This window comes from Leiobunum rupestre, chromosome 5 (genome assembly GCF_980474605.1).
Source record: "Leiobunum rupestre chromosome 5, qqLeiRupe1.1.hap1, whole genome shotgun sequence".
In the NCBI taxonomy this organism is placed as follows: domain Eukaryota; kingdom Metazoa; phylum Arthropoda; class Arachnida; order Opiliones; family Sclerosomatidae; genus Leiobunum; species Leiobunum rupestre.
The window spans coordinates 17,494,528-17,638,706 of NC_143388.1; the positions used below are offsets into that span (position 1 = coordinate 17,494,528).

The 144,179-nt window shown below is 37.1% G+C and overlaps 4 protein-coding genes and 1 long non-coding RNA gene across 22 annotated transcripts; all 5 read left to right on the forward strand.

Annotated features, from left to right (window-relative positions):
* Positions 1-5,091: 5,091 nt before the first annotated feature.
* On the forward strand, positions 5,092-32,082 carry LOC149943681 (histone-lysine N-methyltransferase 2C-like). Of its 13 annotated transcripts, XM_090174990.1 has the most exons (57): positions 5,092-5,225; positions 5,682-5,763; positions 5,822-6,180; positions 6,259-6,627; positions 6,725-6,949; positions 7,016-7,419; positions 7,485-7,662; positions 7,730-7,844; positions 7,909-8,102; positions 8,181-8,280; positions 8,342-8,506; positions 8,577-8,732; positions 9,570-9,683; positions 9,926-9,961; positions 10,118-10,506; positions 10,572-10,736; positions 10,793-10,911; positions 10,983-11,039; positions 11,109-11,438; positions 11,511-11,627; positions 11,702-11,767; positions 11,842-11,978; positions 12,045-12,581; positions 12,646-12,760; positions 13,144-13,245; positions 13,309-13,486; positions 13,550-13,746; positions 13,806-13,879; positions 13,941-14,021; positions 14,076-16,221; positions 16,292-17,353; positions 17,417-18,717; positions 18,788-18,976; positions 19,035-19,476; positions 19,542-22,760; positions 22,820-22,875; positions 23,111-23,251; positions 24,239-24,344; positions 24,421-24,539; positions 24,601-24,736; positions 24,799-25,086; positions 25,147-25,317; positions 25,376-25,451; positions 25,542-25,717; positions 25,794-26,117; positions 26,184-26,329; positions 26,435-26,521; positions 28,282-28,788; positions 28,847-29,200; positions 29,259-29,492; positions 29,553-29,715; positions 29,777-29,913; positions 30,003-30,133; positions 30,202-30,376; positions 30,631-30,747; positions 30,813-30,995; positions 31,067-32,081. In XM_090174990.1, the coding sequence occupies exons 3-57, from the start codon at positions 5,825-5,827 to the stop codon at positions 31,157-31,159; spliced, it is 17,355 nt and encodes a 5,784-aa protein (XP_090031116.1). In that variant the 5' UTR covers positions 5,092-5,225; positions 5,682-5,763; positions 5,822-5,824; the 3' UTR covers positions 31,160-32,081. The 13 variants fall into 13 exon arrangements, with proteins under 13 accessions (XP_090031116.1, XP_090031107.1, XP_090031114.1 ...); XM_090174981.1 differs by having other exon boundaries at positions 16,292-18,717; XM_090174988.1 differs by having other exon boundaries at positions 11,532-11,627; positions 16,292-18,717.
* Positions 32,083-35,765: 3,683 nt separating this feature from the next.
* LOC149943682 (uncharacterized) lies at positions 35,766-94,260 on the forward strand. The gene is made up of 11 exons (XM_090174995.1): positions 35,766-35,960; positions 36,802-36,936; positions 87,229-87,381; positions 89,894-89,976; positions 90,042-90,153; positions 90,214-90,333; positions 90,781-90,892; positions 91,044-91,159; positions 91,222-91,365; positions 91,429-91,554; positions 91,668-94,260. Exons 2-11 carry the CDS (start codon positions 36,909-36,911, stop codon positions 92,423-92,425), a joined length of 1,752 nt encoding a protein of 583 aa, XP_090031121.1. The 5' UTR covers positions 35,766-35,960; positions 36,802-36,908; the 3' UTR covers positions 92,426-94,260.
* On the forward strand, positions 51,338-83,829 carry LOC149943683 (uncharacterized). The gene is made up of 3 exons (XR_016480859.1): positions 51,338-51,362; positions 55,796-55,844; positions 83,725-83,829. It is a non-coding gene; the product is annotated as an uncharacterized LOC149943683 (long non-coding RNA).
* Positions 94,261-94,741: 481 nt separating the features above from the next.
* Hexim (Hexamethylene bisacetamide inducible) lies at positions 94,742-97,128 on the forward strand. Its single transcript, XM_090175358.1, has 2 exons — positions 94,742-95,916; positions 97,002-97,128. Exons 1-2 carry the CDS (start codon positions 95,012-95,014, stop codon positions 97,066-97,068), a joined length of 972 nt encoding a protein of 323 aa, XP_090031484.1. The 5' UTR covers positions 94,742-95,011; the 3' UTR covers positions 97,069-97,128.
* A 467-nt stretch (positions 97,129-97,595) lies between these two features.
* On the forward strand, positions 97,596-108,707 carry enc (R3H domain containing protein encore). 6 transcript variants are annotated; one of them, XM_090175967.1, is made up of 22 exons: positions 97,596-97,883; positions 99,496-99,675; positions 99,756-99,851; positions 100,483-100,820; positions 101,191-101,328; positions 101,917-102,019; positions 102,093-102,234; positions 102,290-102,430; positions 102,497-102,602; positions 103,127-103,231; positions 103,547-103,564; positions 104,162-104,323; positions 104,389-104,578; positions 104,636-104,862; positions 104,927-105,047; positions 105,107-105,408; positions 105,471-105,701; positions 105,766-105,895; positions 105,962-106,960; positions 107,036-107,146; positions 107,207-107,467; positions 107,523-108,707. In XM_090175967.1, exons 3-22 carry the CDS (start codon positions 99,812-99,814, stop codon positions 107,942-107,944), a joined length of 4,287 nt encoding a protein of 1,428 aa, XP_090032093.1. In that variant the 5' UTR covers positions 97,596-97,883; positions 99,496-99,675; positions 99,756-99,811; the 3' UTR covers positions 107,945-108,707. The 6 variants fall into 6 exon arrangements, with proteins under 6 accessions (XP_090032093.1, XP_090032095.1, XP_090032094.1 ...); XM_090175969.1 differs by having other exon boundaries at positions 103,130-103,231; XM_090175968.1 differs by having other exon boundaries at positions 99,496-99,583.
* Positions 108,708-144,179: the final 35,472 nt, after the last annotated feature.

Here is a 144,179-nt window from a genome sequence, read left to right on the forward strand (position 1 = left end):
TAGCTTATTAGCCTTGAAAAAGGCTGTTTGGAAAATTAAGCTACAATAGCTTATTAGCCTTGAAAAAGGCTGTTTGGAAAATTAAGCTACAATAGCTTATTAGCCTTGAAAAAGGCTGTTTGGAAAATTAAGCTACAATAGCTTATTAGCCTTGAAAAAGGCTGTTTCGAAAATTAAGCTACAAATAGCTTATTAGCCTTGAAAAAGGCTGTTTGGAAAATTAAGCTACAATAGCTTATTAGCCTTGAAAAAGGATGTTGAAAAATCAACTATTAAATCTAGTTAAATTCTGGCCAAAAGAGACTCGAAATTGAGAACTATCTTGCTCAGGAGACGAAAACGAAATGACGATTGACGAAACGCGAGGGCCTAATCACTGACGGACCCCGTTCGATGGTCACTGAAATCACGTGACTTCGCAAAAGAGGGAAAAAGGGGAAACCCAAATTCCTCAATATTTGAAAGAATAACCCCTTCCTATCAAAGCAATAGGCTTGGGCTTTACCTCTGCTGGGACGAGAAAGAGAGAAATCCAGTTTTGGCAATCTCCCCTCCGGTCCTCTTCACATTTCGATAAAATTAACTTTCGATTTTCTTCGTTTCCAATCTGTTATATTACTCTCAGTAGGCTAAAAATGGAAATATCAAATCTTATTTTACAAACTAGTAACTAAAAATATTGAGGGTTATAATAGGCACCGTTTCAAAAATTTAGAGGCCCCCAAAGTAGGCCTACACTTTTTCAACGTAGGCACGTGCCTACTTGTGCCTATTGCTGGCGGGGAGCCTGCGTTTATTGCTTTATAACATTCAAAAATAATATTAAAATAATTAACATTAAAGGGACTCCAAAGTTCGGTGGCAAAAAAAGAAAAAAAAATTGAGCATGCTTTTCATTCCCCCAACCGCTCACTCGGCCTTGGCAGAGGCGGGCAGAGTCAACCGTAAATTTCGCACTTTACTGACTTTACACACATATTGCCACCGAACTTTGGAGCCCCTTTAATAATATATTAAGTTTGCGTTGTCAACGCGCGTATTTTGAAACGGAAAAACCCGATTACTATTGTTAAATCTTGGATTAATAATATGATATTTTTAATACGAAACAAATAACGAAATACGTTGAATTTTTGGCGTTAAATAAACTTAGAACGTATTTCGTTATTTGTTTCTTATTACAAGGAGCGTTCGCCATCATTTAACCAAGATTTAACGATAGTAATCGGGTTTTTCCGTTTTAAAATACGCAGTAGATTAAACCGAGGCTTAAGACTGGGCCATATTCCGCACCTTAAAATTTTCGTCTACTTTAAAGATACATTCTGAACGAACCAATGGATGAAAATTTATGAAACTAGCTTTTAATAAACCTTGAAACTTATTTCAAGTCATATTTATAATTAACCGATGACAAAATTCGTGAGAAGTATTAATATCGTTCCGAATTACAATCTACTTTCTAAAATCTCATTTTTCTTTCTAATACGCGCGTTGACAACACAAACTTTACCTAGACGAGCAGATGCTCGGTTATCTACATGGTGCGGGAAAAATATTATTTCTGAATGTTATAAAGCGATAAACGATTTTTCAAGACGATTTTATATTACATTTAAGTTAATATAAACGGGAAAAATTGTCAGTGGAATATTTCTTATATCATTTGGTAGGTTAATTAACGTTTAATTATCACCACCCTAGTAGCACGAGCAGTCCGTTTTTCGGTTGGCAAATAGTCGGCGAGTTGGGAGACAGTCGCAGTTGGCGAAGTGACATATAAAGTAGAAAGCCCAACTCATTCGGAATTTTCGCCGACTATAGAACCACATACATCCCGACTTTTCATTTTTATATTATTTTAAACTGAATTAAACTTACCAAAATTTAAATAATTAATAAAAGCATGATATATTTAAAAATTATTTATGAAATTACTTAGAAATAAATATGATTATGAGGTTAAAATAATTATCATTATGACGTCGACGTTTTGTAGTTGGCCAACACATGGCCTACAGCAATTCCACTTTTTTTTTTAATTTACTTCAAATTTAAGTGATAGATCGTTACTATTTATGAACAAAAATTCACATCATATTTAATTTTAATAAATTAATTAAGTAAAGAAAATATTTATTTGAAATTTACTAAAATAGTAGCTTCATGATAGCTATATATATTCAGTCATTTAACAGATGTCTCTTAACGCGTCGTTTTTTAAATTTAAAATAGTAAAAATTAATAACTTTCAAAATAATTGTAGAGTGATAAAACTTTTGATTTTCAAACAAAATAATATTTTTCTATCTTACAAATTGAAAACTCATAATTATTTTATTAAAACGGTATAGATGGCACCAGCTGTTCATTCTCCCGGGTATTTTTTCAAAGTCACCCCACGTCAGTTCCAAAAATTTCCATATCTCTCGGAGTCTCAGGCAAAAGTTAGGCCTAACTACAACCTCGTGGTTTAGCATTTTTAAACTTAAGCCTAACTACAACCTCGTGGTTTTGCAATTACAACTTATTTTATTCATTTTAAGATTAAATGTAAAAGGTAAACAAATATTTATATCATTTAAAGTTTGAAAATATTCAATGTTATTTAATATTGGTTTTATATTATAGCTAAGGGGCTGATTTGGCTAAGGCTTTGTCACTTTGGACAAAAACAATTATTGAATTTATTTTAATTATTACATTTAATTTATTTCTGATTTATTTAGCTAACATGATACTCAATCTTTTGTCTCTAAATTAAGGTTTTTTACTTTTCAATTCCAGTTTACTGCTCTCTAGTTTTGAACCCAGAAAGCAAAATTAAAATTTAATTTGATAAACATAGACTTAAGTTTTGGAAATTTCATAATACTCTTTTATTTTGTAGATCAAAATGGTTGTGATAATTCAGTCCCCGAAGGAGTAAAGAATCTAGAAGCTCATATATGTATTGAAACCAAAAATTTCCAGATCACTTTTTTGAGAACACTTTTAAAGAGGTATTGCTAAATTTGTTCAATTGTTATAATTCCAATTTTTTTTAGATCAACATTTTCACATGACCATAGAAAATAGTTTGCGTCAGTCATTCAAACAATATCACTCCGCTGTGGAGTCCACACCCAAAAACTGCAGTTCGTACTTCCATAATTGATAACTCTAATGTTGGAGATTCTTCAGACATGGAAGGTAATTTAAAAAATAATAATATCAAATTATTAACTTGTTAATTGTATAACTTTCTTTTAAGTAGATCAAAATATTACACAATGTGATAACCCCACCGCCTTGTATTGAAATTTTATAAGTCTCAAGTTAAATGATGTGTTTGTTGGTAAGAAATAAAGTAATTATTAATTTATTATATAATTTCTTTTTCAGGCGCTTTCCAAGAAATTATCGAGCATATCAAAAAAATTTAAATAATTAAAATTCAAAATTGAGTGAAATATGCAAAAGATAGAGAAAGAGGCCGAGAGAAAAGTAACAAATAATCAAATGCATTTGATGAACTAATAAAATTGTATTTAATAAAATAAAACTCCTTTTTAAATATCAATTTGTTTAAGTTATTATTGTTAAGCATATACCATGTTTATTTAAAATATTCATGTTGGGCAAATATTCAAATCGATGGTATCCCAACTAATAACCATAAGTTGGCCAACTGTTTGATAAACCCTAAAAAACCGTCGTTTTTAGTCATCTCCAACGGAAAACCGACTGAATTTCGACTATTTATCCTATAATTGGCCAACATCATTTACCCAACTGTTTTACCGGCAGTCGGCCAGGTACGACATTTTGACGCTAAAATCACTGGTTTCCCGACGGTGTCGGCCAACTGTTTTTCCAACGCAGTCGGGCCAGTGGTTTTGTGCTACTAGGGCAACTTTACATTAATTTCAATGGGGTGGGGGAAAACTTTTAACCAAGTTACGCGCGAGCGCGCCTCTTTAGGCAGCGCAGATGGCGTTACTGTCGTTTTAGCCAAGAATCTAATCGGTACCTTGTCAGCCATTCGATTAAGCGTTATAGTTTGTTATCCGATTTCTATGGGCGGCGCTAGGGGTAGGCCAGGTTTAAGCCACTGCTTACCTTAATATTTTGAAGGGGCCCCAAAATCATCCTATAAGGGGCCCCAAATTGATCTAGAAAGGGTCTCAAAATTGTCCCAAGAGATAAAATTATTTATAAATAACAAAGAAACAATTGTCAATAATGTATTTAGAAATGTTTGAGGTATCTCCTAGTAAATAAAACCAGTTCTGTTATATTTGGACTCGTTTAACTGTCGTTAGAACTTTTTTGTTCGTCATGTACATCACTACTTTATTTTATTGAAGCATTTCGTTGAGAAAAGGGGGGTCTCGGGTCGGGGGCCCATTTATTTGGTTTGCCTACCCTCGCGAAAATTCCTGGCGCCGCCACTGAACACTTATCTTTGCAAAATGATTCATCAGAACCTAAAACTGGCTATTTGTAATAAGAGTTGTGTTTCTGAAGGTATTTATTTTTCAAAAGTGAGATTTAGACGCGTTTTGTGTGGCATTTACCCAACGGGGTCTCGATCGAGAAACGGTTTGAAATAATTTTTGGATTGCCTCCAAAATTCGTCTGTTGCTGACGTCACCCAGATGAGATCCCATTAATTTTCAATAGGATCTCATCTCAGTGACATCACGATGTTCGTTAGCAACGAAGTTACCAACCTTAGCCCTTAGCAACCACAGCGTATCGAGGCAACCTTTTATAGCCTAAAATTTACTAACCTTGGCATTTACCAACCCGAGCGTGGCTGCTCTAGTAAGATAATATTTTAGATGTAGAAATTTTGAAAAAGAAGATGTCGCTACTGCCCTATCGTCGTACGTTAATTTTCTTCTCTTCAAGGCAACGCCGTTTCCATGGGCCCCTATGGTAGACCTTTACTTATGGGGACCATATGATAGTCTTATGATAATACTACAAAAGTTGGTACAATGAAATTTTTCTCTGCTACAGTTAGACGGCTCCACCGACGTATGTACAAATTAGTTCCACGGCGAGCAGAATTGTAGCTCTAGTAGTACTATTCCGAACTTAATAGCTTTGGCAACTCTGTTCTCCATTTTGGTTTTACTAAAAATAGGCTTAAGTTTTGGTTAAGTAAAATCCGACTCTTGTAAAAAAACATTTGATAAAAATAATAAGGATCTACACAAAGTTTCAATGTCTATCAGGTATAATTTTTATTGTTTTTTATTAATCGCGCAAACTATTAAATTTATCAATTGCCTCGTGACATTGTCGCCTGGAAGCTGCAGAGTTATTAAGAATGGCCTTTAGTTGTTAGTGTTTTTCATGTCTACCATGGATGCCTTGGTTTTAACGTAGGCTGTGATTGTAATCATAAGCCACCTTCACAATCGAAAGATTTTACATCTGTTTCCAGTTCCACCTAAAGCTTTTATGGTTTGACTGTATTAGACAGTGACATGTTTACCACAAAGCCAATAAAAGGAATCAATGTGTTAATTAATGCCAATTTCCATACCAGAATAAGCAATGATTTGAAAATGTAAACTTACCAATCCAAGAGTTTTTAATATAAAAACAAGAAATGAAAATTTAATTTTTCAAAAATTGTTTACTTTTCCAATATATGCGTTATTGATTTTTTTTAAATTTATTTTAAGGAATTTAGAAATTACACTGCTGCATTGAAGATGTAGAATTCTCGTATTATGTTACTCTTAGATCGAGAAATTTTCAAATGTGGTACGTTTTAAATCAGCGAAACTATTTTGGTTTATTTCATAGATTATTGTCTTCTTAGGACATGGAAGGTGATCAGAAGGAAACGAAGCCAAGTACTTCTGAACCAAATGAACCATCTGGAGAGTCCTCTTCCGCTGATGTCCAGAGCTATGATTTGTCAGAGAATTCCCATCAACCCATGGGTTTTCCAGAGCCTGTGGATGAAACTGGAGCTTTTGTCATTGATGACTTTGGTATGACCTCTGGTCGGATTCCAGATGACTGTATATCATCTTCATTAGTGCCTTTTCAACATCTAACACAAGTATCATCCCCTGGTCTGTCTCTCGACTCTTTAACCTCAGGTTTAACCCAGAAACGTGGTCCTGGGAGACCTCGTAAAGATGGAACCTCTGGACCTATTCAAAGAAAGAAAATGTAATATACAAATTTTTCACCTTTCAATGATATTGCTGCCTAATCTGCGATATAAAGCTGTAAATTTTTAATTTGAAGGTGTCTTTCCAGTTTCCCTGGGAGACCTCGTATGAGGACTAGAAAAGGAACTCATAAGGCCATCTTACCTCCTAGCACTGCTAAACCCGGCTTACCATCGCCTTTAGCCATTGAAAATCCAAGTTTCATCAGAGCTGGCACATCTTTGTTAGCCTCTAATACTATGAGAATTAGAGCTAGTCTCGGACTTCATCCTAGATTACCGAAACCAATTCAGTTTCCTACTGGAGCTATTAGCCTTCTTTCTTCCAGCATTGCGAACCCTATGGAGCTAGATGAAACTAAAGATATTAAAGCTGTGGTTAAAATGTCCGATCTTAGTCGGCCATCTCAGAGTCTATCCGGTGATGATTATTCCCAAGAATCTAGGTGTGAATTTTAATTGGATTATAACAATTTTTATGTAGTTAAATTAATTCTAAACTAATTAAATTATATTTTTGTACAATTTTTGTTTAATTTGTAGCAAAAGAATATGTGCTTTTTGCAATTTGGGTGAAAATAGTCTGTTAGGCCAAGGAGAGCTCTATAAATTCGAACCTTCTGCGGAATTTTCACCTTTCAAGAAAGGTTTGAAATGCAGGCGGAACTCTAGTGAGAGTGAATCTTCCTTATCTTCCATTTCAACTGAACCTGGATGCTCCAAATTCTCCCAAGCTAGAAGGGGAAAAGGATTGCTGAGGCTCCGAGGGTAATTAACACATTTAGTTTACAATTTTGCATTAACATACTCGTAACAAATGAAATTGTATTCTAGTGAGCATGGAAAAGGAATTAGGCGTTCCCTTAGTCAAGAAAATCAGTCTATTATGGGTCCAGCTGATGAATTGGAACTGGTTGGGTTCTTGGAAGAACCAGATGTGGCTCAGCTCTTTGAGCCATCGGGTCACGTTCACGCGCATCACTGCTGTGCAGCGTGGTCTGAAGGAGTGGAGTGCCAAACTGAAAATGCTTCTTTAGTAAGTGTTGATAAAGCTGTATGTACCGGAATGTCCCAAAGATGCAGTCGTTGTAGAAGATTTGGTGCAATGATTCGCTGCAAAGCCCCAAAATGCACCCGCGTTTATCATTATCCATGTGCAACAAGTAGTGGAACTTTTCAAGACATTAAAACGCTGACGCTACTCTGTCCTTTTCATTTGCTGCAAGCTCCGGATTTAGGTACTGATAAATTTTTCAAATAATAATTATCTGTGTGATCATTATTATGTGCTCATCTGTTGTAGCTGGAACTGAAGCTAATTGTCAAGTTTGTGACAACCCGGGAGTTATTTCCGAGCTTCTCTTTTGTACAAGTTGTGGACAACATTATCATGGGCTCTGTTTAGATCCTCCCGTCGCTGTCAATGCGGTGGTAAGAGCTGGTTGGCAGTGTCCTGAATGTAAAATATGTCAAACATGCAGGTAGTGTTTTTGAAGCTTTTCTCATTTTTGTACAAAATATATTCCCCATTTTTCATATCATTTTCAGGCAACCTGGCGATGATAACAGAATGTTGGTTTGCGATACTTGTGATAAAGGTTTTCATACTTTTTGTCTTAAGCCAGTTATGGCAACTATACCCAAAAATGGCTGGAAATGCAAAGTATTTTCTATTCGAATGCGTTAGCACATCTTATATCACCTTTAACTCTCAATTCTTATTAAAGAGCTGTCGTGTTTGTGGAGATTGCAATTCTAGGACTCCGGGAAGTGGTCCAAGTTCAAGATGGCATTTGAATTATACCGTTTGTGACAGCTGCTATCAACAAAGAAATAAAGGGATTGCCTGCCCTCTCTGCGGGAAGGCATACCGTCAGTTTTGTCAAAGAGCGGATATGGTTCAGTGTAATCTTTGCAGAAAGTAAACATAGTTTTGATTGTTTTGTCTTTTATTCGCTTTAAAAAAAGAAGAGTACATAAAGTTTTTTCCTTAACATAGATACATTCATATGGGTTGTGATGCAAGACTTGATAAAATTAAAGACTCAGCTGCCTTAAGTTCTTATATTTGTCCCGTTTGTGTTAATTTACAGGCTCAGGTACAAATTCTTCCGAGAACAATTCTTATTCAAATCTTATCTTCAATATTTTTTCCCACAGGGCATAGTTCCAAGAAGCCTCCCAGCCTTACCAGAACCAATGAAATTTAAAGAAGAGAAAGATGCCGGGTCATCTTTTCTTTTTGACACTACCTTGGGATCTCCTGATTTTGTGCCCGCAACTGATGACTCAAACGCTGTACCTGAGAGTATTTTTAGTAACAAAGTATGTTTTTGCGATTATGATGGGATAATTTCCGAAATTTTATTGAAATAAAATTTAATTTTTGTTGTAGCCAAGTTTATTTATGCAGGGCTTGCCGGAACCCATGAACTTAATGGGGGATGATATCAGTCCTGTGGAAAACAGTCCAATGATGATCAGTCCATTATATAGGCCCATTGGTGGAAAATTTATCGGAAAGAAAAGAATTGGGTTTTCTCGTCTGAGGGTGAGTTCTTCTTTTCTATTTCTTATAGTTTGCCCACTTGCTTTGTTGTTTCACTTGCAAAATGCAAATTTATCGAAACTTGCTTGGCAAATTTGTTTTTATTTTTCAATTTATTATTATAATTTTTTTTCTATTCACTAAAGTCTAGCACTTGTAGGTATCTATTAGTGTTAGTTATGAAAATATATTACATCATTGGGAAAGAGTTCATTTTAAAAATAAGTTTTACATACAAAAAGTCTCGGTCTTTGGCATCATATTTCACAAGTGCTGGTATTTCATACGTTCTCTTGGGAATTATTTAGCATTGGCAAGGCAAATAGGAAGGGTAAATATCAAAATCAAATTATGGTTGGGGGGGGGGGGGGACATTTATTTGCATCTTATTAATGCTTGTGAGGCTTAAACGCAACTTAATTGTTATTAATTATGAAAGTTCAATTTTTGATATTGTGGGTAGGACAACAAACTCTCAGACCCATAATTGACCTAACTTGATTTTCCTAACACAATTTGAAGATAATAAAATTTGTCTTATCCATTTATTATAATTATACACACTGAATTATTTTTTAATCTTAAGAGAAAAATGGATTGTTCTCACTTTGTGAAATACCATGTAAACCATTGTTACAGCCTGACCGCAATTCATAGTCTTAAGGCTTTTTGTAAGAAATATGATTTACTTTTAGTAAACCTAAGATTTAAGGGTTATTTTTAGCTTATAATTATTCTGTAACATTAATATTATTTGAAAGTGCACTGATATTAAATGATGTCGTAACATTTACAATGTTTAAACAATTTGAGGGTTTAATTTTCCGGTTTGTACACCAGGGGAGTGGAAAATTTGCTGGTAGGAGGCGAGCTAAAACAGCGGAACTTCGCAGGAAGCGAGGTCCCAAACCTAAAGTTCGAACCCTCAGCTTGCCCGGATCCTCCTTTTTCTCTGTGAGTGTTACGGCATTCCTTTCCCAAGACAAAAGCACTTTATTACATCTATGGATTCTAGTTTTCCTTTCCTTTATATTAATCATTCACTATAAATTGCATGGAATTTCACATACTAATTTAACATGTTACACAGTGTGTATTTTTTAGCTTTTTAAGCACATTACACTGTTTGAGCATCTTAGTTATAAAAAAATCCTTTTATTTTGATTAATTTTTATTTCAAAAAAATTACTTTTCAGGTTGATCCAACCTCCCTGGAACAGATAGGCTTACATGTAAGGCATAAAAATTATTTTTGTTTTATTAATTTGGCATTTCTTTTGTCATAGTGGTTCCGTAATTGAATTTAAAAGCGAATGTTTAATGATTAAATTATTTAAAAATGGGGCATTTTTGTTAAAGCCTTGTTACTAACTCAATATTTCTTATAGTCGAATGCCAGTGATTCACGTGACTCTAAACAAGATGATGAACCTACAGTAGATAATAAAATTGTCTTATGCTCTGCCACTGACGAATTTGTTCTGTCTCAAGATTTATGCGTAATGTGTGGTAGTTTTGGGCAAGGCGAAGAAGGCAAGCTTATTGCTTGTTCTCAATGCGGACAATGCTACCACCCTTATTGCGTTAATATCAAAGTTACCAAAGTAATTTTGAAGAAGGGATGGCGTTGTTTGGATTGCACTGTATGCGAAGGTTGTGGTAAACCTCATGATGAAGGTCGATTATTACTTTGCGATGATTGTGATATTAGCTATCACACTTATTGCTTGGATCCACCTTTAGAAGTTGTTCCAGAAGGAAACTGGAAATGCAAATGGTATTAATTTGTTATTTTAAAAAGATATTGTATGATTGTTTCATCTTGATTGTCTTTCTAAATAGGTGTGTTAAATGTATTGAATGCTATTCAACTAATCCTGGCTTCAATTGCATTTGGCAAAATAACTATACGCTATGTGGGCCTTGCTCCAGTAAATCATGTTGCCCAGTCTGCCAACTTAACTACCAAGATCAGGATTTGATTGTTCAGTGTATTCAATGTGAACGGTAATATATTTTACTTATATAAAGTTTCTTTGGGGTTTTAACAATGTTTTATGCAGGTGGTTGCATGGTGTCTGTGACCAAATGCTTACTGAAGATGATGCTGAGAAAGCGGCTGAGTACGGCTATCATTGCCTTCTTTGCAGACCCCTTGATGAACCACCGCCTCATTTGATAGGTATATTTCCTGCGTTTTACTTTTAGGATTATGTGGATCCTGGATAGCTTAAGTAATATTTCTAATTCAAGTAGAAGAATTGCCAGCTGCTGCAGTGCCTGAGGAGCAACTCAAAGCTATTGATAATGGTTGGTTTTGTATCTTGTTTCTTATCATTTTTGCGTGATGTCTTATCCATGTTATTAATTGATGTGTAGGACAACCTAATGATGACCAAAGCCAACCAATGGATGACAGTGAGGCTAGTCAGTTTGGTTTTGCTGACGACTCTTTGAAAATCAAAGCCCAGGCACAGTTTATGATGGATGGGGTGCTTTTATCGGAAAGTGGTTTATCTCAAATCAAGTCTCTGACAATTGAGCAACCGAAAAAGCAGAGAGCCAGAAGAACAAAACTTCAAAGAAGTTTGACCCCACTCGGACTAAGTCATTTATCTTCCTCAACTTCAGAGTTAACGCAACCGCCATTGATACTCCCTCCTGCTTTCACAATAGCTGAATCCCGAATGATTGATAATGCTGATATAGGTAACTATCTAAAATTTCTCGTTTGGTCAAATGTTTGTGTTGTACAGTGTTGTTCTTGGTTATTCGTATCAGGATTATCTGAATTGTCTAAAGATGGTTCCAAAATTGATACGGATTTAGATTCTAAAGCAGATAAAGGGGAAGCTGACCTAGAAAAGAAAAAAAGACAGAGGAAGTTACAAAAATTAGGTTGGTTTCAGTTTCTTAACACGCAAATTTATGTTGCTACATCTAAAGTTACTTATGATTTTATTACATTTTAGGTATCGGAGGCTTTCAAGTAAAAGCTAGAGGAAGAGGCTTATCAAAAGACTCTATGGATTCTAATGGTAATTTTTGCTGTTTTTATATATATATATTTTACTTTTATTGAAAAATATTTTGGGACTGATTGTATTTTTAGATTTACATGGAGAAAGTTTAAATCCGGATGTTCCAGTTGGTGAATCCAATGAAATTCCAGCCCTTGAGAAACCCAAAAGACGGCGTAGAGCTAAGAAAAAGAGTCATTTGTCAGAAAGTTATCCTAATTATATCCAGGTAATTTTTATTTGGTGCTATCCCAGACAAACATTTTTAATTTTACAATGCCGTTTTTCATTATAGGAAGCCTTTTTTGGAAAAGATCTTCTATCTACGTCGCGTGATATGTCTAAAATAGAAATTCCAATAGATGATGAAACAAACTCTTCATCCATTCAAGAACCTCTTCCGCCACCAGTTTATAGTGATATTCCTTCTTCTGGACCATCCATGCCCCTGACGATTGGTCAACCTCCAAAATCCTTGTTAACGCCACCTCCCCCAGTGTCCCATCCTGTTCACTCTGGACCTGTTGGCCCTCATCTTCATCATCAGTCACCTGGGTCCCAGCTGATTCACCAAGGTGCCAGACCTTCAATTGGCCATCCTCAAGTTCGAATGCACCATCAACCGCCTCAACTTCTTGTTCCTCCACCCATTCGTCAAACTGTACAACAGCAAGTCGTTCCGCCCCCGCCACCTCCCCCTATGCGCATGCCCACATCTAGCGTCTCTTTTGCTGGAAAATTGATTGGTGTGTCCCATCAAGAAATCTTGTCTCAAAGAGAAGATTCCTTGGATAAATCTACAGGAGACATCGATGATAACAGTAACAGTAAAGTAAGTGAATGCAAATTGTTAATGCACTTTGATAGGTGCCATTCTTAATACACTTTTTCTGCAGGATGAAGACTTGGCCAGCAGTGAATCGTTGAAAGACTTACTTCCTCTTCCTCAAGATGATGAATTGATGGACATGTTGATTGGAGATGATGAACTTAGCAAACCTGATGATGCTGGTAATGGCAGTTAATCACTTACTGAATAGATGTTAAAATAAATTAATGACATGAAAATGGTAACTGTTTTTCAAATCAAAAGGCATTTCACACTTGTCTTTATGAAATATTTTCAGATTTTTCAAATGCACACCTGCTTAGTTATTGTCTTGGTATTTTTTTTGGAAATTGGATTATTCCTTCCTAAAAAAGATCGTACCAGTATACGATCTTGAATTATTAAATTATTTTAAATTAATTTATTTTAATGTCAAAGTTTTGTCTGGATTAAATCAATTAACTTTTTATTAACACATAATTTATTGAAACTGTTGAGATATATATGGACCAATACAGTTTGGTTTTTGTGCCTTTTGTTATTACAATATCATTTTATTCTACAGATTTATGCCTACCGCAGATGGATAGTAAAGATGTGGAAGATATTTTCAAAGGAGTTTTAAGTCCAGACACTTTAAATGAGCAGAGTAGCTTGGGTAGTACAGGTAACATCTTTTGCTAGGCATATAATTAACAGTACCAGTTGTATATAATTTATTGCTTCTTAGGTATGGTGCGGGGTCCACAACAAAGTCCAGCTCACGGGTCGCAACCGTCAAGACCACCATCTTTACCCCCTCAAACGTCCATTCACTTGCCTGGACCATCAACTCCAAGCAGTGTTCCAAGTATTGGCTCGCCATTTAGCATTCCCCCTCCATCACCTTATCCATCAGAATATAGCAGGTAAATTTGACTGGTTATGTGTGTTATTAATTTCCAGTATTTATTGACAGAATTTTGGTTTAGTGGAACATCACAATTTAGTCCGCAAGTACCTGAACAGCAACTCAGTCCTTGGCCTGAATCGGAAGCAGAGCCTCAGACTCACAGCCAAAAGAATAGTCAAAAATGGGAACTTGATGAACCCTTGGGTCCAATGGCCACAATATCACCAGTTCTTTATGCAAACATGATACATTCCAATTTAAAGTTGGATTATCCAAGTAAATACAGTGAAAGTAATACATTTCTGATTGAGTTAATCCTTTGGTTTCTTTGTTAGACTGGGCTGACAGAGCAAAACATATTGCTAAAATTTGGAGGAACCTTCCTTCTGAAAAGAGACAACCATATTTGGTATTATGATGATTTTAATGGAAATTTGTAATTAATTCTTAGTAAAAAATTGTTTTTGCAGCAAAAAGCAAGAGAAAACAGAACGGCCAGTAGAATGCAAAAGTCTCATGGTGTCGCCACCCATGGATTGACACCACATGTGGTAAGCATAAAATAATTTTAGCTAATGAACGATTTCAAATTTAATTTTCAATAGCCTCCGGTTGGTATTCCGCAAACTCCACCAACACCTCAACCTGATCCAAATAAAGGCATAAATCAGAGATCTCAAAGAGAAATTGAGCAAGAACGACAGTGGAAAAACATGCAAGTGTTGCGTCAACAGCAGCAGCAACAACAAAATCAAATATTGGCTGAACAGAAACAACAAGGTTTCATTAAAGTTGCGCAAAGCATAACTATGGAACATGAAGTTTCTGTTGAAAGTGGCTTTATGCAAGTTCCTCCATCACCCATAATGCGATCTGGACCCTCTCCTTCCCCTAGTCCATCTACACCAACTACACCAATAACTGGTTATCAATCAGACATGACTTCCTTATGCCAAATGACTGCAGCAGCTGGCTCAGACAGTGCCATGAATCAAGGAGCACAATCATCTATTCAAAGTCCAGCTTCCTCACCATTTCATCCTTCGCAAAGGTCACCAAGCTCTGTAAGATCTCCTACATCAGTCAGCCCATTAATTCAAGTATCAAGAGTTAGACCGCCAATTGATCCGAGTCGCTTGCCATCTAATGAACAACACTTGGGATCCCCTGGCACGCCTAGGCCAGTGGAAAATATGTTTTTACCACCTTATCGAATGCCTGGTGGTCCTCGACCAGGAGCCCAGCTACCACAACAACCCCAACAACAAATGCTATTACGACCTGAAATTCCTAGAGGCCAAGTTCCTTCACCCTCTACTTCAGACTTTTATCAAACACCGCCATCAACACCATGTCCTCCCCAAATTGACCAGTTTCGACAAGCTGCGTCCCCTGCTCATAATCTTCTTCATGGTCAAGATCCATTCCTACAGTTATCTCCAAATCCCATGCAGCAAAATTCTGGAAATAGCCCATATTCAGATTCACAATTGAGTCAAACCTCTACACAAGTGTCTAGTCCTTTAGACCCTTATGCCCGTGCTCCTTCAACACCGTGTCCACCACAATTGGCTCCTCCTCCACAGATTCCTGTATCTTCTGCAGGTGATAATTTTGTCATGTCACCCAGTGGCCAGTTACAAAACAGAATGATTGAACAGCAAATTCAACAACATCCTGGACAATCTCCAGTTACCCAGTTACAGCTACCCTCCTCACCAATGCCAACTTCATCGCCTGTTGAAGCATTTAACCAAGTGTACAAAGTTCGTCCTCAACAATTGGCACCTCATTCTCCAGCAACTGTCTCTAATCCCGCTCTTGTGGCTGCTTTAAAGCCAAACTTAGCAACCAGCCCCTTAAGTCCTAGGCACCAATTAATTGGCCAAGATGGCTCTTCCATGAGTCACCAGTTAATGTCACCTGAAGCACAGAGTTTAGTCCCACCACCTTCACCTTCTTCAATTCAAAATCCCATTGAACAGCTGGAAGGAGATGCTTCTCAGATGGTGAACAGACAACATTTGAGAGACCTGTTACAGAGACAGCAGATGAAAAAGCAAGAACTCATGTTTAGAGAGCAGCAACAGCATGGCCAAATGCCATTGAGACATTGGTCACCCGCATCAATGGGTGGAGATCAGAATCGCCCAGTCAGTAATGCTAATTTATTTCGACCTCCTCTGCCCCCTGGAATGAGACCACGAATTATCTCAGGAGTTCAAGATCAAACATTTAGACATCCTGGCCAGTTATTGGAGCAAAGAGGAGTTGTAGCAATTCCTAGAGCGGCTTTGAATGATCCCCGAATTCGTACTGCACTAATACAACAACATCAACAGCAACAAATGCAGCACATACAACAGCAACAACTTCAACAACAGCTGCACCAAATTAAGCAATCTCAACAACAAATTCAACAACAGCATTTGCAATTGCAACAGAATGTTCAACAGATTCAATTGTTGCAACCTCAGACTGCACAACACCAACAACAGTTACAACAGTTTTCCCAGCAGCAACAACAACTTCAACAACAGCTACAACAGCTGCAGCAACAGAAGCAACAGCTCCTTTCTAGAGCTACTGCTCTTTGGACAAATGCCCAAATACGCTTGCAAAACCAAACCAGAATGCCATCGAGTTTCCTCGGTGCAAAGCCGGAAATCAATGAGTCACTTGTAACACCACCATCACCTACTTTACAACAGAAAGGAACTTTAGATGGACAACAACCTCAACACATGATGGGTAATTTTAAAATTATTTTTCTTTAAAAGGTTTTTTTGTCCATGAAAATGTATTTTTTTTTATTATATAGAAAAATTTGGACAACCAAATGTTCTTGGCTTACAAGATGTGCCAATTTGCAGCCCAAGTCAACTTAATATAGCTGGTAGTCCATTATATCAGGAAAGACTGATACAACACCAACAACAACAACAACAACAACAGCAGCAGCAACAGCAACAACAACAACAACAGCAGCAACAACAACAACAACAGCAGCAGCAACAACAACAACAACAGCATCCCTTTGCAACTCCTCAGTCTCCTATGGGAAATCCAGTTTCTCCCTCTCAACATCCTGGAATTTCTCAGCATTTAGAAGCACTGTCTGCTGGTGCTTCTTCGAATATCCAGTTGCCTCAAACCTCACCTACATTTCCTCAACAAAATCAGCAAATGATAATGCCAAATGCCTCTCAAATTCCCAAAGAGGAAATTTTTCAACAAGATAATGTTAGTCAAGAAACCGCTCTCTTCCAGGATCAAATTAAGCAACAGAGTAATGAAAATTTGAGTGTTGTCAAAGAAGAGACACCCGAAAGTGAAAATTTAACTAAATTAGATTCTGTTGAAAGTGAGGTTCCGGAAGATGATGATTTATTAGGAAGCACAGATCCTGTTGCCAAGAAAAAACAAACTGCTGGAGACTTAGTGAAGGAAGTTGAGGATCAAGATCAAGAAGCTCTGAGTGTTGATTTGGAAGATGATCTTGATGAAGATGATGAGCTACTTGGACTAGGGAATGATTTCAACATTTTGGAATACGCTGATCCAGAGCTGGAAGGAGGATTAGTTGGTGATGGAGAGAAAAACAATATTTTAGATGAGCATTTGGATTTAGATGAAAAGGATGATGAATTAGATGCTGGTGATGTTGATGAGTTGAAGACTAAATTGGAAGAGAAAGTTGATTTAAATAAGAGCAGCCCTGAATGTGGCGTGAAGCCTGAACTGGATAATCCAGATGGCTCTGATTTCAAATTAAAAACATGTAAAGAAGAAAAACTTGATCCTGAAAGTTTCAAATCTGAACCACTAGAGATGGATGTGCCAGATGAAAAGAAAATTATTAATGATCAGACTCCACAACAAGGTTCCATAGATATAAATTTGAATAAGCCATCAAACCCAACTTTTTCAACTAATTTACTTGCAGGCACAACTAGTTCTGAAATAAGCGCGTCTATCTCTGATCAAAGTAGTTCTCAGGACAGAACAGACACAGTACTTAATGTAGCTCAATTACTACAGTCTCAAGGACAAAGACCAGTTGGTATGGCTCAACATATTCAACAGATTTCTCCTGGCTTAGCGGCCATGATGAGTCGAGGAGGTAATATAATGGGTGAAAGATTTCAAAGACCCATTCAAAGGACCATTAGCTTTCCTCCTGGGATGCCTCCACCACCTCCTTATGGAGCAAATCAAGGAGTATCTTATCAGGGTCTGGTGGGTCAACTTCGAATGCAACATCCTCATTCGCAGCAAGAATTTTTAGCCCACCAACAAAGGATGATGCAAAATCCTCAAAATGCCATGACTTTGAGACATCGCTTACAAAATCCCAATCAAGCGATTCTAGGCATAGGATCACAAAGCCAGGAAGAGAGAATGCCTCTACCACAAGAGCAGCCTCTGTTATTAGAGGACTTGGTTGAGCAAGAGAAACAAGAGCAGAAACGACAAAATCAGGAGAGTTTTATATCTCCACCTGGTGATGCCTTGTTGAGTGATATAGACTTTGAAAGGCTTAAGGCAGACGTTTTGTCTTGTCCGCCTGATGATATTGGTGGTCCCTCGGGCATTATGTCTCATTCAGAAGCAAATGTGCCTGGTGCTGGTATACTTGGAAGCCCTACTGGAGCTCCCCTTCAACATTTTCCACCACCCCAGTCACCTTTGGGTCATCCAGATCAGGTCCCTCAACAACCTCCACCACCTCCAGTTTGGCAACAGCACCAACAACATAATGTTCCTGGGATGCATTTAGGTAATCGTGCACCACCTCCTGGATTTCAGCATGTCCAGATGAGAGGTATGAATCCGCAAATAATGCTCCAAAGCAGAATGCAATCTGTTCCCATGATACATGGACAACATGGTGAAATTCATCCAAGAATGGAATTGGTGCCCAATCAGTTTGGGATGAATCCAACTAGACCACCATTTCCTCCTACGGTACCTGCACCTCCCTTGCCACCAAATGATCCAGTTTCGGATCAAGATAGGCAACAATATGCCATATATGAACAGTGGCTTGTGCACCAACAAAATGTTTTAACATCTCATCAAAAGTATTTTGAAACTGAAGTTGGCAAGTTAAGAAAAAATAAGAAATCTTTAAATGCCAAACAAAGGCAACTACGAAGAAATGGGCAAGAGCTTCCTGACCATGATCAGGTTGATTTAAATCGTATTACTCAGGAACAAAATGCCCTCCAGAAACAACTGGATCAAGTAAATACTACCTTTTAATTCATTTATATACTATTGTAATACGAGTGATAATTTTTTTAAATTGTTTTAGGTTCGAAAGCAGATTCGTCAACACACAACATTATTCCAAGACTTCAGATTGAAACAGCAGAAATGGCAAAACCAGCCAGGCCAACCTCAACAAATAATTCATCCCAGCCAACAAAACCCACAAGGACATCCTTCTAATCTAGGAATGCAGCTATCTCCGTTAGGAGCTTCACCATCTCCTCATAGACCTGTAAGTTAACAATTTTTAAAGTTAAATTAGTATAGTGACACAATATATAATTTCACAGGGTTCCGTTCCTCCTCAATCCCCAATGATGTCTCCCTCACCAATGGGACCCTCACCTTCTCCTAGACTTCAACATCCACCATCTCCCATGATGCAGCATTCTCCCTCACCAATGATGCAGCATTCTCCCTCACCAATGATGCAGCATTCTCCATCACCAATGATGCAAAATTCTCCAATCGCCATGCCTCAATCTCCAATGATGCAAAGCTCTAGTCATCCCCAAGCTCAACCTGGAAATGTTTCTCAACGTTCTCCATTATCTGCTGGAATGGTCATGGAACCAGGCACTGGGCCTTCGCCAAGAATGCCACATCAGCTAGTCCACAATCAACAAGGAATACAGGGTATGCACGTACAGCATGACGATAATTCATTTGGCGATAGATTTCAGCAAAGAGAGCAGTTTATGCAACACCAAAAACGTCAAATTATGTCAAATGGTAAGAAATTGATTTAACATTGTTAATTCTGTAATCTTTATTACATTTTGTTATATAATTTTTAGTTATGCAAGGTGACCTTGTTGGCCAACCATTTCCGGCAAATTTACCTGTACAAGCTGGTCCGTCATATATATCTAACGCCAGTCCTGGTACTTCCCACCAAAGCCCTTTGTCTCCATTACAACAACGATCTAGTACTCAGTTTTCACCCAGGGGAAATGCCAGTATGTCCTTAGATGACATAAACGCTATAATTTTAAAAAGTCCCGAAGGAAGACCAACTCAAGGAGCTCGAAACCAAATGGAAATGGACCCAACAAGATTAGGATCTATTCATCGTGAGCTTACATCTGGCCAAACATCAGGTTCAGGGCCTCCCATGATGTTTAGAGATGTGACTTTTCAGCGTCCACCTATGCAAATGAATCAATTTCAACAAAGTGTTCCCCCACATCATATGATGGCTAGAAGTCCTCGCCCTCAACTAATGATGCCTGATATGCCACACAGTAGCCCAGGACATAGCCTTAACAGTCCTGGTACTCTTGTATCGCAAAGTCCCAGACCCTTGAGTAGCCCATTGCAAAATAGTCCATCTCAAAACTCAATGCAAAGTAGTCCTCTAGTTGGTGCATTACAAACAAGCCCACTTCAAAGCAGTTCAGGCTTTACAACCGGTCCAGTTCCTCATTACCAATCAAGAATTTTATCTCAACAAGCGTCTCCTATGCATAACTCACCACCGGTGTCACAGTCTACAAGTCCTGGAAGTTGTGGATTTGGATCTAGTCAGTCATCTTACACCCTTGGACAGAAACAGATTGAAACTTCTAATAGTCCTTCAACTTCCTCACCACCGATTAATCAAACCAAATCAAGTCCAGAATCCTCTATCAAGTCAGATAATTTAAAAGCGGAACAAACTGATAATGAACTCTCTAGAGATACGACAGCCAGTTCTGATAGCCCAAAAACAACCAATGAAACTACGTTAGACAAAATGGATTCATCATCTCAAAGTCAAGAGCTTGGTTCTTGTGGGAAACTTGAAGGTTGTAATACACCCCCTCCTAGCGAACAATCTGAAAATCCAGAACATCATCTGGGAAATGAAAAAATTGGTAGTTGTGGGAAACCTGAAGGTTGTAACACGCCCCCACCTGGCAAACAATCAAGAATTTGTGGAAAGCCTGAGGGCTGTGGTACACCCCCTCCTGGTGACCAATCTGGAAATGCAGAACCAATTTTGGGAAACTGTGGCAGACCAGAAGGCTGTGGGACCCCTCCTAATAGTGTGCAATCTGGAAATTGTGGCCGACCTGAAGGGTGCGGGACTCCTCCACCTAGTGAACGTACTGTAAATTGCGGGCGACCTGAAGGCTGTGGGACTCCTCCAACTGAACAATCTGGAAATTGTGGCCGACCTGAAGGCTGTGGGACTCCCCCTCCTAGTGAACCATCTGGGAATTGCGGTAGACCTGAAGGCTGTGGTACTCCTCCTCCTCCTAGTGAACAGTCTGGAAATTGTGGTCAACCTGGAGGCTGTGGTACTCCTCCTCCTCCTAGTGAACAGTCTGGAAATTGTGGTCGACCTGGAGGCTGTGGTACTCCTCCTCCTAGTGAACAGTCTGGAAATTGTGGCCGACCTGGAGGCTGTGGTACCCCTCCTCCTGGTGAGCAATCTGGAAGTTGTGGTCGACCTGAAGGCTGTGGTACTCCTCCTCCTAGTGAACAATCTGGAAATTGTGGTCGACCTGAAGGCTGTGGTACTCCTCCTCCTAGTGAACAATCTGGAAACTGTGGACGACCTGAAGGCTGTGGTACTCCTCCTCCTAGTGAACAATCTGGAAACTGTGGTCGACCTGAAGGCTGTGGTACTCCTCCTCCTAGTGAACAATCTGGAAACTGTGGCCGACCTGAAGGCTGTGGTACTCCTCCTCCTAGTGAACAATCTGGAAATTGTGGCCGACCTGAAGGCTGTGGTACTCCTCCTCCTAGTGAACAATCTGGAAATTGTGGTCGACCTGAAGGCTGTGGTACTCCTCCTAGTGAACAATCTGGAAATTCAGAATCAAGTACTGGAAATTCCGTAAGCTCAAGAACTTCACAAAATAGTAGATCAGAAACAAAAGCTGATACTTCAGCTGCTTCTCAAAATTTAAGTACAGTTACAAGTCATGTTAATCTTTCTGAAAATGTGGATGCTGTAGAAAGGACAGAGGCTGTTCCAATAAGGGATAACATATTTGAATTTACAACTATTTCCACAGTTGAAACTAGTAGTAGATCAGGCAATGCAAGGAAAGATCCACCCTTGGGAATTTATAGTCTAAAGGAAGAAACCGTATCCCAAATAGCTCCTGATTTTAGACCTTTAACTGATAGCTCTACCACTTATTCCCCAAATATTGGTAAAAGTGACATGGTTGATGAGTCTTTGAAAGTAGAGCGTAATGATAGCCTTGTTGCGGTTCAGAGAGAGGAATCAAAGGCAATGCCCAATGTCCAAAACTCTCCCAACCAATTTCTAAAATTGAAATCTGTTATAGCTGAAAGTTCATATAAAACAGATCCCAAAAGTTCAATTAAAAGCTCTGACGCATTAAATGCAGTTAAAACATCTATGTCAGAGAATATCCAGCAATCAGGAAATTTGTCATTGATCCAAGAAAGTTCAACTGATCCAGTCCAAACTGAAAATAATGAAATAATTTCTGAAGTTGGAGAAAAAGAATACTGCGAAATGAAAGCTGGTGCTACTCTAGAAACATTGGAAAGGGTAGTTTCAAGTTCAAGCTCATTTTTTAGTCAACATTTGAATCAAATTGACAATGCACTAAAGGAATCAATTCCTTCTGATGAGATTGACTCCAAAAGTGTGAAAGTTGGGTCCAACAATCAAAGTGGATTACTACGAAATACTTTTGAAAGTCAATCCAAAATAGCTGTGAAGACTGATGCGCTGAATGCGGTTTCTAGTACAACTGATGTTCCAACTTATAGTACTTCTGATAACACCAACTCTTCCAAATTGGAATTCCAGTTGAAATCTGAAGACCTAAAAATTGAATCTCCTTTGGTCAGTACCATTAGCTCTTCGAAACCTGAATCCCCAGATACTGAGGTGAAAACGCAAACATTAATTAAACAGCCAGAAGACAGAGACCATCTTAACAATGTTCCTTTGCTTAAAATAAAAGACGAACCAGTTGATGAAATTACAGATAACAATGCCAATAGATTTCAGTCAGTTCTAAGAGGTCCTGATATTACCGAAAAAAGTAAAAATAACCTATAGTGACATTTCTATAAACTTGTGATTAATTATTCTTTTTCTCAGATTCTGCTTTTGAAAAACCTGTTCCAACCTTGCCTTTATGTACTAATCAGACTGAGGTAATTTAATTTAATTTTTGTTTGCCACTAAAGCACATTCAAAAATTTCATTTTACCAGATAACGTAATTTAGAGCAGTTTATTCATTTTAATATTAGTGTTCCTACTTTCATATGGTCTTAGTGAATGTTATGGGAAAATAATTAGTGTTACCTCCACGTTTTTTTCCATATATTTAAAGAAAAAGGAAGTAATTAATCATAGCTTTTCTAATTAATAATTATTTTGAATGTAGAGTTCAAACGTAGATGAGCTACAGTCATCATTTAGTCAGTCTGTTACGCATACCCTGTCTTTTACATTGAGGCAAACTGGTATGCCAGCTGCTCCAGTTTCGCCCCAACCAGAAACTTCAAAGCCAATGGCTAACATTGAGGTGTGCCCCATTTAAGTACTTAAAATTATTTTTACGCTGCTCTGTTCAGTATTATAAAATTATCCTTTTACTTCTATTATTTTTTTACATTAGCATGGGTTAGTTCACTTATGTTTTTCACACAAGTGGTTTTTCCAAGTTAAATCATTTTTTGGTTTCACATACATGTTTTTTATTGCTTTAGATAAACTATACTTTATAGTTTATTTTAATTTTGGTTTGATAAGTTATTGCACATTGATTTTACATTATTTTAATTCCCTCATTTCTTTTTATTGTGTGTCATATATTTGCTCGACGCATGGTTTGACCTCTGGTTTGTTAGTGTTGAAATCACTTAATGTCAATTTCGCTGATTCCTTGTTGATATCAAATTTACCCCAGGTCTCTTTGCCCGTGAGTCATATTGTCCAACAGCCTTTGACAGCTATTACTCAAAATCCTTCGTCTATCGTGGTTTCTTCTAGCGGAAACCACATCTTCGCAACTCTCGCTTCCCAAAGAATAACAGTTCCTCAACAATCTACTCTCGCTAACATAAATCCTATGCAAATAACACCTCGACCCCTAACTCCAATCATCAAACATGTGCCTACTAAAACCCACGAGCTTCACGGGGCTTTGTCCGGAAGGCCAGGCCCACCAGTCATGGTTGTTGGCATGGATGGAGGTATTCTGAGGCCTATGGAACCCCGTGGCTTGTCACTCTTGCATTTGTCTTCCTCGTCCAGTCAAATGTCTGTCTCTAAGTCCATTAAGGATGAGTCCAAGTCTATAAATACCTCTCCTTGTAAATTAATTGCTCAAGAAATTAAAGCTGAAGCCCTTGCGATGGCTTCTTGCCAATTATTGCAAGCCAGCAAGGTCAGTTTGTTTCTGTCTTAGCCATTTTTTACTAACAAGAGATATAATGTGCAATAACTTGACGACTAAAAGTAATTTATAGATTTAATCCTTGTAATATGTAACATAATTTACCTAATACAGTTGCTTGGTACCAACTTGAAAAGCCCAAAATCGGATCCAGGTTGTGGAGGAGTTGTTCGAATTGATGTTTGCAGAAGAATGAGCGCAGATACTCTGCCTCACAATGGTAATTTTTAGCAATCAAATGTTACTGCGTTATTTTTATTATTTTTTAGTTAATCTTTCTATGGTTATATTCAAAGTGGGTGAAAAAAGTGAACCACGTCCTGAAACCACTGAAGCTGGTAGTTCTCAAAATGTTCTTTTGAAACAATTGCTACAAAACTGTCCATCAGCTGAAACAACTACACCAAAAGTTGAAGTACTATGGTTTTTCTCTCAATTTTGTTCGTTTTTATGTTAACTAATTATCTTTTTTTTAGGACATTCCTGCTGTCATTACTGAAAAAATTGAAGAAGGAATCGCGTCCACTTCCATTATTCCAGTTTTGTCTTCTGTGGATAAAAAGGAGGAGAAGTTAGACGAGTCTGGTAAAGTGAAAAAAATGAGTTACCTTGGTGAGTTTTTCTGTGACATGAAATTATTACCCATTTTCTTTTATTCATGTTTTCATCTTTAGACGTAAGAAGAGCACAGCTTGAGAAAGAGCCAACACCACCACCCGAAGATACTAAAGCAAAAAGGAAACGAGTAAAGAAAAAGAAAGATCCGAAAGAAGGGAGCTCACCAACCAAGAAACGCTACAAGAAAGGAGCTGGTTTAAAAGTTGATGATGGCCATGAGGTTTTCATGGAAAATTTGATTCAACAACTACGTACTTTGCCACCAATTAGGATTCTAGAGCCTCGTATTAAACCCAACTTCAATGTTTGTTCAATTCCTGGTTCTGGTGACCTTAATGCTAAAGGTATTCAGTCACCTTTTTCTGTTACATTTATAAATTTTTAAGATCATTTTGTTATTATAGAGAGTTGTCTTCGAGGAACTTTTGGGAACGCTCATCCTTCGTCTCAAGTTGACTTTTATTCAACACAGCCATTCGGTAGTGACCCACCCACTCCCCCATCTTCTTTGCCCCCAACACCACCGCCAATTAGGGGTTTTTACAATCAAGAATTTCCTAGTAGAGTGGCCAAGGGTAAAATTCGAATAACACTTTGAAAGTTTGGTTTTTTCTTAAAATTATTTATGTTTAGATCAAAATGGAAAGGTTGACGTATCAGTTGCTCTACCTACACCACCACCTTATTTAGATGGACCTAGGCCAATGAGGTATGGTTTTGATTAATTTAATTATTATTGTACTGATATATTAATTGAACTATTTAATATATTAATTGAACTATTTAAAAAATGTTTTAGGGATACTGATAGCCCAGATACCATAGTTTCATCGTCTTCTCCAGAATGTTTAAATATTGAACAGTCTGCTTTTACTTTCATAAAATTAATTGATGACGATAGAAGCACCATATGGAAAAATGAAAGACAGTCTGTTTCCCCCATAATACCTTTAGTAGCTCCAATTCCAGTCAGAGGTCAGTACTATAACGAATTTGTTGCACAATGATTTTAAATAGATTATCAAATAATGTTCAAGTAAACAATTTTCAGCACTTCCATCAAAAATATTTGGTACTGATTTTAAAGTGGAGTATGATGATCTGGAAAAAGATAAAGAAAATACAATTATTGAAGAAAAACCTGACATTCTTTTGCTTAAGAATCGTATGATTGGAATGGGTACACCTCCAGTACCATTAAAAGATTCAGCAAATGTGTCAGTTACGTTAACACTCTCATCAAGTGCTTCTGAAGATATTATGGGTGTACTGGGAAAATTAGCCGACATTCTAAAAATTCCTCCACCAACGTCTTACGAAATTGTGGGAAGAAATGTCACGTCACCTAGTCAAAAAATGGCCTTATTTAAAAAATGTAATGCATTAGGCGCTTGAGTTTCAATTGTTTTTTTTTAATAAACAACCATTTTTTACATCACAGCTAAAGAAAGCAAAGATCCAACAGCACACATTCATAATTTGCTGAATGGCAAACCCAAATTTTGTTGTCATTGTGACATTGTCGTATTAAGCGCTGGAATTAGAAAGAAAGTATCGGAACTTCCTTATTTGCCAAAAGATGAAATGGTAACGTGTTAATGCGTTTGATTTTTAAGCATGAGAGAAATTCCTCTTGTCTTCTTTCCCCTCTCTCCTCTAAAAAATGGAATATTCTTAAATTCCTACTTTAAGGATGAAGATGAAGTAATATTTTGTAGCACCAATTGCTATATGCAGTTTACTTTAACTCATCGAGCATTGGCTACAACAGAAGAGAAGGTACTTAATGTCATTGTATTAATGGGCCTAACTCCGATTTTTTTATTCACTAATTACTTTTTCTATTGGAGCGTGATGGTTTTTTTTAAATTATTTTATTTTTGCTTATGATTACTTTGGTGCGTTTCCTTTTATTTTTCTTTCATTAAAAGAACTTTGTCTATTATTAACAAAATTAATTTACTAAATTGCACGTCATAATGAATTTTTTTAACAAAATACCTATAAACAATGACTGCTAACTTGTTACAATCAGGAAGTGATATACGCTTGGAATGTCTAAGGAAGGAATACAAATTAACAGTGTATGGCAAAGATTTTTGGTCACGCAGAGGTACACTAAACTCAGCACAGGTTCCTGATTTAGCCTTGGCTCAAATGATAATAGTTAACATACCTCGTTTGCTCGTTGTTAAATTTATGTGTCAATATATTGTGAATGTTGTCAATTTTTTTATGGCTTCTTACTATGACCAACAAGGGAATTTGAAAATTTGTGTTATGTCTTGCATTTGATGTAACTTAAGCACCGCCTTAGACATACTAATTTGTATACGTATATAAATTCTGATGCATCACAAATTTTAATACCTTCATAATTGTGTACATTTACATTAGTCATTGTTTATGTCAGTTGGTATGTTTTGTGGGTTTTTTGTTGTTAGTGGAAAAAGATTTGTTTTAAAAGTAATGGTCTAAGCTAATCAATTACTGAACACAAAAATTCACTTGAATTTTTATGTATATTAATTGATATTAACGGCTGGGGCTCAAGATAGAGTATGGTTTCAGTTCCTAAATTGGGATTGTCATTATTAATTTTCACTTCACAAGCTTCTCTAGTATATGTATTCAAACACTATTGCACCATTAGAAAAAAAATTACAATTAAGGAACTGAATCTACTTGCGTCAAACTAGAGGTCTGCCTGTTATAAATGTGGATATATATCTGTCAGATCTCTAGATTCAACTATCGCTTGTAAATTTCTTGCACTTTTTGTTCAAGTGTTGGGGCTTTAGGTAACAAGGTTTCCAGGGCGTGTGTGTGTATTAACTCACAAGGAGACTACCCGAGGTGTTACACACCGATTTTGTTCAAACTCGGTGCATTGGTAGACCATGTAACTTGAAAAATCCTAAAGGGATTTTATTCAATGGCCATTGGTTTTGCCATGGCAACGAAAAATGTTTTTGACAACTTAAAATGTAAATTTTCCCATTGAAAATAACATGGGATTTTGACCGATTCCAAGAGTCCCTCCCCCCCTGTGAAACAATTTACAAAATTGAAAAAAAAAAAACCAAAATTATAAAAAAATTGATAAAAATTGAGGAAAAAATTAAAATTGGTCACATTTTTATCAATTTAAAAAAATAAATTCACAGGGAAATCTGTCAAAATCCCATGTTATTTTATGTTGTCAAAAACATTTTTCGTTGCCATGGCAAACCCGTTGCCCATTGAATAAAATCCCTTTAGGATTTTTCAAGTTACATGAAGGTCTACCAATCCCCCGAGTTTGAACAAAATCGGTGTGTAACACCTCGGGTAGTCTCCTTGTCAGTTATAAGCCAAAATGTTACAGTTAGATTAAGGTTTTGGTTTTTATTTATTTCATTTTAACATAAAACTTAACTCTGCCTTTTTTTGGAGAGGAGCTGTGTAATTTTTATTCTAAAGCTATGAGTGCTAATTTGATAACTTAAAGATATTTTAACAAGTTTTGACAACTATAATTTTACTCTGTTTCTTAACAGGAAGCGGCTGCCATTGTTACCCATACAAGTGACTGCTCGAAACAACCAAGCCCTGTTAAAATTGAAGATGATGATGATGAAACTTGTGATAGTGAAGTGAAAAGCATCAAAGAAATGAAGGACAAATTAGCAATTGAGGATAAAGATTCTTCTACGACACTGGGCTCTATTTCACCATTGACTGCTGAGGTTTCTGCAACACCAGCTTCTACTCCCCAGCCTCTAAAACTACCATCTCCTTTGTTAGTCTCTGAAGAGGCTAGGCCGGAGGAGATGGTGTCCAAAGTTGATGAGGTGGAAACTAGAGATAGCCAAGAAACTGCGTCACCAGTAAATAAGGATGAAATAGATAGTCAAACTGATGAAACTAAGAGACCTGAAAAGAGATGCTCAACTGATAGTGAAAAACCTACTGTAAAACAATGGAGAGGACAGAAATGGAGATACTGGACTATTAAAATTTTTTCATCCAAATTCAGACAGGTTGAAACAACAGATACAGAAGAGGTAAAGTGTTAAAATTTTTATTTTTATCTTTTTGCAAAACTTTTTTATTGTCTTTCAGGTTTTGCAAAATATGTGCATTTGTCTTGTACCTGATCAGACTTTGCAAGATGTGCGGAAATGCGTTTTATGCCATAATGTAGGAGATGGTGAAACAAATGGACCTGCTCGTTTACTTAATATGGATGTTGATAAATGGATTCATCTGAACTGTGCTTTATGGTCAGCCGAAGTTTACGAAACAGTTAACGGAGCGCTGATTAACGTTGACCAAGCTTGCAAACGGTCTATTAATCTCGTTTGTTGCAAGTGTCACAAAACTGGAGCTTCTTTAAAGTGCTTCAAAATTCGATGCACAGCAATTTACCATTTTCCTTGCGCTGTTAAAGACAGATGTGCCTTTTTTAAAGACAAAGTATGCTAGATTTCATCGTAGTGCTGTTTGAAATGCTCTTATTTTAATCTTTTTTTAGACAATGCTATGTTCTTATCACGCTTCCAAACTGGACAATCGAGAGAACGAACTAGATTCATTGGCAGTTTTAAGACGTGTTTATATCAATAGAGATGAACATAAACAAATAGCAAGCATGATTCAAAAAGGGGAACAGAATTTGCTGAGAATTGGCAGTTTGCTCTTCCTGAATATCGGACAACTTTTACCACAACAGCTACAAGCTTTTCACACTCCCAATTGCATATACCCTGTAAGCTTCCCGTTACATTTTTGTAATTTTATATCACAGGTTTTCTTTACTACTATTTAGGTTGGATATAAAGTTATTCGTATGTACTGGAGCATGCGAAGTTTAAGTCAAAGGTGTCAATATTTATGTAGTATTCATGACATTGAGGGCAGGCCAGAATTTCACGTTACAGTGAAAGAGAAAGGCTGCAATGATGTAACGTTAAAATCTAAAACACCCAAAGGTATGATTTTGATTTCTAATTGTTCATTTGCCATAATAATAATAAAAATATGTATTGGTAGACGTTTGGTTAAAAATCTTGGAACCAATTGAGAAAATGAGGAAAGAAGCGAACACCATCAAGGTTTTCCCAAATTTTATAACGGGAGATGATTTATTAGGAGTTACGGAACCCGCTATTTTAAGAATATTAGAATCTGTAAGGATAAATCAAATGAAATAATGTAAAAGAATTAAGTCAGAGAGAGTATATTTTGTTAATAAAAATCTATCATATCCCATCAATAGCTGCCTGGAGTTGATACCTTAACCAATTATAATTTTAAATATGGAAGGTCCCCTCTTTTGGAGCTTCCACTTGCAATCAATCCAACAGGCTGTGCTCGATCAGAACCTAAACTTAGAACGCATTTTAAGAGGTTAGCTCCGTATTTTCTGGCTAGTTAAATTTTATGTGGGATTTAATCGGAGGTTCATGTATTTCTAGACCTCACACCCTCCATACGAGAAATACTTCCCGTTTTTCTATGCACAACACCTTAGCTGGTAACGAGGTCAGCTCCCCTTACACCAAACAATTTGTACATTCCAAGTCTTCTCAGTATCGCAAAATGAAAACTGAGTGGAGGAACAATGTGTATCTTGCGAGATCTCAAATTCAGGTATGGTATTTTTATCATATACGCTTATTTCTAGATTTTTGGTGTTGGCATAGCAATTGGGGTTTTTACGAAGAACAAAAGCATGCGTTATAAGTAGAGTACTGGTGTGAGGTTTGTAAGCTTCTTAATATCAGGCATATTTGCTTCTTGTTTTAATATCCGTGTCAGCTATTGTTTTGGTTTTGGATCGAGTACACGTCATATTTTCAGTGTAGTGATTGATAAGGTTCATCAAATATTAATACTTTTCACAGGGTCTTGGACTCTACGCAAATAGGGACATAGAGAAACATACAATGGTAATTGAATATATTGGTCAGCTAATAAGAAATGAAATTGCCGAAAGAAACGAATTAATTTATGAAACTCAAGTGAGTTTTAGTTTAATAGTTCTTAATTGTAGAAAAAACTATAAACAACTTAATTTCTTTTAAAGAACCGAGGCGTCTACATGTTTCGCCTGGATGAAAACCGCGTAATTGACGCCACCTTATCTGGAGGATTAGCACGTTATATGAATCATTGTTGCAATCCCAATTGTGTTGCTGAAGTTATTCAAATTGATCGTGAAAACAAAATTTTAATTATAGCTAATCGCAGAATCAATCGTGGAGAAGAGGTTTTTACTTTTCTGATTAATTTTATGGTTATAGTGATTTATTTGAAATTTAATTAATGAAATTATTTCAGCTAACTTACGACTATAAGTTCGAAGTTGAAGATGACCAACATAAAATTTCGTGTTTGTGTGGGGCAGTGAACTGCCGCAAATGGATGAATTGAGAAATCTATAGCTTTAATTCTACGAGAATTTGAACTTTTTTAATTAGGATGTAATATAAAACTTATCTCCTTCATGTACATACGTATATATATTGTATAGCCTATTTACAAATGACCAAAAAAAGGAGATTGAGAGAGAGAGAGAGCCCCAGTGAATTACGTCTCAATAGAGAACTCAGGATGGTTTTTTTTTCTTTTATTATTTAAAGAAATATCCGCCTTTTGTATAGGTTTTGCACATTCAGTTGTAGGCTTGACTTTCAGTCATCATGCATTGCACTGAATCCTAGAAGTAGCGCCGTTAAATTAACCAGTGTCAAATGAACTGGTATTGAATTATTAGAATTTATTTTAAAATTTATTTAATTTTAATCTTGAATGATCTTATTCTGATCTTATTTTATCTTCGCTTAAACGTTTTTATTTTGGAATCACCCCTATAATTATGTTGGGCAAAATCTAATTATTCTTTCTTTTTCACATATATCATTATTTGAAATTACACTTTTTTCAAGAAGCTTTACTTGTAAATTCATATTTTTTAAACGTTTTATCATTTTTCCCCATTTGGTACAGAACTTGAACCCCCTTTTTCTTACTGACACACTGATACCTCGTCAGTTAGTATTTTTGACATTAAGTAGTGGTCAACACCTGTACCTGACACTGGAAAAAAGTGTATTATTTTTCATGAGACATTTTGTAGTATTTTATCATCATGGCTACTACATTTAAGATCAAATATGTCGTGCAATAAAGACTGTCTGACATTGTAAACCTTTTCCTTGTTCCACTATTACTAGATATTATTAAGGGGCCCCAGAACCGTTGAAATTTTTCGTGTGGGGCTAGTAGGTATGCCTGATTTTTTCATACGATAGGACATTTAAGACAACCTTGGTCTAAATACTTTTAGCACGATTATCAACCTGGCTATCTTGTTCAGTTTAATATTTTCTTTTGGAAGTAATTCGAGAACCGAAATATCTCCGTTGTTCTTACTGACGCGTGAAGAAAATTAAAAGGTGGATTTCTCACGCATGGTTACGTTTTTCACGTTTTTAGCTTAGGAGTAAGAAATACAAATGTAAGTAAGACTATCTTTATTTTTATACCAGCATATACTGTACTGAACAATGAAATACGAAACATATATATACACACACAGTATCGTTATTTTATTGAAATCCTTATTTTTCTATGGAACGATTGTTTACAATAATATTCTAAAGCCACTGTTTTTAGAATTTGGCATGAAGAAGCGCGGTTCTAGGTAAAACTGCGGGACAACCAAGTGCTATTGAAAACACAAATAGGAAGGCCATCGCAATATTGTATTAATCAACGTATACACAAATACAAAAGTTAAATACGAAAAGTCTAAAATGGAATGACTCGATTTATGTATGGTCGCCTCGATTTCGGTGAGTTCCTTTTTTGGTTCTACACTTTACCGACTTCTACCGTCACCCTAGGTTTGGCTATTGAGTTGTTTTCGGGCGCGTGGTTTCTTCTAGAGATAGCTCTTTGGGGGTCATAACTCCTCTGAGGATCTTGCGGCCTTGGGGTGTTAAAGTCTCGTGGTCCAACGGCGGGGTTACTTTGCCTTCTTAAATTATAATCATCACCATAGGGCCCGTAGAGTCCGTGCCCACCTTGAGGATCGCGAACAGGCCCTTGACCTCTTCGTCTTTGCTCCCTAAGTAGAGCCTCTTCTTCTAATTGGGAAGGATAACCAAAAGGGTATCCGTAACCTGGCTGACCCCCGTATGGTATAGCTCCTAATGCTTCTGGGGGAATGCCTCCAAAACTGGGTATTGCGCCGTAGTTCTGTTGAAACCCAGGATCTTGTCCTCCTCCGAAACCTTGTTGATTATATTGTCCTCGACCCAAATGTTGATTTTGCGCGCCGTGTCCTTGTTGATTGTGACGTCCGGCCGAATTTTGTTCTGATTGAAGGTCAAAACCCTGTTGACGATTCCCAAGGTACGGCTGAACGCCTCCTTGGTGACTATTATAACCTTGCTGACCAAGAGGTCCCTGTAAGCCGTGGTCTTGATGGATTCGTTGTCCTTGCACACCATGCCCTTGCTGTCCGTGTCCCTGTTGTCCTTGCAGTCCATGTCCCTGTTGTCCTTGCAGTCCGTGTCCCTGTGGTCCTTGTAAACCATGCCCTTGTTGCCCCTGTTGCGCTTGTAATCCGTGCCCTTGTTGCCCCTGTTGCGCTTGTAATCCGTGCCCTTGTTGCGCTTGTAATCCATGCCCTTGTTGTCCTTGTCCCTGTTGGCCTTGTTGATCATGTTGATAATATGGACCTGGTTCCTGTCCTTGCTGATTATGACTGCCCGCCTGTCTTTGTTGTTCTTCCTCGGCTGCTTTTTCTGCCGCAGCCTGTTCTTGTTGCTGTTGTATTTGTGCCAAGTAACCAGCTAGTAATTCCGTCAGACCACTAAGATTTAAACCGCCGAGAATGTCTTGCCTGCGGTTCTGGTATCCCGGTGGATAAGGGTAAGGAACCGGTCCTCGAAAACCTTGCAGGGGCCCTAAATGCAAATCAGGGTACCCTCCAGGACGTTGTGGACCGTAATGCTGGCCGTGAAGATCGAGCGCCGAAGGTCCGTTATGGTGCTGTTGATTGTGCGGTGATCTGTCGGGATGATCTCTCCGTAAATGCTTTTCTTCTTGCTCCTTCGCGTGCGCTTTCTGGTTGTGCGGATCGTTCTTATTTGGTTTATCTTCAGCGGCATTGGATAAGGAAAGACACGCCAAGCTTATTATGATGAGCACCTTGGTGCTCTTTCTGAATATCTAAAGGGGAAAACAGAAGTTCAATTTAAAACTAAATCTGTGCTTGCTCTTTAGCTCTAAACTGATTTTTAAGATATTGGTAGTCCTCCCCATTGTTCCGATTTTAGCGCCTGTTGGTGGAAATATACAAGTACCAACGTCTCGTTTGTAAAAGTAAATCTCCAACTTACCATTTTGAAATCCCGTCCGACAGAACGTATATCCAAAGTACAATTACCGGTAGAATTATTTCCGCTTTTGGTCTTTTATACCTTTGCCAAATAAGATTATTTTCCCCTCCAATTGGTCAATGCCTTCCAGTAAGTAGGTGTTTCAAATTTAGCTCCGCCAATGGCCCAGATGGGCTATTTTCCGACACGAATCCAAAAAACAACATTGTCAGACATTCAACGCCCCCACAAACGGTTAGCTATTAATGTCCGAGGTCGACGCAATAAAGTCTCGATCGGTACGGCTTTTAACTTTTAATTGGAAAAGGTCTTTTTTCTCTTTTCGGAAAATCGGAAGCGTGAAATCTGCGATTTAAAATTAGCCACCGGCGAAACGGGGCGACCAAAAACCCTTCAAGGGTGCTAGAATACTTTCTTTTGGAAAACCATTCTCGGAAATTTATGGTTCCGCTCGGCTTGGGCGATAGGCATTACGCTTTATTTCGAGATAATGTGTTTTCGAATACAAAGTGTAGATGAATAATGCCATACAACGTAGTCAAAAACGGAATTTTATTTCGAAATTCTGAGTTTCATTTGACCTTATTCACCTGGAACGATGGTCGAAATGTCACTACTTTTCATTCTAGGCCTAATTGGCACCTTGACGAAAAGTATGACTCGGGTTTAGCAGTATGGAAAACTCACTGAATTGATTGAAATCTTGAAATTTTATTTCCGTTTCACTCGTTAAAATAGCTTAATTCAGATCGCGGTCGAAAACTATCGCCACGCCCCCTTTGGTTCGCCATTGAAACCTAGATAGGTAGCGGCTAAAGTAGACACTAATAGTTTTTCCTCATCGTTATTCGTAAAGACTTTATAAATAATGATACTTGCATTTTAATATAATCTTTGCATCGTTTGATTATATTTGGATAAGTTTATTTAAGAAAAAACGTTCTTATGACTTTTTAATTTGTCTGTAGCAGACGCTAGATCATAGGCGCAACCTCGAAGAAGCTAGCGCCGTTGCGCCACGTAGACTCGTTTCAGTGAATAGATTTAACCGCGTAATTATCAATTTAATATAATTGATTTAAAGTTGGCCAGATCTCATGGACGTCAAACATAAAGGGACACACCGGCATATGAATTTAACCAGTTTCACGCGCTTGTTTCCAGAATATGATTGGTCGTTTCTGCTACCACGTGGTAAATTCGGGCCGAATTTTTTCAAACGCCGGTGTGGCCCTTTAAGGTCCACGTCACGGTTTTTTTTAAATAGTTTTTATCGTGGGAAGAAAAATAATACCACAATGGCGGCCATGGCCAAAGTTACGGAGTGCCAAGTCTCTATTAAGAATTTTAATACTAAAAAAAAATTATTTCCACGCATTCGCCATTCTGTCTGAAAATTTAAAATTTGACTTCTTGACAATCAATATCGTTTCTACAAATGTTTAAGAAAATCAATTTTTGAAATTCGCGCCTTATTAAAAGAAAACGATAGTCATATTAGGTAAAAGATGGCAGCAGCGTCTCAAAATTATAACATTTTTTGCCTTGGAATTATTTTCGAAAAAACATTTTATAAAAATTATTGTAGATGGCGCAAGTATTTCTATTAATATCTTAAATTTGTTTTTCACCGTAGAAATCGCCGGGTGGGTAAGAAAAGGAAGCGACGTGTTTTGATGCCGGTAGTTTTTCCTTTTAGACGCAAATTTAGATGCGCTGTTCTCTGGGTCACGGTTCTATTTTGACGGGTTTTGTAGTTTATATAGCGAGCTATAATGTCGTGATAATTTAATTATTTAAAGGAGAAGATATTATTTATTTCCGTAAGTATGAAACTCCACTACAAAACTGAAATAATTGGTCTTAGAAACGTTGATATCTATCTGGCCAAGTCCCAGTCACCTTCGCATGTTTTGTAATGGTTTCAGCTGCTTTGCACCTGAAATATTTTACCGCCTTTTCGGATAAGATGGCTGCTAGGCCTTGGAGTTTCCAAATGTCACTTGACTGACCCAACTTGACCTACAATCATATGATATGAATTTGCCTAGAAACGCGAAATTGAAATGAGTTTTACAAACCTAATTTTACTCTCGATATTGTATAATTTAATGCAATGTCACGAAGGTTTATTGAATTTGCAGCAAAATTGTTAGTATTTTAAATTTAACGTAATATTTTGTCACGTATGTAAACCTACAATACCATCCAATAGACATTAAAGCATTTTTTCATATTGAGCATAGTCGTAATTTAGAAGTTCTATGACATAATGGACTATGGTATTTCCTGTATCTCTGACTTTGTAAACAATTGACGGTCCCATATCCCCCACATCCTGCCTCGAAAAGCGGACTATCAATAAACCATAAATTGAGCATTCTATGTGTGCAAAGCAGATAAAAGGGACCGACATAGTAATAATCCTTTGAGGAAATGCTTTAAACATTTCCTTTGCATTTTACGGAGTTACCCATGGTTTTAAATTATACAAGGTCTATTTACTGGCTACTATTATGTTAATAAATCCGAAACATTTCCAAATTTTATCTGGGTGAAAGTGAGTTTTTAAGCAATGAGCCATAGTGGTAGGACCAGTTAGGCTCAGACATTTTCAAGGTGTAAAAAAGGTAGAAATACAAGTTTTTGTTATATTTTTAATAGGTGCCGTTTGATTTTGTAAGATGGACGTAAAAATATCCGTTATAAGTAGATGATCTCTTATCCCTTTGAAGTACAATTAAATTAAACCAGCTGTACAAAGAAGCAATATGTCAAATCAAAACGGTGAATTTGAAGGTAAGAAGAACCCTTTTTTTGGACTTAGCTAAATTGGTGTGACCTAATTTTTAAGCTGTTGTCTGTCTTATCTCTGTTAACTGGTCTGCTAACAAATTCAGTACTGTATTTCTGGTTTTTTTAAATTTTGATAGCAGTAACTGTTGATAGGGTGTTAATCTGATAGAATTTTTACATTTTGTAGGTGTAGCAAACTGTTTTATCAGTTGTCAATGTGTCCCCAATTTTTGAGAAGCAAATTATTACAAATATTACACATGTATTACATTAAATTAAGCCTTGGCCTGTATAGAACAATCTTAATTTACTTGCTAGCCTGTTATATATTCTTAAATATAAATTTCTACGCTATGTGACGCTCTTTAAAGGCCGACTACATAAATCTTCGGTTTACTCTGTCTTGCACTGGAAGTAGGCTGACTGCATGGCACATCTGTATTGCAGTCAGCCGACTTCCAGTGCAAGACAGAGTAAACCGAAGATTTATGTAGTCGGCCTTTAAACTTATGGCAGTGAGATCTGATAAAAAAAGCCGAAGTAAAAGTACTGATATTGCCACCAGCTCCATCTCATCCCCGCACCCCTATCTGGGCCAGACAGTGATGTCACCAGACAATTTGGGGGTAGAGATTAAACTAGCCCATCCCCCATTCCACCCCACCCCATAGTTTTGTACGAAACGCTGTCGAAAAATACTCTAAGGTCGTCTAAATTTGAGTTCTAAGCGAATAAAAACTCCTTGTTATTAAATCTAGAAATGCATTTTGGCTAGCCTATTTCCAGCCTGTCCGCATTTCGAGATTAAAACCTTTTTAGTCTGCGTTAACATATCTCCGGTGGGAATTGATAAAAAACGCGTCCTTACGCAAATGGCATTTTTACTCGTATTTCGATGACGAAATAGACTTGTATTTGTCAAATAAAAATGACACGTACAGATTGGAGCGTGTAATTTTTTTATATTTGTAAGCGGAGAGAGAACTTATTTTTCGCTGAACGCGGTACTCGGATGAGAGGGTGCGAGTATTTTTTCGGGATGTTGGAGGAAGGAAACTAATTTGAAGATTTTCTCTCTCGCTTACTTGGTAGCGCTAGCTAAGCCTGAAGCTATTCGTAATAAATAAAGCGAATAACCTGACGCGTAACTTTAATAGAACGTTCAACTTAACTTGACTTACTACTATATCGGTTACGAAACTAACTCTGACGTCATCTACGTGTACATTTTTATTAACGGTTAACTTTCAAGTGTGTAATCATTTATTATAAAGTTATTTCTATTGGGCGATGTCGCTTGTAATCGCCCTAGCTTTGGTAGGGTTTTTTTAATCCAAAATGGCTACCCCCGCCGGACCAGGAATATCTTATGTGAAAATGGTTAATTGTTTGTGCAGGTGGAGAAATTGATTATTTGAAAGTTAATTCTAACCGTAGTGGTATTATCAAGAATTTATTTAGGTTTGCTGAGAACGTACCCTTTTGGCTTAGCTGGCCTGATCCAGCGAAACTCGTCTCTCTCGAACGGTAACTCCGTTTTCCAAATTCAGGGTCCACAGAGATCCTATAATTCTATAAAATCCTATATTTTTAAAAATGTCCTATAAAATCCTATATTTTTAGTAGTCCCCAAAAAGTCTTATAAAATCCTGTAATTTTGATATTTTGCCCATTTCAAAACCTGCCACTAACAATGTAAGTTGAATTGCTAGATTTAGCTATAGGATAAATTCCTATGCAAAGTCATAATAGTCTATAGAGTAGTAGCACTCCGTAGCTTAGCCATGGCCGCCATTTTGGTCGCAAATTTTTTATCTATAGGACGTCACAGTGCCATTACTCTATACTTTGGTTATTGTTAACATGGTTAGCTACTATTATATTTTTGTGGTAAAATGGTTAAATAATTTCTATTTTTTATTTTACTTAATATAGATTTTGCTTTTAAATGCATAAAGTTAGCAAATGATATAGCATATATGGTCCTATAAAATTGTTAAAATTTTAGATAATAGTCCTATAAAGTCCTATATTTTAAGAAATATAATCTTATTTTTCCTATAAAAAAATTAAGATTTGAGTGCGGGACCTGCTAAATTGTATCACGCCATCTAGTAGCGGTCGTAAGAACATAATTTTTCGATAAATTGCTTATTTAACGTTCATAATGATCCGCGGAACTTCATTAACTAAATCACTCAAGAAAAATATTGTTAATTTGCATAGAAAAATTCTATACTGCAAAAAATCATTGGTTAGTGGCTACACTTAAATTTTAATGCAGTGTTGCCATGTTATTTAAACGTAAGAACGGATGTTATACGAATGATGCTAACAGATGGCATTGCTGTATCAATTGGAATCGCAATTTCCAGTTAGTCCTAGCTTCCGTAAATAGGTTGACTCTTACGTTTTCCGTAACCTAAATACGTTCGTGGTGTAATTTAAAACCGTACCTCTTGATTAGCAATTCTTATGGATTTTCTTTTCACCTGACGACGTTGGCTAGGGTTATTTTCCCAGTAATTAAAGCGAATAAACATTTGGCAAAAATAAACTCTTTCATTTCCTCGTAGCGATATCGTGCTTCGAATATGAACGCGTTGTGTAGGGTTCGCGGTTGTCTGTGAATTTAAATAGCCCTGGGAAATTAATGCATTTTTGTATCTTGTTTATTTTCGTCTGCCTAATCAAAGATTATTCACGGAGGTTTTTGTTATTTTAAACTGTTTACTAGCATCAGTTTGCCAATTTAATATTTTTCCTTCGAGGGAGGGGATAATCATGGTTGTCTGATTTTAAATCTAAGCGGTTTTTTAAATCATTTATGTATTTATGAAGTGTTCCTAAAAGTAAAAATAAACTTTTTTGTAGAAAAGTCCAGAACCGTGGCAAATTGTATTAAAAAGATAAAAAGTTTTTAATAAATTTTATTTTGAACATAATTAACATTTCAGAGGTCAAAACTGACTAAGCAGAATATGTAGTCAAAGAAGATATTGTCCACTTTTGGTCAAATTAGTCACTAAATTACCTTTTGTCCAAGCCACAATTTTCCGCTATTGTCCACCTGAACTTTCCATTTCAGAATACTGTTTATGAAAATGTACGGACATAGGATCGCTAGAAATGTTAGCTCGGAGCACACTCGCCGCTAGAAATGTTAGCTCGGAGCACACTCGCCGCTAGAAATGTTAGCTCGGAGCACACTCGCCGCTAGAAATGTTAGCTCGGAGCACACTCGCCGCTAGAAATGTTAGCTCGGAGCACACTCGCCGCTAGAAATGTTAGCTCGGAGCACACTCGCCGCTAGAAATGTTAGCTCGGAGCACACTCGCCGCTAGAAATGTTAGCTCGGAGCACACTCGCCGCTAGAAATGTTAGCTCGGAGCACACTCGCCGCTAGAAATGTTAGCTCGGAGCACACTCGCCGCTAGAAATGTTAGCTCGGAGCACACTCGCCGCTAGAAATGTTAGCTCGGAGCACACTCGCCGCTAGAAATGTTAGCTCGGAGCACACTCGCCGCTAGAAATGTTAGCTCGGAGCACACTCGCCGCTAGAAATGTTAGCTCGGAGCACACTCGCCGCTAGAAATGTTAGCTCGGAGCACACTCGCCGCTAGAAATGTTAGCTCGGAGCACACTCGCCGCTAGAAATGTTAGCTCGGAGCACACTCGCCGCTAGAAATGTTAGCTCGGAGCACACTCGCCGCTAGAAATGTTAGCTCGGAGCACACTCGCCGCTAGAAATGTTAGCTCGGAGCACACTCGCCGCTAGAAATGTTAGCTCGGAGCACACTCGCCGCTAGAAATGTTAGCTCGGAGCACACTCGCCGCTAGAAATGTTAGCTCGGAGCACACTCGCCGCTAGAAATGTTAGCTCGGAGCACACTCGCCGCTAGAAATGTTAGCTCGGAGCACACTCGCCGCTAGAAATGTTAGCTCGGAGCACACTCGCCGCTAGAAATGTTAGCTCGGAGCACACTCGCCGCTAGAAATGTTAGCTCGGAGCACACTCGCCGCTAGAAATGTTAGCTCGGAGCACACTCGCCGCTAGAAATGTTAGCTCGGAGCACACTCGCCGCTAGAAATGTTAGCTCGGAGCACACTCGCCGCTAGAAATGTTAGCTCGGAGCACACTCGCCGCTAGAAATGTTAGCTCGGAGCACACTCGCCGCTAGAAATGTTAGCTCGGAGCACACTCGCCGCTAGAAATGTTAGCTCGGAGCACACTCGCCGCTAGAAATGTTAGCTCGGAGCACACTCAAATTATAATTTCAAATAATTAAATTAAATGAAGCTTAATTAAAGTTTTACATTTTGCTGCACTCAAATTATTCATGAATAGTTTTCAACCTTAAAAATTCAAAAAGTTCAACCTTGCGAATCATTTAAAACAGTTTAATTATATGAATACTTAAATTATGTAATAAAAAGTCTTTTTAAACTTACGCGAAAATTCGTGTCTTCATTTACTAATTTTATAATTTGCGAATCATCTTACTGCTAATGACTCGGGACTCCCAGCGGTCCTATAATTCCTATATTGCCGAAATGGTCCTACCAAATCCTATTATTCCATTTTTATCCCCTATTTCCTATATTTTTAGCATATTCGGTTTAATCCTAACTGATAAACCTTTAAAAGGATTCACGCAAAAATATTTAATTGATCATTTTTCTCGTAAAGCAATGTTCCCTACGCGGAGTATTACAAGCGGGCAATGTATTTCTCCTCGATAATCGAAATCCGTATGTTGAAATCCAAAGAAATGTAGATTTGAATAATAGGGGAATTTGAAATTAATGGGAAAGCGTTGTAAAGACCACTTTCAAATTGCTGCGGCTTTTTTGAAATTGTTGGAGATTTAATTTTTTAATTTTAGAAAACAATTGTATTGAAATTCCTACGGTAATTGTGAAATTGTTGAAGGAGTTGTAAATTTTAGAAAACAAATTATTTCGAAACTCCTCCGGCAAATATGAAATTGTAGAAGGGATTTTCAATTTATAGAAAACAAAAATTGGTTTTTGAAATCCAAAGGGAAATTTCGAAATTTAAAAAAAAAATTATTTCAAAATTTTTAAACAAATTTCGAAATGGTAAAAAAAACAAATTATTTCAAAATTGTTAAATAATTTCGAAATTTAAAAAAAACAAATTATTTCAAAATTGTTAAATAATTTCGAAATTTAAAAAAAACTTAGTTATTTCTAAAATGTAAAACAAAATTATTTCTAAAATGTAAAAAAAACATTTCGAAATTTTTAACTGTATTTTAGAAATGATAGAGGATTATTTCTATAAGATTGTAAAATGGTAATTATGGGATATCAGTATTTTCCAATTCGGATGACTTGTTTTCAAAAAAATAAAATGGAAAAAGAGTATCTCAAAATTAGTCGGGTTTCTTTGAAATCGAAACGGAATATTTGTAAATCGAGAAAGATTCGTGAAAATACGAAATCGGCCAGAATCTGTCTATTAAAATCCACAAGAAAAATAACCTGTAAAAATTATAGCCTTGGAAATGGCTGGTTTATAAACTCGGAATTTGCTTAATTGAATCGTGCAGACCATCCATTGCGTTTAATCGACGAGGCCACTTCAAAGAAAATCGCCCCATATGTTTTCACGCCGGTAATTCAGTCAAATCGATAGCCTCCATTTCATTCATCCCACCAGAAGTATATGATCTGGCTCTCACGATATAAGTAACCAGCTCTTTATACTGGCACTAATGTTAATAATTTGAAATGTGAACCTTCGCTGGCTCCAGCTTTATTTTCAATCATTTTTATTATTATTACCATAAGTGTATAATATTGGTACGTAAGTGTGACACTTCCTATTCTTCACAAGCGAAAATTTTACTGAGAGTTATAAATAATAATAATAATCAGCTAGGCTAATACCCAAAGCACCACCTTAGGCCTAAGTAATCAAGCGACTTTTAAAGTCATAAATTCAGATGGCCGGGTTACAATGCGTAGGAGGGTGGTGGCAAGCCCAGCATGCCACGCGAGCCAACAGGTCCCTACACTAACTATTTCTTTTAACCTTGAAGGTGGGGTGGCGGAGTGGTTAGCACTTTCGCAGCAAGAGGAGCCGGGTTCGATTCCAGCTTGTGGCACTGGGTGAAAACTCGGAATAACTCCTTCCGCGTTGAGTTTGCAAGTTCTCTCCCCACTGGTTTAAGGGGTTTTCCCCCGAGTTCTTCGGTTTCCCCTTCCATATAAACTTGTCTAGGTTAACGGTAATAGTTAGTGTAGGGACCTGTTGGCTCGATCTCGTGGCATGCAGGGCTTGCCACCACCCTCCTACGCATCGTAACCCGGCCACCTGAATTAAGGGCTTCAAAAGTCGCATGATGACTTAGGCCTAAGGTGGTGCCAAGGGTATTAGCCTAGCTAATTATTATTATTATTATTATTATTATTATTATTATTATTATTATTATTATTATTATTATTATATGGAAGGGATCCCACTGAAAATAAGTCAAGGGAAATCGGGAAAAGTCAGGGAATTTGAACGCGAAAAAGAGTCGCAACCCGGTAGGTGGACACTTCTCCCGTTGGAGGTATATTATTTCCTTCTGATGGGCGGGAATTAAAAGCTGTCGTGGTTCTAATGAGAGGTTAATTTCGAGTCATTTCATTTTAACCGGTTCCATCTTCCTCCCTAATTACGCCATTTTACTTCCCGCGTAAGGCAATCAGCGCCACTCGGCACGGCGGCGGAAGCGACACGAACCATTGTTCGCCTCGAAAGAGCTATTCTTAGCCCTTTTCGCAAATTGTAAAAGCTCGATTGCTAGGCTGAGTACTCTCGACCGATATATTTTTTCATTGACATTTTTTGAAGCGTAATGGTACGCTTCCTGACCCTCAGGGGGCGTTTCTTTCGTAGGAAAATGAACGATTGTGTTGTCTTGATATATGTCACTGGTGATACTTTGTCAGTAGCGTGAGGCGTTTGTCACGCCACTCGCGAAGTTAAACATTCCGCGTTGTATTCGGTGACGGTTAAGCGTTTGCTGTACTACGTTGCCGTTTCATCAAACTAACTTGGCAATATTGTTAAGACATATACTAATACAGTTTAATTGTTACGGTAGGTCCAGGCCAGTGGGAAGTTAGAAAAATGGCCAATAGTGTTAAACCGGAAATTGATATAATGGTAAATAGTGGGAAAAAGGAAATTGGTATAATGGTTAATAGTGGGAAACAGGAAATTGATATAATGGTAAATAGTGGGAAACAGGAAATTGATATAATGGTAAATAGTGGGAAACAGGAAATTGGTATAATGGTAAATAGTGGGAAACAGGAAATTGGTATAATGGTAAATAGTGGGAAATTGGCAAAATTGGAAAACCGGAAATTGGCAAAGTGGGAAAACGGGAAGTTGGCAGGATGGCCGATAGTGGCTAATAAAGAAATTAATATCAAAGCTTACTAAAGTAATTGGAATTAAATTTTTAAGAAGTTTATTGTAAAAATGTCTTAGTTTACACCGAACTTGCAATATTAGAATTAATTATTCCAAAAAATTAAGACTATTCTCATGTTAATCAGAATCTGACCATTCCTACGCATATATTTATGCCTAATTAATTCGGCAAATATTTTTTTTATTATTTTATAATTTTCAGTGGCTAAAATATTTATTGGCCACTTTTGTCCAGGTCGGAATTGTCCACCTAGAATTTTAGGTTAGCGCTCGCGTATTGTTGGTTGCCATGGAAACTGCGTCAACAGCACTATATTGGCTAATTATAAGCATTCATTCGAACGCTCTAAACGTGGAATGCGCTTCCTAGTATTAAAGCGGCTACAGTCCAATTTCGTCTGCGCTCAGCTCCCATGTTTATCAACGGTAATACCGGGCAGTACAGCGATCCTATACCACCTATGAAATCCTATATTTCTAACCCTATCCTCTACTTCTTGAAATGTCCTATAGGTTTGATTGAACAAATTTTCATTTCATTCTTTTAGGATAATTATTGCCTATTTTTCCATATCCTATATTTTAAAAATTACGCCCTACAATATCCTGTATTTAAAAATTACGCCCTATATTTTCCTGTATTTAAAAATTACGCCCTATATTATCCCATATTTAAAAGAATACGCGCTCTATTATCCCATATTTAAAAGAATACGCGCTCTATTATCCCATATTTAAAAGAATACGCGCTCTATTATCCCATATTTTAAAGAATACGCGCTCTATTATCCCATATTTTAAAGAATACGCGCTCTATTATCCTATATTTTAAAGAATACGCGCTCTTATCCTATATTTTAAAGAATACGCGCTCTTATCCTATATTTTAAAGAATACGCGCTCTATTATCCGATATTTAAAGAATACGCGCTCTATTATCCCATATTTTAAAGGATACGCGCTCTATTATCCCATATTTTAAAGGATACGCGCTCTATTATCCCATATTTTAAAGAATACGCGCTCTTATCCTATATTTTAAAGAATACGCGCTCTTATCCTATATTTTAAAGAATACGCGCTCTTATCCTATATTTTAAAGAATACGCGCTCTATTATCCTATATTTTAAAGAATATTCGCTCTTATCCTATATTTTAAAGAATACGCGCCCTATTATCCTATATTTTAAAGAATACGCGCTCTATTATCCTATATTTTAAAGAATACGCGCTCTATTATCCTATATTTTAAAGAATACGCGCTCTATTATCCTATATTTTAAAGAATACGCGCTCTATTATCCTATATTTTAAAGAATACGCGCTCTATTATCCTTTATTTTAAAGAATACGCGCTCTATTATCCTTTATTTTAAAGAATACGCGCTCTATTATCCTTTATTTAAAAAAACGCGCTCTATTATCCTTTATTTAAAAAAACGCGCTCTATTATCCTATATTTTAAAGAATACGCGCTCTTATTTAAAATGTACATTCCATATTATCCTAGATTTTAAAATGTACATTCTATATTATCCTAGATTTTAAAATGTACATTCTATGTTATCCTAGATTTTAAAATTTACATTCTATATTATGCTAGATTTTAAAATGAACATTCTATATTATGCTAGATTTTAAAATGAACATTCTATATTATCCTAGATTTTAAAATGTACATTCTATATTATCCTAGATTTTAAAATGTACATTATATATTATCCTAGATTTTAAAATGTACATTCTATATTATCCTAGATTTTAAAATGTACATTATATTATCCTAGATTTTAAAATGTACATTCTATATTATCCTAGATTTTAAAATGTACATTCTATATTATCCTAGATTTTAAAAATGGTGTTATAATATCCTTTTGAAAACTAAGATTTTTAACATTACGCCCTATATTATCCTATATTTTTAATATTACGCTCTATATTATCCTGAATTTAAAAATTACGCTCTTTATTATCCTAGATTTTAAAAATTACGCTCTTTATTATCCTAGATTTCGTCCTATGTAATGTCCTATACAATCTAACTTTATGTTCTGCATAATCCTATATATTGAAGGAATCGTAATTTTCTTACAAGGAATTAAATTTTTTGACTGGGCTGAGGACTCTGCCATACCGTTGGCCTACTTCGTAACATTTTCTTCAACTTCCGGAAATAGTTGTTATAGATACAGATAAACAATAAACAGTTTTTCTTACTACTTTTTGAAACTTCTTGATGTTTCGGAAGTCCATATTAAGAAGCATTGTAGTTTTGAGTTGTAACTTTTATTGGAAAACAATATCCACGCTCTTTTGAACTAGTTCGAAAAATGATTTTTTTTTCAGGTACTTGGATGAAAAATAGGTCTTTCGATCGAACAACCGATATTTTGCCCCTAAAATGACGCTTCTCCGTAGAGAAATCTGGGCTAAGACTATTAGCGAATTGCGATTTTGAAATATCGGAAAATGGCATTTTTTGAGGTCTTTGATAAAGTGCATTCTTTGAAATTGAGATTTCATACGACGTTTTCCAATCGAACGTTCGAATTGTACTAAATGGTAAAGGTGTGCAAATAGCATTTTTTGGAGATCGAATCGAACATCAAATATTTTTTTCGAGGCCAGTCAAATACCAAATCGAATATTTAAAACTTCAAATAATTTGGTCGAATATTTTTAGGTCAAAAATCGAAGCCAGTTAACTGATCAAATACCAAATAGTATTTCGAATATCAAATAATTCGTCGTATTTGGTTTTCAAATACCCAAATAGTTTGCATATTTGTCCAAAAAAAAATAAAAAATAACTGAAATCACAGGACATTTTACTAGCAAATAGCAAAATACTAAACCAAAAGTATAATTTTTATTTTATTTATTAAATGCTCAGTAGTGTAACTATATTAATTGAGGACCAGAGTGGAATTGGATGAAGGTGCCTCATCCAAACATTTTTAAACCTAAAATCCGAGGGCTGAGTATTCTCCGTAATAAGTGTACAAGTAGAGCTTCGTCTGTACTAAATTGATTACATATACTAGGTGTACTAAAGTGATAATGTAACTGATCCCAATTTTATTCGTTTCCCGCCAATTGACGTATTATACGTAATCAAATGAATTTAGTTTTATCCACACAGGTAGATAGGAAATATGTATCTATCGTTACTTCAATTGGTGAGAAACGAATTTGTAGAATTATGTTACTTTTATTTAGATGAAATTTTTACAGTAGATTTAATATCGTTCATAGGAAAACGTATCCGCCTAGCCCCGTGGAAGCAACGCTACTGTAAATTCTTGACTTTACCATTCAAATAAGTTCAAAATGTTAAACAAAATGCACTTTTTTAATCACAAAGTTGCTTTAACCTTTCGCCCAGTTTCGTTTTAGTTTTACTTTGTTATTCTAGAAAATTCGAAAACAGAAAACACGTCAATAATCTAGTCAATTATAGGTGCTAAAATAAATAGCTTCTGCCTTTCGCCAAGAAGTGTTAATACACAGACTATGGACTTGCAAGGTACTCTTTATATATGGTCCTTTCGGCTGTGGCCTAAAGAGGTGTCAGAAATAAGGAGTTCTCCTTTAATGGCCTTGAAACTCAACAAATTCAGGGCTGGCGCTAGGATTTTCGGGCCCCAGGTAATTTTACTCCAAAATTCGGTTTTTTGGAAATATCAGAAAATTTTAGTTAGGCACCCGTTCCAGCGGGCCCCTTTCAGAGGCCCGGGCCCGGGTACTTTTGCCCCGCTTACCCCCCCCTAACGCCGGCCCTGAACAAATTAGAAAAAGACCCGCGGTTATTCGACCAGTTTGCAAACTATTTGAAAATATCAAATACTTTGTCTTTCCCTTTTCGAATATTCGAGTTTTAATTCGACTATTTGATCAGGAAAAACGAATATCCGCGAACTTATCCAAGCGCTATTCGATCCGATGAATCGAATATTCGATTTGTTATTCGATCAAATTATTTGTTCTTACCAAATATACACCCCTACTAAATGGATACTTTTCGCCTGTTCTGGAGTTTCGAAGTAGAGGTGCTAGTGTACTCTTTTGACGTCATTTTACTCCAATTCTGCTCTCGCCAATAGTTAGTATTGCTGTAACAAAGCCAGGATAAAAATATTTCAAAAAGAAGTAGAAAACTTTGACATTTTAAGCAGATGATCAAATCTTACTTTTTACTCATGCTTAAAGTCAGGAAAAGATTAGGAATTTTAAGAATTTTCAAAAAGTCGGGGAATTTAAAGCTGGAAAAACTAAGGATTGTAAACCTTAAAGTTTCGACTGTATACAAAAATTTAATTAAATTCATTAACTTCGGTGAATTTGAATCTGAACATATTGTAGGAACCACGCTTACTAAATGGTTTATGTAGTAGAGTAATTGCAGTGACCACATAATATAATACGCTATATTTGAACTCAAAGGTCTGAAGAAATTAAAAAAGTTGATATTTTACCCTTAGATATTTTCTTTTTTTCGAAAAAGTTATATTTTTAATCCAGGTTTGTTGATTTTTTTTTATTAAAATCGAATTTTTTGATTTTAATCGATTTTTTTTATTAATTTTTAGGTTTTTGTCACTTTTTAAAAGCAATAATATATAATTATTATTTTTGTATAAATAATATTCAATAGTAGACAGTTTTATCATGTCAAAAAATATTTATTCCAAGAAATAAGTATATTTGTATCACAGGATGAACCTTGAGAAGTAAAACCATAGAAATTATAGAGAGGAACGGAAAGTCCTCAACAAGGCATTAAAATAATCTTCGTCTCAAAGCTACCCGCTAGGCCCATTTACTTCCGGCTTTCTATTGGCTGATCGAGAAAGGAAAATAATTTCAGTTTCTACACTCTCATTGGCTGATTAAAATTATTATTTCTTAATAATTGATCCGGGAATCAGGATTTCGCGGGACGTTGATGAGATTATTTACATTAATTTAAATTAATTTTATTAGATATTTATTATTATTTATAAGTAATAGTTTTCGTGAACTTTTGAATATGTGTTGTAGAAATCTAAACAGAAAACAAATTTATCAAATCTTAAAGCTTAGGCCTTAGCTTTTGACGCAAAAAAATTATTTACCTTTTCTAGTCTCTATACATTTAATTTATTCCAATCATCGATAAATTATTTATCGTCGATTGGAACAAATTAGAAGTATAATAATAATCGATAATTTCCATTAAAAATTAAATTGTGAGACTTTAGAATTTCGAATTTTATTAACCGAGTTAGATCTATGCGAAATTGTAGCAACAGAAGAAATGACCGTGTTACGTCACAAACTGTAACCGGAAGAGAGTAGGCCGAATCTACTTGAAGTCGGAAATGAGACCGACTTTCCGTTTCTCCCTCTAAGTTCTATGGTAAAACTAAAACTTTCCCGGTTGGGAGAGTCCATTATTTTCAAAAAACCAAAAATGAGGTGGGGAAGGGATCGTGGTAGAAGAGGATTATCGGTGTGATAGGTAATCTTGTAATATAATGACAAAATTGGTCTAAAATATAATAATTCAATAGAAAATTTCTCATTTATGGAAATTTTATACCTTTTAAACCATCTTTTATAGGAAAAGATTTAAATCAATGATTTTAAAAAATCATTTGATTAAAATCGCTGATTTAAATCAACTTGAATTTAATCAAACAACCTTGTTTTAATCAATGTATAGGAATAATAAAGATGGTTCTAACTTTTAATAAATGTTTTTTTTTCGGTTATCAACTTTTTTGGAAGGTTATACATTAATATTGTATAATTCATTTTATCCTATTTTTCTTCCTATATTTACCTATATTTCACTGATAAATTTCCTATAATTCCTTTAAAGGATTTTAAAATATTCTGTGGAATAGACTAATATTTAAATTAAGGATAACTTTATTCTAGGGATGCACTGATATGGGTACAGCCGATATATGGGTACAGCCGATATATCGGCGGTAATATCGGACGATATTTACAAAGTTATCTATCATAACAGTAGTGTATATGATAAAATCATTGTAAAAGACGGTTCAGTGCACTGTCATACCATTTTCTTGGTTGAAATAAAAATTCCACAGCAATAATAAAAATCTTAATATTTAATTGAAATTGTTGCTTTGTAAAGTAGGTCGCGTAATAATTATAATAGCAGTACTATTTAAAAGAATGAACGCAGTTTTTTTAGTTCAAAGAACCGCTTTTTGTATAATTATGTTACTTATGGTATTACCATAAGTCTATAATATTGTTCCAGAAGTTTGTCACTTTGGGGAATATTTTACTGAGAGCTAGTAGCGGAGTGACGTCACCAGAAGAAGAAAATCTCCCCCTAGCGAGGTGCTCTCAAAGGCTACGTGTGACGCGTTAGCGAGCGGACGCAAAACGGCGACGAAGCCCGTAATGCAGTCTGTCTTGTAAATAGCTCTCAGTAAAACTTTTGCGTGTGAAGAATACGAAGTGTCACACTTATGTAACACTATTATACACTTATGGTATTACGTACTCCGCTGGTATATTTGGGTTTTCTGTGTAGCCCTTTACAAATCCGCATTTCTCAAACGAGAAAATGGCCTATTCGAGAAGCAACCTCCGAAACGGAGCGTAAAATCCCGGCTGGGATAAACACCAGCTTACATTACTCGCTGAATCGCCGCTTCTAGTCGGCCTAAGTCCCGTTTTATAGTGCCCTGCCACTAGGCCGTTAAGTTATGCCCGCCCCGCCGACGCATTTTACCATAAAAAAACAAAGTACATCGCTAAAGCTGCCGATTTGCTACGTCACGGATACCAGAAGTAAATTAACCGGAGTTATTGAAATAGGACAGGAAACAGTTACTGACGAGGAAGTTATAGTAAAGGTGGTAGTTTCTGGTAGATCAACTCAGTCAGGGTTCGTACACGACCTGGAAAACCTGGAAAAGTCAGGGAATTTGAAAATGTTTCCAAAAGGTCAGGGAAAAGTCAGGGAATTTGAAAATGATTCGAAATGGTCAGGGATTAGTCAGGGAATTTTAAAATGGTCCAAAAAAGTAAGGTAATTTCAAAATGACCCCAAAAAAATTCGGCAAATAAATTTCTGAAAGATGTATTGAAGTTACATAATAAATATTTTTCAAGATTTTACCTCAAAACATAAATTTATTCTACAAAAATGGCCAGAAAAATTTGGCAATTTGGTCAGGGAAAACCTGGAAATGTCAGGGAATTTAATTCCGGAAATTTTGTACGAACCCTGTCAGGGTTGCCACACGTCAGGGAATTTAAATAATAGGCTTAAGAAGTCAAGAATTTTAAGCAAGTGTGGGCTCGACGTGAAGTAACTCGTCTTTCAACAGATGTCGCTAGCGTCGAAATCCAAACAAGATGCTTACGCTACATATTGGCCCAAAAGGCGGGACATAAAAGTACCCCTCGCGTTGATTGTCTCGTTCGTAAATTTGACAATAACTTAAATTATAGTAATTTTTAACTATATATTTTACATGGGATATATAATTAGGGGAAAGTCCTCTAAGTAGAGTATAAGTTGTCAAATTATAATACTTAACAATGGTTCTCTGACGACGTTATCGTTTCGTTTTTTTTTAATCTTAGCTTCCTTTGCCATTAATAGATGGCACCACGAAGAAATTTCAAAACAGGAAAGTCACGTAAGGAAAACTGTCTTCAGTCTGGGACATAATTGACAGTAACTTTAGCGGACATTTTGAACTTGGTGTGATCCGCCATTTTGGTGGAATTAGGTCTTTAGGCTTAAGGTTTCTTAGCCACGAATGACGCCACTAAAATCTTGAGCGATAATTAGATAAACAGGGTTGCCACGGTACCTGGAAAACCTGAAATTCTTGGAGAAGTCAGGGAATTTGAATATCTGTATAAAAATCAGGGAAAAGTCGGAATTTAAAAAATTAGTCTAAAAGTCAGGGATTTTAATTTCAGTTGCAAATAGGAAACTTTTACTAAAATATCGGTTAAAAATTACAAAGTCTTGGCACAAAATAAGTCAGGGAAAATCTCCGGAGATGGTCAGGGAAAACCTGGAAATGTCAGGGAATTTGATTGTGAAAAAAATGTGGCAACCCTGTTAAATCTCCTAAAATAGTAAAAAAGGTTAAAATGAAAAGTATTAAGTACATTGCCCTACACCTTATTAAAATTATTCTTTCAGTAGAAATGAAAAAGTTTAGGCGCCCTTTGGAAGCGTGAACGGGAACTTGAACGTAACAGAAGCTACGTCTACACTACCACAAGTTTCCCGGTTCACGTTTAGCCAGTCTATTATACTTTGGACAATGGAATCGCCCAGCGTAAAATAATTTCAAATAACTTGAACCAAGAACGCGTGAAAATAACGTTGGGTCTTGCAGCCACGATCTTATAGTTGTCTTCCTTAGAATGGAAACTCCGATAAAATGTCTTAAGCGCCATCTGGAAATGTATATTCAAAAAATTTATTTATATTTGCAGACTTAAGTATTATAATTTAGAAAATTTGCATATTAAAGTATTATAATTTAGAAAATTTGCAGACTAAAGTATTATAATTTAGAAAATTTGCAGACTAAAGTATTATAATTTAGAAAATTTGCAGACTAAAGTATTATAATTTAGAAAATTTGCAGACTAAAGTATTATAATTTAGAAAATTTGCAGACTAAAGTATTATAATTTAGAAAATTTGCAGACTAAAGTATTATAATTTACAAAATTTGCAGACTAAAGTATTATAATTTAGAAAATTTGCAGACTAAAGTATTATAATTTAGAAAATTTGCAGACTAAAGTATTATAATTTACAAAATTTGCAGACTAAAGTATTATAATTTAGAAAATTTGCAGACTAAAGTATTATAATTTAGAAAATTTGCAGACTAAAGTATTATAATTTAGAAAATTTGCAGACTGAAGTAGTATAATTTAGAAAATTTGCAGACTGAAGTAGTATAATTTAGAAAATTTGCAGACTGAAGTAGTATAATTTAGAAAAAATTACAATAAATATTTATGGACTCCATTTTCCACGCCTATTTGTAGGCCTTTCTCTAAAGTAGTATTACCTTAGCCGCCTTGTTTCGATGTTGCTGCTACGTATCCTTGACATTTCACTACGAAAAGCCCTGGACACCAGAGTAAATTCGTCTAGGCACCCGGTTTTTAAGCATAAACTGAACTGAACTTGTACGTATTTCGTGACGAATGAGCTACATAAAAACAAGTTGAGCAAGCGCAGCTTATTTCTCGTGACGTTTTCCCCCTCTCACTCCCTATCTTAGATCCATGACCGCCATCTTGTCTAAATTTTCCGTGAATACCACCATATCTAACATAATCATTCATAAGTATGCCCTAAATGTTTTTTCTTCCATGAAACCGTGTTCACGGAATGCGAGGGTTAAGACAGTCTCAGATAATCTGTACACCGAGTTCGTGCATTTAGCACTGTTAAAGGGACATATTTTCAAGAGTTCGCGAGTTCCATTTAGCACTGTCAAAGGTACGGCAGTGTACACCGAGTGCGCCATCTTTATTGATGAGAAACGGAAGTTAGTAAAGCGGAATTTGATTTCCTGGCGCGTTTCTGGCTTTAACTATCTATAGTTATATTATTAATCAGCTAGGCTATACAAGCAGAGGCACCGCCTTCGGCCCGAGTCAGCTATCGACATTTAATGCCTCTAATTCGGGTGACCGATTAGCGAGTGTTTGGCGAATACGAGATTTCGTATCCATGGTAACCTTTTCAACAGCGCGAGGAATAAACGAAGTTTTCATTGGTCTCATAAGTGTATAATATACTAGCTCGCTATAAGTTAGAGATTTCTCCCATATATAATCAGAAGCGGTATACGTGACTCCCTGCGGCGACTCTTTGCCCAATTGTTTAGCTTCAACTTCCGTCGGTAGCGGAAACTGCTATCTCCATGGGTACGAAATGTTTCACGGGCGGCGCTGGGTTTGTTGGCAGGCGAAATCCTTGATTTGGGGCAAATTTAAACGAAACAACTAAGGTGTCAACATTTTGGAAGAATATTTTATTAATTTCAATATGAACAGGTATTGTCGTAAAATATTCGTAATTTAAAGATTATCTCTTCGCGACAACTCGCGTTAGGCTTAACGAGCTTCGATCCCGTCGTTGATTGAATCGAAATTGGATTTCACAGGCGAGCTCGTATTTCGAATTCTCGCCATCAGATGGCGACTTCGACGTCTTAGGAGATTTCGCTGTTAACCTACATCCTATGTACGATTCTAACTTATAGGGAGCTAGTACAGGGTTGCCACACGTCAGGGAATTTAAAAATGGGCCTAAAAGTCAGGGAATTTAAAAATGGGGCTAAAAGTCAGGGAATTTAAAAATGGGCTTAAAAATTCTGGGAAAGGTCAGGGAATTTAAAAATGGGCTTAAAAATTCTGGGAAAGGTCAGGGAATTTAAAAATGGGCTTAAAAATTCTGGGAAAGGTCAGGGAATTTAAAAATGGGCCTAAAAAGTCTGGGAAAGGTCAGGGAATTTAAAAATGGGCCTAAAAAGTCTGGGAAAGGCCAGGGAATTTAAAAATGGGCCTAAAAAGTCTGGGAAAGGCCAGGGAATTTAAAAATGGGCCTAAAAAGTCTGGGAAAGGTCAGGGAGTTTAAAAATGTGCCTAAAAAGTCTGGGAAAGGCCAGGGAATTTAAAAATGGGCCTAAAAGTCAGGGAATTTAAAAATGGGCCTAAAAGTCAGGGAATTTAAAAATGGGCCTAAAAATTCTGGGAAAGGTCAGGGAATTTAAAAATGGGCCTAAAAGTCAGGGAATTTAAAAATGGGCCTAAAAAGTCAGGGAATTTAAAAATGGGCCTAAAAAGTCAGGGAATTTAAAAATGGGCCTAAAAAGTCTGGGAAAGGTCAGGGAATTTAAAAATGGGCCTAAAAAGTCTGGGAAAGGTCAGGGAATTTAAAAATGGGCCTAAAAAGTCTGGGAAAGGCCAGGGAATTTAAAAATGGGCCTAAAAGTCTGGGAAAGGCCAGGGAATTTAAAAATGGGCCTAAAAATTCTGGGAAAGGTCAGGGAATTTAAAAATGGGCCTAAAAGTCAGGGAATTTAAAAATGGGCCTAAAAAGTCTGGGTAAGGTCAGGGAATTTAAAAATGGGCCTAAAAAGTCTGGGAAAGGCCAGGGAATTTAAAAATGGGCCTAAAAAGTCTGGGAAAGGTCAGGGAATTTAAAAATGGGCCTAGAAAGTCTGGGAAAGGTCAGGGAATTTAAAAATGGGCCTAAAAAGTCTGGGAAAGGTCAGGGAATTTAAAAATGGGCCTAAAAAGTCTGGGAAAGGTCAGGGAATTTAAAAATGGGCCTAAAAAGTCTGGGAAAGGTCAGGGAATTTAAAAATGGGCCTAAAAAGTCTGGGAAAAGTCAGGGAATTTAAAAATGGGCCTAAAAATCTGGGAAAAGTCAGGGAATTTAAAAATGGGCCCCTAAAAATCTGGGAAAGGTTAGGGAATTTAAAAATGGGCCTAAAAAGTCTGGGAAAGGTCAGGGAATTTTAGGAATTTGTTAAAAGTCAATTCAATTTTCCTTTGACACTTTTTGAAGGTAATTATGTCAAATTCTATGATTATCATTTATATCCTCGAAAGTTTGCTTAATTTTTTCAACATTGCAATAACGTTTTGAAGGTAATTATGACAAATTCTATGATTATCATTTATATCCTCGAAAGTTTGCTTAATTTTTTCAACATTGCAATAACGTTTTGAAGGTAATTATGACAAATTCTATGATTATCATTTATATCCTCGAAAGTTTGCTTAATTTTTTCAACATTGCAATAACGTTTTGAAGGTAATTATGTCAAATTCTATGATTATCATTTATATCCTCGAAAGTTTGCTTAATTTTTTCAACATTGCAATAACGTTTTTACTGGAATAAAAGTCCATTTATTTACAAAAGGCGACGTACGTACGCGAAGTCCATCGCCATAAGCCACCTCCCAAAAATGCAGCGCCGTTCAAATCGCGGTTTGCGGCTCTTCCTCGGAAGATTAACTCTATCCAACGCAAAAGCTTCTACGCCGAACAAAGAACAGTCTATTTTTAGATTTTTACGGCCCGACTCTGAACGTATCTCGATCGGGATGGTCTCGATCCGTTATTAATGATGGGATTAGGCTGGGGTGTCTCTGTTGATATTACGCCGACTGCAATGTTTTCGAGATCTGTATTTGCGAGAACTAAATGGTCTGGACGTATTTGGCGGTGGGCTCTGGGACTGGGGGCTATTTGTAATGTAAACTTCGCTTCGCCACCCACGCCCCCACCCTCTTATTCGCTCTTCGTAAGTAAACTAATAGGTGTAAGTATGACACTGAACGACTTATATTTATTATGTTAAATACTTGTAGAGGTTAACGGTAATAGTGAGTTTAGGGAGCTGTTGGCTCGCGTGGCATAAAGCAGGATGACCATTCTTCCTTTATTTTATTATAATTTATCCTATATTTCAATGTTTTATATAGTTTCCTATAATTTAACCTTTTATCCTATATTTTCCTATAATTTAACCATTTTTCCTATAATTTCCTATAATTAGAAATTATTTCGTATTTCGCGCGGTGTTTTCGAATTTCCCGCGTGTCTAGTTCGCTTTTCGAAATACAGATGGCGCTAAATGTATTATGTCCCTTTGATAAAATGTAAACTGCTTCTCCAAAGAACTGCACTGAACAGAATTAAGAATATCGTCGTCTGCTTATTGATCTGACTTCACTATATTAAAACAAATTTAAATTTTATTTATGCAAATTTTCCTATGTCCCTATATTATCAAAGATAATACTCTGATATTTTCCTATAAATCGACTGTTGAATTTCCTATATTCCTATAAATTGCTTGGGGTTTTTCAGTGGTCAACCCTGATGAAGGGCTGACCACCACCCTCCTACGCATTGTAACCCTGTTTAAAGGTATTAAAAGTCACTATAGATGACTTACGTATTAGCCTAGCTGATTATTATTATAAGTCATAAAATAGCAATAGTATTTCCTTAGTTATCTTGACATTTAAAATAATCCAAATTTAACGTTACACGTCGTTACTTCGGTAATTCGTAGCTTGCTCATGGGTGTGGCTTGCGTTCGTTGCCATGGTAACGCGTATAGGTCGGCCATGACATAAAGACGCCAATGGTGGTCACGTGATTATTTCACCGAATCGTGTGGCGTTTAACCTCGTGATCTGTGACGTTAAACTAATGTCATGGCGGCCGTTTCAAGGCGGGGCTTAGCTAAGACGTGTGCCTACGACGCTATGAGCAAGCACCCAATAGTAAATGTCGGGAGCTGTTGGCCAAAGTTGTTGATTGATTTATTTTACAAAAAATTTAAGAAATAGATTTAAATTTGATAATTTTTTTTTATTTTTTTTAAAGGTATTATGCCCGTTTTTCTTGAAAAAATTATTAATAATGTGAGCTTAAGGGGGAAGAATACAGTAAAAGCCTCTTTTTCGTTCAAGCTGAACGTTTCTGTTTTAACAATAACATAATTGAATTATATTTTTCTTATTAGGCTGAACCTTCGTCTAGTGCTTAAAATAATTTTGATAATTATTATATTAATAGTTAACGAGATATAAGGTCCTAACTAAAGAGTAGTTTGGGCGCTTGCCCAACTTGTTTAGCTCTGGGGGTCCGAATTAAAAAGTAATAACTTAATTACTTTTAAATTTAAAACTGTCGAAATTAGCACTAAACAAGAGACTGTTCTACATTTAAATATTAATTTTATAAGTTAAAATACAAAATTAAAAGAGTTCAGCTTGAAATAGCGCGAAAGTAGACAATGGCCACTGTAGTCTTCCCCCTTAAGGGTAACTTAGATAAAGTTTTAAGTTATTCTTCATTAAATGTAATTATTAATTAAAAACTGAATTAAAGTATCCTCTAAATTGATGTTGCTCAGGAATCCATACCTCTACTTGGAATGCTTATCGCGGCAGATTTTCGTCTCGATGTGGCCGACGGTTTGATTGTCGTCACTATGTTAACTTAACAAACAACTAAGTGAGAATTGAGCACGCGCAAAGGGGATTTTTTTTCTCGTAGGCGGGGCCAAAGCCGTCAGAGTGATCTTACCATACGCGATACGACAGGATAAGCATTCCAAGTAGAGGTATGGATTCCTGTGTTGCTATAATAGGTTATTAATATTAATATTTTTTTCAATCGCTTTCTTGAATCAAATTGATCTAAATTATATAACTCTGCTTCCAGGTTAGTGTGTCGGTTAGGGGCCCGACATTCGTACCAATCTAGAAACAAATGATTTTAGAAATCTTGAAATCAACTGGAAAATCCAGAAAACTGGACAAAAATTGGTTACTAAATTTCAAAATCAGTCTAAATAACCAGGAATCCATACTTGGAAATAGTGATATTTTTAACAGGGGTCGTACGGGCTCCCGACCCCCCATAACTTTATTATATAAAAAAATTGGTTAATTTACAGGTAACACCACTCGGTAAATTTACGTAATTTTACCATTACTGGTAAATTTACCTCGATAAATTTACCGGCTCACATCTCCATAGACAGATTAAGCCAGCGCTTAAAAAACTTGTAGCTGAGGTTAGATGTAGCTTTTGTTTACAATCTACGCTTCTACAAGCCCCCCCCCCCGACATGTCTATTAAAGGTTTAGCTGTTTATATGCATGACGTAACTATTGCCATTTTCCAAACGTGTTCTTAAAACGACGCGTTCCGTTTTGCGAACTCACGTCAGTAATGTGTCATAACTGGAATGTTAGCTCATCCTTACGTGAATTGCAAATTAGAGATGTAATTTTCCTCTACCTTTGTGAACGTTAAACATACAAAAAGATCAAGATTTAAATAGTCATTTTTTAAAATCTTTCATTTAAATAACCGATTATATTTCAATGTATTTTTGTACGAACGTAGGTTATCTAGTAATGCTAATTCCGAGAAAGCTGAATTAAATTAAGTTTTTAGTGAATAATTAAATTTATCGGAGATTATCTTCAAAATCAATAAAAATCCGATTTAAGTCAAATAAATTAACAATCCTGATTTAAATCGTCTATTATAATAATCAGCTAGGCTAATACCCTAAGTCATCGAGCGATTTTTAAAGCCATTAATTCAGGTGGCCGGGTTACAATGCGTAGGATAACATATTAACCCCTAAATTTTATAGCTTGTATATTTACTGAACTGATTTATAATTGGTAAAAACTTAAAAACATTTTTTAAACAAATTCCAGGTCCACAGAATACATAAAGTTACTTTTTCGTCGACCCTGAAATCGAGATTTGCTCCCTAAAGTACCCTATTTTCAGTTAATTAGATAATAGCCCAATTGGCTTAAAGTATTATATTCTGTTTAAGGACAGTTTACAAAATGGTCAAAGCTGAGACGAATCGATTCACGATAGCTTAAAAATTAGCACGCATTACTAAGTTTTCACTTAACAGAAAAACTCAATTTTTGTAATCTAATAATTATTAAACATTAGGTCAGCTTTTGAGATAATTTAATTTAAATTTAAATTGGTTCCTATTGTACCTTATTATAAACTCGCAAAGTTCTTTTTTTCCTGATTATTTTGCAAATTAAATTAAAATTGAAGAACAATAATTTATTCCTTGAAGTTCACATTTTTTGACGTTGCTTTTTGTGGTTGTTGTAACCCTAAAATTCCCATTTTTATTGGAACCCTAGTAATCATCTAAAATGTTAACTACTGTAATTTTGTTTATAAATTATAATTAAATTAAATGAGGTTGAATTGGTTTCTGGTGTACAGAATGTCGAACCTTGAAATGCACTCCCCGTAAAACCTGAAAAGTCAAATTTAATACGTAAACATCACACCTGAACCTTGGAATTTACAGGACTGCAGGTGTTTCAATATGCAAAAAGGGGGGCGAAATCCACCCGAGATACCTTCCTATTTAATAATGTTTGAGGTAGATGGCGACACTATAAAGTTTATGAAAAATAAACTTTTTTTAAAAAGTTATTAATTAATTACTAAATTATAGTACTTTAAATTCTAATTAAAAATATATAATCAGTGAAGATAATTTTGTATTTTAAATCTCGTCAAAAATCAAAATTATGACGTCATGTTGCTATCAGAGCGCCATCTACTGACAAATAACGCCATCACCTTGTTACCTCGGTTGAATTTTACCCCTTTAAAGTCGTCTTTTCCCGTTAAATATTGTAAATCGATCTATATCATTGTTTTCATTTTCATAAATAAAGTCATATTTAATCATTTCAAATCCTCTTTCATGCATCAGTGCCAATAGACGCTAGCATAAATTATTCCACGCGCTCTTTAATATTTTAGCGTAAAAGGCTCGGGCCTTTTTTTATATTTCAGGGAGCACGCGCAAAATCGCTCGAGCACATTTACGCTAAAATATCAAGACGCGCGTGGAACTTTTTAACAAGTTGAATAAGACATAAATATAATTTATGCTAGCGTCTATTCAAGGCGATTCCAATCAATGCTTGACAAGTTTTCAACATGTTTTAAACTAAACTTTTAAATCAAACACAATGTTTTAAACTGATTTTTTCAAGGAAGATTTTACATAAAGTAGTTTTTTTTTATTGCGACTAGTTACGTAAACGACTTCATAATAAAGAAGTTTGATTCAAAGGTCTGCTATGAAATTGTCTCTCGTTTAAAGCCTAGACTCCCGAGATTCTGGGTTTTGTTAGAATAAATTTCATGAAGTCTTTCGTAACGTTGTAGTTTTCTATACGCCACATGTTGCTGCAAAGCGTAGCATATTCATGACGCCATAAAATTAATAAAATTATAGACCCTAGCAGTAGTTTATAGCATTGGTTCCCAAATTCCTATCGTGAATTTTATTAAAGGGAATATAACCTTGGGTATTTGGTGTGGGGCACCAACACTTTCAGATCTGGCCGCTCTTGCCTTTTGGCTTTAAAAATGTTTGGCGTCACTGTGCAGGGAAATTTGAGAAATTGAAGGGGTCTTCCATAAAGATTGCTTTGCAGGTTATATTCCTAATAGTAACTTTTCAAAATGATTTCGTGGGAAAAATATGATTTCCATTTAATTAAATATCTGTACGCTGTATAATTTTTACACTCAGGGAATTTAAAAACTGAAGTGTTAGTGAAATATAAATATTATGCATTTTTTTCTTCTAAAACGTCTTTCAAAATTATGAAATTTGTGGAAAAATGGTTAGGTAATTTCATATTATCTAGAATTTTTTTACTTAACTTTAAATACAAATTAAAAAAAATTTAAATTTAGGATTTGCAATGGTCAGGAAATTTTATTTTAGCTGGAGAATTTTTTACTGCAAATATAAGTTCAGAAATTGTAAAATTTTGGCTCAGGGAAAACCGTTTTAATTCTGGGAAGTGAATGTCAGTATTCGTGTATATCTTTTGGCACGGTTGTTAATGTCTTACGGCTCTAACTCTAAAGTTCACGGCCCTAAATTTGAATTTATACTCCCGGTTATGTTGCTCGGGGGGTGCGATAAAAGGGTCCGCTTTGTGTCTGTCGCAACGTGATCCTTGACCTTACGGTGTCAATCTTTTGTTATTGTTGTCGCGTGTTTTGCGTAAGTATTGGCCTTGAGGGGGGGGGGAGTCTGCGTTTAAGATGCGCCACGACGATTGGGAAATCGACCCCCGGAGGTGTGTCCCCCCCCCCCCAAACCGATGGATGAACAAAATAATGAAAATAAATTAGACCTTCGCTATTACTAGCCAACTCCATTGTTGATGGTCACTGGAGCGAAACAATTGTCTATCTATTCAAGCAGAGACTAATAGCTGCCGCAATTTTTATGGAAATTATCCGCTAGCCTACTCCAATCGCTTGCATTGTTTCGTCGACAAGGATAGATATTGGTAACCTTCGCGAGAATAGGATACCTTCAGTTTCCATTACTTACATCGTATATTTTTCTTTAAAAAATATTATGAAATATTATACAGGGTTCGTACACGACCTGGAAAACCTGGAAGCGTCAGGGAATTTGAAAATGTTCCTAAAAGGTCGGGGAAAAGTCAGGGAATTTGAAAATGATTTCAAAAGGTCGGGGAAAAGTCAGGAAATTTGAAAATGATTTCAAAATGTCAGTGAAAAGTGAAGGAATTTGAAAATGGTCCCAAAAAGTAAGGGAATTCCAAAATGACCCCAAAAAAATCGAGCAAATAAATTTTTGAAAGAAAATATTTTTCAAGATTTTTACTTCAAAACAAATTTATTCTCCAAAAATGGTCAGCGAATATTTGGCAATTTGGTCAGGGAAAACCTGGAAATGTAAGGGAATTTAATTCCGGAAATTTTGTACGAACCCGGTTATAACTTACTTTTATCAGTCGGAACACTAGATAAAATATTTGTCGTTTTTTTTTTACAATTTGTGACTTGGTTTTCAGTTATATTTTCGAAATACATTTTTGTTGTTTAAAATGGTCATTTCCCCATTTTATTAATAAATATCTGTCTACGTATTGTAACCCGGCCACCTGAATTAAAGGCCTTAAAGTCGCTCGATGACTTAGGCCTAAGCTGATTGTTATTATTCTGTCTTTGAAGAAAATCTTTTGATGCCATTTCGCAACGTCTAAATTCGCGAAAAACCCTCCTTCTAAAGGGTTCATGGTATAAGCTTCAACCTTGTTCCCAATTCATTGTCACATTTGGATACCTTATCCTGAAAAATATTTTAATTGAAATACTCTCTTTTATAGTAAAAGTAAGGTCAAGCTGGTATAACTATCAAAGGCCGGAATAACGTTAAATCTATGGCGTACGTAAATCATTCTCATTGCCTTCACGCGTACTCTCAATTGTCATTTATTTCGTGTCGATCGCGAACACAATACATGGCTGTCCAACCCATTTTTCTTTACGGAGAATGAAACATTCTAGATTGCAAACCCTGTTCTATCCTTGCACGGGTGATCCCGAAGAGTGTTTTGTTTCTACCCGCTAAAAGGGGAGGTTGCTTTGCCTCCGCCGTTTTTATTAGACCAGAAAATTAAATAACCCTCTTAGAAAAACGAGGATATTTTTTTATTATTATTTTGTATTGTAGTTCGCATTCGTTTACCAGTCAGTTACCGAGTTTTTAGTTTCTGAGATTTGTCAAAGTAAATTTAAGCAAAATAAAAAAAAACAATGTTTAGTATCGAGGAACACGTGTTGAGTTTGGGACATCGAATTCATTCTGAAAAGAAAAGACGTAAAGTTACCTGGTTTGATATTTGTACAGGTAAGGCTCAGTTTTGTTCCGACCTTAATCCTTTACTGGTCATATTGATCAGTTTATTTTTCAATATAAATAATTACCAACACGGAATTGGCCAAAGTTAGTACAAGTTTCGTATAGACCGATAAATAATTTATTTTGGTAAAAATCGGGGATATCAAGGAAATTTATGAGGGGCAGGCCTGACAAAAGAGGGGGAAGCCGGTACAAAATTCCGGGGCCCGTACAAGCTTTGGGGCCCCGCGTTTACTTCTTCCGCGAAACATTGTTAATTACAAAAATAAGGTAGCTCTTTGGGGCCCGAAAGTATTGTTTTGCCAGGGCCCGGGCCCGCTCTCGGCGGCCCTGATGAGGGGTTCAGAAAGTTTGCCCTAATGAATACAAATTTACATCACTAAGTTTTTCTTATTAAAGATTTGACTTTTTCTTATTTTATATGATAATATTGAACAAATTTAACTTAAATGACAATCATGAAATGAGTTACTCTGTAAATCTTAAGGTTTCATTTTATCTGGCACCCGGAAAATTATATCGGGGAAATTGGATGAACCCTGTAATAAAAATACCATTTGTTTTGAGGCTTTCGGAATATCTTATTTCTAAGACGGTTCTTAACGCTATTAAGTTACTTATTTTGCTCTAAAGATGTCACTTTTTAAAGTATTTACCATCTAGCGCTAAATCAAGACTTGAAATAAGAATCATTTTTCAAGGCTTGTAGATACAAAAGGCTATGCCTAATTTCAATTATACGCTCATAATTTTTAGGGTTAACAGAATTTCATATTAATTTATTAATTATATTTAATTAGTTCTTATAGCATACTTATAGTTATAGGGAAATGTCGGAATTTTAAAAATTACTCTAAAAATCAGGGAAATGTCAGGGGATTTTAAAAATAAGGGATTTTTCAGGGAACTTTAAAAAATAAATTTAAAAATCAGGGAAAATTTCGGGGAAGTTTAAAAATCTTGGAAATTTCGGGGAACTTTAAAAATAAGTTTAAAAATCGGGGAAATTTCGAGGAATTTTAAAAATTAGTCTACAAATCAGGTAAATGTCGGTGAATTTAAAAAAAGTCTAAAAATCAGGGAAATGTCAGCGAATTTAATTTCGGTTGCCAATAGGAATGCTTTACTAAAATATAGGTTAAAAAGTACAATTTTTGGCACAAAATAAGTCAAGGAAAACCTGGAAAAGTCCTAATTTGAATCTGTAAAAACTGTTGCAACCCTGTAATTTACTTTCAAATTTATTTTTTCGTTCTAATAGTGGTAAAAAACTTTAAATAATTACCGTTACGAAAAATGGAGCTATTTTTGTCAGGTTTAATTAAATTAAAGCTGATATATTTTGTCTCTTTTTTGTAGATAATGAAAAAGCTTTTAACTGTCAGAATGATTTAACCTAAACCTGCCTTTGCTTTGATAACGTCGCAGGCTGATTGATGTAGAGGATTATTTCTTCATTAAAATTAAAACAGGTTAAGAAAAAATAGCGTATAATATCCCGTTACTAAAAGCACCGATATGAATGAACTCTCAAATTAATATTTTTCTCATTACCCCGAAAACGGTTCGTTAGTTTCGTATTACCGTGTATAGATGGCGCCAGCAGTCCATCGAGGCCTCAATTTATCGGTGGAGAGAGAGACGCGGATTCGTCTCGCCCGATAGTCGTGACGCGTATAGAAGCTCATTTAATTGGACCTATCCTCGACGTCTTCTTAGCTAGCTTACTAACCCTAAAAGGAAATATTAACCATATTTGAAAATTTACGCTAATTAAAATTTCAAGGTTAGAATCTAGGAAAATGTAGGCATTCCAGAGGTCATTTCAAGGTTATTATTGTCCGGGCTTGCTCGTCTTGAAACGGCTGCCATGACGTAATATTACGTCAGAGATCACGAGGCAAAACGCTACACGATTCGACGATGATAGTCTCGTGCTACCACGGGCGTCGTAACGTCATGGCGGATATAAAACTCGTTACCACGGCGACGTAAACAAATCAGGGTTGCCACACGTCAGGGTAAAGTCGGGAAATTTTTAAGAATTTGTAAAAAGTCAGGGAATTAAATTTTATCTTGACACTTTTTGAAGGTACTTTTACTCTAGTTATCTGACAAATTTTATGATTTTATTTCTTTAAAGTTTTGCTAATATTTTTAACGTTGCAATAATACTTATTGAAATGTAGGTTGATTGAAATTTATAAACTTCTGATAAAAAGTAAAATATAAAGCTAAAAATTGTCTAATTTTGGTTTTCAATTTTTTAACGTTGCAATAATACTTTTGTCGTGAAATGTAAGTTGATTTCAATTTATAAACCTCTGATTAAAAGTAAAATATAAAGCTAAAAATTGTCTAATTTTGATTTCAAAAGTCAGGGAAAATCTCTTAAACTGGTCAGGGAAAACAGGGAATTTTGATCCGAAATTGTTGTGGCTACCCTGCAACGTCGGAGTGAAACGTTTTTCCGTCTCCGGAACGGCCTTGTTTTATTCGGAATTTTGTTTTGGAAAACTCGTAATCTGCGTTACCCGAAAGTTGAACGCCATACTGGCTGAATCCCTTTCAGCTTCCACGGCGGTGTAAGGCGAGCTTATCTCTCTTAGGAGGGAAAACTGGGTTTGACGTGATTTTTTCCTTCTGAACGTTACTTCGAAAGGCATTAGAAAAAGGAATGGCTTATAATTTAAAAAGATAAATTTTCTGGAAATTGACATCCTGGGCCAACCTTTGCGCCATTTCGCCAAGATGGAATAGATTCTCGGGCCTCTCGAAATCTCTTTTTCAAGCGCATTTGAAATTAGCCTAAAAAGGCATTCGATTTAGCCGGGCACTCTTTCTAAGTTGGCCGCACCGTCACCACCAGCGTAGCCACTGACACTTCCTTTTCCAGTAATGGATTCGATTGACGTTAAGGAAAAGAAGACTAATTTACAGCGACGTACCATATTTTACCATCATTAAGAAAATTAAAATCCATCCAAACTGGCTGAAGTAATCCACAATTAAAGCGACTGTCGGCTCTATCATTGTCACCTGTGTTATGGAGATGGCCATGAATCAAAATTTATAATTAAAAAAATCCAGTATGGTTAAAACCGGCTGTACTAAACGGTTAAAAAAATGCTCAAATTGCTTATATCTAGCCCTCATTACTTCGAAAATGCTCAAAAAGGACCAATTTCTAAATTATGTTTAGTACCTTTACATTGTGAGGCATAGCAGGCTTATTTACCTGCTTTTATACCCTAACATGGCGGCGTATTTTCACGCGCAAAATGAATTTTAAGATCCCCCAATTGCTTATATTTAACCCTCATTACTTCGTAAGGCGACGTAGCAGACGACAAAAAGTAAAGGTAAAGTTTTAGTTTCGTTTTGGAATAAAAAATGCCGAATATTATATTCTGCATTTTATTTGAAATAAATAGTATTTGAAATTTTCAATATTTCTAATTCATTTCTCAATATTTTTTAAATAAAAGAAAGTGGTTTTAACCACGGATTTTTTTGAATCCTCCTAGATGAATCTATTAGATTTTTCGAAAATAACAACTACTGGAGATAGTGGTGCCATCTATTAATGGCAAAGAAAGCTAAGATCCATAATAGCGAAACAATGACTTCGTAACAGAACCATTATAGAGTATAATAATTTGACAACTATACTCTACTTAGTGGAATTTAACCTAAATTATTTATACCATATAAAATATATTGTCAAGTTATCGAACGAGCCAATCAACGTCTCGCCTTTTGGGTCAAAATGTAGCGTAAGCATCTTGTTTTTGAGTTCGACGCTAGCGACATCTGTTGAAAAAATAGCCAAAACACGTAACCCCGTCACGCTAAGGGTGGGGGGGAGGGGAAAAGAAGGCGGTCTTATTTTTTGCGTCCTCGCAGCAGCGTTAATCGCGTCGAAAAACGTAATTTTTAAGAACCAATGAGATTGCAGTATTATTTGATTTTATTAAAGCGGAGGAGCATACCGGGGGCCCCAACGGGTGGAATTGAAGAAACGCTAAAAATAATCTCGACATATTCATTCTCCCTGTTGAGTATAAATTAATACATTCTTGAAAATACTAAATGGCGTAAATTTAGTGTTTTGACGGAAAATGCGAAAATTGACGCTTGAAAATCGAAGACGCCCGTACCTTTGACGGGACTGCTGTGTGCTCGTCGTTCCCCTTTAGGAGCTTTGTCCAAAGGGTTTGACCCTTTACCTACGTAGGTAGGGTGTCGGCTGGAGTTGCTACAGCATCCACTCTTAATCCCACTGCTGTGTGCGAAGTGGGAAATGGTCCACCCGTTGCTGCACCTTCTGCTGGGTTGATTGGCTTGCGTCAAAGGTGCGACCATCAGTAGTAGGGTACTACTACCCATGCTGGATTTGTCACCTGTCCGGGCTAGGTGGACGCTGGCGTGGGGCACTATAATAATAATAATCAGCTAGGCTAATACCCAAGGCACCACCCTAGGCCTAAGTCATCGAGCGACTTTTAAAGCCTTCAATTCAGGTGGCCGGGTTACAATGAGTAAGAGGGTGGTGGCAAGCCCTGCAAGCCAACAGCTCCCTACACTAACTATTACCGTTAACTTCAACAAGATTTTATGGAAGGGGAAACCGAAGATCTCGGGGGAAAACCGAGAAACTATGATGATAGACCTCCGGTGGTATGGTCTCTGTTACTAGGTACACCGGGCTATAAATTCTGACACACACTACTCATGAGATTACGCTTAATCTTTAGTCTGTACCTTTATGAATGTTGAGTGCGCGTAATCGGTGACGCGCTACGATTAGTTATAACAAGATGTCACGGACATTTAAGTACACACAATATATAACTATATATTTTCTATATTAAATTAAATTTGAACAAATTTTCAATTATCTTGTACATAAACTCATTAGTAACATAATAACAATAAGTATGACAATTAACGAGATTTACAACCAAACGGAGTTTCATATTTATTGCGTAATCAAGATGTTTTCTCGACACAGAGCCCTCTAGTGTCTAAAATACGCGAGACTGCCGCTAAGCCGAAATATCTGGATTCCGATAGATAGGCGGAAAATTAGGCTAAAATGATAAAAATTAAAAAAGTTTTTCTCGGCGTCACGAGCTCATGTTTTTATCACGCGTGATTTGCACGCGGGCTTCAAAACAAAGCCAAAGCCCCTCGCGACTCCAGAACGTGCTCTCCGATATTAGGCTTAAATTTGTATCAAAGAGTAGTCATCCAAAACGGTAAGTCGCGAGTCCAAGTCACAGCTTGAAGAGAGTATCAGTGCCGAAAAAAGGTTCGGTTAGAAAATTAGCATTAAAGCAATAGGAAGTGTCATACTTATTTTTTTTTAAATAGAGCTAATACCCAAGGCACCACCTTCGACCACATAAGCAATGTTGCTTGTGCGTGATCAAGTAACAAGTAGCCGGGTTACAATAGCTGAAAACTATTCGTGAGTTCTGAACCGTTCAACCAGTCCCCATGCGCACTATTCGGCAAAAAAATTCTAGAACTACCCAAATGCAAACTATTCGCAGACAAGAACCTCTTGTTGAACCGTTCGGAACCGTTCTAAATGGTACCTGCTCAAGAGCAAGTACTGGCCGGAACTCAAGGTTGAAATCTCTAAAATTCGTCTGCACATCGGGCTGCGTACGTCAAATCGTACGAATCACAACTATTCGTACAAAAGTTCTGAACTATCCAGAACTTTTGCGTGACGTTACAGCTCAGTCCTAGGCCGTTCTCTTAACGGTTCAGAACTCACGAATAGTTTTCAGCTTATGCGTAGGAGGGTGGTGGCAAGCCCTTCATGCCACGCGAGCCAACCGTCAGCTCCCTACACTTACTATTACCATTAAAATCAGCAAATTATTATGTTACTTATGATAAACTTAATAAACCCAAGAGGAATTTTATCGAAAATGAATTTTTCCAGTTACCTGGTTTTGGAAATAAAGTAGCGAACACGTTAATTTAAATTAATTTTTAGACGAACAGACTTTTCAAGTTACCTGGTTTTGGAAATAAGGCAACGAAACACGAAAACGTTTATTTAAATTAATGTTTAGACAAACCGAACTTTTCGAATTACCTGGTTTTGGAAATGATCAGTACTAACTAAAAATATAATATTCAACCTAGGAGCAACAAACACAAGGAGAACGTAGCTAGCCTTTAAACACGCTAACGAAGGGTTGTGTACGAATTTCATTGGACGAGCGTCACGAGCCTTTACGCTGAACGTTTTACGGGCGGGGGGGGAGACAATTTCCGAATTTTCCCCTTCCGACGGCAGCAGGCGCTAAAGCGTCTAGCCAATGAAAAATGTACGCAAGAAAATCCACGACTTTTGACGGGTTGCGTTCTCCTTGTGTGGGGTGTTGTGTTTGTTGCTCCTAGATTCAACCAAGTCGCTTTAATTAAAAAGTATGTAACGTTTAAGGCTAAAACCAAGTACTTCAATCGGAAAATGATCAACTTGTTTTCCGATTCCCAAAATTTATAACGGGCTACCGAGGACATACCATATGCTTTCGATTGACATCTCACCGACCCTTTTAGACCTAATTGTAGAAGAGTTCTGTGGAATGCAACAGCGGTGGCATTGGCTTCACCGTACCAGGGTTACAAATCTCTTAGGATTGTGTAAAAACCGTCAATAGGAAAGATTTTTAAATTCAAAACACGTGAATCTCGATAATATCGCTCATTTTTTCGCCACGCGTGTATATTCCTGCTGATAATTAAATCGAATCACGCGGGCTTGGCGATATTTATCCGCATTTGTCTTAGCCAATAAGATATCCCTTCCGAACCAGCGCGCATCTTTTTATGCAATGTAGCTGTTGAAGTATTTCAAATCAATTTCTTTTACGATCTATTAATACTAAATATTTTAGAGAACCAACTTTAAAAACTATTTTAAGCGCGGTTTTTATATAAAAATATGATCAAGGGCTCAACCATATGTAACATAATTACTCATAAGTATGCCACTGTACCTTTATTCCATTCAAAAATCTTAACTAACGGTTTGTTTCACCACGAACTAGTAAAAAAGTGGACTACGTTAGATTTTAACCTCTTTATTCATCCTAGTAATTTTGGGAGTCACACTATTGGCTACTAACATATTTATTTAAGCCAATGGAAAACCTCTTTATTGAGAAGGAATTTTTTGCGTCGGAATTTTAGTCAGCCTAATGTAGCTTTATTGAAATTTATAAACTCGCTCGGTTTGTGCGGATGAAGTTAAATAATGAGTAATTTAGAAAAATAAAAGCAGAGAGTGTAAAGATTATGAGAGGCGTCTCTCTTTCAAAAAAGCGTACTAACTTTTTTTTTCCCAAAAATGTCCACTACTACCGTAAGAGCGATGGCGCCACCAGTGGCGCCGTTCTCACAGCGCGTGCGTTTCGATGTTAGGTTTAAAAGAGACGCAAAAACTTTCCAGATTTTTAATGCTAGTTTTACAAGGTTTTTAGATAATTTAGTATGTCTGGGGTATATTGTTCCGTTTTAAATTGTAAAATATCGAAAACAAGAAATCCTTGTTTATCTTTTTTTAAGTTTCCAAAGGAAAAAGACTGGTAAATTCGCATTTTCATTAGATAGGCTTATTGGCATATTAACTTAATATAAATTTTAGTTCTATTTTGTGGCTGAAAATTGTAAATAATGATGGACTTACAAATAAAACTACGGAATATTTACACGTTAACCATAGAATTTGCGCGAATCATTTCATTGATGCCAGTTTCATGAATATTAGAACTAAAAATAGGCTCACACCATCCGCTGTGCCAACAATTTTCAGTCTTAATGACTCTACACCATTGGAAATTTCAGAAAATGGTAATTTCAATTCAAGCCTTGCTACTCCTCTGGGAAGATCTAAATGATAATTTTGGTTTTAAGATTTTATTAACGGACAGGATTAGCCAAGATTTTGTAGATAATTTTCTTGGATCTAAAGACAGAAAGGAGGCAACCGTGATCATCCCAATAGACAACAATTTCGAGCTGCATACAGGGCTGCCTCTGTAATAATCTCTTGAAACCACCGGATTCTAATTGCATTGATGATTTGGATGAGTTCATTTTAAACATTGACACTTTTAAAACTGCAACTCCAGGACCGGATGAAGATTTCTCCAATTTTGAAAATCTTGTAGTCTCGCAAAGCCAGGGGCAATGTTCCGATGAAGACTTAGAATTTTGTAAATCTATTGAAAGTCCAAACCTGCTAAAACAAAATGTTCTTAGTTACATTTCAGGATATCTAATTCACCGCTGCTACTCAAACCTTCAATGCTCTTCTTGCATAAGTCAACTCAAAAAAGACAATCCAATTGTTGACCCAACAAATCTGCTCTTTTACTTTAAAGCTTTCAAACCAGCAAAGAATTCTTCTATCAGCTGTTCAGCAGCCTCATCGTACCAACTGATAGTTTCTTCAAATTTGTAACGGAGACAAATGAAGTATTTGACACCAGTTTTAAGCTTTTATCGCACATGACAAATATTAAAGGACGTTTGGAGAGATTCATCATTCAAAGAATTGACAAGAAATATTTTAAAGCTAATGAAGATTCTCCATGTGCAACTGCTTACCAAAACATGATATCTTTTTTCATAGAATTCTGCATACATAGTTCCGTTAAAAAACAAGATCTCAACCATGAATACATGAAAACCCAGAAAAGATAAGTTAGGAAACTGTTAAAAATACAATATTAATCACATTTTACCAACTTCAATGTTTCCTCGTATTTTTTAAATTATACCGCTCTGTTCTCGTTAAGCCTCGGCCATTTCATAAAATTTCCAATGAATTTCCTTGGTTAATCAAATTAATTCTTTTAGTATCAAAATATTATAAATAGTCCGCTTTCTTGTACTTACGTTTCTTTATTTTTCATGGAATTGAATTTTATTAATTTTAAATTAGCATAATTAAACTATGTTTAACAGCCATGACTGATGAAAAATACTTTCCGGATGTTTACAAAATTTAAAAATTTTCCAGTAGCGACATCGTGTGTCGGATAGTATCGTAACCTCTCCTATGGGCGCGTGCACTCAAAATCTTGTACGAAATTTTAACGTTACGGGAATAGGAAGAGACGCCTCTCATAATCTTTACACTCTCTGATAAAAGGTTGGGGAAAATTATCAATTAGTGATCGCTTTCAGAAAATGGAAAAAGTCGTCGAAGTGGGATATTCCACCAGCGTTATTAAAACCCATATCAAGCCTAGAAGAGTTAGACCTAGGCTCAAAAGAATCTGCAAAGACTCCAACCTTGTAGATGTGGCAGAAAAGCTAAACCTGAATTTCACTATTTTTTCTAATAAACCTGCTTCTTTTATTTGACAATGCAAATTTATTTTAGAACGTGAGTCTCCGATAAATACATTAATTTGCAAATTAATTACATTAACAGAACTTGACACTATATTGTAGTTCATTTTAGCTCCTAACTTCCTAAGCCTTGGTTGTTCAAACCGGTTGGTTTACTAAAATAATGGCCGTCGGTTTATCAGACGTAGAGCTAATTGAGCGACGGCATTATCGGCATTTGAGATTCGATGACGTCAAATATTACGTAGGGATGACGCAATATCTGTGAAACAAACCGTTACTGAAGAAATAGAGCTAGTGTCATACCAAAAATGTATGTATTTGTAGTTCAAACGAATTTTACCCCGACACCAGAAGGGGGTGGAAAAATGGCACCAAGATAAACTTCAATCGCTTATACAGACCTGGGAAATATCAGGGAATTCTATTGTCGACAGAAAAGTCAGGGAAATATAAGGAAAATTCCAATTTTTAAGTAAAAATCAGGGAAATCGGGGAAATTTATGAGGGTTTAGAAAGCTTTCCGTATTGAGTACAAATTTACATCCATATATTATCTTATACAAAATTTATCTACCTTTTTGCTCAAATAATAATAATATTTGACTTTATTACACCTTTTATATGATATGGAACCAATTTAGTTTAAATGACAATCATGAAACTAGCTACTTTGTAAATTTTAGTTTTATTTAGTGTTGTAAGTCGGAAAATGACCGAGGGACCGAGGCCTTTTTTCCGAAAAAAATAAAAAAAAGTTTTCATTCCATGATTAGTCTAATATATTGTTTGCAAATTGAAATAAAGCGGCATTTTCGCCTCATTTTTTCGAATCTGAAAGTGAAACTAAACCTCTAGAGTCTAGACTAGTTTAAAGTGATTATCAATGTAACGCTATTAATGTTTTGTCATCCAGCGACTTTTGAAGCCATTAATTCATGTGTCCGGGTTACAATGCGTAGGAGGGTGGTGGTAAGCCCTGCATGCCATGATATTAGCCATTTTATATCGATAAAAAGTTAAAAAAATTAAAAACCCTTAAAAGGTAATTTATGTTTCAAATTTTTATTTTTCCGATTTGCGGAAAATTTTCCAGAAAGATTTTATTTTTCCGGAAAATTAACAACACTAGTTTTATTTGTGGTTATCATGCACCTGGATCCGTGGAAAAACAGGGAAATATCAGGGGAATCCGGTTGCCATTACTGGTTTTGAACCCTGAATAAATACATTATTGGTTTAAGAAATTGAAATTAAAAAAGCATTAATTATAGTAAATAGACCCATGATGAAAGTTGGGGGGCCGAAAATTAACATTTTTACCTGGCAACTCAGCATTTGGACGGAACATCCGTTTCCTTACTTCCGCCTGTATATTTCAATGGCGGTCACGTGGTTCAAAACGTCACAAACAGGGATGTTCCGTCCAGAGGTCTCACTTAAGACTCGTCTGCGGCCCCTCTTTTGATATGGGTCTATTGTTCACAGAGTTTAGATTAAAATTTAAATGGGTTCGTATTGCTTCATAAAAAAGTAGCTAAGTTGGCCGCGCCCTCCGAGTTAGTTTCTGCCTGAATTCTTGATTGATAGTTCATTCGTACAACTGTATCAGGGGTGCCCCGGGGCTGTTTTCGTCACCCGTTTCCGACGCGAGGTGACCAGACCTTCTCAATTTTCTTTTCGTTCCTTCATTTTTAATGCCTTGCTATAAATTCCTATAATTTCACCGTTTTCAATTCATTGTTCGGGTTGAACCTATTTTCAATTTTATCTTCATTTCTCGCCCAAAGCGGAAAATTAAAAGTTTTCGTTTCAAGGAGAGGACACAGATGGCACTACGAACCATGTTGCCCAATTATGCTGTAACTTATTTTTTATGCACATCTACCCTCATTCAAAAGCAGGGTATATTACGATAAAAATGTGTTCGGATAATTCTATATCAAAGTACTTTTCTTTACAAAATTTTCGGGCAATTGGCCCCTATAATTTGGTTTTCCTGTAATTTCCCCTCTGAATTTTCTGTTTTTCTTTAGTTATCCCCTGAATTTCCCGTTTTTCTTTAGGTATCCCCTGAATTTCCCGTTTTTCTTTAGGTATCCCCTGAATATCCCGTTTCTATTTAGTCTCCCCCTGAATATCCCGTTTTTCTTTAGTCTCCCCTGAATATCCCGTTTTTATTTAGTCTCCCCTGAATATCCCGTTTCTATTTAGTCTCCCCTGAATATCCCGTTTTTATTTAGTCTCCCCTGAATATCCCGTTTTTATTTAGTCTCCCCTGAATATCCCGTTTCTATTTAGTCTCCCCCTGAATATCCCGTTTTTATTTAGTCTCCCCCTGAATATCCCGTTTTTATTTAGTCTCCCCCTGAATATCCCGTTTTTATTTAGTCTCCCCCTGAATATCCCGTTTTTATTTAGTCTCCCCCTGAATATCCCGTTTTTATTTAGTCTCCCCCTGAATATCCCGTTTTTATTTAGTCTCCCCCTGAATATCCCGTTTTTATTTAGTCTCCCCCTGAATATCCCGTTTTTATTTAGTCTCCCCTGAATATCCCGTTTTTATTTAGTCTCCCCTGAATATCCCGTTTTTATTTAGTCTCCCCTGAATTTCCAGTTTTTATTTAGTCTCCCCTGAATATCCCGTTTTTCTCTAGTCTCCCCTGAATATCCCGTTTTTCTCTAGTCTCCCCTGAATATCCCGTTTTTATTTAGTCTCCCCTGAATATCCCGTTTTTATTTAGTCTCCCCTGAATTTCCCGTTTTTATTTAGTCTCCCCTGAATTTCCCGTTTTTATTTAGTCTCCCCTGAATATCCCGTTTTTCTCTAGTCTCCCCTGAATATCCCGTTTTTCTCTAGTCATCCCCTGGTTAATTTCCTATTTTCGTTGATATCCTATTGATTTTCAAGTTTTTCTTTAGTATCATCCTTGCGAATTTCCCTTTTTCCTTTAATGTCTTGAATTTCCCGTTTTTTCTCTAATATCCCTTGATTTTCCCGTTTTTTCTTTAGTCTCGCCCTGGTTAATTTCCTGTTTGTCCTTTAGTCTCCGCCCTTGTTAATTTCCCGTTTTTTCTTTAATCTCCGCCCATTGTGATTTGTTAATTTCCCGTTTTCCCCTACGATTCACCGCTAAATTTCCTGTAACATTTCCCTGGTAACACTGTCAACGTACAAAATTTTTATGCACATCTACCCTCATTCAAAAGCAGGGTATATTACGATAAAAATGTGTTCGGATAATTCTATATCAAAGTACTTTTCTTTACAAAATTTTCGGGCAATTGGCCCCTATAATTTGGTTTTCCTGTAATTTCCCCTCTGAATTTTCTGTTTTTCTTTAGTTATCCCCTGAATTTCCCGTTTTTCTTTAGGTATCCCCTGAATTTCCCGTTTTTCTTTAGGTATCCCCTGAATATCCCGTTTCTATTTAGTCTCCCCCTGAATATCCCGTTTCTATTTAGTCTCCCCCTGAATATCCCGTTTTTCTTTAGTCTCCCCTGAATATCCCGTTTTTATTTAGTCTCCCCTGAATATCCCGTTTCTATTTAGTCTCCCCTGAATATCCCGTTTTTATTTAGTCTCCCCTGAATATCCCGTTTTTATTTAGTCTCCCCTGAATATCCCGTTTCTATTTAGTCTCCCCCTGAATATCCCGTTTTTATTTAGTCTCCCCCTGAATATCCCGTTTTATTTAGTCTCCCCCTGAATATCCCGTTTCTATTTAGTCTCCCCCTGAATATCCCGTTTTTATTTAGTCTCCCCTGAATATCCCGTTTTATTTAGTCTCCCCTGAATATCCCGTTTTTATTTAGTCTCCCCTGAATATCCCGTTTCTATTTAGTCTCCCCCTGAATATCCCGTTTCTATTTAGTCTCCCCCTGAATATCCCGTTTCTATTTAGTCTCCCCCTGAATATCCCGTTTTTATTTAGTCTCCCCCTGAATATCCCGTTTTTATTTAGTCTCCCCCTGAATATCCCGTTTTTATTTAGTCTCCCCCTGAATATCCCGTTTTTATTTAGTCTCCCCCTGAATATCCCGTTTTTATTTAGTCTCCCCCTGAATATCCCGTTTTTATTTAGTCTCCCCCTGAATATCCCGTTTTTATTTAGTCTCCCCCTGAATATCCCGTTTTTATTTAGTCTCCCCCTGAATATCCCGTTTTTATTTAGTCTCCCCCTGAATATCCCGTTTTTATTTAGTCTCCCCTGAATATCCCGTTTTTATTTAGTCTCCCCCTGAATATCCCGTTTTTATTTAGTCTCCCCTGAATATCCCGTTTTTATTTAGTCTCCCCTGAATATCCCGTTTTTATTTAGTCTCCCCTGAATATCCCGTTTTTATTTAGTCTCCCCTGAATTTCCAGTTTTTATTTAGTCTCCCCTGAATATCCCGTTTTTCTCTAGTCTCCCCTGAATATCCCGTTTTTCTCTAGTCTCCCCTGAATATCCCGTTTTTATTTAGTCTCCCCTGAATATCCCGTTTTTATTTAGTCTCCCCTGAATTTCCCGTTTTTATTTAGTCTCCCCTGAATTTCCCGTTTTTATTTAGTCTCCCCTGAATATCCCGTTTTTCTCTAGTCTCCCCTGAATATCCCGTTTTTCTCTAGTCATCCCCTGGTTAATTTCCTATTTTCGTTGATATCCTATTGATTTTCAAGTTTTTCTTTAGTATCATCCTTGCGAATTTCCCTTTTTCCTTTAATGTCTTGAATTTCCCGTTTTTTCTCTAATATCCCTTGATTTTCCCGTTTTTTCTTTAGTCTCGCCCTGGTTAATTTCCTGTTTGTCCTTTAGTCTCCGCCCTTGTTAATTTCCCGTTTTTTCTTTAATCTCCGCCCATTGTGATTTGTTAATTTCCCGTTTTCCCCTACGATTCACCGCTAAATTTCCTGTAACATTTCCCTGGTAACACTGTCAACGTACAAAATCGCTATTTTGGCAACCCATTTTGAGTTGGACGTTCCGCGTTCGAGCAGGATTCTATTGGATCCGATATAAGAAAGAGGGGGGAATTAACATTCGTATTTTACCAGCCCCTATCTGGGCCAAAGTTGCGAAATTCACGACAAAGACAGATACTTGACCTTTGCTCCCGACATTGCCGATAGACTTAGCTTTCGGATATATCTATTCGTCGTAGATAACAGTATATTGCGTAATGAGTTACGGGTGTTTTGCACGCATTCTATTTTTTCGATTCAAAAATAAAATTATCGGATGAGAGAAGTCGCTAAACGTCAGATTTTTTCTAGTTGAAGGGGCCTCTTTGAATTCTTGACGGTCCCTGAGCGGAAAATGCTCCGCTAATCTTTCACAATGTCCCGTAGAAACCGGTCTCTCCGCCGCTGCTTTACGTGCTCAATTTCACGTTCTCCTTCGAGCGACCCCTATTATGAAATCTCGTCTCGAAGAACCATCTCGGAAACTTGAAACGTTACGCGTGTTATTACGTCGCTTAGACACGCGCGCGACGCCTTGTTTGTTATTATTCCCAAAATTATTTCAGTTTAGTTTAAGCAGTTGATTTTTTAAAATAAAAAGTGGTCTTGCCCAATTTGTTAAAATGTTGCTCTTACGTCACAAGACCCAGCTTTATTAGTGTATTCTTTGCACGAGCGATTTGCACGCGCGCTAGAAAAAGCTATTATCCTCGCGACTGTAGCGCGCGCTCGTCGACTCGTAAAAGTAAGAGACTGTGACGTAAGAGCAACATTTAAACAAGAAGGACACGTTACTTAATAAAAATATCTATTTGGGGCTGTTCGCGAAGAAACGATAAACCTCACGGTCTCACCCCCAATTAAGTAATACCAGGAAACTATATAGGTATACACTTGGAATGTCTAAGGAAGATTTTTACGGCCGTGATGAAGCTTGTAGAAACGGGCGTGTCTTAAAGCGGGAAAACTCACGATAAAAACTCTCACGCCTCGCTACCCTAATTCGACGAAAACTCGTCATTAAGCCTAGTCATGGTTATTATATTATTAGCTTACCTGATTATCTCTTTTATTACCATACAAATACCTGAAATTAGGTATCTTTACACTTCTTTCGCGAAGAACATTATAATTACTTCAAAATATTAAGTACGATAACAAATTGAGGTTTTTAAATCCATTGTTTTATAAGCCTTTTTTTGCGCGGAAAGATCGCCTATTTGTTACCATGACGACGCATTCTTTTCGCGTCAAGCCTCTAGCCAATGAATTTGAAACTTGGAGGAGGGAAGTAAAATGTCGTGTTACGTTTCTTACACTTGACGTAGTTAAGCCCCGCCTTTTTCTCGACGCGCTTTCGTATCACCGTCCCAATGGAACCTTAGACCTCTATAGTTTCCTGGTAATAGATACTGGCAACACATCGTCAATTACCATAAATATTAGAATTATTAATTTTCTTATATAATTAAGTCAGGGTTGCCACACGTCAGGGAAAAAGGGAAATCAGGGAAAAGTCGGGAATTTTAATAATGGACCTAAAAATTCAAGGAAAGGTCAGGGAATTTTAAGAAGTTGCAAAAGCAAGAATGTATTTATTTATACTCGGGGAGAATGAATATGTCTAGACTATCGACGGACACGTTGAGGCCCTAACCCCGTCACGCTAGGGGGGGGGGGGTGGTCTTATTTTTTGCGTCCTCGCAGCCGCGTTAATCGCGTCGAAAAGCGTAATTTTTAAGAACCAATGAGATTGCAGTATTATTCGATTTTATTAAAACGGAGGAGCATACCGGGGGCCCCAACGGCTGGAATTCGAGAAACGCTAAAAATAATCTCGACATATTCATTCTCCCTGAGTATATATAAATACATTCTTGGTAAAAGGTCAAGGAATTCGATTTTCTTTTGACACTATTTGAAAGTAATTTTACTCTAGATCTTTGACAAATTCAATGATTATCATTCATCAGGGAAAATCAGGGAATTTAAAAATTGGCCTAAAACGTTAGGGAAAAGTCAGGGAATTCAATTTTATCTTGACACTTTGAATGTAATTTGACTCTGACAAATTCTGTTTATCATTTATTTCTTTCAAAGTTTGGAAAAAAAATTTCAACATTTCAATCACCTTTTTACTAAAACATAATACATTTAAATTGACTTCTAATAAAAGTAAAATATAAAACTTTTGGCCTTAAAAAGTCAGGGAATTTGAATCTGAAAATTTTGCGGCAGCCCTGTTCATTTCCTTGAAAGTTTGGCTAATTTTATCAACATGGCAATAAACTTTCTTCTGAAATTTGTATCCCTTTATCTCATTTCCCAAAAATAGCCATTAAAAATCCCACGATTTGGCAACACTGCTGCCAAATGCAATAACGTGTATAATTTGGTATCGTCAACCGCGTAATTATTTTCGTAAGCGGTACTTCTTGTTTCTGTAAATTCGTTCCCCCTGCCACTCTCGGTCGCTTTCCCAAATGTGAAAAGCAAAACAAAGTCGCCCGGGAAAAGGGGCGTTGCCGAAGTCGGCTCGTGAGGGGGGAGGTAGGGGGGTGGCTCTTGTTGATAAAGGCGCATTGTGCGGATAGGTCGCGGGCATGAATATTTTCTAATTTAAGAACCCATCCCCTATTTGTTGCGAGCGAGGAATAGAATGCCAGAAATGTTTTCCGGAGGCGTAGCGCCCACTATTATCAGAAGCTAATAATACACCCTCAACGGGGGGGAAGTATCTAACTCCCTATTTCGAATCAGTTTTATGGCAATGACTAAAGAAATAACTTCGCCAGAACGGATTTGTCCATACGGGCGTGCGGAAGCGATTGAACGTAGCACCGGTTTATATTTTGATTACGTCATCTTGTTAAGTTGAGTTAGGTTAGGTGAGGTTGAAAAAGGTTCCCTTTTTTAAAGATTGACGGATTTAAATCACCTATTATATTTCAATGCATTTACGAAATGTACAAAGTTGGTTCTTTAGCAATGCAAAGTCAGCGAGTTAAATTTATTTAGTAATTAAATTTAAGATTAATTTGAATTTTAGGTTACATACCCGTTGAACTCACTGTTAATCGATTTGTCAAGAGAGACGGAAAACATTTAAAATTAAAATCAACGACACTGCTTCAGAATCATTTGAAAAATCTTTTGCTGGAAGGGACTTTCAAGGTAGTTGTGAGGGGTCAGAATTCGATTCAAAAAACGTCACTGAAACGTCATCAGAGTGTAACTTTGTAGATGCGACGAACGGTGACCGGATTACGTATTTTAAATGGACTTCACCTCCCCCGCCCCCGCTCTCACTTGAAAGTCCCTATTTAAATAATTTCTTTGGGTAGAGGATTTTTGTCATGCCCTCGCCGGCGTTGTTTACATTTATGAGATCGGAGTCCCGGAAGTGGGGCGCTTTAGCCCATTTTAGTGATTTTTGTCGATTTTAAATTTACATTATTATTTTTAAATTAAGACCGACTTGGTTAAATGTTATATTTTTAGTTAGTACTGATTATTACTACGTTTTCGTTTGCACAAAGAAATTTTAATTTTAAGTGAGATTTCTGGCCAATTCGTTGGACCCCACAACCGAAGTACGCACTTTTGTCAAAGAATATAAAGCCCCAGGAATGGAAGGTGTAGCTCCGTCTAGTGGAACTTTTGCGCCTCTCGTTTTTAAAGAGAGACCGGGTTGCGTTAACCGTTTCCGGTTACTCTGATTTGCTTTGCCGAAAGTTTCTAGCGCAACCAAAACACGCGGCCAATAATATCAATCCTTCCATTCCTGGGGCTTCATATTCTTGGCTTTTGTAATATTTGAATTTCGTGCCAATTGATACAGACGCCATCTAATTCGTTCGCGTTTCGCTACCTCCTTTCCAAAACCAGGCTACTCGATAAATTCGGTTCGTCTAAAAAATAATTTAAATTTACGTGTTTGCGTTTTGCTACCATATTTCCAAAATTAGAAAAAAAGACTAGTTAGATACTTCCCCTCTTAAGAGAATTACTAACAAACTTCTGGTATTACCGCGACTGAATCTCATTCTCGATTTCAGGCCTTTGCCGCCGTTTTCCGCTTCCTGCCAAATCGAAGCTTTGACATTGTAACACAATGACTGTTTTGGATTCGAGCCTTCGGAATGCGCTCTTTTAAATAAAAGAAAAACGCTTTTCGCTTTATTTTTAGACGATGCTTCAGCGGATTCCGCTCTTCCAGCGCGCGTTTTGAGAAATGAGCCGCGTTTTGTATTGTAATTGCCCAAAATTTAATTTAAAATCTTCCCATTTGGCAAATCCTATAAACCTCGTTGACACCTACAACGTTTATCGACCCCGTTATGAAGTTCACGTACACGCCTAGAACGAACTTGGCGCTGTGGGTAACTTCCAGGTCACGAAGCCGAGGTAGCGCGAGGCCTATTTTAATTACAACGCCTGACGCTTACTCGGGCGAAATTATGACATATTATTGAATTGGAACGTTCAATTGACTGTTACAAACATTCGCTTCGTTTCCGAAGGTACTTCAGGGTTCGTACCAGTGTTGGAAATAAGCTTTTTAAAATACTGGTCAATATGACCACAATACCCCATACTTAAAAAATAATTTACTGGTCATGACCAATCTTTTCTACCCCACTTAACGCCCTCCCTCTTTTATTTTACTTTTGAAAGTTAATTGTTAATAGCGATTAGGAACTATAATTATATTTATTTATCACAAACCAAAGAGCTTTGATATTTATCACATTTCTTAAGGAACTTTAAAAAATATTTCATCATCTTCTTGATCTTCGAATAAAAACAGTTTTACACCTTTTTGACCTTCTTTTTGTTTCTAAAAGCCACAAAGAAATTGCAGGATAGGCATCAATGTCTTTTATGCTCATGTTTCTTAAACATATTCTTAATGATTGATATGTTTCGCATTTAGCTCGACGAATCTGACTGATTGTAGCGGAAGAATGTCAAATTGCATTACTGCCAGATGCCAGGATATACGTTCGATTTAGGAGTAGAAATAAGTCAAAATCCGCCATTTCATTGGCTGTGAGAAGCTGAGAGCGCAACGCTTTTATACTTTTAATTAAAAATAAACTGGTCATTATGACCAGTGAACCCCACAAATTCCATTTAATTTACTGGTCATAGCCCAAAATTAACCGGTCTTTGACCGACGCCACCGCCTTATTTTCAACACTGGTTCGTACACTACCTGGAAAACCTGGAAAATTCTGGGAATTTTAAATGTTTCGAAAAGGTGAGGGAAAAGTCGGGGATTTTTAAATTGGGGAAAAAGTCGGGGATTTTTAAATTGGGGAAAAAGTCGGGGATTTCTAAATTGGGGGAAAAGTCGGGGATAAATATAATTAAGTTTGTAATATTAAAAAAAAACATTTAAAATTACTTCAAAGATCAGGGATATCGCCACAAATTGGCCCGGGATAACCTGGATAAGTCAGGGATTTGAAATCCGAAAATTTCGTACGAACCCCAAATTATTTCTACGCTACTGCATTCTTAATAAATACAACAGGGTTGCCACGGTACCTGGAAAACCTGGAATTCCTCGAAAAGTCAGGGAATTTGAATATGGGTATATTTGAACATGGGTCTAAAAATCAGGGAAAAGTCGGGGAATTTTACAAATTAGTCTAAAAAATCAGGGAAAGGTAAGGGAATTTGAACATGGGTCTAAAAATCGGGGAAAAGTCAGGGAATTTGAAAATGGGTACAAAAATCAGGGAAAAGTCAGGGAATTTTACAAATTAGTCTAAAAAATCCGGGAATTTGAACATGGGTGTAAAAATCAGGGAAAAGTCAGGGAATTTGAAAATGGGTCTAAAAATCAGGGAAAAGTCAGGTAATTTGAATATTGTTCTAAAAATCAGGGAATTTGAATATGTCGAAAGTCAAAATTTAGGCCAGAGATTCCAACAGTAGACCGGTTTCGCCCTTTTGGGGCTCATCAGTACTGTGTAGGAACTCTGGCTATCCGAGGAAATCTGCCGATATCAGTAAAACTAATAAACATTCAGGGCACTCTGAATGTTTATTAATTTTGAATATGGGTCTAAAAATCAGGGAAAAGTCGGGGAATTTTAAAAATTAGCCTAAAAATCCGGGAAATGTCAGGGAATTTAATTTAGGTTGCAAATAGAAAACCTTTGCTAAAATTTAGGGTAAAAAATCCAAAATTTTCACTCTAAACAAGTCAGGGAAAATATCCGGAGATGGTCAGGGAAAACCTTGAAAAGTCAGGGAATTTGAATGTGAAAAAACTGTGGCAACCCTGTACAATTAACTTTTAAATAAAGCGAGGATGTGTTGCAAGGGCGTATTTAAGGGGGGGTGGGGGTTCACCCCCCCCCGAAATGCTGATGACTGGGGAGGGGGGGGGGTGCCTAATAAAAATCAGTGAAACTTCCGTCAGCACCCCCCCTTGAAATTTTCCCTCAAAACCCCCCCTGAAATAAAATCCTTGATACGCCCTTGATGTGTTGTGACAACTTTATTCCCACACCATCCCATCAGATAACGTTAGGCGAGTGTCATCTCCTCGTTTAAAGCTTAATTAGTTTTTAATTAATATTGTAATGATGCTTTTCCGCAGAAGTAAATAACGTTGACGGTGGCCACGTAGGTAGTCCAGTAGTTGCGTAATATACTAGCGTAGGAACGAAGGCCGTTTAGACGTACAGAATATATTTCATGTTTCTTTACCTCGACTTCAACCGCCACACTTCTCACAAGTCATAATTTTTTTTTAATATAACGTATCTCTTTTCTAATTTATTACCAGCGGAACCAATTATTAACGTATATTTCTCCAGTGCCAAGTTACGTCGGGAAAGCCTAACGTTATCACAGTCACCCCTCAAAAGTGGGTTTCGCGATGAACTGGTCCGTTTTTGTGACGTTATCGGCAAACCCTCTTAACTTCCTACCAAGGCCCGCGAGGCGAGACAAAATTGCCAATTAATTGCGCTTGCAGTCAACCTTAGTTGTCAGTGTTAACTGCCTAAACGGTATCGCGTAAATACGGTGTTTAAGGCTTCCTATCTACTGTCACGAAGAAGTGATAATCTTCCTTCATTTCAACATACTGAAGTTGGCAATCATCGAAAGGCTGTAGTCATAATGAGTTGGTAGTTTTCAACATCTCAAAACTATTTAATCCTCTGCCTAGACTATATATATATCAGACGTAAATAATACCTTTTTCGAGAGAAGTAGGCCTACAAAGACAAGGAAATTTTAAGAATTTGAGAAAAGTCAGTGAATTTAAACTATAACCTGAAGAGTCACATGCACTAAAATATTCAAATCTAATAAAAGTAAAATATAAAGTTTCAAAATAACATATTTTGGCCTTAAAAAGGTCAGGGAAAATTGATAAGTGGTCAGGGAATTGGAAACTGAATTTTTGTGGCAACTAGGGATGCACCGATATTTCGGCCTATTTGTCTCATATCGGTATCAGCCAATATCGACTTAAACGAAGCCAATATTGGACGATACCGGTATTAGAAAAATATTATTTTTTTTAATTTTTAAATGTTTTTTTTATATCATAACTAATGATAACATTTTATTTGATTGGCCGCGCCACGTACGCCACACCTCAGAAGCTAGATCATACCTTTTTTATACGGGGTTACGAGTGTTAACAAATAAAAAACAACGACATTCGATTTGTGATAGAAAGTATGTATCACCACGGACTGTAAATTTTCGGTCGGCCAGATTTCCAGATAACATGCGGGGGGGGGGGGGGGGGGTCTATCTCTATGCGTGGTACAAATGACCTTGACGGACTCTCTCTCTCTCTCTAGTTTGAAGTGATTGATGCTCGGGGAAACCAAAATTCTACAGGGGAAGGCTACGCTTTACTCGTCCTCTAAAATTTACAGTCCGTGGTATCACCATGGACACTATATATCTTGAGATACAGTGTCCATGGTATCACGTAAAATGAAAAAAAAAAATTGAATAAAATGGTATGACAATGCACTGAACCGTCTTTTACAATGATTTTATCATATACACTACTGTTACCATGTTATGATAGATAAATTTGTTAGTATCGGCCACGAATAGCCGATATATCGGCTGTACCCATATCGGTGCATCCCTATTGGCAACCCTGTATACGTATACACTGGGAATGTCTATAATGGTTCATTAAAAACTTAAAAATATCGGGATGTTTATTAACGATAACTTCAGGGAAACTCTAATTATTTCCCCGAGTTATACTAAATATCTGTAGAATTAAAATCCATGGCCCTAATTAGTGAAGGAGAAGCTGATGTCCCAATTATAATTATAAATTATTTTCTTGGAAATTTGAAGTTACTAAGCTTATTGGATTTCATTTTTAGCTGTACCATAAATTAGATTTAGAGCTGTTAAGAAATAGCGCCATCTGCTTTAATATTCGTCAACTAAATGTGTGAGGAAATAACAGAAGATTTTGGGATTTAAATATTTCGATGCTCGAGAACAAACCGCTACCTGAAAGCGAGAGTCAAACAAGTCGAGTTACGTGACTTTTGAAAGGAATTCGAAATAAAACTCGTAGGCGGTTTACCATTAGATTTGTAATTTTTCTTTAACCTTCTTTTTACAGGGTTGCCACACGTTAAGGTAATCAGGGAAAAGTCATGGATCTTAAAATGGGCCTAAAAAGTCGGGGAATTTTAAGAATTGGGTAAAAAGTCAGGGAATTTAGTTCATGACATTTTTAAGGTAATTTTAACCTAGATCAATGGCAAATTCTATTATTCTTATTTAGATCCTTAAAAGGTTTTTTTAATGTTGAAATAACTTTTGTATTGAAATATAAGTTGATCAAATTTATTAACTTCTGATAAATGTAAAAGTTAAAAACTGTCTAATTTTGGCCTCAAAAGTCTGGGAAAATAACTTAATGGTCAGGGAATAGTCTGGGAATTTGAAACTGATAATATTTTGGCAACCCTGTTTTAGAACATTCCAATTATTAAATTATTACAATCATTATGGATATATAAATTTTCTCAAAACGGAGGCTTTTTGACTTGCTTGACTTTGGTTCTCTGGTAACGAATTTTAAGAGTAAGACGCTATAACGGCACATTTAAAAGCCAAATAACGTTATCTTATGAAATTAATTTGGTTCCTTTTTTTCATAGAGCGCATCGTGATGACCCCGACGAAGAAAGGTCGGGGTCATACGACCATCAGGATGGAAAGGGTCCGCCAGACCGAAATGGACAATAGCAGCGTCATGCACATCGCTGGCGGCGACCACAAAGGAATCATCATCAACAAGGAAGCCGCTCCCGGTACCTTCGGCTTTCTAGATACTATTATTTATTTATCTGAGATCAACGAATTTCATCTTTCTGCCACCAGGTGTTACGAAATCTAGGGGTAATTACGTTGTTTTTAACGTAGCTAGCACTAATCACCACTAACTTCCGTTACTAGGGTTCATACAGATCTGGAAAACCAGAAAATATCAGGGAATTCGACAGGGAAATTCCCATTTTTTGTAAAAATCGGGGAAATTTATGAGGGTTCAGAAAATTTGCCCTAATGAATACAAATTTACATTAATAAGATTTTCCATAAGTCTATAATATTGTTCCATAAGTTTATCACTTTGGGGAATATTTTACTGAGAGCTAGTGACGTCATCACGAAAAGAAAATTCCCCCCTAGCTACGTGTTAACAAGCGGACGCAAAACGGCGAAAAAGCCCGTAATGCAGTCTGTCTTGTAAATAGCTCTCACAATTGTCAGTAAAACCTTGGCACGTGAAGAATAGGATCTGTCAAACTTATGTAACAATATTATACACTTATGGTTTTTCTTATTAAAGATTTGACTTTATTTATTCTTTTATATTATAATAATATTGAACCAATTTAACTTAAATGACAATCATGAAATGAGTTACTCTGTAAATCTTAGTTAAATCTTGCATCGGGAAAAATAAGGGAAATATTCGTGGGAAAACCTGGATTAATCAGGGAAATCGGGTTGCCAATAGCTGTACGAACCCTGGTTACACCTGGTGGCAAAAATGCTAAATTCGTTGACCCATCCTAAACATGGAAATACATACTCATTTTATCATAAGTAACACAATAATAATAAGTATGTCAATTAGGTAAAATTATCACCGAACTGATTTTGAGCTATTTCGCAATCTAGGGTTAGTTCTCGAAGCAGAACCCCCTAGTGTCTAAATATTCCCAAACAGAAATATACTAGTACCAGGGACGATAACACCCTATTCTGAGCAAGTTCCGTCAGGAAATTAGCATTAAAACAATAGGAAGGGTCATTGTCATTATTATGTTACTTATACTTTTAACGATCCAACAAGATATATCCGATTCAATTGAATTTTTCATAAATTAATAACTTTTAAATACTCTACCTCTGAACGGTCATAATGACGATTATCATTCTTAATTAAACTAAATAATAATTATCAACTCTTTTGTTCACTATCTCTCAAACTTGTACAAATCAAATCATCAACCGGCCTCGGAACACTTCGGTAGCGAAACGATAATAGACAATTTTCCCATATTATTCCGTGACACGCCATGATCATTTCTCGCGTCGAAAACGACCTACATTCTTCCAGTTTTTAGCGGACAGACAGACTGCCCAGAAAGATCGCGTAAGCTATCACAATGTCAGAGTACGAGGATAGATAATACGTTTTTTGGGGGTCTCTACACATCCACGCAATTACGCGTAAAGTCTCCCACAGATTTTCTTCCGCTCCAGGAGTCTTTCTGGTACACGTACGCGTCTATAGCCTCAACCTTAACAACCGCCATATATAAACAACTCTCATTTTTTTTAACTAGTTTTTACTTTACGTGTTTCTTCCCTCGTATGATGGCTGGCTGCGTTTATATCTAATCTTTTATAGACCGTACCATCCCTCCCTTCGTTATTTCTATCGTTTCACGGAATATAACTTCCAGCTGTGTTCAACGACGCTGATTTGCGTAATGCGTCAGGTCATCGTTGGAAAGTGACTTTTTCGCGTTATCGGGGGGGGGGGGGGGGGGAACAATGCGAAAAATAGTCCCTAAATAAGCGCAATTCAAAATTTATTTTTCGAAATTAACGGAAACAATGAGAAAATAATGATTGGAAGGAAATTAAAAACGGATTGTGTTAGGAGACGTTCATAATTTACTTAACGCAAAAAATTGAGAATGAGAAAAACAATTATTACAAAATTGACCGAGTTCAAAATTACCCTAACATGGCGGCGTATTTTCACACGCAAAATGAATGATAAGACTCAACAATAGGAGTTTATTGTACAGGAAATTAAAATGTATAGACTTATTGGACCCTGTATTACAATACGATACGATACAAGTGTACTTTCAAATAATAATAGGTTCCGGTATACAATGATGTGTGACGTAACATTTAGAACCGCTGATACCATCCCCAAACGTTGCGTAATTTGTGGAAGGCCCCTTAATTGTTTACCTTTTAACTGTTTCTTTTTTTCTTTCAGAAAATTTCGAATGCGTGTGTTAAAGAAACTGGTTTCTTCCTCCCCATGAAAAATTGCTATTTAAATAAATAATTTGCAAATAATTTTTGTTTGGCCGCGTTTTTAGTAGCGTATCAATAACCATTTTATAGCTGGGGCTTATGCGGTATCGTAGATTGTCTGTCCGTAATTTATGGTGTTATATTAGTGGATTATCTTAAGCATAATTTTCCATATATTATTTATAATTTGTGCTTATTATATTTCATAATAATTTTATTGTAAAAGAGTTCTAATTAAATTATACATGATTATAGTTAATGGTGAAGTGCTGCCAGCAGAATTGTCATTAGAGTTTAAAGTATTTCTTACAAATGCAGCCAACAACCTTCACACCCAAGTAAATTAATTACTAATATAAAATTGCTGTTGGATAAAATTTATGAATTTAAATTTTTAATTTAGGAAAGTAGGCAGCTCAGGTTCTGGTTTCGACCCGAAATTTCAGAAGCCGAACAAATGCATAGTGTTCAAGACTTCTTTAAAGAACTGGTTAGCCCGAGTGAATTTCCCAGAGGTATAGTAAAATATATTACACATATTTTCAGTATATTTGCTTAAATTCTGTTATTTTTAGACTATGTTGGCTTCATCAAAAAGATAATGAAACTTATGCAGCTAAGCTACACGCAAATCAGAAAAATTGAAGTCGAAATGAAGCAGCTCAACGAAATGACAGAACCACCTAGTAGACCTAGTAAATATCATTTCGCTCCTTCAATTTATAGATCAGTATATAAAAGAAATGTTTAGAGAAGTGATGGTAATATTCGTGAAAAGTGTAAAACAGTTTTACAAATTTATTAAGCTACTTCAAACTCTATTTTGATATCTTTGGAACCTCCTGGAACAGAGTTAATTAAAACCCCTCGTCTGCCAAGATCTCAATATCCCAAATCGTCAGGCGCTCTTGAAGGTCATAAATCTAGAGTGTTTCAATGTGTATGCCTAATATTTGATGTGAAATTTTAGTGGCTAACAATTGCCTTGTAGTTGCAAGCCCTTTCTAACTAATTTTAACCCCAAAATTTTACATATTTACAATTAAACAAATGTTTGTCAAGACATATTTGGTTTTTGTTAAACTGTCATTGCTGCATAGACTGATTTTTCTTAATTTACATACATGTATTTTCTGTTAAAGTGTCGATGGATGACTCCATGGTTGAATCACGAATACAACTTACGCAAGAGAAAGTCTTGGAGATGATTGAATCAGCCTATCCCAATCCTTTGCACGCAGCTGATATTGCCAAGTTTGTATTCTTTATTTTATTTTCCAAATGTTAGTCGTTAATTTGGTGGTATATTCCAGATTACAATACTGTCATTAAACGATAGTTTATTCTTGACCTTCTGCCTTAAATCAGCTTACATTACTTTTAACGCTACTTCATTTAATTCTAGAGCGTACCAATCCACCGTTGAAGATGTCTACCTCCACCTACGAGATCTAGAGGCGAAGGGACTTATAAAATGTATGGAATCTGGTACTTATACAAGAGTAACGCAAAATGATCAAGGTACTATTTGTATAAACTCAAAATGAAGGGTTCAGCGGTATTAATAAAGGTTTCTTACTCAGAAGTGAAGCTGGTCCGTCAAATGCCTGCCGTAAATCGCTCCCAACAGCCCACAATTGCGATAATAACTGCTCAATACTGTGAAAAATTAGCTGTGGATGCCATGATAGACAATAAAGATACATATGTCAAGTATAAAACTGAAGGTACGTATCTAATTAATATACTTTTTTATTACAATTTATCTTTGAGATAATTTTTAACTTTAGGAGAATCAAATGTTTACACCTTGGGGAATATTGGTAACCATAGGGTGGTTGCTACTAAGTTACCCGCAGTTGGACATTCTAGAGGAGCAATAATTGCAGCTGGTAACACGACCACACGTTTGTTAGGTATGACTTAGTTAATTATTGCAACTACTACAACAGTTCTATTTTTTACCTAAATACGTCCTTGCCTTTATAAAGAAAAATTTGGTTTATTTTTAAAATTTCACATCACATAGGAACATTTCAAAAAGTTGAATACGTCTTCTTGATTGGAACTGGAGGTGGCGTACCACACTATACCGATCATAGCAAACACGTACGTTTGGGTGATGTAGTCGTTTCCTGTCCCCCCAATGTTGATGGAAAGAACTACATTTACCTCTATTGCGAAAAAACAAAAAATTCTCCAGAGAACAATGCTGGTTCGTCAGACAGATTTAATATCAAAACTTGGTGCCCTCCCAATTTGGAGCTTCAAACCATTTCCCAACAATTGTGGGAAAGTGGTTTGGCTAATCCCCAAGTTCGTCCTTGGGAAATATACATCGAAGAGGGTATGCAAGCGCTCAGAGGTCAAAAAAGTGATTTTTCCAGACCGCTAGGTGATCCGGATAAGCTCTTTATGTCTATCGGAGGCAAAGATGTTATCGAAGTGAACCATCCTCAAACGCCTGAAGGCGCCTATGACCCCAGACACCCTGGAATGCCCAGAATTCACTTTGGGGCCGTTGGGTCAGGAAGAATGCTCATGAGGGATGATGCTTCGCGTTTGGAATTTGCCAATCAGCAAGGGCTGTTGGCTTTCGATCCAGAGTTTGACGCAGTTGTCGAATCTGTTTTTGGAAATCGTAAGGACAACTACGTCTTTATAAGGGGAATTTCAGACTATAAAGATGGGACCAAAAAGAAGGAATGGCAACCTAACGCCGCTTTAGCTGCGGCTGCTTTCATGAAGGCGGTCATTTGCTCCATGGAAGTTGGCGATGAAGATTAAGGAACGCAAGACTAGTCAAATTTGCTTTAAGAATGTAAACTTTTATTTTAAAGTTTTTCTTTTTGCAGGGTTTCAGCACGTTTTTAATTAATAGTAAAAATGTACTTATACTATTAAGTACTTATTGCGAGTAACAGATATCTGTTCATCCTGCTACTAAATAACAAAATCCCTCCATTTTTTCACGCTCAACTAATGTTAACCTTACCTAAGTATTGTTCTTTTTTGATTTAAGATAGATTCATTAGTTTAAGCCTAGAGAGGACTTCAACGGGTGATAATCAAGAAGGGAAAGGGAAGGCTCCTGAGAAAATAGTAAAAACAATAGATATTTGTCATTAGGTCAACATCTAAGATTAAGGTCACCAGGATTGCGTGTAGCACGCGAATGAATTGTTTGGCAGAATGGGTTTATTATTTTGGGTATCTATTATCTATAGAACTTTGTTTTTAGCAATGGTCCTACATGAAATATTAAAGTCAAACGTTGTAGAAACCTTGCAAAAAAAATTACTGATAAATTAATATATTTCAATTTTCTATATCCGCTTTTATTACACACATAGATTAAATATTATTTTAATTCATCTATATAATAAATGATCTTAACCATTAAACAGCTAAATTTAACAAAAAGTCTTAGATTTTAGGGTGTGGTTTTATAATTTAACCTCCTCTCTACTTCAACAATTAGCTTTCTAGGCTTTAGAGGTTCAAATGTAAAAAGTTTTGAGACTTTTTGTGTTCAGGTTTTAAAAGTAAAAGAAAACTTTGTCTTTTATGTGTAATGTTTTTAAAGAAAATTTAAACACTTCTAAGAACCATATTCTTCTAGAATGTTAATAAAATTATAGATCAGGCTCGCGTTAATACTTCTCACAAGTTGTATAATATATATCAGAGTTTTCCCGCATTTAATACTATAAATTTAACCAGCTTCCCATTTCCACCTGTGCAACGTAAAACGTTTTAACTCTATTAAAGATAAATATATAATTTTGTTTCCAAAGGGCTAGAAATGTTGATATATTAAGAGTGCCCGTTCTAAGCAAACTTACATTTAAGTTAGAAAACAATTTTATTTTTGTTAATTGTTGATGATAAACCCACAAAGTTCCTTACGACTAATATTAGCGAAGCTGGTAAATTTTATTTTTTAACTCTTCAGAGAAATAGTCTTCTATGCAGTAAAGCCTGTTAACACACATTAAAAAATATATTTAACAGTAGGTTAAGATGCGAGAGAGACAAAATATTTCCTTACTAGCCTTAGAGTCGAATTGCTTAATGGGTTTTTGAATAATTTTTTAATAACCAAAACACTTAAAAACACAAATTTTCACTGCCTATCAAACAAAAATAAACAGTTAATTGGGGCCAATGTGCTTTGAGGCCAAATAATTCAACTGAATTATTTTAAATCTTCAAAAACTGATGTAATAAATTTGGACATTGTTACGACACTGAGCGCTTAATTGTGCTAATATCAATTTCATTTGTAGGTTTAGTGGTTGAAAATTTCTGTGGAAACTGTTTAAGAAAAAACCAAATCAAGTGCTTACATTACAAATATATTAACTATATTAATGTTACGAAAGCGATTGAAAATATTTTTTTGGAAGCGCTGAAAAATAAAAATGTATTTTAAAGTTTCCCTTCTTTAGACTTAATCTTTGAATTGGTGTTCATGATAAGGAAAATAAGAAATGTTTGGTTTGTCTATAAAACTAAGAAATGTGAAATTTCCTTTTTATGGTTAATTTGTATTTGAGATTTATTTTGTAAAAGTGTTTCAAACTTTCAATAAACAGTAAGTTGATCAATGAAAACGAAAAGGCAATTTTATTCGAAAAAACATCTGTATGGTTATAGCGGAGAAAGGGGAGTAACTTTGGAAAAACAAAATAGGCTAAATTTGCATAAATTAGGTTACTTAAGATTTTCCTACACCGCCATTTTACGAAAAGTCAAAATAACGTCTATGATTTTACAAAAACATATAGCTTTATACGTATAAAATAGAACGACAGATCAGACACCTAAAATTATTATTTTAATTCGGATTAATTTAAAAAAAATTCGGTTTTGTAACAACAGAGTGACAACGCCCTTCTTAGAGGCTTCCCAAAGAATCTCTGGGAGATTTTTGGTAAATGCCTAGATGGCGATAAATACGTTCCCCAAAATTCGCGACGCCGCAAACTATTTTTCCGCCATACCAATCTTTTATACAGTGATCTTCCGCGTTAGTTTCTCACTCAAATTTTACAAAACTCAAAGGTTAAAATTGTTTAATTTCTTATTGCAGTATATTATCGATGTATAAAGATTAAAATATTCTATATATTTTTTGGTAGTGACTTGAGTCCCGAAAGAACGCGTTGAGTATTTCCGGGATTACTTTCTCTGGCGAAGTGTAACAATCGAAACTGGGCCCTATATATACCGCAGCGGGCAAGGGGCTAGCGTTAGATGGGTTAATGACGAACTAGGAAGCGCGTAAAGGCACGTATTATAAATTCTTTTTCGTGGGGGTGGAATTTTTTTTGCGCGACACTGTCTTGTATACTGAAGAATAATGATAATATGAGCGAACTCGAAATCATGTTACCAACGGAAATAACCGAAACTCGGACTTCCAATTACCCGTCGACGGATCGATCAGTGGGTCTAGAGCTGAGGAGCCAGGTGTCCGTTCTTGGAGATCATTCCGAAGATGACACTCCGGTGAAGAGTGATAAACGAATGTGTTACGTAAGTGAAGGTGAGGAGGATGACTGGAACGACAACGGGGACTTAACGGAGAATTTGAACAGCAAGAAAAGACATCGACGAGGTAAGACCAAGAAACGTAAATGGAAACCGTATTACAAGTTATCGTGGCAAGAGCGACGGGAACTCGAGGAACGCGAGGCGCAACGAGCCCTCAACGTTCGGGAAGCCAGGTTCGCGCACGGTCAACCCGTCGCCCCTTATAACACGACGCAGTTCCTAATGGACGACCATAATGTCCAAGAACTGGACCTTTCTCACTTACCCAACGGACACCGTAACGTTCGCGAGGGTACGATCGGGGCCGATTCCTCGGACGATTTCTACAGTTCCCCGGAGGACGAAGAAGAGTTTTTACAGAAACAATTCTCCGAAGCTTACGAAAACGTGCATGCGGAACGGCTAAATGCCATGTCCAAAGCGGAATTAGTGAAAGAGTACATGGAACTCGAAGAGCGCGTCGAGGGTTTAGAAACCAAGTTGAAGGAGAAATCGAAATTATCTCGGTCCCTCTCCGACGCCTCGGTGGTGATCGACCTCGATGACCTTCCGGAAACGGAGGAGGATGACGACCACCGACCCGGGACTCCCGCCGCCGTCGCCCTCGCACCTTCGAGGACAATAAACAGCCAGATCGTAAAACGTCTCACAGAGGAGAATGAAAAACTGAAGCTCGAAAATGAACTCTTGAGGACCATGCTATTCCCTTCAGCTCCTCCGTAAGATACCTAAATATAAGAACAGAGTTTATTATACATATACCAATACCATTTTATATATGAAAAGAATGTCAATAAATTGTAAATTTTATTTCATAATGTATATACCCATCGTTATTTTCGAGCAATCGCGTTTTACCTTTTTTTCTCCTCATTTTTCGCCAAAATTTATCATTCCTTTTTATCGAATGGGTACAAATTTGTCATTTTATTGTGATTTTATCCGTTTTTGATGTAGAAAAAGATATTTTCAAAATTTTCAGTTTTTAAAAGTAATAAAAAAGTAATTATAAATGGTCGTATATGGGCCCATGGACGCTGTTGCCGAAAATTGGCTTTAAAAGAAAAAATAAAAATGCCTTCTGAAGTTATTATTTTTAAAAGATATATATATACGAATGAAGCTTATTAAATCTCTATTTTGTCTGATTTCATCCGTGCCAATTTTTAATTCGCCAAACCGAAAAAAAAATCATTATTGAACTCAACCCGCTACTGCTAGGCCTCACAATGCCACTGGAGGGGGTCTTAAGGGGGGGGGGAGAAACGAGACCTACACGCTGGTTTTATTTCATCATCAATATATTATATTTCGTAGTAGGCTCATATAATGATAGTGCATTTTGTAGACTACTAATTATTACCAGCTTTTAATTTGGGATTAAAATACCGAGTTAACTAAAAGAAGTTGAAAATTTCAGAAATATTGCGTAAACCCTAGTTCACACTACAATTAATTGGGCCACTTAATTGTAAGCAATAACATTGTATATTGTGAACAGACAAAGTGGGAAGAATTGTTGCAACTTTTCTGTTCACCCTATACAGTTTTCTTGCCAACAATTAGTTAGATACAATTATGTGGCCCGAATAATTGTATAGTGTGAACTGGGCTTGACTTCTAGTTTATAATTAAATGCTTAGGTATGATTTTTGGTTAGACAAGTTTATATGGCCAGCACAGACTTTCAAGAATAATAACCTACAATTTTTGATAACGTAGACGATTATCTTATCAAATAATTTTACATAGATGTCTTCAAATCATTTCATTAATAAAAGTCCGTTGATTGTTTTTTTTATAGGATTGCCATTTCTACATTACTGAATTTACGACGACTTTCGCATCTTTGGTATGTAGGTAAACGGTAGGAAAATGTTAAATATTACTGTAATTCCAGTTTTATTTATATTTATTAATAAAGCATAAATGTTAAAAAAAAACTATTTGTCGTTGAGTTTCTGTGTTTTATTTAATTTTATTACAACATCGTGACGTAAAGCTACGTAGGGGGTTTTAGGGCGGTACGTTAGGCTGGATTATGGTCTTTTATAAAAAGACCGTATACTGCCTACGTAGGAACAAAGTTTGCGATGGTAAGGCCGATTGTTAGGTTACGCTATAGGATTTTACCTTTCCCATTTCTTTACGAAATGTTCACGTAATCGTTATCGATATTTTAGAGCATTTATTTTTTGATTTTTGGTATTGATTTTTTATAGGTCAAGGGCATCATTGGAAATTTAACGTATACGTTCGTTTAAAATTAATTAGTTTCGTAGGCTTATGCAAAATTCTTGTACGACTTATTTGATCGCTTGGGGTTCAGTGCTTGTTTGAGAAAGATTGTAGGGGATTTCAAAGGATTACGTTGAGAAAGGTCGGAAAATTGTGGGGTTCGAGAGGGGATGGAGAAAAATGATCAATGTTGACCGCGATGCCCTTTTCCTTTACTTCGTCTTCCTGCCGCTAGGTGTCGCGTACCTTCTTTTCTTTTGCGTCTTTCTTCCGGTACCTCGGCTAGGCGGTGGAGGCCATCTTGGATAACTGGCAGTGTAGTTTTGCCTGTTTTGATTGAAAAATCGCAGTGGACTGTTTTTACAAAATATATCTATCGGTTTTATGAAATTATTAGTTCACCTAGTTGTTCTTATTAACTAGGGTTTTGATACGTTTAGTTTATTAGGTAAGATCAATTCTTTATTCGTTTTATGAAATGGAACAAAGAGAAAACGCATGTACTTGTAAATGGTAAATCCCATTTCTTAAGCCTAACGAGAACCCCAACTTTCTAGTCCCTAAACCATAAAACGGTGTTTGACCTAGGCTTATTTAGTAACATTTTTTGTAGACGTTCGATAATTATTTATTGTTTAAATTATGCAAGATAATTATTATTAATGGCCGTCGTTTAAGAGGTGTAGCTAAAAAAAATGAAGTTCCTTTGTTAGAAGGTGTGTCCAGGCCCCTTGCAGTACACTACTTCAAAAGTTTTTTTTTATATTGACCCAGTGGTAAATTTATCTTTCTTAATTATGAAATATCTATTTAATTAAATGTACCAAAAAATTATTGGGTGGTGTGACCAAAAATAGGTTCAGCTTCGAAAACTTAAATATTCGTAATTCACAGCATGCCTCAGTTTTGGAAACTTATAATGAGAGTTGGTTGTACCTCGATTTTTAATAGTGAAATAACTTTTTTTCATTGATATTTTGGGTAGATTAGAGTTGTTAAGCTTTTCCTGTAAGATTATGACAATTTGAGACCCTAATTCAGGCCTTTGAAATGACTGAAATATATCTTGTGTTGCGTGACATTTTTTTGTAAATATGACGTATTTCACGCTGTGGTATTTCCATCAGCGTTATAGTAGTTTCCCGTAATATATACTAATACTCTAAATGAGTTCATTTGTTGATTTCAACTCTGTAATTGAGACTGTATTGCCTAGAACATGTGTTAAATCCCATACACAGTTTATTGTGACATAATCACATTACAGAAATAAAAATATCAATCAACTTGAAAATCAGGCCTAAAATCTCAAAAGAAGGATAAAAACATAATTTTAACTCAAAATATCAATCAGTTTTGGATTTTCGAAATCACCTTGAGATTGAAAATTTGGGACACACTATTAACTGTTCAACCCCTTTAGTACAATCATAAGCGAATGATAAGACCTATCACAGGTTTATGGTACAATACGGAGGTTAATTTTTATATTAGTGAAATTTCAAAGAGATTTATAGCTCTTCTAAAGTTTAATTTTAACCTTTAGCATGTTTTGATAAAGAGTCAATTTGTAAACATTTTGGCAGATAAGTAATTTTTGAAAATTAATTAGGCATGGTATTTTAATATTTGTATCATCATCATGATGCCATATTGGGGGGAAAAGTATGATCCAATTATTGTACGGTATGGTACATTTACTTTAATATTTATGTAGATTTTGAATCTCCTAAATAATTTCAAATGAAAACAATTTTCTATTTGGTTTTTACATAGAATTCTGATTCTTTCACCGTTCAAAATTGTTCATGACCCACATTTTCTCAGGTTTTTTATAGTCAGTCTTTTTGGCAATGTACCAAAAAAGTGAATCTTTTGGGCATTTTTTGGATTTTGATCTTTAAAACTAGTGAAAGATTTTGATCCAGGTATCGAAAATATACTTACAAGTTAAACATGATCTAAAATGCTAAGATTTGTGAAACTCATCTTTAACCAAGGCTTACACCTAATTTCTCAAAGAATTAGGCTTATTGATGTATGTTTTTTTTCCTTTACAGGTTTAATATTGATGTTTCAAAGGTGGATTTTAAATCCTCAAATACGTTTAGTATATATATGACGATGTTTTTAGTCTAAACTGACAATGTAGGACTGAATTTATTTATAATTCTTTTGATTTTGTATTTGGAAATATTTTTACATCTGCACTATTAACCATTGAAATATCTTAAACCTAGGTAAGACTCAACGTTGCGATGCTTCTCGAATTCCTGACTAGTGATTTTTAGATTAAAGATTTGTTTTTTTTTGGTTTTAGTAGTGTGACGTATTTTTTACATTAGCACCTGATGTTTGAAGGCCAAAAACAGCTAAATGTTTATGGTTTTAGATGCTCAAATGGCCAAATCGGATAGTAAGTGTAGAATGTTGTAGTTTTTGTGTAAATACTAACCACTGGGTCTAATGCTTGGTGTAATGTCCGATAGTGATTGTACAAGGTAGTAGTAGAGGTTAGTTCGAGAAATCTGGTAGCAGACTATCAATGTAATGATTGCTCTAGCTTCTATGAGACAACTTCTTCAGATTGCTTCAAATTAATATACTTTTTTTCTATAATTTTCATAGTGAGTTGAGTCCTTATGGGAGCTTTTAGTTAGCTTAATTTGGCACTGTAGAGTACTATTTCTTTCGCCCTTAAAGAAATCAGTTTCATAGGATTACTATCTTAATAGACTTATAAATATAGACATGTTTTGCATTGTTCCTCTGGTATAGTATTTGTGTTGTAAATTCTTGTACAGTCACTAATTCTATCCAGCTATATCATATTCTAATTCTAGAATAGAACAATTAAATTTAGTCATTATTGAAACCTAATTTTTATTCTAGAATAAACGGGATAATATCCTGCTATGCTATTTCTATTTTCCATCCATCGTCTCTTACTGATGTGATTGTTAATTTGTTTCCTTTTAATGCTCCCTTCTTTTTAAGTATATATAGTTAAATAAGTCATCTAACACTGGTTTTATTTTAACGCATAGTTCCGAGTATTGTAGTTCAAACTGGTTGTACTGGTAGTGAGTTACGGAGTAATGGTAGCTTAGACATGGATGGACCCCATCGTCAACTCAGTAGACCTTCTCGTCTTGCCAAACAAGAAGAAATTGAACTGGAAGAGGAAGGTGGATTTGCCTCTTCGCCTGTTACGATTCATATTGAAGACGGCAGCTGCAAAGATGAAGATGAAAATGCGGCTTCGAGTCAAGCTGAGGCAAGTTGCGTTCGGCAAGATTCCTTGTCAAGTAGTCCTTATTCGCCCAGTGATACCGGAATTCAATCATCGGATAGTAGTCGAAAAGGAGAGGGTATCGGCTCTAGGGTAAGTATTTCACTTAAGTTTCTGTAATTTGAAATAGTTTAGATTAACTGTATAATGTAGGTAGACCTAGATTGCATTAGTGTGTTAGAAAGCTCGGCAATAATTTGCGATTATTTTTAGTCAAGCTTTTTGCTAGCTCCTATAGTTTTTGGATTATTTGGGGGTTTGCATGGTTTAGACAGACTATCTTTACTCAAGTTAGATTGTGTTTGGTAAATGGTATCGAGGCACACCGCAGTTTGCCTCTGTGCCATTAATTTTTTGTTGGATAAGTGTTGCTTCAACCAATCGAGGAAAAAAATTCTTTCCATTTTGTTTTACTGGTTCCTTTCATTTTAAAACTGTCTTCTTACGCTTTTCTCTGGGTCAGTCTGCCCAGAGGGTCAAGTTACTCGTGCGTAGTCAGGCTGTACATGACGACACTTCTCCTCCTCCGCCAGAACCAGAAATTATAACCACCAATACAAACACCTTGACAGTCACAAATGTTTCGAGTCTATCACTGCAGGTGTGTTTAGAGAAATACGTGGCTTTTACAATTTGCCAATTTTGCCTTTTTCACGATTTTAACTGGCCCTCGTACTTTTTGCTTTCTTCCACTATGAGCATGCCTTTCTCTATGCCTTTCTCTATGCCTCTCATTTGATAAGTTGGTTTTTATGTTTGTCCTTTAGTATTTGCCTCAGCGCTTATTTTTTCTTAGGCTTGTAACTAGTACATCAAATAAGAACTTAAGGTGTGGAAAAATTTAAATAGCTTACTGGATCGGAAATATTGAGGGTGCAACATTGTTTTTGCCAGTCCATTTAAAATATGGGTTCTCTAGTTTTTGCGTAAAATTTTAACTGACCTTAATTTTATCACTCGGTACTTTTCTAGTTTTTGGTGTAGAGTGAGTGACCTTGTTTTTATCTTTTAACAATAATTAAATATTAATATTTATTATTACATCCTTAAAGATTTAATGAGATTTGTTTTAATTTTCATTGTAATAAATTAGTGCCTGAATAATGCGAACTAATATGGCATGAACTATGACTATTGTTGTTGTCTGACATTTCTACCGGGTGATTAATTGCTATTCATTGTTATTCAGTCACATAGTCAAGCTAAGGGTTCTGGTCGACACTTATTAGCCAAGCAAGGCAGCTCTCAAGGAACGGGAAGTATTGAAGGTTCTTCTCCTAGTCTATCTAGAGGTTAGTTGGAAATTATTGTAACCTACCCTCATTGAAATTTAAGATGTTGATCTAACTGTTCCAAATGCCTCAGATTCTAGTACCGAAACCTACACAGACTCAACAGGAATCGATTTACAACAATTTATTGTGGATACCCTTCACAAAAGTCAAAAAGATCGTTTGATGCTTTTAAAGATAGAACAAGATTTAATAACTCTTGTGAAAGATTTTAAGTAGGTCAGGCTCAATCAATAATTATACTTTTAATTAATCTTTTGTTCCATTAAGATTTCAGTCTTTTAAGTTCTCCGCTATGAGTTCTTATAATCGTATGCTAGTCCATCGGGTTGCGGCTTTTTTCGGGCTGGAACATAATGTGGATAAAACAGGGAATTCTGTGATAGTTAATAAAACAAAAAATACTAGAATGTAAGTTGATACTCGTGGCTGAACTTGTTTAGTTGCGTAAATGATTCCCTTTATACTGTCGCTTAGACCTGACATAAAGTTTCAAGATCAGATTAGAGACGAATTAGTTCCTGACGAGCCAAAAAAACTGATATTGAAAAGGGACAGCGCATCATTTGAGGATGGCAAAGAGGTCAGATTTTTCATTACCTCTTTTTTTCTCTTCCCTCTTTTCTATTTTTTATTTTGCAAATTTTCAGTTAGTTTTCTTTCCTCTTGGATTGATAAGCTGTGTTCTAGTTTGTTTATTTTTACTTTACTCTTACTTATCACCAATTTCTTATAGTTGCACTTAGCTCTATCTTTCCTTTAGTTGCTAAACCAACAGAAAATATATTTTAATGTCATTCTAATTGCGATAAAATAATTGAAATTTTACATGGGTAACTATAGCACAGCTTTGAAAGATTGTTAAAGTTACGCAGGTTTAATATTCAATGATTTATGATGACTATTTGAAAACCAAAAAAATTAGGGTTTTGAACCATTAACAAGCTTTTCATAAGAAAATCTCATTGTTTAATTGGGACTTACTGAACTTGAACAATCTTTATACCAAAATAAGTTAAATTCTTTGTGAAAAGCTATTTGTTTTGGCCAATCTGCCGTACTTTTATCTCGCTAATTTGTGCCCTTAATGATCCCCGTTGCCCTCAGAAGAGTCCTGAGCGACAGTCCTCAATGGACAGCAAACGAAGCAAATCTTTTGAGGAACGAGAGGAGGAGTACGAGAAAGCGCGGGCCAGAATCTTTAATCAGGATGTAAGGGGAAATAACACTTTTCAATACCATAAATACGCAAAATCTGTACATGTTTTTCTTGTCCCGACTTTTGTCTTCAAATAATTTTCAAATTTTTTTCCCTTCACTCATACTCCTGTGTTATCTTAATTTCTTAAGAACTATTTTCTGAATGGTGGGGAATGGTTGATTGGGACTAAACTTATTTTAAAAAAATTCCTAACCGTAAAATTTAAAACATGTTCATGTACATTTTAAGTTTTTATAATTATTTTTTCTTTTATTTTTTTTGGTACAAAATTGTCATACCCGTTTTCCCTTGATTCTATTTTTCAGAGTCTTGACATTTTATTGGTAAGTTTAATTGTATTCTTTGTAGCTGCAACTCTTTGTCGCTGAAATTTGGTAGATTGTTATGTAAAAGCTTCATCTGCGATTTATCGTAATGAAAAAATTTCTTTTCTTCCGGGTCTTTTTTCTTTCTTCTTTCTTAATTTCTTTGGCTTTCAAAAATGCTTAACACTGCTTTTTAGTTCATTAACACCTTTTCCCAAAGAATTTAAATTTGCTTTTGGTATTTAAAACGATTGCTTAAGTCCCAATGGGTACAAAACCTTTCCTTTTTTTGTATTATATTTAAAACCATTGATAAAAATGTAAGAAAGTTAAAATTGTTGATAAGTTAAATCTTCAGTCACAACTATGATTACCTATGTTTTGTTTTATATTGTCATATAATCATAGAACTGTAAAATTTTATTCTTAAATACCTAAATTATCATGAACTTATACACTATTTTACCAATGGAAGCTAAGGCATGCTGTTATCAGCACAGGGATTTAGTTGAATGAACAGTGTGACAGTCATTTAGTATGATAGTTTTTTTTTTGGCTCTACAATGCAACAATTTGGTTAAATTTAGGAAAGTAATTTAAATTGTATTCTTATAGGAAGGTTATGGTGAGTCGCCATATAACCGTAGCCAGGATGAGACCCTCAGTAGCAGGCGAAGCAGTCAAGAAGATTTGCGTTGGGTAGCTGAACCTAGACCTTGGAGTAGTACCGACTCTGATAGCTCTGGTCGCAAAGGAATTGGTAGCTTTGACTGCGAGGTAAAGTTTGATCCTGCTAAAGTTAGCTTAGGAGCATTAACTAAACACTTCTCATTGTTGAATAGGGTGCTCTAAAAAATTCTTCGAACAAAATAAAGTTAGGTCAGAGCAAATCTGATTCTGAAGGTGCTAAAGAAAGCCTTATGCCGAATTGTGGCGCCAAACCTACTGTAACAAAGGCCAGTAGTTTTGGAGGTATTTCTGTCTTAGTATCAACATCATCTACCAAAACATCTTCTCGATTAACAAAATCAGGTAAATAACAATCGTTATTTTTAGAAAAATGGATACTAAAGCAAATTTTTCTGACAGAATCTCTAAATACCACTTCAAATGTAACTGTTGTCTCAAAAGTTCCAAGTACGGCAGCAAGCTCAATTGGGCCCACTGGCTCGTCTCCTTTACCTAGTCCAAATAATGCTGCTGTAACCAAAGTGGAATCCAATCAATTGGAAGTGAATACTTGCGGTATCGATTCAAAAACTACTTCCATTACCGCTCCTGCTTCCCCTAAGCCTGTTAAAACAGCTTGTCCTCAAGTAAACGAGCGGCATTTAGTATTGTAGTTTATTTTTTTAGTTTCTAAATTGCGTGTTTTACCAGATTTCTAGTCAAACGGGGAACTGGGAATCTAATGTGAATAATCAAGAATTGGAACCTAAAAAGAACGTTAATCAAGAAAGGTCCGCCGAGCATAAACCTACAGCTATTAACGTTACTACGCGTAAGAAATATTCACTTGGGTAATTGTTTCATGTATTATAATATACCTAAATTTTTCAGCGACTTACCATGGAACAGAAAAGCCTCAGAGCAATAATGCAAATCATAGCTACTCCAATTCTCCAACTGGTTTGACCCATGGTCATTTGCAAGTTCCGTCTAACCAGCCATCACCTTCACCAGTTTTGAATACCATCAGTCCAGTTGTGACCCCAATGGGTCCTCAAGCGTCTCATTCGCCGTATAATCCAGGTTTTGTCTATTTTCCTTTCATGGGAGGACATCCTCAACAAAATGCTCTTGGAATTCCGCCACAGCATCAAATGAATACTATGGCCCCTGGACATGATGGCCGCCATATGGTAATTTTAAATTATTTTTTGTTTAAGTTACAATTATATGTTTATTTATTTTTATTGGCTAGGATGGCACTATGAGCGAGCTGAACACCCAAATGGCTAGCATGAATTTTGGCCCTGCTGGACAAGCTACTGGATTGCCCAATCATAATGGACTTGGAAGTCACCCTACTCAACAAGGCAATAGTATGGCTTTAGATTATGCTAAAACAACAGTGTCTTCCTCTACCACTCAGTCTTATTATGTGCCTTCGGATAAAGGTCAAAGTTTTGTGGGTCAACAGCCTAACACCCAGGTTTGATGAATCTTTTTAGGGTCTTTTTTTTGCTTGCTTTTAACATCCTTTTTTTTTCTTTTAGCTTTATTACGTTCATCAATTGCCACCACCGATGAGATACTTATGTACCAATCAACCAGTGCAGCCGATGAAAGGAGCAGATGGTATGGTGGATTGTGGGCATCCACAAAGCCCATCGCCACATATAGCTGGTAAATTCTTGGTTAAAGTCTTTAATATTTTCTGGTACTTTTTATAACTTGATGTGCATTTTACAGGCCAACAAATTCTTCCAGGGTATTCTCTAGTTTTCTCGTCTCAAAACTCTGACAATCTGGGATATACCACAACGCCTTACAATTACCTTTACGTTCCTCCACAGCAAGGCACAACTCCGCCCTCTAATAATGCCACTTTAGTTTCCCACCCACCCGGTGCTCAGCACAACCCAAACTCCGTACCTGTTTATAACTATGGCAATATGCTTCACTTGTTTGGTAGCGCTTCCGGTGCTGGCTCTCTGATTGGTCCTCAGAACTCTAGTCAATTACCCCTTCAAGGAGGCGGTCCTCAGTTTGTTCCCCCTCCTCCAGGTTCGTTATCCGGACCATTGCCCATGTGTGTGCTAGCCAATGGGACGACCAATTCTAATATTCACGGCCCGCCTCCCAACTTAGCTCAAGGTGGAAACCCAATGCTTGGAAGTCATTACGGAGCTCCGGTACCTTTTAGACCTCAAACGCCTCCGACCCAAAGTGGTAATTCGATGGGTGGTTCCATGGGGCATGGCCCTAGAGGATCTATGCAGTCTGTGAACAATCAATCCCAACTGGCTCCATTTGTCAGTTACGCCTTTTTTTCGCCACCTATGCATCATCAAAATCAACCTCCCCTAAGTGCAAGTTCATCAGGGGCTGTACATGTGAACACACTTTCTCAAAGTAATGTTGGTCAGCCCAATGTTTCCCTTCATCAACCCGGAACTTCTGGCTCTTTGCAATCGACAACAGTTCATCAGCCTTCGTTTATGACCGCCTTTCAAGTTTTTAGACCTGGAATTCCCACTGGCAATGTGAGGAATTCTACTCCTCCTCCCCCTTCGCATCCCAGTGTGAACCAACAGAATATCATTCCAATTCAATTACCAACGCCTCCTCCACAACAAGCAGTTTCCAGTCATGCCAAGGGAGGTGGTGGAGGATCTTATGTTTATCCAGTTTCCAAATCAGCAGATTCCGGGGGACACGGACAACATCAGGATCCGACTAATTATAAAGGTTTCCATTCTAAATGATTTTTTTAGCAAATTATGACCTATTGAAAGGTTTTTATAAACATAAATAAATTTTCAGGCGGTAATAACCCTAAAACGGGAAGAATGAGTGGACCTCTTCACGTAGCTCCTACTCAATTTCGAATGCCAGGACCAATGTATCGTAGTAGGCCATTGTCACTCATGCAGGGTCTGTATTTCCATATTGTATACTCTAGCAACACATTTGGTAATATTATTTTTGCAACAGATGTGAGGCTGGTTGGTCACCCATTGCAACAACAATTGAGCCCACTTTTATTTCCTCCGCAACATCAACCAAGAGGCAGGTTTCCTCCCCCGCAGATAACCTCTCCCTCATTTGGCCCTCCCAGTTTGGCTGGTAGAGGACCCAAATCTCGGAAACAAAGGACTCGATGGACAGCACCCGGAACTGGGCAAAATTCAACTGGGGGAAGCAACACCAAAGGTAATCCTAGCATCTTGCATCATGAGGACATTTATAACAAAGGTATGTTATTTCCTATTTCACTCAGTTGATGTTTACTTATAACAAACCATTTTAGGAGCGCAGATGTTGATTGTGGAGAGCATTCCAGAAAACATGAAAAGAGTAGACTTAGAGAGATATCTGGATCCGGTAGTCAACCATGGAGCAAAGATTCAGTTCTTCTCGTTGGATGGAAATAACGGGGGTTTAGGTTTGGCTTCAAACTCGGATTTTGTGGTGAACCTTTCAAAGTTTCAAGTTTACGCAGTCTTTGAGAATGAAAATGCTGCTCAAAATGCGCTCTTAAACGTTAAAACAAAGAAATTCCAGCTTAGGTCATTGCCTTCCCAACCAAGTTATCATCGTCAGCAGCATATGATGATTCAGACCCACCGTGGACCTCCTCCCACTCATACCCCATCTCATCATCTTCATCACCATAATCGTTACCACCATCACAAAGAGGGACCTCAATCGGGCAACAAAAGTATTAGTTAAAAGTAAACTTCCCCTTTTAGGCTTAAAAATAATTGACTATTTTTATAAGAAATAAACTGAGATATTCTGCGTATACGAAAACAGTAAGATTCAAAGAACCGTTATCTTAAAAGAAAAAATACTAGTTTATCTCCCGCAAGATCTCGGTAAAAGAAAACATGATGCCTACTCCTAAACATAGGCAAATAGTTTAGCGATTTATCATTTTCCTTCTTTGTTATTTAAGTTTTCCCGTTAAAAAAAAATTAATATAGACTTGATTTTGTTTTAATATTGCGCGGATAACCAATAAGACCTGCCTGGAAAGTACTCTTCACCTGTTGCCTTTTATTGGAAAAGGAAAATTGCTCTGGTTTTTAACCTAGCTAAGATTGCTGGGAGATAACAATTAAAATCTTCTTGCAATGTGAAGAAATTTGCTTTGAAAAAACCCTTGTTTTTTTACCAAAAAAAAGTCAAATTCCGAAGATGTTTGGTTTAGAAGAAGATAAAAATTTAAGTTCAGATTGTTATTTCTTATATTCAAAAAACCTTAGTGATTTTATTGAAAGAAGAGTGAACTAGGAAGACTTGAGGGTATGTTGTGTGATAAAGGCCTTGGGTGGGTTTTTCACACACTTTGATATGGCCAAAATTCCCCAGTTTTGTTGTGTTGTTTTTTGTCAAGTTAAAATCAATGACGTTAGGAAAAATAAAAAATGTTACATTATTCCTGCATTTTAAGTTACTGATCTCGACCACAAACAGTTGATTACAGACTATCTGACTCTGATATGTAATCTTAGTTAACTGTGACGACTGATTCTAGATATAAAGTTGCAGTAAAATTTATTTAAATCGTTTAATTGTTATTTAATTTAACGAAGTAATAAAATGGCTATAAAAATTCCTATAAGGTTAATCAGAAGACGGTTTAGTAGGAGAATTTACATGCGGGCTTAACCGAAAATAAGCGCTTAAATAAATCATGGACCAAGAATGTAAAGGGACTCACTGTTTAGGCTTTAAAAAGCACGCGTTATAATGGGAATGGGAAAATCACGGGTAATTTTAGTTCAATGTGGACAAACTTGGGCTACGTTCAGTCAAAGATAATTTAAACTCGTACCCTAGATTCAAAATCACTCTCTCGCGCGTTGCCGATAGCGTTTACCCACTTCCCGCCGGAACTCAGAAAAAATTCGCTCCATGGTTTTCGCCTTACCGCAACCACGGCCAACTTCGATCACGCGCTATATAGCGTGGCAGCGCGTGACCGATGGAGCCCGATTTTTCTGAGGTCACGTGCCAGAAAAGGGTAAACGCTTCGTAACAAAACCTTCAACGGGAAAGCTCTCAGTATTCGAATCTAGGGTACGTGTTTAAATTATCTTTGGTTCAGTGAAGCTTAACGGTCTTCGTTTGGGTTAATTCCGTTGAGACTTGCTGAACGCTTTTTTAGTATTGTTGTAATTTTTATAAAATATCGTCTGCTGTTCCGTCCGCAGCTAGCCTTCCCATGTGCTGTGACGTCACGATTCCGTTTAACAACAAAGAAACCTGAGAGTTTGTTGAGCTAACGTTGCCAACGTGACGTCAAAACCGGAAATTACAAAAACCGTTCAGTGAAAAAATGTTGTCAACGTTTGAGACCGTTGAGCTTCACTGAACGTAGCCTCGGAGTCGCTGAAGTCGATTTCCGGCGTAGTTTCATCAGAGATCAGGGGTACGTTCAGCAACTCTCACCGATGACACCGGTTAGCAATCGCTGACACCGGTTTTCTCTTGTACGCTTTTTCGCGTTTCCGGTTTTGACGTCTTACTGGAAGATAGGAGCAACAAACACAACACCCCACACAAGGAGAACGCAACCCGTCAAAAGTCGTGGATTTTCTTGTGTACATTTTTCATTGGCTAGACGGTTTAGCGCCTGCTGCCGTCGGAAGGGGAAAATTCGGAAATTGTCTTCCCCCCGCCCGTAAAACGTTCAGCGTAAAGGCTCGTGACGCTCGTCCAATGAAATTCGTACACAACCCTTCGTTAGCGTGTTTAAAGGCTAGCTGCGTTCTCCTTGTGTTTGTTGCTCCTAGCTGGAAGCATAGAAATATCATAGGTAACTAGAATGCTGCCGTGTAACTGGCAAATGGACCAAACGCCGTGGCAGACGATAGCCAGATCTCAGCCAATCAGAGCTCAAAGAGTGGTTCTGCCAAGAATTTAATGTCACCAGAGATAATGACGTCACCTAGCTCCCGCAATAGTAGCGGAACCAAGGAGGATTATTATCCTTCTGGGCGGAACCACTCTACGGCCTCTCATTGGCTGAAGGTTCAAAACGAACTGGCGACAAGCTCGGCCGTAGGCGGCCGCATTCTAGTTACCTATGAGATTTCTATGACTGGAAGAGTCGGTTTTTCCGATGACTGACGTCATTACTGACGTAAAACTACTATAAATGCTACGCCATTTTATTAAACACCGATGACTGAATAAAAGCGTTCAGCAACTTACGACGTCACTACACGGACATTCAATATACAGGACGAGTCACGGAATGGAGCATAGAAATCTCATAGGTAACTAGAATGCTGCCGTGTAACTGGCAAATGGACCAAACGCCGTGGCAGACGATAGCCAGATCTCAGCCAATCAGAGCTCAAAGAGTGGTTCTGCCAAGAATTTTATGTCACCAGAGAGAATGACGTCACCTAGCTCCCGCGATAGTAGCGGAACCAAGGAGGATTATTATCCTCCTTGGCGGAACTACTCTACGGGCTCTCATTGGCTGAAGGTTCAAAACGAACTGGCGACAAGCTCAGCCATAGACGGCAGCATTCTAGTTACCTATGAGATTTCTATGGAATGGAGTCGCCCATGTTTTTATTATCGCCTTACTTGTCCCAAAATCTGGCAGTACTGAAACCAAAATTTTCAGTTAAAAGGCATAGAAATCTTATAACATAGAATGATTCCGTATAAATACAAAATGGGCCAATTACATTTTCGGAGGTTTCGTCATTATCAGCCAATCACGATTCAAAGAGTGACTACGGCAACGACTCGTTGCCATCTAGTTTGAGTTACTGAAAATAATAATTTGATTTTAGATTACGTCACCTTAAGAACCCGCATTTGATTGGCCTACGTCAATAGAGTCACGGCCCCCTGCACGCGCTCACGTGATCGAGTTTAATGTAGTTTTTAAACATGGGGCACGTCAAAATTCTAAGAATTCTCCCCTTGATAGTGAGAATTCTCACTTCTCAAAATTTTGACGGTCATTCTCACAGGAGGTGACGTAATCTCTTCTCACGAGTTCTCTTGAGAAGAGTGAGAATGCCTCCGAGCATTCTCACTCGGTCAAATTACAAATACAAATGGCAGCTAATATTCTAATAAGTTTGCTTGATGCTGAAGAAAATAAACATTATGATAATTTTGTGGACGATTATTAATTTCAGAGAATATAGAATGGTTAGTTAAATTTCCTATGAAACCTTTCCTTTTAAATTATAAATAAAATCTTTCCTTCCTTCATATATTGTCGTGAAATTCTGTAAAAATAATATTAATTGTCAAAGGCTTAGTTTATAACGTTCGTGGGATTATCGTAACTTTGTAAGGCGCCATCTTTAGAAGAATCATTTTACATTTGACGCATTTTAGCGAGTTCTAACGGGAAGAAAAATTCTCACGAAGAACTCTTCTCAAGAGAAGAATTCCTTCTCAGAAATTTGACGCGGCCCAGGTAGACTGTTTCTTTACTCGGAAAGATTTTTCTCTTATATGCAAACGTTTTGGATAACTATTGCGTTGTTTTTTGTTATGGCTCCTCGATGTTTCATTTCCACATGTAGAAAACGATTTGCGGTGGACGGTAATGTGTCGTTGTACAGGTAAAAGTTTGGGTTTCCTTAAGCAATTTGAAATGTTAAAAAACGGCGGGCTTTCAAATTGATGATTTGGTAAAAATTACTTCAGGAAGTTCAGTGAGCCTAGTGGAACAACAACTCAGGACTATAATTACTGCAATATCCGTTTTTTTTTAAAAACACGTTATTTAACATTGTAAATATCGGTTTCGTTGAGTACTCTCTTACGTTGTTTAACAGTGGAATGTTGAATTTAAGCAGACTGTGAGACATTTATCTTGGCTAAGCTTCTAAGACAAAAAGCATATTATTAAATAGAAGGTAAAGTTTTGAAAAAGAAGAAAATTATCAGTATGATTGTTGCTGTTTAATTCAATGACTGTCGTCAATTCGTCATAATTGTCATTCGTTAGTGTAATGTATCTTTTCTGGGATATAATTACTCTTTCATAAGGTTTTTGTTTATCTAAGTTTCTACAAACATAATAATAAATATAATATTAAGTACTTTAAATGTGAAATAACCTTTAAATACAAAGGTTAATACTAAGGACCTTCAGTCACTGCTTCTCCCAAAACTGCCATTGACATTGCCTGCTATTTTAACAGTTAGGCCTATGTGAGGCCTAGGCTTAAATATTTTCAAAGCGAACCAAAACGAAATCTTATTTATCTTCCTCACAATGGCATTTAAATATTCCTTATAATAAGTAAATATGAAAACAAAACTAAAAGTTCAAAAAATCTTAACACTTTTATTAAATAAAAATCCAAAAACGTGGAGGTGGTTCATGTGAAAAACTCCAGCAAAAACCTATGGGAATTCTGCGAGCTTGGATCGGATGGATCCTGTAAAAATCCTCTGAGCTTCTACTATTTTTAACCGCCATGCTATGGCGCTAGCGGCTTGCCGTAGTCAATTAATGGCCGCTGATTGGCTGAAGCTTAAGCAAAGACTATATAATCATTAGTCGTTGCTACAAAATGACTTGGCGTCAGGTTCTCTCGTAGACGGGAGCATTCTAGGTAGGAGTATAAGATTTCTATGTTAAAAGGAGAGTCATAGAGATAGAAAAGAAATAGAGGGAAGATTACCGCGTTAAGGCACCCCTGATTTTGACCGAGAAAATTAATTCCCTCCCCCCCGCGCATGTACGAAAGCGGAGATGGGCAGAATTTGCAACGCCATCTATCCTTCCTTTGTTTACATCATAGAAATAGAAATTAGACTAGAAGCACTGCTCTTTCCGCCAATCCCAAGGGAAACAGGCGAGCTAGAAGGCTGACATTAGGGTGGAATCGCGATATACGCGCCATCTGACAAACGCATCAAACATTGTCGCCATGGCTACGACGCGAATTTTGAAGAGGGAAAAAAAGACGATCCACTGCGCATCACGTCGTGCGCAGCGGCGGTCTTTCGTGTTTAAATTATTGCGTCTAAAAGCATATCCGCATAAATGGTTAAAAACTGCGTTTTTTCACATTGTAAAGAGAGATCTGGGAAAGAAATAAAATTATCATTTCATAAGTATGTAATATTATAGTAAATATTTTTCAATAATCTCGGAATAAGAGATTTTTTTTACACTAAGATTTCCTCTGAGAAATGCTGAATTACCTTGGAGGAATAAAACAAGTATACAGGAGTTGCGGAGACTGCGAAATCGATTTCGTCAGTGACCGTGAACTCGCGCGAGATGGAGGGGTTCAAACGCGACTAGCGCCAACTGCATACGGAATTTTGAAACTATTCTCATTTTATAGCATTGTTTTCGCGTCGTCTGGTTTGTTTTATTCCTCCAAACAAATACGAGTCATTTTGGAAAAAGGCGCAAGGAATTTAGAAAGGTTTCAAAACAAACCAGACGACGCGAAAACAATGTTATAAAATGAGAATAGTTGCAAAATTCCGTATGCAGCTGGCGCTAGTCGCGTTTGAACCCCTCCGTCTCGCGCGAGTTCACGGTCACTGACGAAACCGATTTCGCAGCTCTCCGCAACTCCTGTATACTTGTTTTATTCCTCCAAGGAATTACTAGGAAAATTGGACTCCATCTTCAATTACTTCATAGGACTTTGTGTGTAGTAAACATTTTCTGCCGGATGAAATTTACTTTCAAAATGGAAGGCACCATTTGAAAGTAAATGCTGTACCTACACAAGTAAAAATTACCCTATACATTTTGAAATAAAAAACTAACTGAAATATGAATAATTTCTTTATTAAAACAAGAATTTGAAAGAGCTCCCAAAAATATCTATTCCAGAACAAAGCATATTTACATCTTCTAGAGTATGACAATTTATTGATTTTAGTAATTGTTATTTAGTTTCCATATTTATCAGAGGTTATTTCAGAAAACTTACGGAAAAAGTGAACTACCGGAAACCACTCAATTTGACTAATACTGATGATAGTTTAAAAGACACTGAAACCAAGATTTTGGAATCTCATGTAGGCATATTTTAAACCACACTGAAATAATTAAAATTTAGTTAAACTGTGAAGATTTGTGGTATTTCAGACTTACAATGATTGCGCAAAGTTAACGTGTGACTTAAACGGTGACACCGTAGATATTGTAGATTCTTGAATTTTTATGATTTTCCTAAAGCTGTTTAAATAACTTAATGTCAGATAAATAAAAAAAGTTTTTAATACGTTGCCTACGATCTGTTTTATGTTATTCCACGTGACCATATTTACTTATTTAGTTTAAATTGTTTCTATGAGATGGCGCGATTATCGCGATTCCACTCTGATGGCAGCCTTCTAGCTGGTACGTCCCCGCCCAATCCAATCGTGCTTCTAGTCTAATTTCTATTTCTATGGTTTACATCAAATGGCAGTTGATTTTCAAAAAGGCATAATGTATTTCAATTCACCGCGCGTCGATGGCGCCACGTAATCTGCCGATCTCATGGCTTCCTACATTGGCGAAAAGGGATCGGCCCTCGCGGTCAACTTCGCTAGATCACGGCCAACTTAGATCCACTGCTACTCGCACTAGAAGGCCCCCCAGCTTTATTTTCCTCCCATGTTAACGACCGTATGAGGAAAAGCCGATTTACGCGGGAAAATTCCGCTTGGCACGCTAGGAACCGGGACAACCCTTCTAATGTTGTCCTAAGGGGAAAATTTTTCGAAACAGTCCCACTTTTAGGAACCTTTTCCCTTATCTTTGCAATATTGTTCAACGCTGAGATTTTAATATGATTTGAAGTAAGGTTTTAGCCTTATTTTAAGACTATGTTTGTAATTTTCCGATCTTTGGTTCGCGTACAATCTTCTTTTAAAATTGACCAAAATTTTAAGGCGAGGAATTGACTCCGTATCGAAAATAAGCCTCGGCGTCCTCTCAGCGTTGAACAATATTGCAAAGATAAGGGAAAAGGTTCATAAAAGTGGGACTGTTTCGAAAAGTTTTCCCCGTAGGATAACATTAGAAGGGTTGTCCCGGTTCCTAGCGTGCCAAGCGGAATTTTCCCGCGTAAATCGGCTATTCCTCATACGGACGTTAACATGGGAGGAAAATAAAGCTGGGGGGCCTTCTAGTGCGAGTAGCAGTGGATCTAAGTTGGCCGTGGCCAGATACAATAGTGCCTATATTTCTTTTCTATATCTATGAGGAGAGTCGATGTAAACAAACAAAATGGCGGAGCCGAGTGTTATTAAGGCGAGGTTTTGTTATTGTCTTGAAAATGTTGCATTATTTTGTTGATAAGTTAATACGTTTCACAATGGGATAAACTTAAAGATGTGTTAATGGGAGCTGTAAAAACGACTCGCGTTTTATGAAGAGCAAGTTTTTTTGTACCATTTTCATAACCTAAAAAAACATTTAGGTAAAGAATGGATCGCCGGGTAGAAACAGATTAATATAAGGTATGGTGGTGATACAATGAACAATTTTTAAGAGATTGTTGTGTAATTTGTTTTAATTACTTTGCGTATGAGTGCTCCACATGTTTGAACCATAGATATAGGAAACGTATATAAAGGTCTAGATAAAATATTTCAAAGGGAGTGAATACGGAGGTGATAGCTAGGAGTAGTAAACACAACTAGGGGTGTTGTGTTTACTACTCCTAGGTAAAGCACTTAGTACTAAAATGCTAAGAGAGCGCTCGCGCTCTTGGTCACGTGCCTTCCTCGGTGTCTGCTAGGTGTCAATTCCGTATTTTATGTTAGGCTTAGACGCCCCGAAATTTATCTAGACCTTTATATACATTTCTTATAACTATGGTTTGAACACACTTTTGCCATATGTAACATAATTACTTATAAGTATGCCACTAGCTCTATTTCTTCACTAACGGTTTGTTTCACAGATATTGCGTCATCCGTACCCTACGTAATATTTGACGTCATATTTGATGTCATATTTGACGTCATCAAATTTCAAATGCCGATAATGCCGTCGCCCAATTAGCTCTACGTCTGATAAACCGACGGCCATTATTTTAGTAAACAAACCGGTTTGAACAACCAAGGCTAAGGAGCTAAAATGAACTACAATATAGTGTCAAGTTCTGTTATTGTAATTAATTTGCAAATTAAGGAAGTTCTCGGAGACTCACGTTCTAAAATAAATTTGCATTGTTAAATAAAAGAAGCTGGTTTATTGGAAAAAAAAGTTGAAATTCAAGTTGAGCTCTCTTCTAGGCTTGTTATGGGTTTTGACAACGGTGGTGGAATATTCGACTTCGACAACTTTTTCCATTTTCGGAAAGCGATCACTTATTGATCATTTTCCCTAACCTTTAATTTTTCTAAATTACTCATTATTTAACTTCATCCGCACAAACCGAGCGAGTTTATAAATTTCAATAAAGCTACATTGGGCTGACTAAAATTCCGACGCAAAAAATTCCTTCTCAATTTATAGGTTTTCCATTGGCTTAAATAAATATGTTAGTAGCCAATAGTGTGACTCCCAAAATTACTAGGATGAATAAAAAGGTTAAAATCTAACGTAGTCCATCTTTTTACTGGTTCGTGGTGAAACAAACCGTTAGTGAAGATTTTTGAATGGAATAAAGGTACAGTGGCCTACTTATGAGTAATTATGTTACATATGCTTTTGCCTATAGTAGGAATGGTTTCTAGTTGATTTGTTAGAAAAATTAGCACTAGGCTTAGACTTTTTCGTTGCGATCTCTTTACTTTTTATTAAATCGTTCCTCTCCTTTAAAATTATTTTCTTCGCCGAGAAGTAATCTTTCTTTTTAATAATTTATTATTAGGATAATTTATTTTAAATTCTAAAATTAATATATCTTCATTGGTTTGCTTCCAAATAGACATGGGCTGCGTTCAGAAACGCTCACCGGTGAGTCCGCTGAGTCACCGCTGACACCGGTGTTTTACTGAACGGCATTTTAATTTCGGGTATTGACGCCACGATAGTCATCGGTGAGACACCGAAGTCACCGAAATAGATAGTCGGTTTTTCCGATGACTGACGTCATTACTGACGTAAAACTACTATTAATGCTACGCTATTTTAAAAAACACCGATGACTGAATAAAAGCGTTGAGCAACTTACGACGTCATTATGACGAAAAAGCTCATCGGTGGTAAATATAAATCCATCGTTTTTTTTTCCGTTGACTGTTTCTGAACGTACCCAAGGCAAATAGATAAGGCAAAGCAGACGACTTTTACATATGCTTTCAAAATCGTTACGTCACGGTTTGTTTACATCGGCTCTCTTTGCGCGAAAAGTATAGATATGAATACATCGCTGAGACCCCCTTTTTTTTCGTTGACGCCGGCGCCATCTATTGGCCGGAAGAAAGCTGTTTCTTCACGAGTTTATTTGTTGTATGAAATCCAATGAATCAGATGTGCAGCTTTAATAAAGAAATACGATTTTAAATATAATTTATTAGATGGTTGCATTTTGACTGCGCTAGTGGATTAGTGGTCAGTTCGTTGCGTGTTTTTCTCCCTTGTTCCCTTATAGTTCAGCTTGTGTTCCCTAGACCTTTGCACCGAGTCACGGATGGTGTGAGAAGATAACAGTTCGTGCGTTCTATTAATTTCTTTTTTGTTCTATCTGTGTTCCTGTCTATTTCTATTTGTTTTTGGCTTCTCTTTTTCCTTTGCCCCGAAGGGGGTGGGTTTCTCGCGCCAAGGGGAAGAGCAAGTTTCGCTAATCGCCGTCTCAATCGTCCCCGCCAAAGAAGAAATCTACTATCAACATTGCTTTCTGACGAGGCTATAGAGATTGACGAGATTCCTCCTATCCAACAAGTAATATTGACGGTTCAATCCTCCAGTTCTGCTGAAATTACTCCGAGAGAGATTTTTGCTGCATTTGTCACTGCCAAAGTGGGTAAGGTTTCTGATATTCGTGTTCTTGCTGGTGGCCGTGTTTCTGTTCTTCCTTTTGATGAAGACCAGCGAAAAGCCATCCTCGCGCTTCCTTCTACGATTGGGGACCTGGTTTTCGCCGTGGCTTCCGAGGCTTCCCCTCGCTTGTTTCGGCGTAAAATTATTGGTGTTCCATTGTCCTACTCTCTCGACGAATTGTCCTCAGAATTGCAAATTGAAGAGCACGGCTCTCCTCGGGAAATCCACCGGCATGGCGCTACTAGTAAGCTGGTCCTTCTGGGCTTTTCCTCGGCTACGGCCATTCCCGATTTTGTCTATCTATTCAGCCAGCGTTTTGCGGTCTTTCCTTTCGAGGAACGGCCTTTGCAATGCCGTCAATATCTCCGCTATGGTCATTCAGTGCGTAATTGTCGATCGTCACGCCGTTGCTCCCGATGTGGGGGCTCACATGAGTCTGCTGGTTGCACGGCTACTTTCCATTGCGTCCACTGTGATAGTAATCACTCTGGCACTTCCCGCTCATGTCCCGTTTTCATGAAGGAAAGGGACATTAAACGTATACAATCTGAGCGACGGGTTTCGTTCCCTGAGGCTAGGGCCCTTGCGTCGTATGCCTCGGTGGTTTCGTCCCGGCCGCCGGCTCCGCAGGTTAATTACGATAATTTTCCTGTTCTTCCGCCCGTCTCTGGACCTCACGGGCCTTCTTCAGTCTCTTCGGTCTCTTCAAGAGTGTCTCCAGAGGCTCCTCCGGGAGCAGCCTCTATTCCTCCGGCTTTTCTGTCGACTCTTATTTCATTTTTGGGTGATGTCCTCATGGTGAATGCGTCGACGGGTGATCACTCGTGGCATTCCTCGCACATTGCTGCCTGTGCTGATAAGCATTTGCACCCCCTCTCCGTGGGGTACGCTTCTATATAATGAACTCAATGCGGTTCTGTTTTCGATCGGTTCCTCCCCGAGTTGGTCGGCGGCCGGTCTTTATGCTTAACTATGGCATGGTCTTCCCTTTCTTTGTTGCAATGGAACGTGGCGGGTATTGGTTCGCATTTTGGGGCGCTGGCTAATCTTATTCTCGAGGAATTGCCTACCGTGGTGGGTCTCCAAGAAACTTGCCTTCACAGCGCATATCGGTCGAATTTGAGCCTAGGTGTGTATCAAGTTTACCGTCAGGATCGCCCGCAGCGAAGCCATGGTGGTGTGGCGCTACTGGTTAATAATTTTTCCCCCAGTATCGCTTGGCCTGCCCATCCCTTCAGTCTTTGGAGGTGATAGCCCTCTTCTTTTTAGTTTGCTTCTTGATGACCTCCCAACTGCACTCCCGAATGGTACAAGTATTGCCATTTCTGCTGACGATATAGTTTTATTCCTGTCTGGCATTTATTTGACGCTGTTGCGTAGGCACATGCAGGAAGCTCTGCAGAGCGCTGCCTCATATTTACACGCCTTAGGATTTTCTCTGTCGCCTGACAAATGTGTCTGTATGTGCTTCTCGAAGAAGCGTGATATCTCCGAGGCGGGTCCCTTGAGTATTTCTGGTACTGTCCTCCCTTTCAGGTCCCAGTGCCGTTACTTGGGCATCATTTTTTATAGTCGTTTCACGTGGCGTCCCTATATTGAAGACTTGCGCGCCCGCTCTCTACGGCGTCTGTCTCTCCTTCGTGCTATTGTGGGGGTCCGTTGGGGCCCGGACCAGGCCACCATGCGCCTACTATATTCCGCTCTGATTCGCAGCCTCCTTGACTATGCAGCGGTTGTTTACCTCACTGCGGCGCCTTCCGTCCTCCGGCGCTTGGATGTGATATAAAATGCCTCGTTGCGGCTGATCTTGGGAGTCCCTCGGTCGACGGCAGTCTCGTCTATGGAAATCGAAGCGTATGTTCCCCCGTTATCCCTTCGTAGGGCCTCTCAGTGTTTGCAGTACGCTTTGTATTGTCTTTGAGCCCCGCCTTCTCACTTGGCTCAGGGCTGGTTTCGTGGGCAAGATCTACCTTATATCTTGCTCTGGGGTACTGTCACTCATCTGGCGCAGAGGTGGGATCTGAACGACCTGTTTGATAAGGTAGTTTCGCAGCCGCTTTGCCCCTCGTGGCCGGTGGACACACCGCCTCCTTTTTTTCTGGATGTTCGGTGGTTGCCTGGGCCCAAATCGGACTACACTGCCCACTCACTGGCATCGGCCTTTTACTATCTCGATTCCCTTCCCTCGGAGTGGTATCTTGTCTTTACCGATGGCTCCCTTGTCCCGTCCTCTGCTTCCGGAGGGTTCGCTTTTGTAATTCCTAGTCTTTGTGTAAGCCGGAGTTTTCGGTGCCCCTCTCATTTGGCTATTTCTCGGATCGAGTTGTGCTTCTTGATCATGCAATTTACACTGAGATTTTATGTTCTGATTCTCTCTCCGCCCTATATACTTTAGCGGAAAACTAGTCTGCGGACCCGTTGGTCCAAACCCTGTTTGGGAAATTCCTCTCCCACACTTCTGTCCGCTATCGTCTCTTGTGGACGCCTTCCCATGTGGGTATTGGTCCCAATGAGCAGGTGGATGCCCTTGCTAAAGCCTCCTCCACTGATGCAGTGGCTCCTCTGTATGTCCCGCCTCCGGACACTCTTACTATTCGTCTCCAGTGCTCGTCTGCGCTTATCCGGATGTGGCGGAGCGTTTGGGCTGATGCTCAGACGGGCTGTTTCCTCTTCTCCTTGCAGGACTTTCTGGCCCGTTCTTTGCTCTGGGACTCTCATCTAGGTAGGCCCCAGGAACGCCTACTGTCGTTGGCTCGTGTCGATCGTTTACCATATCGTGGGTCTCTCAAAAAAAAAAATAATTCATTAAGATAAGATAAAAAGTAAGTTTTTATTTAATTATATTGAACGATTTATTTTAGTGAAGTTCATATATTAACTATTTTTTGTTATTTTAGGCCTTTGTTACTTGAGTGAGGGTCAGAGGTTAAATTGATGATAATTAATCCAAGGATATTTCTTGGATAAATAATTGGAATATTATTAATCCAAGTATATGTTAACCAAATGGTTAACGACTAAAATGTTTAATAAGTATTTGTTAATGTTGAACCTTAAGTAATTTGCGATCTAGACGTTTCTGGGCTTTGTCATACTTGTGGTTTAAATTATGTTTTTCCAATGTACTACGAATGGAAAGTTGTACAAAAAAAATTATTATTTCTTTCAAGTAATCAACGCATGAAAGATGCTGATGCATATCATCTTTTGAAATAAAGCAAGATTGATCAATTGTTCTTGAAATAATTCTTGTAATCCTCTTACCTTTGTGTACGTTACTTGCCAACTTTTCATTTAGTTTTTTAATTTTCAATTGCAACCTTTCTATTTAAGATTTCTGTTTGCTTATAGTTCTTAAATATGATGTTTCCTTTTTGGTCTTAACGGCTTGAGCCTTTTTGTTTTCGAAAGTTTTGCTATCTTCTGCTTGAATATTTTTATTTGCATATGTTTTCAAATCCGCTACTTGAACCATTTTGTTTGTTATTGTTTTGTTTAACTTTGCCTCGATATTAGCTTTAGTAGCCTGCTGAATTTCAATTGTAGGAATTTCCACTGATAAAGAAAATTATGTTAAAATTTAATAGAGTTGTTTGAAATGAAACTGTTTACAATCAAGTTCTGTAGATATATTTTCGCTGGAACTTGCTCCAACTGAAACACAGCTCCTTTTAGTAGGTCTATTGTTGCGCTCTTCCACCATTTCTACAAACCGTTTACTAGATTCTATTTGAAATTTGAGTTTGACCTCATGACCCCGGTACCAGGTCCTGCCGTTACTAATATATAAATTTCATTGTACCAGTTGTTTTATGACAGTCCTTGATATTATTTTATTATTTTCTAACAAATTGTAAGTTCTACAAACTTAGCAACTAGCTAAATTACTATTCCCTTTGGAAATAAGTTTCATTTAAATTAACTAAATTTTTACTTGTTGGCCTAAATTCATTTGAAAATATTGTTGCTTTACTTTTCTTAAAACAAGAATCGTCAAAATGTAGGGCGCATATTTTATTATGATATAATTGTATAGCATCTTTCAAATAAAGACCGCTTCTTCCTAGAGCTCTGCGTAACAGATAAATTAACTGACAAAATTTTGATTAATCGTAAATATTTTGTTTAACTGTTTATTTATTATTATTATCCATGGATAAACAACGATTTAACATGCAAAAAATAATTTATATTTTCGGATAATTGTAGGTTATGGATAAAAATAAAATAAGTGGTTAATTATTATCCAAACGCCGAACTCTACGTCTTCCATTTCCCAGAGGTAAGTTTATTGAAAAACCACATATTAAAGATAGGCCTAACAAAAGCTATTAATTAATTTTTCCCACCGTTCTTTCCCTTTTGAAAACTTAAACAAAGAGATCATAAGCTTCTTTAGAACTACTACATAATTTTGCAGGCATATTTGTTTATTGCTACAAACACTCAAGATAATATTTTTGCGTCTGAAATCCGCTGTTTGGGATTTCGAAAAACGCGCTTTTTTTCCGGCCGTTAGGCGTCGCTCCGCTCAGGATTTTTTTAAATTCCGGGGGTCGCTTTTCAGGCGGAATTTCATATAAGAAGAAGAAGAAGAAAGCTAAGGAATAGAAATAAGGCGCGTGATTTACATCCCATGCGAGAACTCCGCCACCCCCAGGTGGAAGAATTAGAGGGGTGGAAAAAGGGGGTATCATGGTAAAATATTTGTGAAGTAGCATAGAAAAAGAACTGTTTGGCGCCCTCTTTCTATAGGAAAAAATATTTTTTCAAAATTACGGTGATATTGCTGATTGCGTTATAATGTACCAAATATTCGAAATTTTTACTCAAAATTATTTACTTTATGGATTTCATTTATAAAGATCACAATTATTATAAAATCAGTAATATAAAAAAATTTACCTTCCCATTTTATAAACTTTATAGCTAAATTAAATTTAAAATCATCAGCAAAAACAGTTAACACCTTGCCATTGTGGAGATTTTGTGGCTAAGAAATTAACGAGCGCAACCGCAACGGCCAAAAATATTTTAGTTATCTAGATGGCCGCCTCATGGTGTGATGAAGCTAGTTTGCTGTCACTTGTCAATTTTAACTCGATGCGATCCCCATATTTTCAACCCACCCCATTCACCCGTTTGTGGGAGTTGGCATCAACCCCTGGGTAGAACTTCGATACTCAATTCTATTCCTTGGATTTTTTCTTCCATGCTATATTGCTAGTAAGATTCAAGGGGTACGTTCAGTAAAAGTCAACGGAAAAAACCCCGATGGATTTGATATTTTCCACCGATGAGCTTTTTCGTCATAATGACGTCGTAAGTTGCTGAACGCTTTTATTCAGTCATCGGTCTTTTTTAAAATGGCGTAGCTTTTATAGTAGTTTTACGTCAGTAATGACGTCAGTCATCGGAAAAACCGACTCTTCCAGCCGATGACTTCGGTGAGTAACCGATGACTATCGTGACGTCAAAACCGGAAACGCGAAAAAGCGTACAGTTTGAAACCGATGTCACCGATTACTAATCGGTGAGTCCGATGAGCGCTGTTGAATGTAGCCAAGATTTATTTATTGACTTGTAAAGAGATACAGCCCTTTTGGAACAGGGCGGCTCACCTTTTTATTCAGGGAGCACAGTTGTCTCATGCGATTCCCTAGTGGGAGAGGAGGGGGTGAAATTTTAGTCTGAAAAGTTTCAGCGGGTTCGTCTGCTTCGGTATCTGGACCTCGTTCGGGCCTCGGGCTAAAAAGGGATCACGCTTATTGTCAAAAGAAACAACACAAATCTAAAAAGCCGAATGGATAGTATTACAATTTTAATTATCATCGATGTAGTCATAAATTGTTTGTTTTAAATATAATTTCAGGGGTAAACTTTAAAAACAGCTTCAAAATTATTTATGATTAAAGATGACTTGTGATAGTTCTTACAACTCTTGAATTGGCAAGATTTTCCCATATTTAATTTACACCTTGGTAAAATAAAATAAACCTTAGTTTAATATTATATCTGGTTAATGTAACTTAAAACAAATACCTTTGAAATCCAATCAGTAAAATAAAGAAAATTTACGCTTCAAATCAAACTTGGTCGAACCCTCGGGCCTCGTCCTCCACTCCAGTCCCGATTTTTTTTGTTTAGACTGCCAGCAGCCAGCACCGACCGCGGATACGAGATTTAAAACTGAAGCAGCGTTGCCAGATCGAAAATCTGAAATTATCGTATCTAGGCCAAAAAATTATCGATTTTCCTGGAAAATTATCGTACATTTCTTTTTGGCGATAAATTTTAATTCATACATAAATGCGTTGAATTTAGATGATTTTTTAAAGCACTACAGGAATTTTAATTCAGGGAAATAAACAAAATGTCTATTATCATTATTAACTGAACTTAATATGTTTAAAAATGTTTTAAAAAATGCGGTAATAGCTAGGAGTAATAAACTCCCACTCTGGACTACGCGTACAGAAAATTTATATCATTCATTTTAAGTAGAAAAGTTATATAAATTTATAATAAAATATAAATCGTTCGTAGGTTTTTAAAAAAATCTAAAGATTATCGTACATTATAGTACGTTGAGGCAGAATTATCGAAATAATGGTACGATATCGTACGCCATGAAAATTATAGTACGCCCTAAAAATTTTGATTAAATTATCGCACTGTGCGATAATTATCGTACGTCTGGCAACGCTGAACTGAAGCGAACTGAATTTTTCAGACTTTTTACCCCCACGCTATTACATTGCCCCCCGCAACTAGGGAATCGCGTGGTTAGACGGCAGCCCGTAGGAATCTCGCCGCATTTCCAATCTAGGGTACGTAGTCTAGATTATCTTTGCCTCCATAGAGATAGAAAAGAAATAGAGGCACTATTGTATCTGCCGAAGTTGACCGCGAGTGCCGACCCCTTTTCGCCAATGTAGGAAGCCATGAGATGGGCAGATTACGTGGCGCCATCGACGTGCGGTGAAATGAAATACATTATGCCTTTTGGAAAATCAACTGTCATTTGATGTAAACAAAGGAAGGATAGATGGCGTTGCAAATTCTGCCCATCTCCGCTTTCATACATGCGCGGGGGGGGGGGGGGGGATGAATTTCCTCGGTCAAAAACAGGGGTGCCTTAACGCGGTAATCTTCCCTCTATTTCTTTTCTATCTGTATGCTCGCCTCATATCCTTCTAACATACAGGATCCTTTGTTTCATGGAGAAGCTGGAGCGTTCACGGTTCACGCCTCGGTTCACGTTCTATTGTGACAAAATGGTGTCGTTGTTGTCGGTTAAATTATTAGGCTTAGTAGGTTTTTCACCTTTTATTTTTGAAATTGGGCCTTTAAAAATTTAAGTAATGGTAATTAACCATTGTGTGAAGTAAAAATAACCAGTAAGCCGCATATGGCCGAGGTTTTTTAATCAAATTTATTGGAATTAATATCATTTCTAAACTGAAAACATTTTATGAACTAAGCCTAATCTAACTTTCTCGAACGTACCATAGAAATCGGATAACAAACTAGAACGATTTTAGAAATTTTGTCGCGTGGTCCGATTAGAACTTTTAAAAAACCCTGCCTTTGGCCCATGTTTTTCGTTTGGCTGGCAACGAAAGTTACGCCATCTGCGCCACACTGGTGAACTAACACTCTATTTCGCCTAAGATTAAATGGCCGACTTTAGATCGACGCTAACGCGATTTTTTTTACATCTTTAAAGCGACTTATGTTTAATTAAAGTTGAAGAATGGCTCAAAATTGCGTAATTAAATCATGTAAGAGTAAATACACAAAAGAAAACATCTTTTCACAGTTAAGTGTTTGAAAAGGTTTTATTTTTACCATAATTTCCAATCGCTAAGAACGCACTAGAAAACGCGTTTCTTTCAAATCATAGAAAGCTAGTTTTTTAAATCAAAAATGAAGAATGGTTAATGAAATATTTTAGGAGTAATTACTCAAACAAAACATATCTTTTCACAGGTTACTGTTATAAATAGTTGTTTTACCCGCAATGATTATGAGGGAAACCGGTGCACAGTAATGGTTTATCGCGAATATCTACGTTAGTATTGTACGTACGGCTATAAACCCAATTAAGAACATTAGGGCCCAGCTATTTCTTACAAAAAAAATTCTATGTACATTTTACATACGAACAATCTTTGTGTCGTATTCGTGGTGTTAACGTTGTACCCGAAACACGTCTTACAATTTTGAGCCTTCGTTGACTTAAACCGCGCCCGCCACACTTCATGAAAATTTACCACCCAGCTAACTCTTGTTATTTATGCAATTAATCTCTTGAAAATGAAGCTATTGTGAAGGTGGTGTGAGATAAAATTATGGGAAAGTCGGAATAATGAGTCACTTAAATTTAAGTTCACATTTACTGTCGTAAGGACTAAATTCAATGCTTTGAAAAGAAAACACGACACCGATGAGACTGTTCGACATGTAGAACGCGAGCGAATCAAACGTAAAATAAATTATATTTAATACTTTAAATTAGTATATACATTGTGTATTATTTCAACGCTAAATGTAGACCTCAGAGCCAGCAAGAATATACTTGGTTAATACCTTATGACCTTATACAGGGTGTTTTTGTTGCTCGAAAAAGTGATTTTGTTTTCAAAAACTATGTTTTCTAGAAAGTTGAAATTTGTACTGTACATTATACGTGCCGGGGGACACTTTCCACCAAAATTGCATCTAAATCGAAAAATATTTTCACGTTTTTTGAAAACTTAAATTTTAACCGCTAGGTGCTATAAGAAAATTGTCAATGAGAAAATTGTAGAGCGTCACCGAAAACGTACAAATAGCGTTGGCGCGAAAAAATAGACGTCTTTTTCACTGACAAAATACGACTTAAAAAAGTGACAAGTTGGGCAAGCTAAAATAACTTTTTTTGAATTCCATTGGGAGAGTAGTGTAACTTTATGGAAGTCAGAAATTTGTTAATCTGGTGTTTAATGCAATAAACTCCACTGAAAAATCAAGGAGACAATGGCGAAGGGGTTATACAATCACCATGTCTGTCTGTCTGTGGGTGGGTGGGTGGGTCTGTCTGTCTGTCTGCGGGTCTGTCTGTCAGGCCTGCGTTCGCCTTTTCGGGGCAAAGGGTAATCACTGCGTACCCAGTTTCTTAGAATCAGGGAAAAGGTTTTTCCAAAAGCGCCCTCTTTTTGTCATTGGGTGTAGTATAATTTTTTAATCGGCTGGGATTCGAACCCGAGCCCTCTTGCATGACAGGTGAGCGTTCTACCGCAGAACCACGGAGGAGAGGTATATTTTGGCTTGCCAACTTGTATTTATCTACTTACAGTGTGTCAGAATTTATAGCCCGGTGTACCTAGTAACAGAGACCATACCACCGGATTCCTATCTACTTACAAACAAAATTTATAAGTACGTTTCGAAAATACCACCTTCGGCTGCGATGCAAACAAAAAGGCGCGAAACGCGGACCAAATAGATCTTAGAGTGAAAACTAAATCGAAGACCTATCGGTACGAGCTATTAGTAGGTTTTTAAATTTCTTCAAATTTGTTTAGGGTTTAGCTTTATTATCCCTTTTTCATTATGGACTAATCTACTTATTCGCTAATTAAATAATCCTTTACAATGCAGTCCATAGGTGGTTCCTTTTAACTTATAATTGAATACCATTAACTTACAAGAGTGACAGAATTAGATAGCAAAGGCTAAGCCTAACTAGCCTTAATACCGTAAACTTTTTTTTAATAATAAAGATAAGTTACAACAATTATTCATAAGATAATCTATCATCTCGTAAAATAACAAAGAAATGCTGTATTTACCTTTCGAAAAATGTGAATCCGAAAACCACATCTTGCTTTATACGTACGGCTAAAACCGTTAAAGAAAGTGGAAAAGACCAAGTGCTAATGAATCAACAACACATGTAAATGGTTATTTGCATCAGTGCCTACGTTATTCACATTGTAGACCTGATCACTAGTTAAAATAAGCTTCGTGTAGATGGTGTTACTGTCGTTTTAGCCAAGAATCTAATCGGTGGTCTGCCAGCCATTCGATTAAGCGTTCTAGTTTGTTATCCGATTTCTATGGAAACCGCATGGGACTGGAATTATTAGAAAGCGTTTTGTGCTTTACTATTTTTCAAAATCTACTTTGCATTTTTTGTTGCAATTTTCATGTATCAACATAATTTTTCTTTCAGTTTGATCTCATTTATGAATGTATTATTACGTTGTATATTTTTGGTATGTTTGTACAAAAGCCGGGAGCGTCTTGACAAGTTGACATTAAACAAATAAAATTTCAAAGTTGGCACTGCATTTTACCAGAGAGTACTCTGATTTTCGCGTTTTCACGATAAGCAGACTGATCAAAATGAACCCCGCTAATCGCGTCTTCCTCTTGTGGACCAGGTGTCACATCAAGTTGCCTTATAGCCTCAAGCCATTTCTTTATTAAAGTCGGTCTTTTAACTAGGAATCTAAATATTAAATCATTGCTTCAGATAAATCCCTTTTATTCCTTATTTCTTATTATACACTTACTTATGTATTGAACAGTTGCGTTCAGCAACCTGCAGCAAGAGTTACAACCACAGTACGCAAGACAGATGCGGCCACTGCTCTAACTGCAATGCACCGCTTTATGTATTTTTTTAACTAATTCTTTCTTTAGAGTTCTGATTGTATATTTTATTGTTAGTACTCTTGTATCACAGAAAGAGGAGCGCCCAGTAAACGTAGAAGTGTGGAGAAATTATAAATAACTTCTCAGTTTAGAAGGGGGGAGGGGGGACGCGTATGTCGACGGCACAAGCCGTGTATGGACAGAAGTAATAAATAAGTGTGCAGGTTAGCTTCTACCAAAAGGGTCATTCCATGACAAAACGCATAGTTTTTTTTAATTTTAACACCTGACCCCTTTCGATTTCGACCAAAATTTGCATATAGGGTTTTTTGGACCTGGGAAAACGATTTTGAAAGTTTCATAAAGATCGGTAGAGCCGTCTACGAGATACATCATACACGTTTTTTCAAAAGTACACCTTGACCCCCTAAATGTTTTCTCCTATATCTTATTAAGTAATTATCGCAAAATCACATATAATATCTCATTTTGAAGAGAATGCTTACTCTAATATGAATATGTAATCAGGGTTGTTATGTGACGTAACTTTCTTTAAAATGTGGGCCTTTAAATAATTTGACCTTTGACCCCGCCGAGACACCTCAATCGTAGATCAACGAGTTTAGCATTTTCAAAATCTGCGCTATCAAATACATATAAATCACTCAAAATCCCAAATTAATATTTGTAGTTTTCGAGATATTAATTTTTGAAACTCACCCCACCACACACAAAATAAATACAAAAAGACGGTCAGAATACACACAATCCTTCTAATGTGTTAAGTTTGTTTGAGATATTCACAGCAACCTGCAACGCCGGTATCGCAACCAAAATATATCCACGGTCACACATATATACATATTTACACTTATTTGTTACTTCTAGTCCTACTTTGAAAGCATCGAAGATTCCTTCGATCAGTGTCACTTTTATTTTTTACTTCTGATCACACTTATATGTTACTACTAGTCAGCCGTTGAGTGTCACACTTATTTCTTCTAGTAACTTATTAGTTACTTCTGATCACACTTATTTCTTCTAGTAACTTATTAGTTACTTGTGATCACACTTATTTCTTCTAGTAACTTATTAGTTACTTCTGATCACACTTATTTGTTACTTCTGGTCATACTCCGAAGACTAGGCCGATCAGTGTCATACTTAATTGTTACTTCTGCTCATACGTTGAAAGCGCGGCCCACTTGAAAAACGCCAGAGGGAAACGGGCGCGTAGACCTCTATAAACACGCGGATTTACAATGTTGGAAATTGCCCAAAAAACCTTACTTAGAATTAAATTTAAGGAAAGTATTTGCAATTCTAGGTTAAATGTAAACCACAGCTATTAAAAAATATAACTTTCATGAAAATCGGACTTAAATTAAGGAACGTTATGTCGACTTTCAGGCGGAAATATAAAACCACGAACATTGGGGTCCCGTAAATAACCCCGAAAACTATACTTAAATTTAATATTTACTGATATAACCGAAGTTGTAGTTTAACTGAATCCTAACCTATCCAATAATATATTTTTTAACGTTATCGGACTTAATTTTAAAGAAAATATCTACGACATAAAGGAAATCACCGAAAATAGTAAATTGGGCAAATGCCCAACTTCTTGGGCTCCGATTTGAAAACTTTATGAAAGGCTATCAATGGCGATGTCTGTACATTCGAACGAGATATCATTGACTCTTCTAGCCCTAACCGTTGAAGAGGTATGCGTGACACGGCGCCATCGGCGGCATCGGCGGTATCGGCAACGGCTACACTGTACGTGAGACTAATACACACAAATCCTTAGGATTGTGTGTAAAAACCATTTAGTCTTATAGTTTACACACGAATCAATTTTTAGCTCGATTTTTAGTTTACACGAAAAAGCTGGCACTTCTTTATACTTTGAATAGGCTTTGGTTGTTAAATTATTCGGTTACAAAAAGAGCGAGGCTTTCGTTTAGAACAAGAAAAGACGAACTGACAACTTTTAATAGCGTCACTGTAAATATACAAAAATAGGAACAAAAATAGAGGAGGTATCGCCATCTATTAAATATTTTATAATGCTTATGGCGGTATATTCAAATAACACTTTTCAATTATATAACATGCATACGGTTTGATATATATGTAATAACACTCTCCCTCGAATGCTATTTATATAATCCGACCGAAAGATTATGTTGAGCAATCTTCTTTCCATTTAGCGGTTTAGTCATCATGTCTGAATTGTTCTCTGTAGTTTTCACGTAAGTAAAACTAACTCTCCCTGCTTCCACTATGTCTCGCAAGAAAAACTTCTTCAAATCAATGTGTTTGTTACGTTCTGATATGACTTGTTGTTTCGCTAAAAATATAGCGCCTTGATTATCGACGTGAATATTTGTTGGTTCTTTAACGAACTCTGATAGACCAATTTCAGATAAAAAACTTTGCAACCAAAGAGCTTCTTTGGACGCGTGACACATTGCAATATATTCCGCTTCTACGGTAAATAAAGCTACCATGCTTTGTTTCTTCGCACTCCAGCTGACAGTGTTTTTTCCTACCGCAAAAATATAACCACTAAAGGATTTCCGATCGTTGCAGTCCGAGCCTCAGTCTGCATCTGCGTACCCTTCAACTTCGTTATTTGATCCTGATTTATAGTATAGTCTGTATTCTTTAGTCCCTGTCGTGAACAGCGAAATAAAAGACGCGAACTTTTCCGACATAAAAACCGGTAAACCTTTTTCCTCTTATTTCAAAACAGAACTGGCCGTTAATTTATTTTTACACGCGCAAAATAACACCTTTTTTAACAGCAACCAAAAACTCACTTTCACGCGCGCGTGCGCTATATAAACATTTGAAAACGAATATAGAAACATGTACTATACAAAATTACGATGTGTACAACCGAACATTCCGCCCGCCTTGAAATAACGAATTTCAAATGAGATAGTAAAAGTCCGAAAAGTTACATTTGCATACATAAATAACCCTTAGTAAACAGTTTGAATACAATTAAAATCAGTCTAGTGGTAACTGGCATAATTTAACTACGGGTCTTTTCAGTGATTTGTCAGAGGTTCTGACAGTTACGACGCGAACTTGATTGTCTTGTCCTGGATGAAGTTCAGTGATTCTTGCCATTCTCCACTTGGTTGGAGGTAAATCTTCATCTTTGAGCAAGACCAAGTCGCCGACTCGTAGATTCGGTTTTGGTGTAGTCCACTTTGGACGTTGTAGAAGGCGAGAGAGGAATTCATTTCGCCAACGGTTCCAAAAGTGCTGCAGTACTTGTTGGCCCAATTGCCAACGTGACAGGCGGTTGACGTTTTCAGAAGTGAGATCGGGTTCGGGTATTGCGGTGAGTGCATCTCCGATTAGGAAATGTCCAGGTGTCAACGCATTGAAGTCGTTTGGATCCGAGCTTAACGCCGTTAAAGGACGTGAATTTAAGCAAGCTTCGATTTGGCAAAGAAGCGTTTGCATTTCTTCAAAGTTTAGAACCATGGTGCCAAGAACTCGTTTCAGATGATACTTGACGGACTTCACCCCAGCTTCCCAGAGGCCTCCAAAATGTGGCGCTGCAGGCGGGTTGAAGTGCCAATTAATTCCTTCGTCTGCGAGCCATCGTGATACTTGATCGTTGTTGTTTGTAGAGACTATGAATTTGATGAATGTTTTCATCTCTCGATCGTCTCCTGTAAAGTTGGTTCCACAGTCGCTGTAAATGTCGGCGCATTTTCCTCGTCGAGCAACAAAGCGTTTCAATGCTGCCAGAAATGCTTCGGTGGTCATGTCACTGACAAGTTCAAGATGAATTGATCTTGTGGTAAAGCAAGCGAAGACGGCAATGTATCCCTTAAACCTGAAGTGACTTCGTCCCTTCATTAGTTTAAGGGTAAATGGTCCTGCGTAGTCGACTCCACACTTCAAAAATGGCCGAGCAGGATTTACTCTCGCTGGTGGTAAATCGCCCATAAGTTGCTTTACAGTGACTGCCTGCTGTCGTACACATGAAACACATCTTCTGATATGGAAACGTATGGCATCACGAAGACCGACGATCCAATAACGTTTCTGTAAGACAGAAGTTAGTAGTTGAGCACCTCCGTGAAAATGTTTTTCGTGCTCGTGTTGTATTAGAAGTTCTGTTAATTTGCTCTGTCTCGGTAACAGTGCCGGATGCCTTTGTTCGTATGGTAAGTTGGAGTGGCAAAGTCTGCCACCAACTCTAAGAATCCCATCTTGATCGATGTACGGACGCATCGAAAGGATTTTACTTTTCCGTGGTAATTCCTTGTTTTGTTTAAGGCAAGCTATCTCTTCGTTAAAACTGTTGCTTTGGACGACCCGAATCCAATGGGATAGCGCCTTTTCGTTCTCTTCCTTCGATAAAGGTCCAGTAATCCTCAATTCTGTCGCATTTCGCGAATTGAAGACAAAACGTAGAATGTAGGCGGTGATATGAATGAGTTTTTTAAGCGCTGAAAATTTGGAAAGGAGCGTGAAATCCATTTGATGATGTGTTACTAAAGAAATAATTCGTCTTTCCTCGGATAAACATTCATTTGGCTCTGAGAGTTCATGTAGTTCTTGCGTTGTTGCGGCGAAAATAAGGCACTGCGGTCCATGCCACCAGAGACCATGATTTCCCAGTTCGCTAGCGGATATTCCTCGAGAAGCGCAATCTGCAGGGTTGCTGTCTCCTGAAATGTGATGCCATTGCGCTCTCGGTAGTTTCTCGTGGATTTCTGACACTCGATTGGCTACGAACGTTTTCCAACGTTGCGGTGGAGCTTTCAACCAAGCTAGGACGATTGTTGAGTCCGACCAGCAATGAACATCAGCTATATCCAATCTCAATGACTCCCTGATCAGTTGAATCAGAGAAGCCAAAAGTAATGCACCAGATAATTCCAGTCTCGGAAGTGTGATTTGTTTGAGCGGAGCGACTCTTGTTTTCGCAGCGATCAGTTGTATTTTGATTTGTCCGTTGTTATTCACCGTCTTCAGGTATACGGCAGCTGCGTACGCTTTCTCCGATGCGTCACAAAATCCATGCAGGCTAATGTCTGTAGCATTAGCTTGCGAAATGTGCCGTTGAACCGTAATGTTTTCAATTTCTGGTAAATCGGTTCGAAACGACCTCCATTTAGCTTCAAGTGGTTGGGGAAGTTGCTCATCCCAATTCAATTTTAGCTGCCACATTTCCTGTAACATCAGTTTCGCTTGAACGGTTACTGGTGCCAACAGTCCCAGAGGATCGAATATCCTTGCTGTATCCGAAAGAATCGTACGTTTAGTGATTGAACTTCTTGACGCTGGAGAAGTAACCATAAACGAGAAATTATCAGCCGAAGGACTCCTTTATAGGCCGAGAGTCTTGACTGATTCGTCGTTCTCGATGCATAGTGGCTTTTGTAAATCCTTCATGTTGGCTGGTAGTGTATCCAATAATGCAGCTTCATTCGACGCCCATTTCCTTATTTCAAATCCTGCTTGAGATGTAGCTTGAATGATTTCTGACTGAAGTCTTAAAACGTTCTCAATCGTTTCGTCTCCTGTCATTAGATCGTCCATGTAGAAGTCATTTTGTAAAGCCGAAGATGCCAACGGAAGTGTCTCTTTCACGTCATGGCCGAGTTGCTTCAAGACTTTAGTTGCTAGGTATGGCGCTGATGCGGTTCCATATGTAACCGTTAGCAAACGGTATTCGAGCAAGGGTTCGTGTGAGTTGTTTCGCCAAACAATTCTTTGAAGATCGGAGTCGTCTGGATGTACTCTAATTTGACGAAACATTTTGGCAAGGTCTGCTTTCATTACAATGCAATGTTGACGAAAGCGAATAAGGAGGTTGACCAAATCATCTTGAAGTTTTGGCCCCACTAGCAGATGATCGTTTAGGGAAACTCCAGTTGTAGATTTGGCAGAGGCGTCGAACACCACACGAACTCTCGTGGTGGTACTGTCTTCTTTGAATACCGCATGATGAGGCACGTAGTAAGATGGATTGGTTTCGATTTTTATTTCATTCGAGGGAATGAGTTCCATATGTCCAAGGGCAATGTATTCCCCCATGAACTTGCGGTACTCCTCATAGAGATTCGGGTTAACACGTAGACGTCGTTCTAAGTGAGAGAATCGACGGATTGCCATTTGTTTAGAATCTCCAAGTTTTGGTGCATCGTTTATCTTTGGTAATCGTACAGTGAATCTTCCTGTAGAGTCACGTGTATGTGATTCTTCAAAGTTCTTTTCACATTGAATTTCTGTTGGAGATAGTATTCTTCGAGGCTGGATGTCTTCTAGCTCCCAAAGATGTTTCAAATCTGCTTCCAATGTACAATGGTGGACCTTTATTTTCGAACTTCTTCCGGCCATCAGCAATGGACCGGAAACTGCCCATCCGAAAAGAGTATTAAAGGCACCTGGAAGACCTTCTTTCCCCTTGCAAATGCCATCTTGTAAGAGCTCTAGATACACGTCAGCACCTAGTAAAATATCCACTTGTCCAGGGCTATGAAAAGTTGGATCAGCAAGTGTTAAGCCTTTCAAGTGTAGACAATTTCCAGGATCGAACGGACTGTTAGGTAAATAATCCGTGACCTTTTTCAGGACGATTGCCTCGACGATGACCTCCGACGTGTTAATGATATTTGACTGAATATTCACCATGACACTGCCTTGAGAGGTGTTCATTCCGGTTGCTCCAATTCCGTCAACTGAGACGTTGAAACGTGTTCGCTTCAATCTTAGTTTCCTCGTGAATTGTTCCGTGATGAAACTGGCTTGAGAACCCGAGTCCAGAAGCGCTCGGGCTGGATAAAGTTGCTCGTCAAGTCCCTTGACTTGGACCATTGCGGTTGCCAAGATAACTTGGGTTGATCCAATTATTTCACGAGATGGGCATGAAACTACACCGGAGGTTGCCTTCGTCTTCGTTAATTCCTTCTCTTGATGTAGAAGTGTGTTATGTCGTGCGTTGCATTTCCTACAATGACCAGATTTGCAGTCATTGCTTTGATGACCGGTTCGTAAGCAATTGAAACACATGGCACTCCTCTTGACCATGTTCCAACGCTCGTCCGAAGATGCATTCAGAAAATTGGTACATTTGTATACAGAGTGTGTTTCGTTGCAAAAGTGACACGTCTCGCTCAGAGCACCAGGATGAGCCTTTGTACTCGGTCTCTGATGTAATGGAGGCTTCGACTTGATTGCAGTAGTTGTAGGCGGAGCTGCTGCTAAGGCTCTGGCCCGTTGTTCAAGAAATGTAACGAGATCCTCGAAAGTTGGTCTTTCGGTCCCCCTCAGGGAAAGTTCCCATTGTCGGCGAGATTCTGAATCCAGTTTTTCCTTTACAAGATGAAGTAGTATGGAGTCCCAATGTTGTACTGGTTCTTTGAGAACCTTGAGCGCCCTTATGCATTCGGCGGTGGTATCGATGAGCGTTCGTAAAGCGGATGAAGATTCTTGGATGACGTTAGTTTGACTGAAGAGACGTTTTACGTGTGCATCGATGATTTCCCGGGTATTGTTGAACCGATTGTTTAAGATATCCCAAGCCTCCAGATAGTTAGCGTCAGTTACCGGAATAGATTGAACGAGGAGCGCTGCTTCGTTTCGTAATGATGACTTCAAATACTGAAACTTCTGAGCTCCGGTGAGCGATTCGTTGTTGTGTACGGTGCCCGTGAAGAGATCGTGAAATGGAAGCCAATCGACGTAACCACCGCTGAATGATGGAAGTTCCAGCTTCGGTAAACGTACATCACTAGCTGGTCTGACTTGTCTCACTGGAATGTTTGCTGCTCTTTCATTCGATTCAGTGACGAGTAGGATTGTCAGATCTTCGAGTCGAGCGATTAGGGGGTTGTATTCATCTTCGTGATCCGCGAAATCGTCGTCGTCGAGATCGACATTTGCAACTACGGCATCGTGAACCTCATCCAAGTCTTTCGATAGTTTTTCCACCTTGTCTACATACAGCTTCAAGGCGACGTCAGATAGATTCGTTGCTGTTTGACCCACCGCATTTTCAATCCTGGTGATCTGTCCCTTGATAGCTGCTCTTCTTCTCACCAGAACATCCATGATGACTTATGTTGATTCGTTTACGATCGGGATATGATCGATGGTTTAAACGGTTTCCAACGGAGAATCCACGCTAATTTTCACTGTCTCTCACGGAAAGATAGCCGATTCGATGATTAGTTGAGGAACATAATCAAGTTGACGAATGTATCCGGCTCGACGGACCAAAAAATGTCGTGAACAGCGAAATAAAAGACGCGAACTTTTCCGACATAAAAACCGGTAAACCTTTTTCCTCTTATTTCAAAACAGAACTGGCCGTTAATTTATTTTTACACGCGCAAAATAACACCTTTTTCAACAGCAACCAAAAACTCACTTTCACGCGCGCGTGCGCTATATAAACATTTGAAAACGAATATAGGTACATGTACTATACAAAATTACGATGTGTACAACCGAACAGTCCCGTTGATGTATTTCAACATATGTTTTACTCCAGCGATGTGCTCTTCGTTGTGATTTTCGTTAAACTGACTCATAAAGGCTGTTGCGAAAGAAATATCCGGTCGTGTTCCTCCAGCCAAGTAGAGGAGATGACCAATGGCTTGTCTATATGGAAATTTTACACTGACGTCGTCATGACATTTTTCCTTCTTATATTTTATCCCAGGATCAAGTGGACTCGCGACGCTTTTCGCTTCGTGCATGTTGTAAATCTGTAGCATCGTTTCGATGTATCCATGTTGATCCAGGCTAATAGATCCGTCTTCATAGTGCGTTACTCCGAACGATAAAATATAATCGATTCTACCTAGGTCTCTGACTTTGTATTTTGCAAACAATTTTTGACTAAAGTCATCTAAAGTGGTTTCTCTTTTAGCAATAGCGGCTAAATCATCCACATAAACCCCAACGATAATTTGTTTAGCGATATTAAAATAAATACATGGGTCCGATTTTGAGCGACTAAATCCGATTGCTTTGAGGAATCCGTCCAAATCGTTATTCCACTCGCGTCCCGATTGGTGTAAGCCATATATCGCCTTCTTCAACTTGCAAACATAATTAACTTTATCCTTTACGAAAAATGGGTAAGGTTGCTCCATGTAGACATCATGTTTAATAGTTCCGTTCAAGTATGCTGCTATAACGTCATAGTGTCGATCTTTCCACTTTAAACAAGCTTTCACGGCAAGCAACACTCTTAAAGATTTCACTTTAATTACTGGACTGAATGTCTCTTCATAATCAATTCCTGATATCTGCGTGTATCCCCTCGCGACTAATCTTGCACGATACCAACTGAGCCGTCCATCTCTCTCGAATTTCCTTCGGAATATCCACCTCGTACTGACTACATTAACGCCATCAGGTTTCGAAACTATATCCCACGTCTCGTTTTTTCTCAAATTATCTATTTCTTCTAACATTGCCCTTTTCCATTCATCAGCGTCTGGCATTGACAACGCTTCACTGACTGTTTGTGGATCTTCGTAGCTGGGATGAATTCCTACAGAGAATATTGCTCGTAATTTGTATTCTCTCTTTTCAGACAATCTCTGCGAACTTCTAGGACCACTATCATCTATTACCTGAGGGAGTGGTAGCAATGTTCTATCTACGTCATACATTGAAAAATCTTCGTCGTATAGTTCTATCATTCTGCTATTTTCTTCAACTGCTTCCTTTGGGTGATCGGTGTCTTGTGTTATAAGATCTTCGACAGTTTCAGTAGTTTCTTGAGTTTTATCTTCTTCGGTGGTTTCTTCATTTTCAGAGAACGTCAATATTTCCTCCTTTTCTTCAACTGTGTCATGTCCGTTTGGCTTGGTTTTAAACGGAAACACGTCCTCTTCAAAAGTGACGTCTCTTGAGACGAAGAAGGTATCCCTTTCCAAATTCCAAAGTTTATAGCCCTTGGTTTCGTCTGAATATCCAACGAAAACACATTCCACTGCCTTAGCGTCCAGCTTTCTTCTTAGAGATTCATGAACTCTTGACCAAACTCGACAACCAAGGACTTTCAAATTGTGCAGATTTACATTTTTCCCAGTCCATACTTCTTCAGGTATTTTACCTTCAACGCTTTGGGAGGGACATTTGTTTCTAATATACGATGCTGTTGTAATTACGTCAGCCCATAAATAATTTGGTAGTTTAGATTCTAGGAGAAGACATCTAGTCATGTCCATTAATGTCTGGTTCATACGCTCTGCAACGCCATTTTGTTGTGGAGTCCTTGGAACGGTAAGTTGTCTTGTTATTCCACATTCTTTCAGATAATTGTCGAATTCGTTGCTGCCGTATTCGCCGCCGTTGTCTGTACGTAGGATTTTTATTTTCCTTTCATGAAGTCGCTCTACCTCTTCTTTGTATTCTTTGAATCTTTCGAGTGCTTCGCTCTTTCGCTTTATCGGGTATATTCTAGAGAATCTCGAAAAATCATCTATAAATGTAATGATATAACGGGATCCGCCCTTAGAAACAGGATTGATAGGTCCAACGACGTCCGAATGTACAAGTTCGAGAATTTTTCCTGGTCTTCTGGTCGTGCTTAACGGGAATGGTTTGCGCTTCATTTTCCCACGTATGCAAACCGAGCACAGTTTGTCTACCGTATCATTTCGTTCCTCGTCGGTTTCTGATCCAACCAGGATTTCTTTGGAATCGTGTAACCCTTCCACAGCTTTCAAATGAAGGTGCCCGAGTCGTCGATGCCATAGATTTATTTCGTCTCGCTTCGCTTTGTGGGAAACGGATATAGGACTGATTTTACGTTTCGGCATAATCACTTTATCTTCTTCAAATGTAAAAAGTGACCCATTTAATTTGGCAATAAGAAATGGTGTTTCGTCATTTTCGTCTGATATCGTAGCTTGTGAACCTTCAAATTTCACACACATCCGCTTTTCAAGTATTCTTCCGACTGAGAGGAGGTTACATTCCAAATGTGGTACCAGTAAAACTTTCTCCAGAGTAATAACCGATCCTCCATTTCCGTCTTTTAGTCTCATTTCAATTTTACCTTCTCCAACTACTTTCAGTTTTTCGTTATTTGCCATTTCCACAAACGATGAAACTGGTTTAATTTCTATCAATTTGTCTTCATGTGGAGTCATGTGATCACTGGCGCCGCTGTCTAAAATCCAAGTACAATAGTCATTTTCGTTCTTCTTTGTTGCACATAGTGCCTTCCGGATACTAACTTGTTCAACTTCTTGGGAAACGTTTGCCTTTGGAATGTCAATAAATTTTCCTAACTCTTCTTTCTTCAGAGCTTTGACTCCCTCACAGTTCCTTGCAATATGACCTAACTTCACGCACGAGTAGCATATGAAATTTTTGTCGATATGCGGACGTTGATTATTCTGTTCACTGAACGTTTTTGTTGGAGTATATCGCTTCCACTCAGTTTGTCCTCGTGAGCAAAAGGTTTATAATAGTTTCCCAATCCGGTCCAGCTCCAAGACATTTCGAAGCCGGCTCTGGATCTACGGCTTCGGCTCCAAGGTGTATAAACCGGCTCCAACGCATTTTTTAAAAGATATTGGTTTCTAAATGAGACTGGCAATTTCGTTTATGTAGAATAAACTAACTAATTAAGATACGGAGTTACTCTTTGAAAATGAAAAATGTTGCATTGTGAAATTATTCTACATCAATTGAATCAGTATAATGAAGAACCCATAGACATACTAAAAACAAAGGAATGGAGATTTTCCTAAATCGACTCCTAATCTATAATTTTTAGGAAGCGAAGCTATAGTCTACCTTCTACCACTATTGTTACTTGTATTGATATTAAAACTGATTACGAAGTTAGTTCTGTAAGAAGGCTCATGCTTTGTTCCTGAATTAGCGACCTTTTATTTTTGCCAGAACTTTTAATATTCTGGCAAAGTAGATGGCGCGGAAGAAGTTACGAAAGGAGACAAAGAAAAAGGCGGAGCTTATTTTGAAATATAGATTAGGAGGCTCCACGACGGTCTAAAGCTAAAATTGCGTGTTTTAGTACGTCTTTGGGTTCTTGGTATAAAGTGACATATCCTTACATTTGTTGTGATACACATACTTTAATTTAACACCTCATTATAAATGTCTTTTTTATTTTATTTTTTCAAGTTGCTTTTAAGATAGTTATGTTTCAGAGTAGGTGGCGCAATTAGCGGTAGTAAATACAGACTGTGTATCCGTTCACACATTTGAGTGGTCGGACATTTACGTGAAATGGAGTCTGCAATGGAATGAGTAGAAATCGAACAGACGTTTCACACAAAAAATTTATATTATGAAATGTAATAGCAGCCAGCTCCTGATATTCGAAAATTATCAAACGAGTTTTAAAAAAAAATCTAGATAAAATGGGTTCTGTTGCCGTAGATAGAGAGGGGAGCCCGTAATGGGGGAATACCCGTTTTTATTCCAGGGTACCGAGTCTTCTTGTTCCTAGCTACTCTGTCGGGTTTCCTTGTGATTTTTGGAAGACTTGGAAATAGCTGGAGTTCTGGGGCCCTTAAAGTAAATCATTCGAATGATGGTTGCGGGCCACCAGGGCCGCCAAAATTAATTAATAAATCTTTTTGAAACATTTTACGGAAATTTGTGGAAAATAATAACGGTGGTTTCCTACCTTAGACGAGAGCTAAATCTAGAGTTACTGAGTAATTTCCCCCTATTTTACCTCCCCTCTGCCTGGGCCAGTGGCCCTCAATAAAAAAAAGTTAAGGGAGTCGGGGAATCTATGGGCTCCCGTTAGAAATATCACTATTTCAAAGTCGGATATCTTGCACAATTTAGGGTGCAGTAATATATGCTAAAATAATATTGAACGCCCAGACTATACTATCCTGGACAAGAAATTTAGTTGCATCTTCTGTAGATAACATGAAAAACCAAAATAAATATATAAATACCTAATCGTAATGTAAGAAGTAGAGTTTTTCATATTCTAAACTCTAAATTACTAGAATCATAATAATATTAATTTTTTAGTAGGTCAACTAGTTTCAAGTATAAAAAAATTTCGTTAATTGGTGGGGTAAATTTCAAAAATTAATATCTCGAAAACTACAAATATTACTTTGGGATTTTGAGTGATTATTATGTATTCGATAGCGCAGATTGCGAAAATGCTAAAATCGTTGATTTACGATTGGGGTGTCTGGGCGGGGTCAAAGGTCAAATTATTTAAAAGCCCAGATTTTAATGAACGTTACGTCACATAAACACCCTGATTAAATATTCATATTAAGGTGCGCATTCTCTTTCAAATGAGATATTATATGTGATTTTGTGATAATTACTTCATAAGATATAGGAGAAACCATTTAGGGGGTCAAGGTGTACTTTTGAAAAAAACACGTATGCTGTATCTCGTAAACGGCTTTACCGATCTTTATAAAACTTTCAAAATCGTTTTCTTATGCCCAAAATACCATATATGCAAATTTTAGGCAAAATCGATAGGGGTCGGGTGTTCAGCGTCAGGCGTTTTGTCATGGAATGACCCAAAAGCAGGAGTTTTTACTTTTAACAAAACCCACATTGTCGGAGCGCCTGCTGGGTTATGGAGAAAGCTTGGCGCGATAAAAGAGGGCGATCTGCTCGGATCGCTCTCTGTAGCCCCTTTTTGGCGGTGCGAAATTCCACTTTTGATTAGAGTTGCCAATCGTCTTATTATTAGCGTACCGTTCGATAAACCTTCAGATTTTCTCCGAACTATAATTTAAATCGCGTATTATATAGTACGCTTTTTCCGATAATTTAACAAAAATTTCCGATATTTAGGCGATAATTAAAGAAGTTTTAGAACGTACCTTTTTGATAGCTTAAGAATGAAAATAGGGGGTTATAATATGCCAATATATAAATTTAAAATTGGTGCCAAAATTAATATGAGTCACGGCCAACTATCACACCATAGCGATTAATCGAAGTTGCCCGTACTTATGTACTTTAATATAATATAATTTTAGTGTCATTTCGGAATAGTTTTGCTTTTGAAGCGTTTGTTATAATTTAGAATACGTTTTCCTCGCCGGTTTGCTAATATTATAATTTGTTTTCCTTTGAAATGTTCTAATTAAAGAGCTTTTGTGAATGAAACAGTTTCGCCTAATTGGATATCTGAGGTTCATCATTTTTATTTCTTTGGGTTTATTTTTTTTTAGCTTTTGATTGCATGTTTTTGGGACTTACCTTAAAGATAAAAATGTGTCAGGCGAAATAAAAATATTTTGTTTTGATTTTTGGTTTAAGGTTTTGTGAAAGATTAAATGCGCCAGGAGGTTTGATTTTTGGTTTAAGCTTTTGTAGGATGTTTTTGAGGATTTCCCTGAAAGATTAAATAAGTCAGGACTAAATAATTTTAGGCTTTGGCGTTTAATTGTTATTGTTAAAAATAATTTGGTTTAAGCTTTTGATTACATGTTTTTGGGGATTTCCCTTAAAGATTAAAATGTGTCAGGCGTAAAATGTTTGGGAGTTTATTTGCTATTATTGAAGGGCTTATTTTTAATTATTAAAAATTTCAGTTTTGAGAGATTTATGTTAGAGAAAGAAAAATGTGCCAAGCGCAATTAAAAATACTTTGGTTTAATCCTGAATTCTGGAAAACAGAAAACCAACGCCAAGATTACGCGGCGAAAAGGTGGAAGCGTCTAGATTTTACTTCGGAGCCAGATGCATTTAATGCTCAGTCAAAAGAATCTACTTCGAAGCCAGTTGCATTTATTTCAGGGGGACCCGTTGCATTTATTTCAGGGGGACCAGTTGCATTTGAAACACATTCAGGTTCCAATGCTCAGCCAGAAGAGCTACTACGTCCAATTCAAGGCCAGAATGCCGTTATATCTGATTATTTCAAAGGATAACTCTTTGAAACAGCTAGCTCAGATACATTTTCGAAAACGTTTGCCTCGCTGGTTTCTTAATATTCGAAAGTAATAAATAAGTGTGGCATGTTGAAGCCGTGTATGGCCAGAAGCTATAAATAAGTGTGACACTTACTTATCGAAGCCGTGTATGGAAAGAAGTAATATTTCACTGAAATTTAAGGTTTATTACTAATTTATGATTTTATGATACCTGCTTATAGTCAGGTCGCAAAATGTAAAATTTTTACGAAATCGTGCGTTTTGTGATAGAAGCATAAAAATTTGTATACATACATATGCTCAATCGATTTAAGACGGGAGACCATCCGTAACTATTACGTAACGGCCGTAAAAAGCAATTAAAATGCGCCGTAAAGTGCAATCGGCCTACTCTAACGACTCCCCGAAAAAGCCCTGTGCACGTCACTCGTTCGTATGAGAAGGAGAGGGGTTTATTTAAGGGGGC

Excerpts from the sequence above, each read along its gene's own strand:
- LOC149943682 (XM_090174995.1), top strand. The coding sequence starts at position 36,909 with ATGTCAAATCAAAACGGTGAATTTGAAG. Across the intron at positions 90,334-90,780 it reads AGAACCACCTAGTAGACCTA|TGTCGATGGATGACTCCATG; the intron begins GTAAATATCATT and ends TTTCTGTTAAAG. Across the intron at positions 91,366-91,428 it reads TGTCAAGTATAAAACTGAAG|GAGAATCAAATGTTTACACC; the intron begins GTACGTATCTAA and ends TTTTAACTTTAG.
- Hexim (XM_090175358.1), top strand. The coding sequence starts at position 95,012 with ATGAGCGAACTCGAAATCATGTTACCAACGGAAATAACCGAAACTCGG. Across the intron at positions 95,917-97,001 it reads CTATTCCCTTCAGCTCCTCC|GATTGCCATTTCTACATTAC; the intron begins GTAAGATACCTA and ends TTTTTTTTATAG.
- LOC149943681 (XM_090174981.1), top strand. The coding sequence starts at position 5,825 with ATGGAAGGTGATCAGAAGGAAACGAAGCCAAGTACTTCTGAACCAAAT. Across the intron at positions 11,979-12,044 it reads GTTATCCTAATTATATCCAG|GAAGCCTTTTTTGGAAAAGA; the intron begins GTAATTTTTATT and ends TTTTCATTATAG. Across the intron at positions 26,522-28,281 it reads TGGCTACAACAGAAGAGAAG|GAAGCGGCTGCCATTGTTAC; the intron begins GTACTTAATGTC and ends GTTTCTTAACAG.
- enc (XM_090175967.1), top strand. The coding sequence starts at position 99,812 with ATGTTTATGGTTTTAGATGCTCAAATGGCCAAATCGGATA. Across the intron at positions 105,702-105,765 it reads GTCAACAGCCTAACACCCAG|CTTTATTACGTTCATCAATT; the intron begins GTTTGATGAATC and ends TTTTTCTTTTAG. Across the intron at positions 106,961-107,035 it reads GGATCCGACTAATTATAAAG|GCGGTAATAACCCTAAAACG; the intron begins GTTTCCATTCTA and ends ATAAATTTTCAG.